Below are 144,179 nucleotides of genomic sequence, written 5' to 3' on the forward strand. Positions count from 1 at the left end.
CTGCACGTGCAAACACCACATCCGCGCGTGCAAACACCACATACATCCTTCATCATGTACAATTATCACTGATATATACGACACGTGTTAGGGTCCCGGCATCCTGAACACTAACCACTGATATATACGACACGTGTTAGGATCCCGGCACCCTGTACATTAACCACTGATATATACGACACGTGTTAGGAGCCCGGCACCATGAACACTAACCACTGATATATACGACACGTGTTAGGATCCCGGCATCCTGAACACTAACCACTGATATATACGACACGTGTTAGGATCCCGGCACCCTGTACATTAACCACTGATATATACGACACGTGTTAGGAGCCCGGCATCCTGACCACTAACCACTGATATATACGACACGTGTTAGGATCCCGGCATCCTGAACACTAACCACTGATATATACGACACGTGTTAGGATCCCGGCACCCTGTACACTAACCACTGATATATACGACACCTGTTAGGATTCCGGCACCCTGTACACTAACCACTGATATATACGACACGTGTTAGGATCCCGGCACCCTGTACACTAACCACTGATATATACGACACGTGTTAGGATCCCGGCACCCTGTACTACACTTACCACTGATATATACGACACGTGTTAGGATCCCGGCACCCTGTACACTAACCACTGATATATACGACACGTGTTAGGATCCCGGCACCCTGTACACTAACCACTGATATATACGACACTTGTTAGGATCCCGGCATCCTGAACACTAACCACTGATATATACGACACGTGTTAGGATCCCGGCACCCTGTACACTAACCACTGATATATACGACACGTGTTAGGATCCCGGCACCCTGTACACTAACCACTGATATATACGACACCTGTTAGGATCCCGGCATCCTGACCACTAACCACTGATATATACGACACGTGTTAGGATCCCAGCATCCTGTACACTAACCACTGATATATACGACACGTGTTAGGATCCCGGCACCCTGTACACTAACCACTGATATTTACGACACGTGTTAGGATTCCGGCATCCTGTACACTAACCACTGATATATACGACACCTGTTAGGATCCCGGCACCCTGTACACTAACCACTGATATATACGACACCTGTTAGGATCCCGGCACCCTGTACACTAACCACTGATATATACGACACGTGTTAGGATCCCGGCATCCTGTACACTAACCACTGATATTTACGACACGTGTTAGGATCCCGGCACCCTGTACACTAACCACTGATATATACGACACCTGTTAGGATTCCGGCACCCTGTACACTAACCACTGATATTTACGACACCTGTTAGGATTCCGGCACCCTGTACACTAACCACTGATATATACGACACCTGTTAGGATTCCGGCACCCTGTACACTAACCACTGATATATACGACACCTGTTAGGATCCCGGCACCCTGTACACTAACCACTGATATATACGACACGTGTTAGGAGCCCGGCACCCTGTACACTAACCACTGATATATACGACACGTGTTAGGAGCCCGGCACCCTGTACACTAACCACTGATATATACGACACGTGTTAGGATCCCGGCACCCTGTACACTAACCACTGATATATACGACACGTGTTAGGAGCCCGGCACCCTGTACACTAACCACTGATATATACGACACGTGTTAGGATTCCGGCATCCTGTACACTAACCACTGATATATACGACACCTGTTAGGATCCCGGCACCCTGTACACTAACCACTGATATATACGACACGTGTTAGGATCCCGGCACCCTGTACACTAACCACTGATATATACGAAACCTGTTAGGATTCCGGCATCCTGAACACTAACCACTGATATATACGACACCTGTTAGGATCCCGGCATCCTGTAAACTAACCACTGATATATACGACACCTGTTAGGATTCCGGCACCCTGTACACTAACCACTGATATATACGACACCTGTTAGGATCCCGGCATCCGGAACACTAACCACTGATATATACGACACCTGTTAGGAGCCCGGCACCCTGTACACTAACCACTGATATATACGACACTTGTTAGGATCCCTGCACCCTGTACACTAACCACTGATATATACGACACCTGTTAGGATCCCGGCATCCTGAACACTAACCACTGATATATACGACACGTGTTAGGAGCCCGGCACCCTGTACACTAACCACTGATATATACGACACGTGTTAGGATTCTGGCATCCTGAACACTAACCACTGATATATACGACACCTGTTAGGATCCCGGCATCCTGTACACTAACCACTGATATATACGACACCTGTTAGGATTCCGGCACCCTGTACACTAACCACTGATATATACGACACTTGTTAGGATCCCGGCACCCTGTACACTAACCACTGATATATACGACACCTGTTAGGATCCCGGCATCCTGAACACTAACCACTGATATATACGACACGTGTTGGGATTCCGGCACCCTGTACACTAACCACTGATATATACGACACCTGTTAGGATCCCGGCACCCTGTACACTAACCACTGATATATACGACACGTGTTAGGAGCCCGGCACCCTGAACACAAACCACTGATATTTACGACACGTGTTAGGAGCCCGGCACCCTGTACACTAACCACTGATATATACGACACGTGTTAGGAGCCCGGCACCCTGTACACTAACCACTGATATTTACGACACGTGTTAGGATCCCGGCACCCTGTACACTAACCACTGATATATACGACACCTGTTAGGATTCGGGCATCCTGAACACTAACCACTGATATTTACGACACCTGTTAGGATCCCGGCATCCTGAACACTAACCACTGATATATACGACACGTGTTAGGAGCCCGGCACCCTGAACACTAACCACTGATATATACGACACGTGTTAGGATCCCAGCATCCTGACCACTAACCACTGATATTTACGACACGTGTTAGGATCCCGGCACCCTGAACACTAACCACTGATATATACGACACGTGTTAGGATCCGGGCACCCTGTACACTAACCACTGATATATACGACACGTGTTAGGATCCCGGCACCCTGTACACTAACCACTGATATATACGACACCTGTTAGGATCCCGGCATCCTGAACACTAACCACTGATATATACGACACGTGTTAGGAGCCCGGCACCCTGTACACTAACCACTGATATATACGACACGTGTTAGGATCCCGGCACCCTGTACACTAACCACTGATATATACGACACGTGTTAGGAGCCCGGCACCCTGAACACTAACCACTGATATTTACGACACGTGTTAGGATCCCAGCATCCTGACCACTAACCACTGATATATACGACACGTGTTAGGAGCCCGGCACCCTGAACACTAACCACTGATATATACGACACGTGTTAGGATCCCGGCACCCTGTACACTAACCACTGATATTTACGACACGTGTTAGGATTCCGGCATCCTGTACACTAACCACTGATATATACGACACCTGTTAGGATCCCGGCACCCTGTACACTAACCACTAATATATACGACACGTGTTAGGAGCCCGGCACCCTGTACACTAACCACTGATATATACGACACCTGTTAGGATTCCGGCACCCTGAACACTAACCACTGATATATACGACACCTGTTAGGATCCCGGCATCCTGAACACTAACCACTGATACATACGACACCTGTTAGGATCCCGGCACCCTGTACACTAACCACTGATATATACGACACCTGTTAGGATCCCTGCATCCTGAACACTAACCACTGATATATACGACACGTGTTAGGAGCCCGGCATCCTGAACACTAACCACTGATACATACGACACCTGTTAGGAGCACGGCACCCTGTACACTAACCACTGATATATACGACACGTGTTAGGATTCCGGCACCCTGAACACTAACCACGACACGTGTTAGGAGCCCGGCACCCTGAACACTATCCACTGATATATACGACACCTGTTAGGATTCCGGCATCCTGTACACTAACCACTGATATATACGACACCTGTTAGGATCCCGGCATCCTGAACACTAACACTGATATATACGACACGTGTTGGGATTCCGGCACCCTGTACACTAACCGCTGATATATACGACACCTGTTAGGATCCCGGCACCCTGTACACTAACCACTGATATATAAGACACGTGTTAGGATCCCGGCATCCTGAACACTAACCACTGATATATACGACACGTGTTGGGATTCCGGCATCCTGTACACTAACCACCGATATATACGACACCTGTTAGGAGCCCGGCACCATGAACACTAACCACTGATATATACGACACCTGTTAGGATTCCGGCACCCTGTACACTAACCACTGATATATACGACACGTGTTGGGATTCCGGCACCCTGTACACTAACCACTGATATATACGACACCTGTTAGGATCCCGGTATCCTGAACACTAACCACTGATATATACGACACGTGTTGGGATTCCGGCATCCTGAACACTAACCACTGATATATACGACATCTGTTAGGAGCCCGGCACCCAGTACACTAACCACTGATATATACGACACCTGTTAGGATCCCGGCATCCTGAACACTAACCACTGATATATACGACACCTGTTAGGATTCCGGCATCCTGTACACTAACTACTGATATATACGACACCTGTTAGGATTCCGGCATCCTGTACACTAACTACTGATATATACGACACGTGCTAGGGGAGATCACTTCATAGGCGATTGGTTTCTATCAGCAGAGAAAGACTAGATCTTACCAAAAACCTTTCATGGTGCTTTAGGATAGTGTTGTCACAAATTCTAAATAGTTGTAAAACGAACTAGTAGATCAAATCTAAAATCCGGGCTATTGAAGGTAATTCCGAAAGTCACAAAACAGAACAATGTGAAAATATTTTACAAAAGAGTTAAGGTAATCACTATTTTAAATAGTGCATATATAGCATTTATACCATTATGGTACTATTCAGTTTGGACAAATGGTTGGTTTTATTAATCGATATCTAATGGATACACTTAATGTTATAAGAAAACGAATGAGACTTTACCAAGTTAAAGAAGTGAGGTAGTTTAAATATAGGTACAGTCTTGTTTTGCTTGTATTCTAGCAATGCTAATTCTCAAAAGTGCTACCAATTACCACCTCCTAGTTGGAATGAGGTCATCCTACTGTCGGCTTGTTTTTGTAATTCATTGAATACTAATACTGTAGAGATGATTGTCTTCCCTCGAGTGCTGTTTCGTTCTTTTCAGTAATCCATTTAAACAAGTACTTTGTAATCAAATGCTACGACATATTGCCATGTCCTCCGTTGTTTATGACACCGTACATGACTTTGGGAAACTAATTATGCCTGCCGATATCTAGTGTCTGGTGTATAAGTATGCTTGACAATGTCATCTCACCGTTAATGTTGATACCTAGCCCTAATATCACAAAAAAATCTTAAGTCAAATCTCAGTCTCAGACTCAACTCATTTTTTCACATAAAAACTTAGTTTTATTCAATTTTTGCATGTTTTTATTCTTTTTGAAATCATACGCTTTGAACTGTATGTGTTGATACAAATATTGCCAACAAAATAAAACAGTTCTAGAGCAAGAAATATACTTCAGTAATTGTTAAAAAATGGATTATACTCAAACAACATTTTGTCTGTTGAATATTATTCCATTGGAATCTTGACCGAATGTTTAAATCCACATATCCTTTGATGAAATGAGCTCTTATAAGGTGTTAAAACATATACGATTTTAAATTACGATTGATGTTATATGGTCAAATGCGTTGAGATTGAGATTTGACTTAAGTATTTTTGTGACATTAGGGCCTAGTACTCGCCAATAATGTTGGTATCAGTTAATTAGTATCGTTTACTGATGACCATGTTAAATAAACGAACGAAAAACCATCACATATCAGTTACAGTGTGTTTATACCACGTGATAACGTCATAAATGCTACGTCAGAAGGCAGCATTTAGCTCCGAATGATGACTTAAAACAAAGACACTTTTTCTTTTTCTTCACCATTTTAAATGAAACAATCGGACAAAGGGCAGTATATACACACACTGAATTAATAGCATTTTGTATTTTCGTCCTTTATATCTGATTTTTAACCGATATGTCAGGGTTAGTTATGGCCTGATCTGCAATCTATTAGATACCAAACAAAACTGTGTGTATATATATATATATATATATATTATTTTGAACCTATTCTTTCTCAACTCATTCAACCATTTTAATTGATACAAAAGCAAATGATGGGTCAGCAGGCCTCCATAATTCACATACATGTCCGTCGGATACCTCAATGCACGAAGTTACTCATGGTATTTCTGTTTTCGTTACACGTTATTTTAATTTTGTTTTATTCACGAAAACATGAAAACGAACATGATTCTAAGCGGCACCCTTAGCGCTGATCAGCAATGTACCCTATCTAAAGGTCGTGCAGCATACGGTAAGCACTCCCTATATCAGTGTGCTGTTGTGGTTATTAATATTTGTTTACGGAGTTGCGTGTTTGATCTTTTCTCATATTCGTAAACATTCAGATCTGGTGTTCAAGTATTGCGTAAGTTGATAAGCAAATTCGTGTATCCTTATTAGCGGGTGTCACGAGCGGAACCGGAGCGACCCCCTCTAAAATCGTCCAAGTTTAATTTTTATTTCAATATGGGAGGTAAAAAGGTAATGGTACACGCTCAAAATGCACCATTTCCGACTACCTATGACTAACATATTCTTCAGGGACTAACTTCAAATCCCTATGCAAACAGTTCAAGCCATATACGTTCGGAATTGAGGGAGGGGTGCGTCTTAAAAAGGTTACGCCCCTAAGTCATGCCCCCTCTCACGTCAATTGCTGGATCCGCCCGTGTGTTTTGAAAAAGCAAATACAGGTTTTGTCTCTAAACTGTATTAGTTATAAACAATGTCCAAACACCGGCTCAGAACTTTAAAGTGACCATCTTATTCAAAACTACTAGTAATACATAAAAATGTTTAACAAACATCATTTTGACCGATAAACCTTTAACAATTTACTAAATAATGCATTTATGGAAAATATTAATAACTGATAACAAGATTGTAACCGTGTATTTAATAGCAGAAAGCGCAAAAATATTAAATGATTGGTGAATGCTTAAAGATTTACTGCGGTTTACTATAGTCTCATTAGGTAGAAATACCGAGTTTTATGCTCATTTCTTTTAAATTAAACTTGGTATCCTTCATAATAACCATTGTTTTCGGCATTTATTAATCATTTTTGGAATATTAAAACAAAATTATTAATTGTGGTAAATCATAGTTGGGAGTAAGAGTGCATGTTTAAAATGATTTTTTTAATGTTTGTTATGTATACAAATATGATCCGATCGGGAAAAATATATTAAAAATTTCCTCAAAAAATACGTTTGAATTAAATTAGTACGCTCAATAGACACAATAAACTAGGTTTATAGTATGGGTTAACAGCTTAGTCTACAGGAGTGACTGTGAGACGAACTTTATGTATACAGTAAACTTAATCCCTAATCCAAACGATTAATGTCGAGCTTTTTAACAGAGGGTTCGATATTTACCGCCGGCTCGGAGTAAATAATACGTAAAAGACAATTTTATTTTGTTCGCGGAGAATACATATTAGCTATGACAACTTGATCTTCGTATTGAGACAATATAAAATATGTTGCACGGACGATCGGATAACAGTCTAGCTTAACAGTCTTTATCTGGAGAATTATTAAAATAAACAAAAGGAAATCAAAGCTGTTTCCCAATGTTTACAAAGCAATACCGGCCTATTGGATCTTAAAAGCCAAATATATCGAGGCTTAAAGAAACCATTCCATTGCGATCTGTATTAGTGTACGAAACAAGCGGCACAAATACAGGAAGACGTTGGAAGAGAAAATCGTAAAATTGGATCTGATTCATCCCGGGTTATTTTCTTGATCCATGATTTGTGATTATCCACGGTAGGCGGAAACAGAGCTCCAGTGCCAGTTTGTTACCGGAATATTTCGCAAGAAAAAACAACCCGGGCTGGAATTATTTAGTTGTAGCTTTATATTGGTGATATTTATATGTGTTCTCCGAGGAAATAAGAAGGAATATAGTCTATATTTACCACTGGTGTGTGCTGTTGGCTCAAAATAAGATTTATAAGTTTCTTATTCATAAATGTGAGGGATTTACTTTGGAAATTAAGTAAGAATTGTTCCTGAGTTGGTAAGGGGTAAATACAAGGTAGTTTGTATGCATGACATTTCTATAAATGATAAGTCTATGGTATCAATAAACGATCTTTTTATAAAATAACAAGAACATTGTTTTATATTGAATAGTTGTCATCAGCGAGAGCTTGCTGTTATTTAATGTCAAGTTCCTGTTATTACCTGCTCCGTGACGACAACATTCTCTTCGATATATAGCCCATACCTGCCAACATACACATAAAGCCGACTCATAGACACACACATATACACAAGTGTAACAGGTACGCTCGAGAAACAACAGTGTACTTCGTAACATTTTCGTATAATCAAGTATCATTGTTTGTTTACTTGTTGCAGATGGATAAATGGAAAAGTAGCGAACAGACGTCGGCCCGGTGGTGAAAGCAGGCTCCCGTGGATGAGGATAAACATCTCAGGATCGCAAGGAAATTCATTATAATCAACGGGGAACTCCGCAAACCATAACACATATGCGCGCTCCCGGCTGTGAAAAATACAACACAGGGCTTATCAGTTGATCGCTGTTCTGTCTTTGTTCTGTCCTGCATGTGAGTGATGCTACGCGAATATCGGAGTTAAGGAATAGTTCTGTTGAATTTATCAACTGAATGTTATGATATTTCTCGGCGTTGTGATGGGATGATACGTCCTTGTGATCAGATATATATGTCGTGTGCATGAAGTGTTAAATCTATACGTGTGAAAGAAGTGTTTGATATTCATGTAATACAGACAAAGGCTAATGTTGTTGCGAGTAGAAAGTCATATATTTAATCAAGCCAGAAGGAATACAAATGAAATTAAACATATATCAAGATGAACTTTGCACTGAGCTTTAACTGATATATAAACGTTTAGATATTGATATAAACTTGTTCTTTGCTCGCTCCGTTAAAGTGTTAAAAGTCAAGGACGGATGTGCTTGATTTCATTCTATTTATGTTTAATCAAAGAATTAGTGAATAAGCAAATACTAGAGTGGTTGAGATGTGATTATGACGTAATATAAGGAGCCTGACAAAGTCTATACTTTAGGTTTTGTAAGGTTTGAAGGGTTCGTTTTAAGAGTGTGCTGTGATATTATCGTTGTTAATCATTGTTGTTGACGTTTGTTTATCGCGGAAGACAGCGAAATATTACGTCCTGATGTTTATTACATTCTGTTGTGAAAAATGATATAAAGAATTTGCTCAATTATTTTACGAATTATAAATTTGTGATAAATGTGAAACAAGGACGGAACTATTATATAAATGTAAATAAGCTATTCAGGCAAATATTTTCTCCAGCACATGAATGTCTTGCAAGGTGCAAAGATATTCAACAGTTCTTGGAAAGATTATTAATTTCAACACCGGAATAACGTGAACGGTGATTAATTTCTCCCTATCGTGCAGTGATTGCTTGTTTATTGTCCCCTGGGATTTGAACCTGGATTATTAACAAAGTGTGTAACCATGACAACGGTTTTAGGAAGATTCGTTTTGTGGCTGTTGTTTGTGGCCCTGGGGTTTTACAACCCAACCACAGGGGCATTGTCCGCAGACCACTTCAGAGTCGGTAAGTGCACACCTAGTTTTTGATAAATATGCTTTTTTAATTAACGTAAAGTAATTATTTATGTAGTGTTATCCAGGGAAACATAATAATTTATTGTTTCGTGCAATTGAGATACAAACATGATAAAATACAAAGCGCTTCTATCTTTATACATTATGTTTGATATTAAGGATTGTCAGAGAGTGCAATTTCAAAACGTTACATCCTGAATTCATCATTTTAATCGTTGATATGACATTACGCAAAATATAGCTTCATATTTATAAACATAAATTCTCGTAAATGTCCCCGAATATATATATATATTATATATATATATATACTTATCATTAAAGAAAAGTCTAACCTTCCACGGGTTGTATATGTTTTGCTGGGAGAACTGGACAGTTTCCTGACCGACGGAACAAAATAATGGAAGTTAACTAATAATAAGACAATGTATGAGTCTTGACTTGCCATGTTGCCAACTGCTCACGGCCATACACTCGTTCATGGAATATCAAGACATATGGTTCATAATGCGATCCATAAACCAAATAGAAAGCATTATTATATGCATTTGAAGAAGTATCACTATTATTATCCTCACATATCTAACCTTTATCAACTTGCTTCTGGCGGAAAATATACTTACAATTAGACAGATATTAACAGCGATATATAATTATTTCCTCTTAGTGATACTTGAATATAGCCGGTGCTAGAGGGGGGGGGGGGGGGGGCACAGACTTGCACTGACCATTGATTCAACGAACAGACACAATAAAACAAAGTCTGTTAGTTTCATAATAGGAATAGATTGTATGCTTAAGAAGATCTATTTTCCAGGATGTGCACTGACCATTGATTCAACGAACAGACACAATAAAACAAAGTCTGTTTGTTTCATAATTGGAATAGATTAAGAAGATCTATTTTCCAGGATGTGTTGTTTAATACAAGGATTTACACACCCCTATAAAACCGTGCTGTTTACTAATTGGCCACATGTTGTTCATAGCAACCTTGAGCTACTAATGACCACCGACGGTGCCCGGCCAGATGGTGGCGCCATATGAGGTCACCTTTGGCGGGATTTGTGGTCTGACACCGATTCCCGCCATTGACCGGTAGAGGTCAGGGACCACTTAATACATTCCGGATATATTCTATGTAATTGTCATTTGGCCAATTTGCGCTCGCAATAACACTGATTTCTAGTGCTTCACGACCACCAACATCTTATATGGGAAGAAACTTGCAATTGTTTACTAAACATTAAACACCGTTAAAAAGTTTCGTTTCTTAAATGAACAAAAAATGGTTGAACTTGTGTCTTCGAAACGGTGACCAAATCTAGTTTAGGAGTACAAAGAATGGGTGAAAATGTTGAGAAATAAAAGAAGATCAAGTAGATTCAGCATGTTCAGCCTGACTTTGAAACCACAACCCATTCAGCTTAAAAACCTATACAGGTAGAATGTAGCCAATGGTCTGAGTTGGAATAACCGAGTTGGTGTAGTTTGCCCTAAACGTATTTGATTACTGTCGAACCCCGTTTACTCGAACTCCTTGGGACCGGCTTAAATACCTCAACCTCGGAAAATTCGAGCCAAGCACGAAAACTTACGTTCAGTGTAAAAAAGATCGGTCCTTAACATTCAATTCGAGCCAACGAAGAATTCGAGCCAAGCGAGTTCGAGCCAACGGGGTTCGACTGTATAAAATCAAAACAAGCACTGAAGTATGTTTCATTCTATGTATATTTTGCATAAGAATGCACACTCTCTGATCTTTATAATAGATTTGCATTTACTCTATATACTAAATATAATACAATATTAATTGATTAGTGTTTATATTAAAATTGTATCTGAGAATAACCAATGCAAGCTTATGTGGCCATATAGTTGCATTGGCACTGACATAGAAATCAAACCTTCCTTAACATCAAGCTTATCGTAATTAATCTAAATAAAAAAAGCCTAAAAACACTCCAAATATTGATGGACTATTAAGTATTATCCCATTTTTCATGTCAAGTAAAATAGCACCGTGATGATTGCGCCGATTATTTTCAATTATTTCAATTTAGAATTGAAATCAATATCCGTGATATTCTTTCAGACTTTAAACACGAGATTTTAATGCCAATTTAATCATTTGAAGTCTATGTGTTTAATAAATAAGATAATATTTGTGTTTGTACTTTTTGAAATGAAGCGTATTAATACAAACTACGTCGCGAGTGCATAGAAGTAAAAATTAGTAACGCAGTTAATGAGTTCCGCTGTAATTCTTATTTACGATGTTTAGAATAACATAATAACAGGGGGATTTATTATAACTATACGTAAACTAAAGATTTCTGTAATTATTAAAAGCATTGTCTATTTTGGCAAAGAAACAAAAACACTCGTCTGTGTTTATGTCACCGCATAACCGTAAAGCGTTTGTACATTTTGCAGATTAATTCACAAATCATTCTAATCAGGATTGACTTTTGTCTGACATTTTGGCAATTTATCGGTATCGATTTCGTGTTGAATAATGTTTACTTCAGTGTATAACAGCTATTGAGACACATAAGAAAACAATTAGACGACCACCTTGTTTTCCATTTCTAACGTTTAAGTGTTAAATTGGCATTCTTATTCAAAATCAATACATATACATGTATAACAAACATCAATTTTGAATGATATACCTTCATCTACTGACTACATAATGCATTTATGGAAATATTAATTACTGATAACAAGATTATACCCGTGTATTTAAAAGCAGAAAGCGCAAAAGCTATTAAATGATTGATGAATGCTAAAAGATTTACTGTGGTCTACTATAGTAAAAGTAGAAATACCGTATTTTATGCTTATTACTTTCAAATTAAACTCGGTATCCTTCATTAGAACCATTATTTTCAACATTGATAAATAATTTTTGGAAAATTAAAACACTATTATTAATTGTGGTAATATTTATCAGGGAGTGAGAGTGCACCTTTAAACACCTGTTGTCGTTGCATGTTATAAATGCAGACTTTTTTTACGATAATAAGCTCAGAAATTCCATGTAAAAGATCAAACATGCAATTGCTTTATAATACTCTCAGAATTATTTTATTGCTTTGTTTCTCATAACACTCCATGATTCTCACCCGAATCTGAAAAGTATGAGTATCGAAGGCAATTTTTAGAGATAAAGTGTAAGTCCAGTTTTCTTTCTCGGTAAACATTTAAAATGTTAGTCCCACATCAAGCGTTTGATATCGGGGACAGCCAAACACGAGCAACAGAAACAACTTGTATTTAAATTATTTTTTACTTGTTAAGAGTAACTATTTATCAACGGGTTAAGATCATGTCTAATATTCTAAACCACATGATTACCAGAAGAGCAGGATACCAGAGATACGAAGTCCCTAATTGAAGCTTCCTTACACGTTTCTGGTTTGATAATCTTCCTCACAGATAAAATCATCGTACAGATAAACATCTGTTACATGATTTACATCAACATTTTATCAACATTCAAAAAAGAGGAGCGTGGCTTCTACACCGCTATGGACGAAGGTCAAATCTACCACTCGTATAACATATATTTTAGACTACATACACGCAAACTAAACAATAGTAGATGTGCGTATAAGTCAAATTAAATATCTAAGATAAATTATTGTATAATGTTTTATCTTAAAATATTTATAATTCATAAGTGAATTTTTGGTTTCGATCTCAAATAGCTGTTGGTTTCGATCAATATATTACATGCGAAATTTGATTGTAGGTGTTTTAAAATACAAATTCATCCGTTACTTTATCAAATCTGTGTACGTTTCTTCAGCACGAGTCGTATAGTAGGAACATGAGCCAGACTAAAAGGCAGCACACGTGCTGCTTATCACATCAAAACACCACAAACATTTAAGGCATCTGGTCGACAAATAAATTGGGTTACGACTTTTTGAAAATAAAAAAAACAAACGTTTTTCTTTTGGCTATTTATATTTCACAAATTCAAGGCATTTCGATGAATGAAAACGTTCGGGCATTTTGTATCAGGTAAACGTATGAATTGTGTTATCAGAGTTGGCACCCAACATGCATACAACACTATTACTCTGTTAAATAACCGTTGACTGGAAACTAAGGTCAATGTTCTTTTTTCATGGCGTTCTCTAATGGGAAACTTTTATCACATCATGATACACTCGCAAACAAGGGTTTAAAGGGGTGCTTGGTGGCTTGGAGTGTAATGGAGACACGACGGGTGGGAGGTGTGTTGACACATGCTTGTAGAGCGAACTTCTCCAACAGTAAAGGGGGCATCGCACTTATACCTATTACACATAACCACCACCATGATGTGTGGTAGGTTTGGACGTTGGTGACCTACAGCTGTTTTTTCTCAGAATGATGTGCTCTAAGACTTGAATATGACTTTTACTCCTGATATTTATTTCACATTACCAGCATGCATGATTGATAGTAGTGCCTATCGCATTTTGCGTGACCTACGGCCATTTTGCTGCAAGCTTTTAAATATGGGATTTTTAAACTTTGGGTTATCTTTAAAGACCCAACATCCGATCAGACTATCGGATGTAAATGAGCTATAGAAGAGGGGTGGCTTATCAGTTAGGGTCAGTACCTGTGAAGTATTTATAGCCCAAGAATGTAAACAAACATAACCCATACCTGAGTGAGTAGCTACTTTGTTGGAATGCTTTCAGGTGTTGTAAGATAATTGATATATAGGGGCTCAATTAACAGATTAATTATATAAGAAAGTGTTTACAACTTTGGCCTAGAAATGTTCCAAAATGCGAAGTCTTTAGCCCTGATCAACTGACCCATGCCAATTGGAACAGTTCATATATTGAATGGGTGGTATTTCTTTTGAAGTAAAATTGCATTTTAATATCAAGTGTTTTTATTGCTTTAAAACGTAACACTCAAATCTACAATCTATGTTCTTGAACATTTTCAAAGAATGGTTTATATTGACACAATTTTTCATAATTACTCTAAAAAATAATTTGTGTATAAGCGACCTAGCCTATTTTATTTCAATAGGAAAGTTTATTTCTGGCGGGATGATTTTGGCTCCATTTTATTGCTCTCACAGTCATTCTTTTGGATATCATCACATTGAATATGGATGAAAATAAGCAGTTTGATCTGTCAATTTTATTAAACGAGGAGCATAAATTAACCATTGAAGCATTATTCAATTTGGGATTTTGTTAAAATTTACAAATAAATGGATGTGAATAAACAGTCAAAATAACAGGATGTGTTACATAATAATTTAGAATATAATCATCAACTGAGAATACATTGCCTTCGACATCAGAAGGAGCATTTTGGAAAATAATATTATAATATACAGGAAAATGAGAAACTGATGAAAATGATGTTTAAGATGGAACATGTACAGAGTGTTTATGTTCATTATGTGTGACAACACATGAACAGGCATGGCTCGGTGTAGAGTCAACACATGAACAAAATAGAACAGTTTGCAGAGTCAGATATAAAAAGTTCTGGTCAATGTTAGATCACAGTAATGCATGAAACATTCAAAAGTATTTAAAACAGAAAGCTAGACTAATGCAAGGGACAATGTTGATGTGACAGTATACTGAATGCAAAGAGAAATAATTCAGAATGCGAAGAGAAATAATGCCAAAATGTGTACTTGAATTGGTCTGATCAAAGTACCCAATTACAGCTGGCATTACCATAATGATAAAACTGTGTTATATTCACTGGAATTTTATTGTCCCTGTTGTGAGAAAAAATGCAGCTGAACTCAAGTTTATATGCTTGCCATTTACATTATTGAAAATCTGATTCTAGATAGACCTGTCTAACATGTGCTCATGTTTACAAACAGAAGATCCCATGATCAAGCCAGTTTGTTAGCTCCTCCTACAATATTTAAATTTTGAAATTGAAGATATGCATTTCTTATTATCAAGACCATTTTTTAACATAAAACTATGATACATGTATACATATTGATGGAACCACTTTCAAACTACATGCCTAAATTTTTATGGGTTGTAATAATTTCATTTAAGGTTTAAATTTTGAAAAATGCTTCCCTGATTTGAAATGCTTTCAAAAAACAGGGGAAAACACCCATCCGCCATTACCTCCCTTTTATACCCCAGTTGGGTCTTTAAGTTCGTTCTCCGACAACTGTCTATCCATGTATCTTGCTTTCATTGATCACGGTCAATTCTGATTTGAGTAATGCGCTTTTGAACATCAGTTTTGCACTTTTGCTTGTATTGACGACTTAAGGTTGATCTTGTAGTTGATGTTGTGGCTCATGAGAATTATTTTCCATGGTATAATCTTAAAACCTTAATTAATAGTGGTTCTTATTTCAATATTTGCCTATGGAAATGTGTCAGAGTGCCATGCGGGGTTAGTCATCTTTTTGGTGATAGCTCTAGTTCGCAGTATGTATCTACATTCCTCGAGAATTATATATGTTATACTTGGCTGGAAAGATCCAATCTATAGGATAGGAATAAGCACGTTTATTATCTGGTGAAGGGATGTATTACTTACTTATCAGTAATTAGACATATTCAAGTAAATGACCCGGTTTCTGTGCATTTAATCTTCTGTCAATAATTGTTCGGTACAAACGAAGCTCCATTTGTATGTATCATTTTCAAAACCCTGCCTGTCTGAAACGTTCATCATATTAATTTAAACAACATATCTCTGTTCTTCATCGATGTTATCAAAACATGCTCACATCAAATGCTTTGTACCAGTCTGTATTAAAATATATGCAAATGATAAGACTGGTTATACAAGATTATAGATAAGGTAACTTAAATACGGAATGGTGTTAACGGAAGGACGCATTTCACCATGTTTTATCAGACTTACTTCATTCTTTTGTCATTAGGCATTGCAGTGAAACGTTTTTCGACACATTTTGGCACGGAACGTTTCAACGTTTATTTATTGCTCCTGCTACATAAGTTAAGTGCAGTTGTCGCCGTTTGAAAGCAAAATTGGCAAAACCATTACAAAAAATCTTTTTAAGGGAATTTGATACGATCTGAGATCATCGGTTTAACAACCGCTTTTAGACTGAAACATAACGTGTGTTTCACTTGTGCAGTATGTGTGTTTCACTTGTGCAGTATGTGTGATTCACTTGTACAGTGTGTGTGCAGTAGATGTGTTTCACCTGTACAGTATGTGTGTTCCAGTGATACAGTATTTGTGTTTCACTTGTGCAATATATGTGATTCGCTTGTACAGTATGTGTGTTTCAATTGTGCAGTATGTGTGATTCACTTGTACAGTGTGTGTGCAGTATGTGTGTTTCAATTGTGCAGTATGTGTGATTCACTTGTACAGTGTGTGTGCAGTATATGTGTTTCACCTGTACAGTATGTGTGTTCCAGTGATAAAGTATTTGTGTTTCACTTGTGCAATATATGTGATTCGCTTGTACAGTATGTGTGTTTCAATTGTGCAGTATGTGTGATTCACTTGTACAGTGTGTGTGCAGTATGTGTGTTTCAATTGTGCAGTATGTGTGATTCACTTGTACAGTGTGTGTGCAGTATATGTGTTTCACCTGTACAGTATGTGTGTTCCAGTGATACAGTATTTGTGTTTCACTTGTGCAATATATGTGATTCGCTTGTACAGTATGTGTGTTTCAATTGTGCAGTATGAGTGATTCACTTGTACATTACATGTATGTGTGTTTTACTGTGCAGTATGTGTGATTCACTTATACAGTATGTGTTTTTCACTTGTACATTATGTGTGTTTCACTTGTACAGTATGTGTGTTTCACTTGTACAGTATGTGTGTTTCACTTGTGCCGTATGTGTGTTTCACTTGTACAGTATATGTGATTCACTTGTACAGTATATGTGATTCACTTGTACAGTATGTGTGTTTTACTGTGCAGTATGTGTGATTCACTTATACAGTATGTGTGTTTCACTTTTACAGTATGTGTGATTCACTTATACACTATTTTTGATCCACTTGTACAGTATGTGTGTTTCACTTGTACAGTATATGTGATTCACTTGTACAGTATATGTGATTCACTTGTACAGTATGTGTGTTTTACTTTGCAGTATGTGTGATTCACTTTTACAGTATGTGTTTTTCACTTGTACATTATGTGTGTTTCACTTGTACAGTATGTGTGATTCACTTATACACTTTTTGTGATCCACTTGTACAGTATGTGTATTTCACTTGTACAGTATATGTGATTCACTTGTACAGTTTATGTGATTCACTTGTACAGTATGTGTGTTTTACTGTGCAGTATGTGTGATTCCCCTGTACAGTATGTGTGTTTTACTGTGCTGTATGTGTGTTTCACTTGTACAGTATATGTGTTCACTTGTACAGTATATATGTTCAATTGTACAGTATGTGTGTTTTACTGTGCAGTATTTGTGATTCACTTGTACAGTGTGTGGGTTTCACGTGTACTGTATTTGTGTTTCATTTGTACAGTCTGTGTGTTTCACTTGTACAGTTTATGTGTTCACTTGTACAATATGTGTGATTCACTTGTAGAGTGTGTGTGTTTCACTTGTATAGTACGTGTGTTTCACATGTAAAGTATGTGTGTTACACTTATGCAGTATGTGTGTTTCTTTAGGTTGTGAGATACGTTATTAATAATCAATGTCAACATGTCAACAATGTACTAACACAAGACCCTGAACACTGGGACAAATATGCTTGTACACTAACCTACTGTCACGTCACACGTATAGGTTGCCAAGATATGAACACACGTACAATGTAGTTTAAAGCATACCTTTAGCAAGAAAAATATAATTCTGTGGATGAAATAAACAAAACGAAGCCAGATTTTCCAAACTCAATGACGCACTTCAACAACCATTAAGGCTTACTATACATTTATTGTGAGAACAACAGAAGACAGGATCGCATCTTTGACAGAGAATATTTGATTAACGCAAAGAAGAGATTGATATGTGTACATGTTTTACTTAAACAATCCTTTCCAAACAGCGGCACCAGCTTGTAATTCTTCGCAAATATTTTACAAAAGTCGTAGTATCTAGGAAGTCATTCCATTCCTGTTCAATTTTGGCCGGAGACTTGTTCATTGTCGTGGTAAAACACGCTCTGATTCTCACAAAATGATTTTATTCCATTCGTTCTCAAAAATGGGTCTCAATTATGTTCGTTAACATTCTGCCATTAAACCCCACACACCCTGTAACAAAGACCTAAGAGACGAGAGGCATCGTGCTTTCTGAACATTGTTTTGTTATGGACAGAAGTACGGAATATTTTCACTATAGGCTGGAAGCAGTTATCCACTTACTACACACAAGTAGTTTGCCTCAGGCGCCTGATTCATTGTTCATGCTGTATCAAAGGGTTGCATCATTTTCTGTAACAAATGCATGCCAAACTTCTACGGTATTGAAGTGGCCGTTTTTTCCTTGCACTTAAAAAAACATACACAAATCAGGCAGTTCTTTACGATTCCTGTTTCCTGATTTCTTTCCTACGGGATACAATGTAATTGGCTTTGACACTGGCAACTGATAACGGCAAATCTGAATGGAGTGGGTATGGTTGTGATTCAATTATTATGGCGTTTCCTATCCACTGTTTTTGTTGTCTGTAGGTCTCAATGCCTGTAGAGGTCTTTCGGACTATGCTGAATTTACTGTTTCATCGCTTATCTTAACTTTGCAATTGTATATTTCTGAATTAGTGAGTAATGTCAGAGTTTTAAACGGACACCTTTTCAGTGTCGTAATGTTCATTTGCCTTTCGAATGGGCGGGCATCAACTGAATGCCTGTTTGTTTTGAAAATAGAATACCGTTTAGAAAGGTGCTAGAGGGGCGTTGGCAGTGTTGCGTAATTTCTCTACTGTGGACATATTTCTTGCCAACAGTAGACCTCTCTTTCAGAATTGGATTGTTTGATCCCTCGATTGGTTTGAACTAATTGACACACATATAGGGCTTGATATAATCGGGTATCATTTTAATTAGATGGTCGGAAGACCTGATCCTGTGAAGAGCCAACATTCCCCATACCCGAGTTCTCGATATCCCATCAGTATGTTTTCAAAACCTCAAATGGATAAGACTTCGTATGAAACCAAGCCTCTAGACTCCAGTATACTCTTACATCAATCACTTTATTTGCATCAACAATGAGAAAAGTTGTGATAAACGTCAACATTTTGCCCCATTGTACATAAACATCTCCATCAGAGACTAGCACACTTATTACTGCCCTCGAACGCACATGCCTCTGTGTTTATTCTTGGAAATTGGTCTTAATTGCTCGCATTTACTCATCTTGCGGGGACCAGAGTGGCACAGTGTGATGAATATCAAATGGAAATACTTAAATGATATTCTCAACGGCTGGAGGTTGATGATATTCATGCTCTGTGGTCTCAAATCTCCAGTTTGTCATTAGCAGTGCTGTTTTGATTTCCATAAGAAAACCTATATCGTTCTTTAAACAAGTTTTCCGAGGTAGCACTGTTTAAGATATGCAATAGCTTCTGGCGAATTTTACATTTCGGTGTTCCATTCGCCACGTTAAGAGGCTTATACTTGTCTGTTCAAGTTTAACAGCATATAAACTACTTGTATCTACGCGTACACATCACACATATTTGCTATGTCTATGGAGATCAAATCAGTAGGATAAGCACGTGTATTATCAGGTGAAGGAATTTATTTGCTATCAGTAATTAAATATATATGCATAATTAGTCCATATTCGAGTGAATTTCATGTTGCTGTATATTTTTTTCTGAAATACCACTGACCTAGTTCATAGTAAACTTCTAAGATACTCACCTCCCCTAATGATTTAAACGGCGCACATCTGTTTGTAATCAATGTGATCAAGTGTCTACTAGTCGAAATACATCTACTATGATGCAATGATATATCTCATAATAAAGATGCTGTTTATAGATGATTATACAAACTGTGATCTCTTGTAAAGTAACTTATCACTTCTTGATGTAGTATGCAATACATACATAGTTCCAGAAATAGCTCTTTGAATTTTCAAACATCATCCCCACTGAAAATGTCGAAAGATAGTCAACGTTAGCGCAATAGAGTTGTATGAGTGAACTTTTAACACACATGTCAAACGTACATATACATGGCATATAGTTAGTCGGGAATCCCGTTTGGTTATTGCCTTTTGTGTTTATTTGAGAACATTTGCTGTAAGGTGAATGAAGTCTATGCATTTACAAGATAGGGTATTCTGTTACGTGTAATAATGTCTTCAAAGAAAAAGACTAAACCGCACCGATAATTACTGTCATCAACATTATACACAGACAACAGGATAACAAACTTGTTGGTACATTCACCTCCGGTGACGTCACTACTCGAGGTATTGTTGCCAAATATTAACACAAACATGTACAGCATAGGTATATGCAATTATCGGGTGAAAAATATAACATGTTTTGTGTAAAGGAATTGAACACATCGTTGTTAACATCTAATGCAAGAGTTTCAAATTTCACTGACGAAAAACATGCATTGCAAGCAGTCCAGGCGTAGAACACTGTTTACATTAAGAACAGTTTATAATATAATAATATACATGTGCGTATTTTTTTATACATCATATACACTATAAGGGAACATCTTACATGATATCAAGTGATACGTATTTCTTTCAAATTTAATCGGGATGGACATTTACAATATTTTTCTGCGGTTAGGTCGTCTGAATTTACTCTGTCTTCCTGTGAAATTCACAGAAATAAACGGAATAAAATCATGATTCTCATTGGTCATTATGATCTTAAACTAGCAATCACATTGGTTATTGCTTAGTCAATTAAAATAAAGGAGTAGCGGAAACGAGGCAAGTGCTGATTGTTTAAAAGTTGAAAAATAGTATTTCCCCTCAAACGACTTTACAGAAAAGTAAGATCATCCTTTAAGGGTTAAAGCAACCAGAAAAATGCTAAAATAGTTTACACATTGTACGACTTTTTGGTGTGATACGGTCCTACCTTGTTTTCCTTGTGCTGATCGATTAGATGACGATAGAGGGACGTTTCGAACCAATTGCTGGCCATAGAGATAAAGAAGAGCATTCTTACAAGTGAACTGAAAGTAGTAAGAAGAGTTATGTTATGCTTAATTATGTACTTTAAGTTTGTTGATTTTTTTATATCTATCAAAGTTGACATTTTATAAGAGCGTGTTGCAAGCCACAAGCAAACTTGCTTACTACCTTCAAGGTCAGTCATTACAGTCTAAAAAAAATGATATCAAGAACTCAGTATTGACGCCCTACAATAAATCGAATAAATATGTAGAAGTCGTTTCGTTATCTTTTCTGGGGGGCAGCACATTTATAATTATATTAAAAAATAACACCTCAAACATTGCAATACTCTGTAAAACTGTGTATGGTTATGATATTCCGTTTAAAAGGCTGCACTGATTCTGGAACCACCCCAACAACAATTAAACTAAAATTAAACTCTATTATGTGTCTAATTTTCAAACCATTCGGACAACAGTCATCCCGCTGGTTTACCATGGCCGAGTATCTTTAAAAGGAAACAAAAAACTTCTTATTAAGTATACACCGAAAGTAGAAAGTGACAAAGTTTCTCTTCAAATGAAGATGTATATAATAGCATTGCTCATGGCTATTGTTCCATCTGATCGAGTGGAGCAGTGTTACAAAACCTTTTATATTATATCCAATGTTCACTGGTCAAAGACTGCAGGTTATATCGTGCACCGTTTTCTGAAATGCAAATCATCCACGTTAAACAAAAGGTCTTATTATCTTTGCACTTAATACCTGGCCCAAATCATGCCAGACCCTTTGAAATTATATATTCTGATTTCAATCCTGCGTGATTAAATGCAATTGGCAATGACATGGACAACAGATAAAGCTGATTCCGAACAAAGTGGGGATGGTTGTGATTCAATTACTATTATTATGTCTGGCTCTGTTTTTTTTCTGTAGTCCTTTGTCTTCTTTATCACATGACTTCATATCCATATTGCTACATGGAAATCGTTAGTAACATTAAACAGACTGTCAACGTTGAGTCAGACATTTCGATTACCAGTGTCAATTCGTACGTGTATCTGTGAACGTTGAGTCACAGCGTTATATTAACAGTGTCACTATGTACGTGTATCTGTCAATGTTGAGTCTGACCGTTAGATTGACAGTGTCACTATGTGCGTGTATCTGTCAACGTTGGGTAAGACCGATAGATTGACAGTGTCACTATGGTACGTGTATCTGTCAACGTTGAGTAAGACCGTTAGATTGACAGTGTCACTATGGTACGTGTATCTGTCAACATTGAGTTAGAGCGTGAGATTGACAGTGTCACTATGGTACGTGTATCTGTCAACGTTGGGTTAGACAGTTAGATTGACAGTGTCACTATGGTACGTGTATCTGTCAACATTGAGTTAGAGCGTGAGATTGACAGTGTCACTATGGTACGTGTATCTGTCAACATTGAGTTAGAGCGTGAGATTGACAGTGTCACTATGGTACGTGTATCTGTCAACATTGAGTTAGAGCGTGAGATTGACAGTGTCACTATGGTACGTGTATCTGTCAACGCTGGGTGTGACCGTTAGATTGACAGTGTCACTATGGTACGTGTATCTGTCAACATTGAGTTAGAGCGTGAGATTGACAGTGTCACTATGGTACGTGTATCTGTCAACGTTGGGTAAGACCGTTAGATTGACAGTGTCACTATGGTACGTGTATCTGTCAACGTTGGGTAAGACCGTTAGATTGACAGTGTCACTATGGTACGTGTATCTGTCAACATTGAGTTAGAGCGTGAGATTGACAGTGTCACTATGGTACATGTATCTGTCAACATTGAGTTAGAGCGTGAGATTGACAGTGTCACTATGGTACGTGTATCTGTCAACGCTGGGTGTGACCGTTAGATTGACAGTGTCACTATGGTACGTGTATCTGTCAACATTGAGTTAGAGCGTGAGATTGACAGTGTCACTATGGTACGTGTATCTGTCAACATTGAGTTAGAGCGTGAGATTGACAGTGTCACTATGGTACGTGTATCTGTCAACGCTGGGTGTGACCGTTAGATTGACAGTGTCACTATGGTACGTGTATCTGTCAACATTGAGTTAGAGCGTGAGATTAGCAGTGTCACTATGGTACGTGTATCTGTCAACGCTGGGTGTGACCGTTAGATTGACAGTGTCACTATGGTACGTGTATCTGTCAACATTGAGTTAGAGCGTGAGATTAACAGTGTCACTATGGTACATGTATCTGTCAACAGTGGGTGTGACCGTTAGATTGACAGTGTCACCATGTACGTGTATCTGTCAACATTGAGTTAGAGCGTGAGATTGACAGTGTCACTATGGTACGTGTATCTGTCATCATTGAGTTAGAGCGTGAGATTGACAGTGTCACTATGGTACGTGTATCTGTCAACATTGAGTTAGAGCGTGAGATTGACAGTGTCACTATGGTACGTGTATCTGTCAACGCTGGGTGTGACCGTTAGATTGACAGTGTCACTATGGTACGGGTATCTGTCAACATTGAGTTAGAGCGTGAGATTGACAGTGTCACTATGGTACGTGTATCTGTCAACGTTGGGTAAGACCGTTAGATTGACAGTGTCACTATGGTACGTGTATCTGTCAACATTGAGTTAGAGCGTGAGATTAACAGTGTCACTATGGTACATGTATCTGTCAACATTGAGTTAGAGCGTGAGATTAACAGTGTCACTATGGTACGTGTATCTGTCAACGCTGGGTGTGACCGTTAGATTGACAGTGTCACTATGTACGTGTATCTGTCAACGTTGAATCCACGCGTAAGATTGACAGTGTCACTATGTGCGTGTATCTGTCAACGTTGGGTAAGACCGGTAGATTGACAGTGTCACTATGTACGTGTATCTGTCAACGCTGAATCCACGCGTAAGATTGACAGTGTTACTATGTGCGTGTATCTGTCAACGTTGAGTCAAAGCGTAAGATTGACAGTGTCACTATGTACGTGTAGGATTGACAGTGTCACTATGTACGTGTATCTGTCAACGTTGAGTCAAAGCGTAAGATTGACAGTGTCACTATGTACGTGTAGGATTGACAGTGTCACTATGTACGTGTATCTGTCAACGTTGAGTCAAAGCGTAAGATTGACAGTGTCACTATGTACGTGTAGGATTGACAGTGTCGCTATGTACGTGTATCTGTCAACGTTGAGTCAAAGCGTAAGATTGACAGTGTCACTTTGTACGTGTGTCTGTCAACGTTGAGTCAGAGCGTGAGATTGACAGTGTCACTATGTACGTGTATCTGTCAACGTTGAGTCAGAGCGTGAGATTGACAGTGTCACTATGGTACGTGTATCTGTCAACGTTGAGTCAGAGCGTGAGATTGACAGTGTCACTATGTACGTGTATCTGTCAACGTTGGGTAAGACCGTTAGATTGACAGTGTCACTATGTACGTGTATCTGTCAACGTTGAGTTAGAGTGTGAGATTGACAGTGTCACTATGTACGTGTATCTGTCAACGTTGAGTCAGAGCGTGAAATTGACAGTGTCACTATGTACGTGTATCTGTCAACGTTGAGTCAGAGCGTGAGATTGACAGTGTCACTATGTACGTGTATCTGTCAACGTTGAGTCAGAGCGTGAGATTGACAGTGTCACTATGTACGTGTATCTGTCAATGTTGAGTCAGAGCGTGAGATTGACAGTGTCACTATGTACGTGTATCTGTCAACGTTAAGTCAGAGCGTGAGATTGACAGTGTCACTATGTACGTGTATCTGTCGTCTTATAGAATCTGTCTGATAGACACTTTGGATTTGTTTGGATTTGTTTCTTGGCTCCTTGAGTTTCCAAGAATGAATATAGGGTTGATAGGAAGTACATTTGAATAAAAATACATTCGTCTTTTATGTAAAGGGTAACGTATTTCCAAGATGTTATTGTTGGAAAATATTAATGCATTATTAGAAGAATATGCTCTCTTATATCAATATCAGAAGAGGGGCTCCATCCCTTACTCAGTGCCCAGCCTGCTGACGCTAAGATTTAGAGTTGGAAATTCAAGTCTGATTTCGAATCATAACATGTGTTTTCAACAGTAATACTAGTTTAAGTTAAGAATTATTTTATATACGTGTATACCAAAATAACAAAAAATATTACCCTGAGATAACTTCCACGACGAATACCTTACTGAAACCTGAGAGTACGATTATTTGTTAATGATCCCAGGTCACAGGACTTAACAGTATCAAATAGAAATGAAATATTGAAGTACTAAGCTCCAATTACTGAAATCATTAATGACTTGCTAATGTATAGTTTATAAACAAATTGCAAATTATGCGTGCAATAAAGGTAATGTAAGTAACATGATAAGACATCAATCTTATAAGACAATAACACATAACAAAATACTAAATACATCACACGTAAGATTAGGTAAATTAATGCAACTAATTAACCCTCTATTGTTAAAATGTTTTAACTGCTATTCATTTATTGATCTTTTAAAATTTAGAAGGCACTGCATACATTTGAAACTAGACTTAGAATCCAATACACTAGTACGATCTTAACTGGTGCCGATGTGAGATGTTGTGATTATCGGCAACCATCATTTCTTCATTGTAACATAAACTTCTCCATCAGAGACCAGTACACACTGACCAGCACACTTTTTGTAGCATGAAATACATGAATGGAAAACTCGTTGCTTTAGGTTGATGTCCATGATCATTTATTCCCAACTACGCTCATTGCAATAAATGGATGGCTTGATCTGTTCAGATTGTTGAAAAGAAATGTCATTCTGTTACATTGATACATAACTTTTATTGCTATTTTATGAGCCTTTGACCAGCTTTTCAATATCATGAACGCAATGAAATAAACAGGAATCTTCCTATACTAGATAATCATGGTTTTACAATATCAATAGAGGCATGTATCTACATTTTATACTTTTAGAGCTGCACTCTCACAGATAAACCATTTCACAGCTTTTTTATTTTTTGTCTTTGAAAGAGCAAATTTTTGCATAAATATCTGCAAACAAAATTGCTGACAAAAATCAGGTCGTAGATTTTCATATTTGCGTTCAAAAACTAATGTTTTATGGCTTAATCCGTTACTAACGGTTTAAGAAAAATGCATAAAACATATTTTTTTAACTTTAATATAAAAATCTGCGATCTAATTGTTTGTCAGCAGTCTAATATAACTGGTTTCCATGGGTTATCGCAAAAATTGGCTCGTTCCAAGACAAACAATAAAAAAAAGTTGTGAAAACGTTCAATCTGTGAGAGTGCAGCTTTAAATCATATTATAAATGTAATGTAAGTTAAATACATACTTCAATTGTTACTAATGTACATTTTATGTATTTTTGATCAGTTGATCCTTATGGATTAGCACGTGTCAGTAACCTGGTGAAATAAGTTTTCCCCTATCGATCACTAACATCTGTACCTAATTTGTCCGTTTCGTAGTTCTTTTCAAATTGTGTTTATACTTGTTCCTGTGTAAATACTATGTATACAAGCATGCCAGAAACACGTTGCTTCGCATTTAATGGGTAGGTCTTGACATGAAATTATCGTACCTCTGAAGCTTGAATGGTCAATTAATTGCTCCAGCTTAATACATAACAGATGCTGTCTGTATCTTAATATCCAATTCTGAAAGTTATCTTTAAACCGGGCAAACCCTACCACTGTATCTCCTTGTTCAACGGCATTTCCGTACCTCTCACCGATGATATCTTGAATCAAGTTCTCATCATGCCTACTATATCAAACTGTTACTTCTTTTTGATGAATATGGAAAAAGTAATTAGTTGTGCTTTATTATATTAGAATAGTTTTATTGCACACGCTTGACTTTCAAATTTGAAAACTAAGTTGTCCCATCACCGTTCTAACGATTCTGCAACTCGCCATTTTAAGTTGCTTCAATAAACTCCCTTCTCCAAATTTAGTTGAACTCTAATAATTATAATAATAGAAAAAAAACTACAATGACAAGCCAAGAAGTCGAATAAGTATGTGAACTTGTTCTGAGACACCATATTCAACGTCTTACATACTATTATTACCAGGCACACAACGATACACAACAACATAATAATACATATAAATTGGGGTTACAGCCAGCGAAACGACATTTGTTCTGGGGTTGTTTTCATAGCTGACAAGATCTCAACCATTACACTTTGTCGCCACATAATCATTAATGCAGTTCAACATTGAAGTCATATCTTAAGGTAGATGTGGAGTTCAGTACTAGAAAATTGGTTTGAATCCCACGTGCGCTGCCGTCTGCAAATATTCTGATATAAACTTAAAACTATTATTACATATACAGATCAAATCATATGCTGGCGGAAAAAATGTGGACTCAATTACTTTAACAATGCTTTAACACAAACTCAGGACATCAGTAAGACAAACATGTTGTTACATTCACCTATCGTGACGTAACCGCGCGAGATTGCCAAGATCTTTACCAATGTACAATGTTCAGAAACGGGACACAATAGTATTATTATGTAGGGGTTATGTAACGAGGGACATCAAAGCAATGAACTGAATAATTCCTTGTAAATATATTCCTTGATTAAACGATAGTTTAAAGGCAAAATGTATATTGCTGTGTATGCGATGTATTACACTAGTTATTGCTATACTTAAACCCGATTGAGCATTGCCTTTCAATGCGTTTTCATTTTTTTCTTACGTAATAACAAAACATTTGTTTTATTAAAACGGGATTTGACATGGTATCTTGCATCACTGTTGTGTAAAGTACACGTGCATTCCAATAGTCATAGTCGGATACCCACTTCTGACCCATACCAATCAAGCAAGGCAATTCAACGACGAATGAAGAGAAAATGAATGGTTCGCCGATGGCCAAATCGATTTGCATGGCTTTTAAATCGCGGGCACAAATTATGGCTGATCTTATGTTTCTTGATTTCTTTACTGCGTAATTAAAAACAATTGGTTGTGGCACTTCTACAGATAAAGCAATGCATATCAATTAGTAAGGCTATATTCTCGTGTTCCTATTGTTTGTCGATGTTCCGAACCATGCCTTGTTATCTCCTTCAATAGATGACTTTGTTTAATCACGTTTGTAGAACGTAAATTAGTTTCAACAGAAGTGTCAAAGATCAGACTGAATCATAGCTTAAGAACTACGAATATTTAAGTGTCCGCATTGTTATGAAATAGTGAGAGGACCTGAATTAATATTAAAATGATTAAAAGTGGGCGGAGTGAGCATAGCGAACGAGCCATGTTACTTCAAGTCATCTAACTGTCTAAGAATACTACCTCATAGGCAACGTAAACTCTGACGCATGGAGTGTGAATCGGATGAGTGGCAGAAGCCGTACCAGCGAAAGTGGAAGTTCATAATTTGCACTTCTATGCCCCGAGTCAATGCTATAGATTAGAGTTTTAATTGTTTACATTCTTATTTTCAGTGTATTTACAACTTCTCAATTTCCCATTATGACTTTAAAACACTTACTGGCGTCGATGTGAGACGTTGTGACAAACGTCAACATTCAAGCAATGTATAAACATAGCTTTCACAGACCAGCACACTCAATTATGATCTTCAAACCCGCGTGCCTCTTTCTTTATTCAGGGATTTGGGTATTAATTGCTCGCGTTTACTCATCGGAGTCACTCAAATGGGGGAATTTATAAATGCAGTAATTATCGTTCGGAAGTGATCTACATGCTCATGTGTATCTCATCTGCACACATTGTCATTAATTGTCATTCTCTTTCTTGGCTCCCCACGGTTTCCACAGCTAGGTTGGATAGCCTATCAAGAGTTACACTAATAAATTGAATTTGTTTATCATTTAAACTCCCTCAAGGAACAGATAAACTGAAGGTAGGTATACAGACCTTGAAGAAACAGTGTATCTATACTATGTCGTTACTTGATTGAGGTTTTATGTTAGTGTCCCAATGTCAAATATCATTTTGTAAAAAAACTTTTGTTCATAGAAGCTTATCTTAGCAATACTTATAACATTCAATTAACTATTTCTCTTCACTTATAAGAACATGTATTCGAAAACCACACTATGGTTGTGGTGTTTTTTTAAAGACAACGCGACACCAACACGAAACAGAAACAGCACAGAGAAGGGAGCATGTGTTTCGGTTATACAACAAATAATGATTGACATGTCTGGTCTTCGAGCATGCATTAAGAAAGTTTGATAAGCATTTCTTATCACTAACATGGAAGATGCACATGGAATTTCTTTTAAATATTGTTTCTGAGTGTGGAATACAGTGGTGTGAACGAGTGTTTCATTGAAATAGAATGTGCTAGGATACCATGTAATCTGTGAAGCATTATTATTACATTTTTCCGTATTAAAGGCTATGGTAAAAATACCCCCCCCCCATTAAACACAATACAGCTGTTAGCTCTGTTGCTGCATTTCAATATAGAAAACAACACCTTGGAAAAGATAGTTCCAACCTCCGAGGAAATTAGGCTTGAATATCATTGGTGTCTTGTCTGAAACCAGAAAAAGTCTAAAACTCTGGGGAGCGATTCATGGCTATCTGTTTTCCTTTTTTATGACAGATGATAAAAATCGGAATAAAAAACGTATATAGATGTTTCTAATAAATTGAATGTAAAAATGCTTACTTTTCAGCAATCAACAAATATATATCAGGATTTTTGTCTGTAGAAGACTACATAGGGCCAATAATGGTAATTGTGTTTTAGCACTGGTACTTTATTGACCCACGGCGCCCTGTTAACCTTACAAAAACACATTAATACCATGAAATTTATTACTTCGAAACACAAGATCAAGTTATAAAATATATAATTGCATAACATAACATAGACAATCTCTTTAACCAACTTAAATTGAGCTCGTATTTAAAGTAATGACTGATTGTTTTGAATGGACTTTATAATTAACTCACCAATAGACTGAATGGACTCACGCATGTCAGAAGATAAGGATTAGACTTATATTGAATATCGGCACAGATAAATAATTACTAAAAGTGGTTTGGGAGCCCTTGAGCAGACACTTATTCTTGGACTTTTACTTAACTGTACGGTAAAATGTATTTCAGTATTATTGGCAAATCTGTTAGTTAAGGGAAACTATTGTGTAACGTTCTGACATTTGAAAAATTTGGAACCAGCTCAAAGAATATGCGACATCAATTAAAATAAATTATATTGATTTTGTATAATGATATCATATATTTAAATGCGCTTGATTGGGGTTAGACGTACCAGATGGGTGACGTGGCTGAGGTACCTTGTCCGGCAAAATTCCTAGATTTGTTTCTGGTCTTGGATGATATGACATACTTTGCGTCCATCACGGAATGGGTCTAACCCGATGACAAGAGTACACAATCTCACCCCCACCATCTATCCCTTTTTTAAAGCAAATTTCAAGGAAGTGTTGGCTCTGATAAGGCGTATAAATGGAGTTGAGATTTCTTTAGACGACAAAACGTATGTGATTCAGTCATGAGCAAGTAACAATTTGCTTCAGGAAATGTCGTATGGATTCTGTATGTTATGTCTGACTTTAGAAAGCATTTTCATGTTCAATTTACATTTCAACAATTTATATGTCATGCTTAATTGAATGTAAGTGGCAACCCAAGGAGATATCTGCAGAACATTGGCACACAGGATAGGACTCACGTTATATTAATGTAATATTAAATATAGAATTGAATGGCTTGATTCATTTCCTTTTGAGAACAATACTCCTTTAAAGTTACAGCTCCTATAAGAATTTCTTGGAAATAAAACACTTTTGTTTTCAATAAGGTTGGAATATCAAAGCAGCCTTAAGTGTGCCACTAAACAGGGCATTCCTTTAATATTCGACTACTGAGCATTTCCTTGCGGGTTTCATGGCATTTTCCGACTAGTCAATCGTATGAACTGCTCACATTCAAGTACGTAGTAATTTGTTAGCTTGATTTGTGAGAAAATGTGCTGAAGATTAGATAAACAAAATGTGTTACTGTAGACATTAGGATAGAAGAGTCACCCTGTCGTCCCACTCAGTTGGTCAGTTATATCTCGGCGAGTAGAGGCAATAGAGATAATAGACCATTCAATAAATGTCCTGTACATTTACATTCTATTGCATATTGTTTGATTTCCACGCGAAATAACACGGACCTATAATGTTTTACGACCTCAACACCATATGTATGTACTAAACACGAAACAACCGAAAACAGGTTAGAAAAAATTAGTCGAGAACATCCTAAGCAGTGTAATATGCTATGATATTTTGTTTCAAATGTAGAAATTTATATGTCTTTATAATTATAATATGTATTATAAATCAGTTATACCATTATCGACCTACAGTGTAACGTGACAAAAGCGATGTCATATTTGCAGCGGTAATAACCCAGCTTTTCTAGGTAAAATACACAAGATTGTCGTAAATGTCAAGCTGTTGCACGTATTGTGTCTGGTGAAGTATGTAATTAGTAAACAGAGTTGATCCTTTATAGCATTGTTATCCAGGGAATGGAGCCTTACAGGTATACAGACAACTCAATATATCAAAGGAACTAGCATTCAATAAAGTGGTGTTTTTCTACTTCATTGTTGTTTTCCCTCATTTTTTACAGTCTACAATGCTTTCGTTATTTCGTATTTTCCATAAAAAGTCAATGAAAAAACCCTGTCCAAGATGAGTCCTCTATGCGTGCATTACATTTAATTGTGCATAACACAAACTTCGTTGAAACAATTTAGTATACAGACGCAAACATGAATAAGACATATACTACTTGACATCGGTACTTTAAACGTATCTGAAATGAGAGTATTAAGCCAAGTATAAGCGCTAGGATAAAGGGTACAATATATTACAGTAATGTTTATTACGCTCAGTTATTAGATATGTTTATGGTAGCACATATAGGTGGCGAACACTGAATGATATTAACACGGAAATTAAGGCAAATATCCCGCAGCAAGTGGACAAGTATTTTGTTTATACCTTTAAGGTGAGCGTTAGGTTCCGTTTTTTCAGTATCTTTTCTGACATTTGATTGGTTTCAAGTTGAACTAAAATAACCTACATACATTTGAATGTCTTTTCTTATTTTAGAAACTCACCCCCTTAAATACTGGTCCATGAGGATAAGCGTGTGTAGATTATAGGGGCAATGACGATACTACTTCAGTGTATTACTGAACATAGCAATACTCATCTCGGTCGGTTCATAATTCTACATGCATGGTTTGACGGTTTTACTTTGAATTCGGGGTGCACTTTTCCTGTAGTGGGATCCGTTTTGATATCAACATTAATTAAATGTAGCTGGAAAACATGTGAGCACTATGCACCACCCTGGGGACAGCACGCTCGTCATATTATCAATCCAATACGTAGTATCGGACGTTTGATTGATATTACCTTTCACAGAAAATAACATTTTCAACATGAATACATTCTACTTAAAACTGTTTTGTTGCAATGAAACAGTACATCCCACATTTCGGATGAAGTCCAGAATCAATTCCAATATTTGATAAAATAAACCCACGTTATAATAAATAATTATTTTTTGCTTCAATAATCGAACTTTGAAACACTAACTGTTATCGGAAGTGTATTATGTATAAGCAGCCAAAATGATTTCACCATGAAAACTTTACCAACTCTTAAATATATTTAAAAGAAGTAACTTAAATCTGATGAGTAACTAGTTTTACTAACCGTTGACGAACATCCCAAAAATAGCTTACAAAACCTGTACGCGGAGCTTTTACCATCTTATTGTGCTCAGAGAGTTGGTAGGGTGGCCAAATTTGGCAGTTTTATAGGATCTAAGTGCACGCAAGGTAAATGCCATTGAACACATTCTTGAACGAATCTTTGAAAAAACTCGACGAAAGGGTAAACCATTAAAAGTTATTGTTTTACGAACAGTAGAAACATGTGCATATAATTGTCTTACTGTATAAACAGTTTACGACATACAATTAGTCTAATACTACGAAGATCAAACACCATCTCATACAAACATATTGCACATACTTGTCGTACTGTTTTATACATATTTGGTGTTTGCATTTTTGTGTGGGCTAATGACAATCGAGATTATCTTTAATTTTCTGTTCATTTATTTTTCGTAGATCGATTCTTACGACGAATGCACCCACAATTACTTAATGAGTAAGAGTCCAATTTTGACGATCTACACATACTGTTTTCTGTAGAACGCTAAAATTGACCTATAATATATACATAGACTGTTTACGATGAATAACAAGTGATGCTGGACTTCTAACATTAGAAAGATCTTGCACCATCTCATTTCCAACAGACATTTTTTTAACGATGCACAGAAAACACGTCATATCAAGTATTTTGACTAGGGTTAGAGCAAGCCGTCTTCCTATGTAATGAGACTGTCACTCAAGTGCAGGAGATATTTCAAGGGGATTTCGAATAAACCTAATAACCTGCTTTATTGTACCTTCTATGATTAAGTCAAAGAAAATGAAGGAGCGATATGCGTCGTAGAGAATACATATGTCGTTACAGGATTTTGTGTTGTTAAGTAGTACAATACTTGCTTTGAAAATAGTGTTTTAAAGTTTGCGTTTGCCTTGAACACAGTAGTTATTTTAGACCTATCTAAATTATAATCTTAAAAAAGTAATGTTTACGTAATGCGACAACCTATGTTATAATTATTCATTCGAACATGCTTGTTTTGTATAAAACATGCAGTTGGACTTCGTTCTACTGAACGTTACGCAAAAGGAAATATCAAAACAAATACTTGACACTTAGTGTGGCCATTAAAACTGAGACTGGAATTAGGTTTCAAGTATACACGCGTTTCAGCATTGTATATGGAACACTATTGTGTGTTGTTCATATTGTCGAACCAATGTGTTTCGGATATTTTTCTCAAGCATAGTTAGACATTAAATTAATCTATTTTAATATGCTCTTGAAAGTCTTTTTTGATTGAGAGAATTTCGCATCATAAATCAAGAGTCCTATTCGATTATTAGAAACGGAATAGCCAAATGTCTTAAAACCTTATGGATATATTAGCTCGGTTTTTAGCAAAAAGTTATTGCATTTTGTTTGTAAAGAAAAATGATGTAAATTTGCTCTGAATGAAAGCCCCCCCCCCCCCCACACACACATCCTTTCGCTGAAAATGCCGATTTTACATAATTTATAGGACACTTCCTAGCAGTTTTTTAGTCAAGGTTTTAAAATACATATCTACTGAAAATAGAAAACAGTTGATTTCTTTTATCAATGAAACGTGGTTCTACAGTATGTGAAACACACACTATTAGGTTTATTTGACCTGTAAATCACGATATTTCGTAAACCTCTGCCAGTTGTGTCAGAAACGATCGCCATCAATGAGAACATCAGAACAAACACCTGTAACTGTTACCGCCGCGTGTTCATGTACAAGACATTCTTGAATTGCAGGTGTTCAGTGGATTAAAATGCTAATGAAGCTAGTACAACTGACATATTTTATGCTCTAAACGGTATGTCTTGTGACGACAAAGGTCAGGTTCTCCTATCACATGCTTTCGTCCTATCGTAGTGGTGCCTCAGGACTAACCCTGTTGCAGCAGCCACATTTTGCTCTCGCTAGCTGACCACATACTAACATACACTACAAACCAACATAATAGAAAATGTATTTTCATTGGATCGTCTCGACCATTGTTCGAATATTTACTTTTATACAATATAGGTCAATGTTATCTCTCAGTGGTGCCAGAATGATCAGAAAGTCGCTTTGAAGAAAGTATAGGTTGAATTTTGTTGTAAACCATATTGTGTCATAAAGAAGGCCACAAGTCCATTTATATAAACAAGCTCATTAACACACTAAACGCAACATTTCTCATATAAGTCAGGTGATTGGTCTAAATGGCATATACTTTATGTTAAAAAAGAATGACATGTCTCTCTGTTGAAGCACAGCTTACTATTTCACCAGGGGAACATGCAAATGACTTTAGAGTCCATTTTTTTGGAATTCTTCCTGCTTTATAATGGAAGTAATCCGTTGTGTTGTCTTTAACTACAGCGTACGTTGCACGGAGCCGAATGGTCTGTGATATCATTTAGCATAATGTTGGCCTTTGAATAAAACCCTTATTTTGGTGAATCTCTGACTGGGAATAGGCTCGTTTAGGCTGGCGTATTGATACACCGAGGAATTTTATACAATATAATCGTATAGTCTGTTTTTCAAGTTCGGGTTAGATGTATCATTAATCAAGAAGCTGGAGAAGTCTGAATACTGACATTATTTACAATTTCAGGATTTAAGATATTTTTTTTTCACGTAATTAGAATGATATGATGCAAGCATGCGGAGAAAATGAAAGGCTCATTACTAGAAAAAACATCTTTGCATTGATTTGTTTTGCGGAACAAAATATCAGGTGGTCTGAAGAAACCAATATTCGTACCATAATAACCGCCAGTCCTCAATTCGGTTCGAATGTTGCGCTGAAAAAACTGGGCTAGTCACATTGTATTTAAAATAATTATAAGTACCTTTGCACGGAATTGCACCTTTTGGAAGGAAATGTGTTATGAATAGGTTTAATTTTAAAGTTTGTCAGTACGCCGTCGAAATGGAAATTACGCGTGGGAAAGCTGGCCTTTATATTTAATCGAAATGCCAATCATAATGTGCAAGCTTCACATATATGTTACATGAGTGGACAATAATCCAATACTGGATTTATTAAACGAGTTTTTAAAAAAATTGATTAAAAACGAGCCGTGACGGTTTTTTTTAATCAATTTTAGTAAGCGAGTTATGGAATGACGACGAATGTCATATTCTTTTTCGTTTAAGATAAAATGACAAAGGAAAATATATGTGTATATAATAGAACTCATTACAAGTGGAATAAATAAAACAAATAAGAATACATGGGTGATATGTGTTGTACTAGAACAGTTAACGGTAATATTTTTAGTGTTTTGATTTGTAAGGAGATGAGTGTTAAAACAATTAATTTTTAAAACAATATTGTGTTTAATTACTTCGAATTGGCAAAGCAGTTGTTATTTGTTATTCAAATCTACATGACAATGCAAATATTTAGTGACATGAAGACTGACAAGGCCGATGATGTTTGTCGACATCACATTCATTCTGCTTACTTATCTTACCAGAATAATGACAGATATTCTCCCTGTTGAATTCACCACGGCTAAAGTATCTGAGGGGTTTGAAGTAATTGAAAATTAATGTAGATGACTGTTCTTAAATTGAAGAAGACAGGTCTGTGCTATAATACACAAATTCAATCTGTTTTAAGATTTCCGAAGCTAAATGCACCGTGAATTAGAAACTCATTCCCCTGATTTAACAAGTGTTGTTGATCTTCGTCATATTGGGTATCTATTGCTTAGTTATTTCAACGCTGTTAATTCGACTCTGTCCGCATATACTATTGCCTCTGTTTTTTTGTGTGTTATGCTGTGTTCTTGGGTAAACCTCTGTGTTGATAAAAATAGCTTAATGTCAGATTGACCGTTTGAGATGTGTCATTTGTAACATTATCGAAGAGCACTAATTTTAGACCGAATTATTCTTATTATTCAGGCTTTGTCCATTTTTAGAGTAGAAGCCGTATAGGAGCAGACGCCAGCATTATCAAAAACATATCTTCATAAACAACGCATTCATACCTTTGTTTCGTTGAGACTTGCAACATCTTACGTTCTTTTAGTCGATATGAAAAATAAAGTACAAGAACACGTTTCATTGCAAAAACACAAAGAGTACATAACACAGTCTGTTAATCTACATACCGGCAAATCTCCTTAATAGATACTGGCATTAGATGTACGTGAAGTTAGCGGCCTAGCGGCCTAGCGGCGTGAAGTTAGCGGCCTAGCGGCCTAGCGGCCTAGCGGCCTAGCGGCGTGATGTTGGCAGCCTAGCGGCCTGGCGGCCTAATTATTTTTTTCTATTTCCAAGCAATTATTAATGCGTTTTTTTTAAACAATGATAAATCAAAGTTTTTTTATTCATATAGTTACATAGCGGCCTTAAATTGTTTCCTATTCAGAATATGTATTATTCTTTACTTTTTATTCTATAACAATTTTAAATTAACTGTTTTATGCACAAATTATCACTCTGAAGCGTTTTTCAATTCGTTTCCAAAAAAGTCGATCGAGCACTTCAGCGGCCTAGCCTTGTGAAGTTAGCGGCCTGGCGGCCTAGCGGCCTAGCGGCCTAGCGGCCTAAAATGGTTTCCTATTTCAAAGCATGTATACATGCATTTTCTTCTAAAACAATGACATATTAAATGTTCGAATGCACAAATGAACACTTTGAAGCTGTTAGCGATAATCAACATAAGCGTGTGATATTGTCCTTGCTGCCTCTTCACATACCGGTAAAATAACGCCTTCTCTCTCCGGATATCAATGTGAATGAAGATAATTATGTTATACTGTCATAAATATGACGAGTTTTATGAGAAGTATTCATAAACAAAATTAAAACTCAAATTTAAAGTGTTAAAATAAACCAATTAATCGTTCTGAAAAAAACCACACACCCTAATACGGCCGTTTTGTTGAACTTGTCCACGTAATTTACATTGCAATTAAAACCTCTATGACTACATTTTCATGTGGATGTAATATTTGCGTGAGAAGCTAGATGGATTAGGTACATTAACATTTTTTATAGAAAGTACACCACAACAAAGTATCTGGATATTAAAACTTTCTGCTAATGGATTAAAACTGTCAACCATGTGCAAGAAATATTACTAGAAGCCAGCAGCCTTTAATATTGTAACATCCACTTACACTTCAAAGCAAATGTGGGAGCGATACATGTCGTAGAGAAACATATGTCTTTACAGGTTTTTATTATATTTCGCATAACGATGCCTGTTGTTAGTCAAGTGAAACAGTTGGCAATTGTCATGACCTCGTCTTTTCAGATCCATGCACAAATTAGTACTCAAAGACAATGATAACAATGCAACATACATAAATTATGTTCTGAATCAATCTCAAAGTAATTGGAATACTATTTACCAGTTAACTACAATATAGGTTAGGTAATGGTCATATGCAACCGGACATAAGAACTTAAAATCGTTCAACAATATTTGAAAAAAAACTTGCTCTGTATTGTCCTTTCCGGTCATTGTGCCGCAAAGGTGAGACTACCATTTTGTTTTGAATGTTTGTGCACTGTATTGCAGCACTTACGAGTTTTCTTGACCTAAATACATCATTGTACTTGGTGGACCTTAGCTAGAATTGTTCGCGGCTCATGCGCACATTAGAACACCAGTAAATTTGACATCAGTACATAACAATGCTACAATATACGTGCAAGTTTATACGTGCTGATTTTCGTGACCAGACGGACAATCCAACTGCTCATTCTTATCCTACCAAAAATGACAATATTTATCCTCCCTGTTGAATTCACCAGGTTGCTTGGAAGTATTTCGAAATTCATACAGATTTTCTAAGACCAAAATTAGACAGGCCTGTATTGCAATACATAAAGTTAATTATTTTCATGATTCCTGAGACCAATTATTCCCTGTGTTGGATATATATTTCCCTGGTTTAACAATGATACAATGAACTGTACGGGGACAAGTCAGATACCGCTTCAGCTGATAAAATACATGTACACCATTTTTGACAAATAAACGTTTTGAACCGCGCAATTCTTATTCTACACTCTTAGAGAAACAACATGTTAAATTATGCAATTATCAAAAATATTTAAAGAAATTGCAGATAAACTCTACCATTGATAGTGTAGAAATTTCCATACTATCAATATCACATAGGTCAATTATAAGCTGGTACAAATACATGAGCTTCTGAATAACCCACACAATAAAAAATAATGACTAAATGGAAGTTGACGGTTGTTGTTTTGCAATTTTGTTATCTGTTTAATAGATATTTGGTTGCTAGAGCTCTTCAAAATGAGTATAATGTCCAGCAATACCATTGGTGGCGGCATGACTCTGATCTCTAAATATTATTCATGAGCGCTCAACTTATCATTTAAAAATATAAGATATTTCTTATATCTTCCTGTTTATCAGAAACTCGTTCCGATTGACTTGTGGTTATTTGTCTTCATTGTGTATTCTCTTTTAAGCGATAACTGCTGACTGTGGATGTCATTGATGCATTGTAGCTGTTTGGAGCCATTATTTCATAAATAATATTTGTTTTAAAGAAAACACGTCATAACAAGTTAACGAACTACTTGGACCACGTCTAAGATCATAGCAAGCCTTCTTTTAATGTGATGAAACTGACAATCAAATATATATGAGAGATATTTAGAGACCGCCATTCGGATAAAACCATCCATGACCATTCCAAAACAAAAGCGGGAGCGACGTACGTCTTTTTAATAATTTTCTATCCGAACCCATTGTCAATTTTACATACAAAAAACTCAACTAACAATATAAGTAGCTTGGAACGTTTGATTGATGTTATCTAGGGTAGGTTCTAATACATGAATATTGTTTGAACAATTTATATATGTTCCGTCGTATGGCTCTTGTTTGAATTATATTTTTATCATAGGCTGGCGTATTGATACACCCAGGAATATATTCATATATGACTACAATGTCAGTCAAACGTGCTAGGTTATTACGAGTATACATGAATGACAGATGAGTAGGTGCTATGCAAGTGTAGTAGTGTAAATATTGGCACAAAATGCGTGGATGTTTCTTTTACAATAGATCTCTCTTGCAGAATATGTTTCCAGGAACTGTTCAAAAATAACCTTTAATTATCAGAATAGAACACCCGAAACTGTTAATATCATTAGAAGTGCACTCAATAAAAAATAAATTAGAATTACGATGTACATCTGAATGGAATCTACCAGCGTATTATAAATGGATCTAATAGAATGGAATGTGTAAGTTAAAATGCAAGTCAGTTTCGATGAATGGAATGTGTACGTCAATCTAACTCTATATGAAGGAACGAAATGTTAAAATGTTCGTTTATATAAATAAATGTAATGTGTAAGTATTATGTAAGAATATATAACTAAATGTAATGTGTAAGATGTCTTATGAAATCGATTATGCAATACAAAAGATTGTGGTATTCGGTAATTGCATTTTGTATTCGTTACTTTTTATACGTTCTATTGCTGAAATCTGTGACCAGAAGACTTATTCAGACGGACAAGGTGGATGATGTCTGTCGACAACACATTCATCTGCTTACTTAACATACCAGGATAATGACAGTTGTTGTTCTCTCCGTTGAATTCACCACGGTTAAATGGGTGAAAAGATTTGACGCTTATTGAACTTAACGCAAATGTTCTAAAACCAAACAGGACAGGCATGCTGTTTAATACATTAATTTAATAAGTTTTTAGACTCATCCGAGGATAATCGTACCGTTGAAGGACAGATGTCACCCTTGGTTTAACAAGCCTTAACATTAGACCTATTTACAAACCGCTTGAAATTTGACATTTTTTATACATTTATTGAAGTTGTTATCTTGGACAGACCATAATTGCTTTAGCACGAGTGTATTGATTGACTTACTGTTAAATTAAATTGACAACACTATATAAGTTAGTAATACTATACATTATCAGGGTAAACTTTCAGCTTAAAGGCAATGCATGGTAACAGTCTTGTTTTTCATTTATGTCAATAAACAAAATTGTACTTTGTTAACGGTAACATTGCCTTAAATAGTTCCCGATAGATCCAGTAAATGTTTACATTATTGTGGTTTCTACAACATCTTAGAACTGTTGTTTTCTATTGTGTCAATATGCCCTCGTTTTCTCTAAGCGCTTAAATCGCTGTGTGGATTTATGTACATTTGGAGCGTTTCAGGTGTGTCATTCATATTGCAAACACTTGTCTTTTCAGCAAGTTCTATTATAAATATATAATTTACTTGGTGCCTGACAACATTACGAATGTTTATCTTTCAAATCGAAATAAAGACAAGCGCCAGCAAAAGTCAAAGAAGAATTATTTTATTTTTGTTTCGGAAGTAATTGATTTTCCTTAATATTTGTTTGCTAAATCAGAACGCACACATGAACTGTCCAAGTTTCTTCAGTCGTAGACCTGCCAGGCTCCTTAATGCATAACGGCACAAAGTAAATAGCTCTGTTGAATTTACGATCGTTATTATGTTCTTTATCTATTACATGTCTCACGAGCCGCATAATGGATTCCCAAGAAAAATGATTTCCCATTATATTTGGAAGCAACTTCAAGCTTGACTTCATCTGCGTCTTTTCGTCTTGCGCAATATATGGATATGAAAACAAATCCATTTACACACAGTTACTTCATGGATTAATATTGTTTTGTCAACCAGCGATGTTTCACAATGTTTTGGTTACCAAATCGGCCTTGCTAAAACAAGGACCAATCTGGGATTAAAGATCCCTTTCATGATTCTTTGCTCGGTCAAGAAGTTCGCTGTCATCAATATTTCTTTAGAAAATTCACTAGCCCTTTTTAGAGAGCTTCACAAACATGAAGAATGAACACAATATGATTTTCTAAAACTGTCCACTTCTGGCAGTATTAAATAACTGCCGTGCCGGTTGTTCCCACTGCCAACAGTACCGGCATATTTTTCACAACTGCCGACGGAGCACTTAAGACACATTTTCATTTTCAGAACAGGCAGAGCTGCCTAAGCCTGATCTATAAAAAGTATTAAAGTGTTTAACAACACCAGCAAATTACAATGTAATGAAGGACATATAACAGGTGCTTGTATCATAAGCAATTCCTTAAATGGCAACAGTATTGTTTCGATTAATTAGTTTGTGATCTTTGTACATTTATCTGCGAACAATAGCCACCGTCTTATTGTATTATATGTTTAAGATTTGACCTTTAAGAATACATGTTGGATGCATACATTTATGACTTTTATCAGATGAAGTCCAGCATCATTAATTTTACATGAACACTAAAGGGATATTAAGGTAAAAAAACTGCAGAATCATGTTCAGCAGCCGAACGTTTAAACATAAACCCCGTTTGATGATACAGGGTAAACGCCAAAGAAACATAACACTAAAACAAACAATCACAAAGCAGACACATGGAACAACAGCACAATATTCCACAAACAACACAGTCCATATATAGTATATAAAAACTGGATTTATCAAGCCCTAGCCAATATTTATTATTGATTTTTCCCCTTAAAATATGATGATGCTCAACTCACTATGTTCGTTTTGGTATAACTTGTGTAAAACTTACATTATTGAGTGTTAGTGATTTTGGACTTTTAATAATCAGACTTATCCATTGAACTAGACCATTGTTCTGAGTTTTACAATTCAGTAATATGCTTGGATAGTTAATCCATCTGATATAAACTTGAATTTAATTAATGTATAATGTTGTAGGTAGAGTAATTTTCTTGTCTGACCAGTGTGCAGCTCTGATAATACTGTAATAATACTGTCATTATTTATTGATATGGGCTTTTGTAATATCATTTTTTTAAAAGAGATGCATTATCCATGTATATGAAACAACAGTTCGTTTTGATACAGTTGGTTTGTTCGAGCCCGAGGAGAAGGCCCAGAAGTTGTCGTTCACAAACGCCATCGAGAAGCTAAATCTGAACGTTGTGGGATCCAGCCACATGGTCGTGTATTACGTTGAGGAGGTGCTACCCAACGACAGCTTCGAGGCTAATAAAGGAGGTAGGATTATGCTTACTTTTGCCTATTTATACCTTCTAGAGCATTTTTCTTTATCTCTGATGATTATATCGCCCATTTGTTGCCAAATGGGCTTGTCGGCGATTAAATTCCTTTTATATGCTGATTAACCCTTTAACTATCAAGGATGAAAGAAAAAAATCCGTGAACAATACACTAGAAGTGATGATGCACCAGTGTGTAAGTTACATGAGCATGAGCTTGTTCCTTATTAAGGATTGTTTTGTTGAGCAATATTTTTTTTAAATAGATAAGCATACACAGAAAAGACCCAACACAAAAAATCATGTTAATTTTAATAAAGCGCCAGTATTTGTTATTCTGGGACACTGCCATGAAATGTTTCTGAAGTACCGTTGACATCAACTCTGGTAATCATTGCGTTTAAACCACATATCAAAGTCGTTTACAAAAAAAACCCATCTTTGAATAATTATGCTCTGCTTTGTGTCTGCTGCTCATGTACTTGTGTTTATGCGGTATTGCATTTTTTTGTCCATGATCCATTATAATGACATAAATTGACTGAACGTGTAAATGATGACCAGGCAGAGCAAATCAGACTGTGCTTGAATTATTTGATGGTGCTTTTGGAACATTTGAAAAGAAGAAAACATTGTTGAAACGATTTGGCAACAATGTAAAATATGGTTGCTTAAGAAAGCAAAAGGCAAGGCATTGCAAAAAATGAAACAATATGAACACATAAACTAGTGCAAAAACCTAATTCCAATAGTTCGTTTTTGTAATCCTGCTATGAAATTTAATCCTTGTTTTTTAGTTGTGCATATTGTGCATCGTGAAATGAATTATTTCTTTATTTGCCTTGCAGTTTCCCATATTATTCATTCCCTATCAGTTATTGTTAACCAGATAATTGTTTTATTTCAGCATTTTCCCTTTATTTTTTCTCTTTATAAGTAATGTCTACCTTTCTACTTCTTCTGGTGGTACAGGTTCTGTATTGTTATTGCATAACGATTTTCTAGTCGCCATTTAAAAAATACATTTGCAGATTTTTTTTTAGTTTTTATACATAGGAGTAAATCTTCTGTTAGTTATTCTACTTTAATGTGCTCGTAAGTTTGTTCGTAACTTATTTTAGCGCCGCGTGCATGCACATTGAAACTCACATCTCACCTGTTTTTCCCATTTGAAATATCAAACTGCAAAAACAACTCCCAAAACTAAAGACTGAAATGCCAGCTGGTTCGTTTCATTTCAATGGAAAATCAGTTTTTACAAAGCAGCTGCATTGTAACATCTAACGTAGATATAAAACCGCGCGATAAATAGCTGTTATAAAAGTCTCGATATGTTTTGCTTTTAACCATTTAAGCACCGTTTTTTTCTCCTCTGTTCACAAACTAATGTCAAGAAGCCTCCTTCTTCCCACGGGTTTAATATAAGAGAAGTGGAAACACAAACGTTAATTTTTGAATATTGTCAATATGAATAGGCTTTTTAGAAAGATCTGAATGATTGGCATGTTTTATGGCGTTTTTACAATCTTTATGACGCTTTTATATTGTATCCAAGAACACTTGCCCCGAGGAAGTGCAAATTAAAACGAAATCTCCCTCCACGTTAAGGTTAATGTAATGTGCACCTTTTGCTTGGCATCAACTATCTCAGAATAAAACATGGCTTTTTTATGTTTGAAGATGCTGTATGTGTGAGACAAGTCCATCAAAGGAATCATTAAAAAGTTTTTCGGTTGAAAAACTTGCGTCACTAAAACAATTGTGATAAATGCGAACTATATTTCCTTCATTATAATTGTTCTTTTTCTAGAACAAGGCAGCATTGAGCGTACTTACAAACAGTTTCGTAAAGGATTCCTGCAAATGATTTGAATATACAGCCATAATTGCGTCTTTTGAAATATAGAAACTTGCGGTATATACCTGTGCTAATGGAACACAGATATATTGTCATTTGTATGTCAACCCTAACGGGAAACAGTTAAAAGCCGTAGCTGTTTCCGTAAGGAAACTGAAATAAAAAGTAGTTGTCTTTCTTACGAAATAAACACAGTTATAAATGCTATGTCCCGCCAATGCTTATTTCCTACAATATGTGTTTGTTTCCGAAAATAAGGTATTCAAACACACTCTTCCAATTTTCCAAATTCATCAAATTCATGGCATTTACAGTCAAATCTTTCGAGATCATATGTTTTCTTTTTCCTTGAACTGCCATAGATAAAATCGTATTTATCAATAATCTTAAATAACTGAGGAATATGTTGATCTGAGATAATATCGCCAGTAACTGTCTGTAATCTCATGTGCCCCGAAGTGTAGTAATATTTTGGCAGATTGTTAATTTACAACTAATGTTCAACAGAAGAGGTTTTGTTTTAGATTTTGAGGTTCGCTTATATTGTTTAGGAAATAAAGGATATACACGAGTGACACATTGCCGGTCAGATTAATGGAGATCAAGAATTAGAATTTGAAGAATTTAGATTCAAAGGCATGTTCGTGGTGTCGTTATGTTCAGTTTGGTTTGTGGTCACCAAGCCGGTCAAATGGATTTTCTCTGGGTTCTCTAGATTCCCCCACAACACAAGACCTCACTCTCGCGCAACATCGTGCTAACAATAGTGATTAATATTAGTTGCAAAAACTTGTTTCACGATCATTGTCAAACTATTTAAGTTTAACTTAAACCACATCGTATTAAACTCGTTTAAAAATTCACTATTATTCGCCTATACGAATAGGCCACAACTCAAGAATGAGAAATATATTGGTTAAGTAACTTTGAAAAATAACTTCATTTTCATGACCCGTACCCTAGATGGTGGTAATTGTTTTACTCAAGAACCATGCATAAAGTGTATCCAACATTGGATATGTTTTTAAGTAATATATACATGGATTATTTATAATATATTTTACAGGTATGATTATCTTTTATTACCAAATAAATGTAGGCGGTACTTACCATACTGATGAAAAGCGAAGTGCTTGAAATATCACCTTTGGTAAACGATATGTTTTATTTGTGCCCTGTATATTTAGATGAAGAGGAAACTCGTAAGACGCTCGATTACAAAGGTAACTCTTCACACTCTTTTCCTCATCCGTCGAATCCTCAGACTTTCGACTATCACTTCCGCCTTCATTATTACTTACTTCGGAAGACCGTTTGTGCACATACTATGGTAGACCGGTTGCGACACATTATTATGCAAAAGAAGCATGTGATGTAAATTAACGTTGACCTTAAAGAGTGCAGATATATCTGAAATTGTGATAGTCAAATGTATGATCTATTTCTGTAAAAAAATACAATGAAATATGCTTGGACAAGCCCAGGCGTCGAAAAATCGAAAATAAACCATGTTTTAAGGCAAACCAAACGGTCTTCCGTAAAATTATTACTTACCTATTTTTTATATTTTATTTACTTTCGAATTGGAAATTAATTAAAGCATATCCTGATAAACCTCTATGTATTCTGATGTTTGAATAAGAGATTCAAATGTTGCTTCACTTTATATGTTTATTTAACTTAAGTGATTATTAACAGTGTTTGAATTACGTATAACGTGGAACTGGCATTCTTTGATTTGTAATGTGTCATGGAGTTTGTCTAAGGGTATGATTAATCCTTACTTGTAAAAGAAAGTATGCGCTTCCTCTTGCTAAAGACGTTACATGCCTCGAAACCTTGATACCATAAACAATTATTGTATATTTAAGAAGCGAAAACATATTTTGACCCACAAACTTTCTTTGGCAACAGATGTAAGTAGTTGTATTAGTGTTTAGTTGGAATTAATTTATTTATTTTGCTTTCTGGTTTGTGTATTTTGCTAGTATTGTTGCATGTGAGCCTCATTTCTAACACATTACCCTGACCTTCACCTTAATTGTCGATGTGTATTAACAATGCATTATGTTGCGGTAGTGGCTATATATGTGTATGACATAACTAAATGACCCATGTGTGTGCTATCTCGGTTATGCTACAATGGAATGAAGTAATTTCCTGCAATAATTTTCATGATAGATCACTGCTTATGAGCATTGCAAATAACCTTGGTATAGGCCATCGTAAAGTAGCTAACAAGTTATATTTCTAACTGTAAACATACGTTCATGTCTCCAGTGTATTCGGACATTTATCGATTTTTTTGCATATTTTTATACTGGAAATTTGAAAAGATTGAGTTTGTGATGTTTAGCAGCAGTTTCTGAACGGATCAAGTAAGACACCTTTTAATGAACTGTCAAGTTTCTGGACCCAGTAGGACACGTATTGAGAACTGTTGAATTCTTGAATCCAGTAAAACACGTATAGAGAACTGTGGAGTTCCTGGACTCAGTAAAACACGTGTTGAGAACTGTCGAATTCCTGGATCCAGTAAGACACGTATTGAGAACTGTAGAGGTTCTGGACTCAGTAAGACACGTGTTGAGAACTGTCGAATTCCTGGATCCAGTAAGACACGTATTGAGAACTGTTGAATTTCTGGATCCAGTAAGACACGTATTGAGAACTGTTTAAATCCTGGATCCAGTAGGACACATGTTGTGTACTGTCGAGTTCTTGGATTCAGTAAGTCACTTGATGAGATCTGTTGAGATCTCGGTGTCATAAAATGAGACTGGGGAAATATCATAAGATCTGGATTAACAAATATCCCCCATACGTTCACCGACAACATGTGTTTCAGATAGTAAAGTAACTTAAGCATTTCTTTAGATATTTTGGAAAGTCTTATATAATTTGCCAATTTGTCCAGTATTCCAAATGAGTTCAGCGTATACATTTGATAATAATTTGTCGATATATTCCTGGAATTGTACCAAACATTTCGCTATTTCCTATTTTAAAATATACATGTATTTTTTATTATGTCAGTAGCAGTCCTTTATACACACATGGTTGCTTTATTAATTTTAACTGCTAGAGATATAATAAATGATACCCGCTATTCTTTAAATAGGAATACTTCATATAATATCTTGCCTTCGTGTATAGTGTACTGTTTGTACCTTTGTGCCATGAAATGTCAGATATAACGACTTGAGCCTAGGTAATTGACTTTACTGTTAATAAAAATATGACTTTCTTGTCCATTTATGACGTCTTTTGTTTCCGAAGCACACTGGTATTTTCGTGTTCCCTGGCCCAATCCCGGTATTTTACAGATGTTTCACATATTTCAGTTGATTCTTGCTAAGAAATATTGTCTTCCAATTCCCTTTATGCGACGGATGTTATCATATCCATAAAATATGACATGCACTATAATATAATGAGTAAATATAAAGATTTCGACATAAGAAAATCTATTTTCGTTTCCCTCGGTTCCGTCTGTAACAATAGACGTCAACAATTTATTAGATTTTTTCATAAACAGCCCATTGCTACAAATTAAACGTTAGGTTATCTCTATTGCTGTTCAATATTCACCCAGTATTCACCGATAAATTCCTATACTTTCATGACATTTATGTAAAACAGTTTCTTATACGGAACTAACGATTTGGAGACGAGAGATTAGGCAATTTACGTTTTTTAGCTATAGTGTATAATTCACGGAGATAGACATCCTTTAATCTAGTTTTATTCTTAAGTGGTCACAGGGGACCAGGATGGCACAGCGTTATTTTGCCGATTTGGGATGATTTTGGAATACCATTTTTGACAATAACAATGAAATAAAAAGAAAGAAAACGCCAAGTTTGAGTCTTAATTTTCATCCATTACAGTTGTACCTGGGAGAGTTATAGAAGGAAATTCATTGCAGAGAATAAACAAAAATCCCTTGTTAATACAAAATTACATTGTGTGCCTAGAATGCCGCTATGCTACAAAAGCCAATTTGGGAAAAGTCTGTCTAACACTTGTGTCACGTGATCTAAACCTAAATAGAAGCGACGATAAATCATAACATAAAGAATGGAAGCTGCCAAAATGAAGTAGATATTCACTGTACAAATTGGCAAACATTTCTACTGGCGTCCAGGATATTCTTGTAAAATTGCAAATCAATTTGAGTAATATAACGTACGGATCCCCTTGAGTTCACTTTGCTCTGTAGCGACATGTCCCGACGCGGGATCTATATAATGTTTCTTCTAAATGCATTCTGTCGGTCCAAAGCAAACATGTTTGATTGTTTGTTTCAAACAGATGCAGGGATAACTGAGTTTTTAGGGAAGAATGTCAATGTATAAATTAAATCTGTCACCTCGCAAGATCACGCAATATAATAATTATATGGTTTGAAATATAACACGTCTTAAAGACACTCATGTTTTAAATAGAGTCGAGGACATAGTTTTAGAAAATCGAATTATTTAGAGAATGTTTCTGTGGAATGTGCTTAAAAATTGGAAAACTGGCGTATTTTCTATATTTAAATCTGTAATAATAACACTCTCCATTGTTCTATCTTATTGGTGATTCAGTTTTATTTTGCTTCATTTTAAATCGCTTTTAATATTGGGTTGAATCAATTAATATATTTTACATGTTGTAGTTTGAAAAGAATGATATAAATTCAGATTTCTTATTAGAATTGTTGGTTTGTGACTTCATCGGTTATGATATGCATATTGTGAATATTCCAGTGTGCCGGCAGATGAAAGAGGGAATCGCCGCGGTGTTTGGTCCCATCTCTAAGATCCCGCGCGCGCATGTGCAATCAATTTGCCAGGCGTTTGACATCCCGCACTTGAGTGCGCAGTGGGACCCCCGAGAGACACGGGACTACTACTCTATCAACGTGTACCCTGACAACGACGTGCTGGGCAGGGCCTCAGCCGAGCTTGTTCGCTATTGGAACTGGAAACATTTCACCGTCATCTACGAGGATGACGACAGTAAGTATGATGCCTTAATTATTTAAGGGAGAACTCACAATAACCAAATATCTGCAACCATCTTGTTAAGGTACAGTAACCACTGACCTGAAGCCCATATTAACAGGATAAACATAGCAAGCCATACGTTTTACTTTAATAATACAAAAGTCAATAATGTTAATGTTATAGACCCAACAGGTAAAAACTTAGGAATATAACATTGATCTTGTTAATGTCAATAGGATAAAGATCACAAAGGCACAAATAAAACACCTGCACCCGATATCGAATAAATTGAATATCAAAGCGAGTAACAGAAACTAAACGCACAACAGGAAAATGTATTGTGTACTCTCAAAAGTACAAAGTTAGCATACTCGTCATAATACATTGGAAACAAGCTAAATGCAATAAAATCATACTTGACATAGTGCAATCTTAACATACTCACCACAGTACAATGATAATATACTCGTCATTTTGCATTAGTAAATACTCGCCATAGTACAAAGATAACATAAGGCAATTATGCAATGTTATCATTATCACCAAAGTACAATGTTAAGATACTCGTCATGGTACAATGCTATCATACCCACAATAGAACAATGATATCATACTTGCCATAGTATAATGATGTTATTCTTGCAAAAGTACAATATTTACATACTCGCCATAGAATTCGACATGTTAAAATGTTGTCATACTCGCCTTAGTTAAATATTGACATACTAGGTCAAATTTATATAGCCCCTTCAAAGATAACATAACACAGGAAAAGTCAATATAGACACGAGAAAACACATATTCGGCCACACGGGTCTCCAATTTTCTTGGAAAACACTGTTCTGTTCTGCTCATTATAACACATTCACATTAACTTCGGCATCAGAATGGAAGTCAGAAACTACCGAATAATTGCATAGGCATGCATATGTCATTTGCACTGTACTCTATATATAGAAGGACACAACGAATGTGAATCTTTTCTGACGGCCGAATTACAACGCACGTTTGAGGCCAAGTTATATATAATCACGCGATATATTTGATGGAGAGAAGCAAATACTACTCTCCTGTTGTTATGTTTTTATTACCTGTGCTACTTTTACACTACCAGGCGCTCTTTATAAAGATAGATGTAACTATTACTAGCTAATCCCTGTAATGATGTGATGCTAGGAATTGGCACATTTTGTAAATCAAGAGCTATACGGATGTTCAGAACGAATATCATTTATCAAAGATAAAGCCAGTAGGATATAATGTTTAATATTGCTATTAATCATTACCTTACGATATTAAAAACAATATCATGACCATTGTTGAGGAAGAGGCTGCTAAGATCGAGCCTTCACAGTTGATAAAAAGATAAAATAAAGTTATGTATTGAACTCAGAGAAGTAGTCTTATTGCTAAGAATATGGTAAATACTAAACATTGGTTAGTTTTATTTCCAATTACCAATAGGCGTTTGGACAATTGGTTCCTTCTTATTCGGAACTGAAACATGAAACACGTCTGAAATATACAGCTGAAACATATATTTGCAAGCCAACTTCGCTATTGTGTAAGATCCCAAGGGAGCAGAAGTTGTTATATTTCCCTAAACTTTTCTAAAGGATTGTTTTCAATGTATTGTTTCATTCATTCGGTGTACGTGGTTAATTGAATGCTTGTGTTCCTATAGATACTGTGACCAAAAAGAGGTCTTTAGACACTTTCCAGATGCGTTTTACTCTTAACTTTAACATATATTTAGAAGTGTGCATTAGTTGGAATTAGAAGACTAGTATATAATATCTAATTATTATCAACTTTTAGAATTACTTAATTGAATGAATACAATTTTATCAACAGCAAAGTTAATTCTAAGGGGACTATTCACTTTATGGAAGCAACGGTTCAACATCTCATTCAAACACCTGACTGGAAAAGTGATAAATTGATGTATATATGTCCCCATGAGTTTGAGTCTTTTGCGGCTTGAACATATGTTAACTGTTATAATGGTAAATACAAGAACAAATAAGATGACTTATTTGGTATCATGCTATGCCCTTGCTTCCAGATTTGCTGTGTCTCCATGCGATGAAATGAAAGATCTAGAGGCAAAGCCTTTGTCAGGGCAATTACAAACACATGCTTATGAGTATCTATACTAAACTGTTTAGGTTTGCTGCGGCTACAAGAGGTGCTAAAGGCGACGAAGGGCAGCGATCACAGGATAAGCATCCGGAAGTTAGACCCTTTCCAAGGCAGCTACATCAGCATGTTTAAGGACCTCAAGGAGAAGGGGGAGTATCATATCGTCGTCGACTGCAGCGCAGCCAAGGTCCAGCCCCTACTACACGAGGTGGGAATTGCAGGAGGGTTACAATACACTGGTTCTTATTTACAGTTAATACAGAAGACATAACCATTACATGAACACTCCGATGATCAATTTGATTAACGTATAATGAGTTATTAATTTTCTGCAGAATTTCAGGTTTCAATATATACAAAAATACCATGTATTTCTTTGTAATTTTAATCCTCATACATAAACGTATGTAAAACCTATTATGCAAACATATGTGTTAAAACTTGGCCATGGTAATATCACTGAATACCTTTTAACAAAGAATGGCAATGAATATAGTTTATTGGATGGTACTTAGTCCGAAACAGCTAGACTGGGGTTAATTGGATGTATTGGACCGATAAAGCTAGACCTTGGTTTATTTGATGGTTCTTGGTCCGATACAGATAGATGAGGTTTGCTGGACCTATCTTTGTTTAATACAATTAAAAAGGATTGTTTTGTTTCTGGGTCCGATACAGCTAGACAGGGGGTCTCTTAGGTGTTCTTGGTCCGATACAGTACCTGGGTGTGTTGGTCTGGTTTAATACGTATTATTATGACATTTCAACATAACATCATTCCAAGTCAAAGTAAAAATAAATAGTGGCATAAACATTCAACTGAAGATCAAGGCATTACATGTGTTAGATACATAGTTTAGAATTAAGCAGATTGACGATGGTGAGTCTCTCTGATAATGTTTCCGTAAAATATGTAGTCGTAAAGTGAATTCGATTTTCATAGTTGTTGTGTGAAATTTATTATGCTGCCAAGGTATGTTTTTATTGGGTTGTCTTCTGTAGATTAAAACTAGCTAAACATGCTATTTAATATGTGTTTGCTTAACATGATTTCGCGCGATTGTTCATATGTTTTCACTCTAAAATCCATTTTGCTGCACGCATTGTGCATTAAATTATTAATTTCTCTTTGCAGGCGTTAAAAGTGAACATGCTGTCGGAATATTACCACTTCCATTTTACAACATTGGTAAGCTTCATGGTTTATTAATTGTTTGTTAACATGCGTTTAATCTCCAAAATGTGATTAAAACCTTATTGAAACACTTAAAATCCAGTTAGCTTAAGATACAAAAATCATGATTTGATTTACTCGTGTTGTATGAATTGTACATCATTACCAAATTGTTGCAATTACTAATATATTTTTAAGAGCTAAACAGAACCAGAAGAGTAATAACGTAATCAGTATTTTCTAACTTATGTTCAAATGTCATTTTTTGTCTATTATATAAAATGCAAACCAAGGTCTACTCGTTTTGTTCATCATAAAGCAGACCTGTTATAAGATGTCGCGTTTGCTTTTTAATGTACAAACATGAACAATTATTTCTAAGAAAAATACAAACTGGGCACATATCAGATTAGTAAGTTTATTTTAATGTCGGTTGTAACAACATTTTTGAAAATACTATATAACTTATCATTCCGGCCCCCATAAAACATTTAAATATAGTCAATGACCTTCCGTTTCCCCAACATCTAGGTGGTGCACGAATCAATAACACTCTTGAAATTTTGTTTTATTTACTTGGATTTTAACGTAACATTGCACCAATACTTGTTAAAAAGCTACTAACTCTCCTCCAAAAAATCCCAACAAACAAATAACCTTATATAGTTGTCCAGCATTTTTCGAACACTCGACAGAGATCGTTTCTGCCCTTCAAGTGAGATAACTTCGTAGGAAGGTGAACAGTCCCCTGTCTCTCATATTTCAGGATCTGGGTGGTGTGGACCTGGAAGATTACAAATACAGCGGGGCCAACGTGACGGCCATGAGGCTGATAGATCCCACGCGAACACAGGTCGTTGACGTGATGACAGAGTGGAGGTTTAATGACGACAACGCTCTGACGTCGCCTCTCCTCGGAGGAAACTACCTTCAGGTACGACCAAAATGAGGAGCATACCCAAGTTATGTCCATTGACCAGTGAAGTGTTTGAGGCATTGGAGAAAGATAAATGCCCTATGTATATCATTGGATACCACTACTAAACAGATTCTCTATGTTTAGAATCCTAAGTTAAGATCTTATAGATAAGACAAATCTCATCGGACATTAAAGGTAAAGTTTATTTTAAAAGTTTGTTACTGAACTATCAAACTGCAAACACCCGTTTTCCAGTTTATACTACACTACATTGTGCGCCTGTAAGCCATTATTTTGTTCCGTCTACCGACTATGCGTAATAAGTGTTTTGACGAAAGAGTCCCCATAAGACATATTTTCGTATCGTTACAGCAAAAAACAACAACAATTCGACCACTCATAAAATGCATTGCTGACATAAACATTTATCATCAAATGGTATGTAACGTGAAATTACAACAAAGAACATTTGTTTCAATGAAACTGATTGAATGTGAATCGTCTGCAAATTTATATTATGATAACGATTTACGGATATATTTACCTGTACTGATTTCACTTGTGACAGAGGACTAAAATCACCTGTGGAAGTAGACTTTTCAACTGCGAAAGTAGACTTAAGTCATCTGTGAAAGTCTACTAAAATCACATGTGAAAGTAGACGACTTTTGAATAGAATTATGATATTAATAAATTCTGGTTCGTCAATATTAAAACAAAATCATTAAGATTGAAACCACTATTTTGAAACCTAAATATAATGATATAATGTACTTATTTCACTTATGACAGAAGACTGAAATCACCCATAGACTAATTACCTGTATATGTAGACTGAAATGACTTGTTAAAGTATACTGAAATCACCTGTGAAAGTGGCGGCTAGCGAAATTTTAATCGAAATGTTTGCAGGGAATTTCGCTGAACCAAATTTTACGTAAATCGGAATTGATTTTAAAATGGAATAACGAAGAAGATCATTTCTTTTATTTAATATATAAATGATTTCCAAATAAAAGCAATGTCATCGCCTAACCTATTTTTTTGAAGCTTCTGACAACTAGAACTGGTGGAAATAATTTATAGGTCAATGCATTTCAAGGTATATGTATGTTTTATAAATGATTCTAAACAATTATCTATATGTTAGGCTGGCAGCCACTATATCACATGAGGAATGCACCTGAACGGTGAAATAAAGCATGCACTTGCTTCATAATTGATGGGTCCTCAGATAAATATTCAATTCTAATCTTAAGTCTTTTTATATCCTTCTGCTATATATCAACATTTTCATTATTTTTATCAACAGTTGAGTATAATTTCGGTTCGAATATACGTTGTTTAAACCATAATAAAATATATTTTATAAATCTTTAGTTTTCCCATTTATAAATGGTAAAATTAAATGGTCTTGAACACTCTCTGTTTTATTTAATTCTATAACTCAGCATATCCTCAAAGTAGAAGAAACATATTTTAATAAGATTTCAAGCATAGTTTTACAGAGTTGCATGACATATGAAGACATTGGGCACTTATTAGACTTACTTTTACTAAACACACCTTTGAAGATGTTACAATATTGCTGTCCATGTTTTCTTCAGACGGAAGTTGCGTTAATGTACGATGCTGTTCATCTGTTCTTCAAATCACTTTCCGAGCTGACGGTTGCTGTGAAGGATATTAAAACACAGTCACTCAGCTGTAACAAGCGAGACGCCTGGGACATCGGGAACAGTCTCCTCAACTACATGAAATCGGTCAGTGTGGTACTGTAGGAAATGGGTATCTCAAATATGTAGCATATATACTTACACATTTGCAGACGTGAAATTATTATATGATGAAATTATATTACCATTCAATTAATTAAGTTTAAGAATTAAAAGAGGTACACATATTAAAAAACCCGTTTCATAATCAGACTCTATTGATGCGGTTTGGTTCGTTTGAATAACCTCATTCTTAAAGAAAATTGTATGAACTTCCACGTGTTATTGGACTATGTTCATTGCATACTTTGGTTGTTTTAATTTAGATGGACTTTGAGGGACTGTCCGGCCGGGTTCGTTTCAGTCCGGACGGCCGAAGAACGGACATTAAACTAGACATTGTGCAACTGTCTCAAAGTGGTCTCAAGGCTGTAAGTTGTTTTTTATTTCTTCATTGATGTGTTTTTTCTGTGTCAGTCGGTTGTTCGTGAAGAAGGTAATTTGTTTGATGTATGATTGTGACGAAGGGTACGTCTTAAATTTTTGTTCTTTTTGAAAATGTGTATGTGCTCCTTCTCTATCAAGGAGAATATGTATTGGATCTATGTTTTTGACGTTTTTGACAGATGTCAAAGTTGTTTGTAAAGGAACATAAAATTATGTTTTTTTATCGGTTTGTGAAGGAGGGTTTGTGTTTGATGTCTGTTTGTGAAGGTGGTTCAGGGTGTTTGTAAAGAAGGGTCAGGTTGCTTGTGAAGGTGGATCAGGGTGCTACCTCTGTTAACAAATGGAGTGTTCGGATTACTGTTAAATTAACCCAAACATAGTACTTACTGAACTTATCCAAAATGCAGAGGTAGGCCGACATGGACGAAGCCGAAATGAACGGAATGGTAACTTGGTTAAATTTAGCCGATGGAGTCTGACTACTGTCTCATTAATGTGAGTATAATATCAAATTTATCCATTTATCCTTTTGATATTTGGAACACTTCCGGTCTTAACCGTAGGCATATGACACTCATAGCCCTCATTGAACAGACTGTGACAATGTGTGAATATGATATAGCGCTTCTGTCATTTTACAAAATGATGTAAGAAGTTATTTACAATATGCTTTTATTATACTCGTCCTTTTTCATTGTTATGTTTTGTTCGTATTTAGGTCGGAGACTGGCATCCTACCACGGGCGTGAACATTTCTACCTCATACCAGGAAAAGTCAAAAGAAGACATCAACAAACTGAAGAATATGACATTAAGGGTTGTCACTGTATACGTAAGTTTAGCAACTAAACTTTAGTGAAAATTAACTTGTTCTTTTCATGCAATATTAACGTATTTTTAAAGGTTAAGGTTAAGGTGCGTAAGCCATTTTCTGCTCTAATTACTTAAGTCCAGAATAACTCATGCAATTGCACATGTTTGTTTTCCGTTTTCTCTCCTTCACATTTGTTAAAGAGGTTGGAAATCTCAAGGTTGATTGTTGATGAGTACTCAATCTACTTCCCGAAGTTTACTACATACAGTAGTTAGGTATTGACTTTATCACGGTTCAATTAGACAACAAGCCAGATTTGCCCATTGGATTATGGCCTTAAAAATTGTTGTAAATCGGCATGTGAACACAATAGAGCCTCCGTTTTTTACCCGATCTTCACCATTGAAATTTTCAACAATGCTCAAATTGAGCGTGTGAATACAATAGAGCTTCTATTTTATATCTGATGTTTACCAAACTGATAAAGTAGTTAGATACTGACTTTATCACGGCTACTTTCGAAAACCATATCTGATATATGGCAACTACCCATGCACATGTGTCTGTAACCTTTCAGGAGGAGCCTTACCTTATGATGAAGCAGAATCCTGACGGAACTGTCACACATGAGGGTTTTATGATTGATTTGTTGAACCTCATAAAGGGGCGGCTGCCTTTCAACTACACGGTGTACCAGGTTGCGGACAAGAACTACGGGCGAGACCAAGGCAACGGAGAGTGGGACGGTATGGTTGGTGACCTCATGAAGAGAGATTCAAAAGAGGTGGGTGTCTTACGTAATTGTCATCATAGGTGATTGACCTTATAGACATATAATGGCTAATATATTATTTTTGTTTACGTTATATATCATAACAACAACATGTCCTCAGTCGAGATGTTTTTTTTTCTAATTGTATTTGTCAAACATTTTAAAATATCACATTTGGGAAGCAAACGATAGGACAGCAGACAGTTTTCCTTGTGTCAAATGATAGTGCACATAATGATCTAGCAACGCGCCTGAATATGGCTATTTAAATTATTATCGATAATGGTTTAACGTTGAAGTAAAATGACGGCATGTTCTAAAGTATATTAGCCGTGCACGATTCGCAACAACACTTTTAGCAATAGTGTATACTGTATAAAAAGGGATTTTCCCCTTCAGAATTGCTGTGACGGGTCTCTCGTAGAGGTCTTATATAGCAATTTACCACTGTTTAAACCTTTAGAGTTTTTGTGATATATTGTTTGTAGAGGGCTGATTTAGCAGCGGCCGGTATGACTATCACTTATGAACGAGAGAAGGTCCTGGACTTTACTAAACCTTTCCTGAACCTGGGAATTACCATTGTCTACAAGAAGCCCACCAAGGCGCCACCAGAGTTGTTCTCCTTCCTCTCTCCTCTGTCTATAGATGTGTGGATCTATATGTTGGCCGCCTACCTCTGTGTGAGCTTCATGCTTTTTGTTATCGCAAGGTACGAAAGCAAATATTTGTTTTACACTTTTTTATATATATATTCTCCGGCGGCAGGATAGATCGTGTTGAGAAATCTTTTTTGCAACGACCAATTATATCGGACACACACAACTTCATTTGGATTCATACTTTTAAGCAACAGTTTAAATTATGATTTCAGTATAGACCGTGTAAGGCGTTAATGAACTGTATATTCGACAGTCAATCCTATTATTTGGTCCTTGATCCCTCACTTTCTATTAAGGTTTAGTCCGTACGAGTGGACGAATCCCCACCCATGTAACGAGGATTCAGACTACGTGGAAAACCAGTTTACCATTCTCAACAGTTTGTGGTTTACAATTGGCTCTCTTATGCAACAGGGTAAGCTGTTTCTCTCACTTGATTATCTATACATAAAACAAGAGTCCGTTTATAATATTTATTATATAATATTATCTGAAATGAACATGATTCGTTCAAAATATACGTATATATTCTAAATAACTAAATAATAAAGATTTCGGCGTTTTCGCATTCTATTTGGTGTGCATATGAATTACTTAGTAAGATACTTTAATAGAAACTTCAAACATCTTTAGATATTGATATATGAAAAAGGGAATACTTAAAATAATAATTCGTCACCTAAGTGCAAGAACTCAATATCTGGTTCTATTTTTATATGCAGTTATTGAGTTAGTGCACTAGGGTTACGTATTGTTAAACATTGTTTTTCGTTATATTCTTAAACCGGGTTTTCGAAGCAAAAGCCTCGTTTATTAGGTTGGGGTATGTCGGCGGTCGGGGGCGTCAACAAATATTATTGGGGCATTAAATTCGCGATGCACAGAGGGATTTAGAAATTACTTGACACATTTGTCGAAATGACATCTCAGTGTATCGCGTACAAAACCCAGATACATACATCTTAGTTCACGGTCACACTTAGATACCATTTGCCAAGATGCTTTGTATGTTGGATTGTCCAGACATAAGGAGATTTTCAAAAAATGGCACACAATTCACATTAATTTTATGATGTCTCTCTAAGAAGACTTTAGGTAAATTGTCAAAGTTGAACTTAAAGGCGTTTGGGAAAAAATGCAATTGTATTGTTGCACGTCCGGCAAATGATTTTTCCAAGCCTTAATTCTTTTTTTAAATAATTGCCCATTAATGTTCATCACGAGACAATGTGTCGCATGCAAAAGCCATTATCTGTAGGTCGAAGGTCAAAGCCACTTTTGTGTATTGTGGGTTATCCGAAATTTAAATTTGAGCCATGCATTTTGAGATCTTGAAATTATTTGGCTCAAATGTTTGCTACTAAATCACTCATTCACATAGTTTAAAAGTCAATGTCATGCATAAAGGTCATGGATATAATTGCCTTTTATTTTTAAATTTTGTTTAAAACTGTTTCTTGGTCTTGCATTTTGGGAATTCAAAATAACATTTCTTTGCCATGACAGACTGCTACATTCATGTCTGTACGTAAAAGGTTAACGGTCATTGGTCAAAATTCTTTGGAGTTTTGGAATCTGGTCAAACATCAGTCACAGGCTTAATTTTGCACTTACGTGTTCATGCTTTAACTTTGGGATCTTACAAACACCGAAGAATTTGCCTTCTTCTTTTGTTTTATTATTATTCACTTATTTTTCCAAAACCGTCTCTTTGCACTAATGTTGAAAACCTGTTTTCGTCGCACAACGCCATTTCTAGGTTGTCATTGTTTTTAATTTGAAATATGAATATATACATGATTTCTTTTCTCATCATTGTAATGGTAACATGTTTTGTCTAACAGTTTTGTTCTTAACTATTTGTGTATTAAATCATGCCACATGTAACAATATGATGTGTACCAGTATGAACTAAATATCAATATAACATTTTGTAAAAGGTGTGGCAGTAGTAATTGATAGATCATTATACATATTTCTGAGTAACACCTACATCCATCGATAATTGTGTGAACAGCTTAATATTGTCACAATAATAACATATTACCATTGCTTCGTTTATCTCACAGTGTGATTTACTAACTTTCCTCTCAGGCTGTGAAATAGCTCCCCGGGCCATCTCCACCCGAATGGTGGCGTGTATATGGTGGTTTTTTACCCTAATTATGATCTCCTCATATACCGCCAACTTGGCCGCGTTTCTCACGGTCGAGAGAATGGTGTCACCAATTGAAAGTGTAGAAGACTTGTCCAATCAGCAAAGTATAAAGTACGGGGTACCGCAATCGGGATCAACAAGAATGTTCTTTCAGGTAACGTAGAAAACTGCATGGTGGTGGACGGACATGCTATTTGTTGGGTCATGCATGAATTTGGTCATGGTGTTTCAGTTTTCAGTTGATATGTTTGAAGACTATATTAGTTGCAACGTGATGAAGTTCGAGTGTTGGTTTTATCATTAGCAAAACTAGCATTATGACATTGTAGTACTGTGCTGGTTGATGTGCAATTCCCCTTCCATCATTTCCATATAATGTCGTATGTGTGCTTTAATTCACTGGTACCTTATTTCACATGTCCTTCTCACCGCAAAAATACTTTAAACGCATGGGTTACCGTGTTCGTTTGTTGAAGTATGTTTCTGTCCCCGCTTTCGGCATGTAGGAACAGAACTAGCACCAAGGGGTGTGTCCAGCAGGATAATAGCCAGCGTCTGGTGGTTCTTTGTGCTCATCTTTATTTCCTCGTACACGGCAAACCTCGCCGCCTTCCTCACCGTTGAGAGACTAGTCCAGCCTGTACAGAGTGCGTTGGACCTTGCTAAACAGTCGGAGGAAGACATACCGGATCTAGATAGAATAAACTATGGTGTACTTAAGTCAGGGTCGACACGTCAATTCTTCGAGGTAATTTAATATATGTGAAACAACCAATCGACGTCCCAGCAAGTAAATATTTACCGAACATGGGTTTGGTCCTTATGATTCTAGTGTATTTTTGTCCTTATTACGATCGTGTTTTGGATGTTTTCCAGTTCAAAGGGTTATATTATGTCAGGGAAATGTAATGAATATATGCATTGTACAACCAGGGAGATCATTGCCAATTTACTAACTTAGGAAAAGATGTCCACTCTTGTACAGTTTGGTATTAATAAATTACTTACAAAAGCTGTTGAGCGTGATCTAAAAATTTGATTGCCTTACACACTGCTTTCATCAAAAAAGTAACAAAGAAATATACCTAACACAAGAACAAGTTATGGACAATGTGCAGACTTCAAGTGTCAAACGCAGGCAGTGATATAGCTCCAAGGTCGGCCTCAGGACGCATCCTAGCGAGCTCGTGGTATCTATTCACGCTTATCATGGTATCCACATATACTGCAAACCTGGCAGCATTTCTTACTATCGAGGAATTCGTGTCACCGTTCAATAATGTTGAGGAGTTGGCTGAACAAAATAAAGTAACCTATGGCATCGTGCCGTCAGGGTCAACACGTGGATTTTTCCAGGTAGAGACATTGTGGTGTGTGGCTAGTATAAGACCGTGTGTTAGCAATTAGTTATTGTCGGTATTTGTACATTGAATAATGTTTGGTAGATAAATAGGAGTCTGTTGGTCGGTCGGTTGGTCTCTCTTGACCAGACGATACCTCATGATAGAGTCTCCATATTTCAAAAGGGTTTGCTACACATATCTAACAGCATTAACTTAATGTCAAGTCCAACTCACGTTAAGCACTACTCATAGTTGATAGAGGTAATGCTTTTCTCAATTTGGAATTTGCCAAAATAACTTTGTTCGGACACAATCATATCACATGTTGTCGGTTTTGAGTAATATTTGTTACACGTGTTTAACGCAGTCAACCGAGGTTGACTTTGGCTGTATACAAACCACTATTTTAGGCGGACTTATGTTTCCTTTTCACTTTAAGAATTTTCAAAGATACTTACATAAACTATATAAGAAAATAGTTAACCATTTAAGTTTGCAGTCGGCGTGTGGAATTCGTCACTCCTATGACTGCTGTAACTGTTTTGGGCATGGGGTTTAAATGTAGTTTTTATGCACGTCGCATGGTTTGAGCTTTGTTTCATTGATATCATTGATATTATGTACGATACAATTGTGCATGAAACGCCGGCACAGTATTTTGAAGTCTTGATAATCTATTATTATCTTTGTTTCTCTAAAGTAATCATACATATATTATAACATTATTTTGTTATATTATGTCGATGTTTATCATGCAGACATCTTATGTCATTTTGTGAAATTCATAAGATTATTGATGTGCCGTCATTTCCTACTCGCTCTCAATAAATTTATATGTGTATTGTTTTGTTGTTTCAAAATGTTTTCATGAAGCTTACCTTTCTATTCTTAATTTTATTGAAACTCCCGTTCTATTGCTGTACTGTATGAAGTTTCATGTATAATATTAGTTTCTAATTCTTACTTATATAAAGTTCAAATTAATGGTAACAGTTATTGAATAAAAAGGTTTGTTTTCTCACGTGTGTTTTCTTGACGTCTTTTTAACACAATTCCGATGTATGCAGAACTCAGATGTGCCCACATACAAGCGAATGTGGGCTTTCATGGAGACGAATCCGGACGTTGGACTAGTCTCGAACAGCAAAGAGGGCATCAACAGGGTGAAGACCTCCGACTACGCCTTTATCACAGAGTCCTCTACTATAGACTACCAGGTGCAGAGGAACTGTGAATTGACACAAGTCGGGGGATTGCTTGATTCGAAAGGTTATGGATTAGCCTTTCCAAAAGGTAGGTTAGTTGTTGGAGACGGAACATAACTGATATTTACGTTAAAATATTTAATAATATAACGTTTCTACTTTTAAGTTGAATTTGATATGGTTATTTGTAAAAGCAGAGTCTTTTAGATATCAGTTGATACGTAAGCACAAAGAACAGTCATGTGGTTATCAATTATGTAATATAGGGTTCACACAACCTCAGTTATTGATGGGGGCTGCGAGTGACAAAACTGTTTGGCACTATGTTTTAAATACAACATTGCATACCTTACATATGGTATAAGTGAATAAAGTGGTAATTTATATGCACGGTAGTTATAGAAAGGTTACCCTAATTCTTAGGTACCGTTTCGATGTGGGAGTCAAATGTAAACGGATATAAAGAAAACTCTAACAATCCGCTACTATCAGCAATAAAGACACAAACATTTGCCTATGGATACCCTTAAGGATCTATTGCATTGCAATTATAATGCAACGCGAAACAATCAATACCGCTCATTCAAAACATTAGTCCAATGCCTACAGCGTAAAATTAACGTAAATAGTTTTTAATTTCATACCTCATATCATGACAGATTCCCCCTGGACGGATCTGATTTCCAGAGAGATTATCTATTTCCAAGAAACACAACAGATACAAAAACTCTATGACAAATGGTGGAAAGAGAAAAGCGGGGGAAAGTGTGACGTTGATGAAGGCAAGAAGGACGCCAGTTCCCTCGGCGTCAAGCACGTGGGTGGGGTATTTGTGGTTCTCGTGGGAGGGCTGGTAGCCGGGCTACTTCTAGCCTGCCTCGAGTTCATGTGGAAAGCGAAGAAAAACGCCAAAGTTGATAAGGTACATGCTTTGAATGAAATCAATGTCTGGTGTCCTATACCACAAGACCACTCTCAGTTAATCTATTTTGGTTTTGCATTTAATCTGGTAGTTTAAAAGATCGCTTTAGTTTAATATTAAAACTTATGTTATTTTAGCGGCTTCATTTTACAACAAAACAAATCTTCTATATTGCAAAGTTCAGGAAACAAGGAGGACCATTAATGCGAAAATATCAAAGGTCGTCAAGAATCTATACTAATCTTTATAGGTTTATAACAATAACTAAAATTGGTAAAATGGTGTGATAATTATGGAAATATGAACAAAATCGTATTAAATCATTAAAATACAAAAAAAATGAAAAATAAGTATGATAAAAAGTGTATTGTATTTGAACAACTTGATACGGTTGATGAGTCTAATCCTTCCAATGTATTTAATTAAAGTAGTAAGACCAACAAATATAAATACATTGAATTTTGCTTTATATTTTAGCGATGAATTCTGCTCACCTATAAACTATATAGCTTCAAAGGTTTATGTGTTTAGAAAACAATCTACATTCAATGATTGAATTTATTATTATTTAAAAATAATAATATTTCAGCAATCCTTTTGTTCGGAGATGTCGGAGGAGCTCCGCTTTGCAGTGCGGTGTTGTGGAAAGCCCGAAAAGACGACTCGCAGGGTGGGGAGTAAAGACATTGTTGACAATGGCATCCAGTTTGCTCCCTTGACTGGCATGACTCATAGAAACAATAGCAAAGAGCTGTATGCATAGCGTTTGCTCTGAAGTGTATTATGTGTTATTGCAACAATGTTGCTGTGCTATTTTTTTTTATTTCACTGACAATTTTCGGGTAAATTTAACACTTATTACAACTCAGTGCTTCTATCCACATCGCGTGTGAAAATTATATTAATTAGGGATTTTAGCAAAGACATCCAAAGAGTCGGCAAATTGGTTTAGTAGAAAAAGTACATTAGATTTGCTATTGAAATTGTAATAAAAAGTGAACTTTTTTGAAAGATTTAACGTTGTTTCATAAACTATTGTTTGTTGTTGTTTAGTTTTTGAAGTAAAAACATCTAAAGCATGGTCATAGCGTTGGTGTTGTTGGCAACGGCGGCGGACTTATTGTCATTTTAACGTAAATCCGTCTTTATTGTTAAAAAACCCCAAACAAGAACATGAACTTATAGCCATACGCTCATTTTGGCAATACATTTATACACAAATAATCAATTATTCTGCTTAATCTGTTTGTCCATTTATGTCCCTTGGTCAAATGCGATTGAGGACGAGCGTTAACAAGCGCTTACGAAGACCTTGTTGTTTATAAATGTATGTATGCTGTCAATGTTGCATCAATGTGTTTTTTATTAAGACGTATTTTTCTGAATGTATCCTCATTCAAGTTTCCGAGGTAGAATCCTGTGATCTTGGGACGTCTCGGGACCCCATATTATTATCGTATCATTTAAGAGGATTTTATGAGTGAAGAAAGAATATGAAGAAACAGTACCGAATTATGTAATAAAAAGTTGTTTTCATTGAATATTGCGAACAAGGCTACTTCGCGTTCGATTCAGTTGAAATAAAGAACACAGTTACAAACTGCTGGAGTTGCTTTAAATATAACGTTGTTCTTGTCATTAACTTTACATGTTATTACTAAGTAAGAACGTTCCTTTCAAATAATACCAAAATAATATGGGGTCACAAAGCATCTCAATTTGACGTTACGGATAATGGCACGATAAAACGGAGATCTTATTTGTAGCTCGGATACATTAATACGTATTTCGTAAATGTATTCTTATAAAGATGTACTTTCTCGAATGTATTCTTATCATGTACAATCTCAGTGCGTTCCGTGGACACTGAGGCCAGAAATAATTGCTCACTCTTATACGTATTTATCCCGACCAGTATTTTGTCTTCCAGTTGTTTCATGCTACTTCCACAAAATGTCCACTTTTAGGTTAAGTCTCACACCACTTCCATAAAATGTTCACCATTTACCTTGAGTTTCACGCCACTACCATAACCACTACCAAAAATGTCCACCATATAGCTTGAGCTTCACGACACTACCATAACCATTAACACAAAAAACACCATTTAGCTTGAGTTTCACACCACTACCACACAATTGCCACCATATAGCTTGAGTTTTACACCACTAACGAACATTTGCCACCATATAGCCTGAGTCTCACACAACTTTCATTAAAATGTCCACCACTAAGCGTGAGTTTCACGATATTTCCAATTAAATGTCCACCGTTTAGCTTCTGTTTGTCCACATTCAGCTTTTATTTTCCACCATTGTTGCGAAGAATTGCTTAAATATGTTTTTATAGTAGCCTTCCTGTTGATGATATTTTTTTTGTTAATTAGCATCGTTAAATGTGCAAAAGCCACATTTTTCTTCGACAATTTCTATGCATTATTGTGCTAATTATATTGAAGAACGAAAAAATGTTTTGCTTTGATCCTTGAGTTTAATGCTAAATCAGAATGATTGCACAACCAGATTTGTTATATTCAAGTATTCAGTGGAACTTGGTCTTTCAAGCTTGACACACGTTTGGGTTTGGATCTCAATTTAAATCACACATAATTGTATTCTTTTGTGCAAAGACACATTTTGTGACACTGTTGTATCGTACTCTGTGACTTATTTCAAACGCGATTTAGTTGATGACGTTGTTTTTTTACTTTATATATACATCTATGTATACCATGCCTTATTTAATTGTCTTATGTAGCTGAAAATGTTTAGTATTTTATATTTTGCAATGCTACTAAGTATATATATATTTCATTTTACATGTACATCTGAGAATAACGTAAATACTTCATTGTATCTATTACATAGGTTGTATGCTAATTCATTCGGCATAGTTTGAATCATGTAAATATCAAATGTTAAGTATGTACATATATGTATATAATGGATTATTTTCTGATTTACTGAGTTTATTTCCTGCCATTGTCATTGAAATAAACGTCCAAGTTGCAGACCTGAATTCGTTAAATTCATGTTCGAACCCTTGATATATGCCACTTCATCAATTGCTTACGAAGTGATCTCCAGTGACGAGATGATACCATCTCTGCCACGAGGTTTTGTGAGATGTCATGCATGTTTTCGGACATATGCATGTATGCAACCGGGAATTGTATGCATACGCGTCGGGTAGTATTAATATTGATATAATGTGTCTTATAGTGATAGGAGAGAATGTTACTCTGCTCAGAGGTATGCTGGTTCTTTAACGTGCAGCAGTGTATAACCTTGTCCGACCGAGTAAACGTGCACAAGTGTATATCACTGTCAAAACGGCTTAACATACACCAGTGTATAGCACTGTCACAGCGGGTTAACGTGCACCAGTGTATGCTATTGTCAGACCGAGTAAACGCGCACTAGTGTATTTCATTCTTATAGCGGGTTAACGTGAACCAATGTATATCACTGTCAAAACGGGTTAACGTGCACCAGTGAATAGAACTGTCACAGCGGGTTAACATGTACCAGTGTATATCACGGTCGCAGCGGGTTAACGTGCAACAGTGTAAAGCACTGTCACAGTGGGGTAACATGTACCAATGTATATCACTGTCACAGCGGGTTAACGTGCATCAGTGTATAGCACTGTCACAGTGGGGTAACATGTAGCAGTGAATATCACTGTTACAGTAGGTATATGTGGACCAGTGTATATCACCTTCATATCGGGTTAACGTCCACTTTTTAACTAAACATCGGAAAAAGGTCTTATAATAAGAGTACAATTGGTCGAACGTAGCCCTTATGGATTCGATAAAGAACGAAATACCGCATAGGAGTACAAAGGATGCGTTGAAAATATATGCAATAACAAAGAAGAAGTAGATCAAACATATTCAGCATTTATTTTCAAATCACAAACAATCCGCTTCAAAACCTACAAAGAAGAAAAGAAACGAATCTGATATAATTTATAAGACGTATAATAGAACAGCTCTACCCTATAACATATTTAACCTGCCATGCTATGGCCCTTTGTGTGAGTTGTAGAGATTCATGTATCTTTATATATTACTTATTATGAATCAGTAATACCATTATTTACATACAGTGCAACATGACAAAAGCGATGTCACATTCGCCAAGTTAATGACTGAGAGATGTTTGATTCCAACAGGATCTGAAATAAACAACATACAGTACTTTCTTATTTTAGAAATTCACCAATCAAACACTTGTCCATAAGGGTAATTATGATAATACATCGCTGTATTTACGAGCTTTGCAAACACTATCATCATAATAAGGCTTGCGAACGAAATAGCTTTGAAAGGACGAGACAAGTGTTCAATATTCCACCGGCTTAGTTTGACGGTTCTCTGCGTTTCCTTGTAGTGGGATCGTTTTTGAAGTCAATATTTATCAAACGTAGCTGGAAAACATTTGAGCAATATGAATCGCCTTGGGGACAGAACGACCATCATATTATCAATCAATCCAATACAGTAACATCGGATGGTTTAATTGATATTTCCTGTCACAAGAAAAGACCTTTTAACATCAATGCATTTTGCTTAAAATTGTTTTTTGTTGCAATCAAACATTTTATTTCACATTTCGAACGTACAAATGATTCGAATCCCATTCCTAACATGATAACCGCATGTCGCACGTAATAATTATGTTTTGCTTTAACATTCGTACATTGTTACATCAGAAACGTTTATTAGACGTTTAGTTTGAATGAGCAACCAACATAATTTCACCATCGGGATATTATCCACGCTTTCATGTATTTTAAGAAAAAACTATACGTTGATGCGTGACTTAGATTAAATGAACGTCGACCAACAACCCCAACTTCGGGACTAACATAACTTAAGAAACTTGTGAGCGAACCGTTCATGATTTTGTTGAGCTCAGACAGTAGTCAGGGGGTGTCTAAATTTGGTAGTTTGATAGGACCACGCATGCCGTTGAACACATTCTTCAAAAATGTTCGGTTCGAAGTGTCAGTAAACGGCAGTAAAATTAAGCTAGAAGTTCGTTAAGCAATAGTTTATTTTAAGATTCCATGGGTTATGTAATTGTTCAGGTAAAAACCTCTACGAAAGGATACAAACTGGAAAGTGTAAACCACTTAAAAAGTTCTTGTTATACAAACAGTTGATAACACGTGCATATAATTGTCTCTCTATTATACATATACACTTAGTGATGATGAACTTCCAACATTACTAAGAAATTACATCATCTCAAATACACATATTGAACATACCTGTCTCAATTTCTTTCCACATATGTACATATCGAAATATATTTCAGTTCAAATTGATTTCATGGATCGATTCTGACGAATGCACAAACAAACACCTCCTACAAAATTGGCCCATTTTGACGATCTCTATATTTTGTGTAGATCGCTATAATTGAACTCTTAATGTACATGGAGTGTTTGCGACGAATATATAGTGATGATAGACTTCTATCAATACCTTACACCATCACATTTCCAACCGACGTCTTCTTTAACGATGTACTCTTTGGTACACATGCAGAAGTGTCATAAATATAGAAACTATGTTTTATCAAGTTAACCAAAATTTTCACTAGGGTTAGATCATAGCAATCCTTCGCATGAGTTCGTATGAGGCAAACAACCTGCTATATTGTACCTTCTATTACTACGTCGAAGGAAATGAGAGAGCGATATGCGTTATAGGAAAAACATAGATCATTGCAGATTGTGTTGTTAAGTATTACAATACTTGCTTTGAAGATAGTTTTTTTTTATAGTTTGGGTCTGTTATAACAATTTAAGTTAATGTTAATTTTAGACTCTTCTAAAATATATTCGTTAATAAATACTAAGTAATGTATACGAAATAGGACAACCTAAGTCGTATTATTCATTCGAACATGTATATCTTGTGCATTTAGTTCTGCAGAACGTTACTCAAAAGGAAATTCCAAAACAAATACTTGACTCTCAGTGTGGCCATCAAAATGAAACTGGAATTACGGAATGGTTCGCTGATAGCAAAAATCAATGTTCACGGCTCTTAAATTGTGGGCACAAATTATTACTGATCTTATTTTTTTTAATTTTTTTTCTTGGTTATAAAACACATTTGATTGTGGCACTTCTAAAGATAAAGCAATGCATGGCAATTATTAAGGCTATATTATTGGGTTCCGAGCCATGCTTCCCTCCTTTAATATATTACTTTATTTATCCACGTTTGTAGAATGTATTAGTTACAACAGAAGTGTCAATGTTCGATGAATCATAATCTAATTGCCAGCATTGTTATGAAAAGTTAGATGACCTTATGTACCATTATAATGATTACCAACGGGCCGAGTGAGTGTATCGAATGAGTCATTGTTATTCGTTTTAATATTACTTTAAGTCATCTAACTGTTTAAACTACTACCTCATTGGCTTACACATTATCAACGTAATTCTGACACATGGAGTGTGTATCGCTTGAGTAGAAGTAAGCGGACACTCAAACACCCGCGAAAGTGGAAATTCTTTATATGCACTTCTATGCTCCAAGTCAATGCTTTAGATGAGAGTTTTGTTTGATTACACCCCTACCTTCTTCTATGCTCCAAGTCAATGCTTTAGATTGGAATTTTGTTTGTTTACACCCCTACTTTCTTCTATGCTCTAAGTCAATGTTCTAGAATGGAGCTTTAATTGTTTACACCCCTTTTTTCCACTGTTCTAATAATTTCTCGATTCTAGTTTCATGATGACCTTAAAACACTTACTATCGTCGATGTTAGACATTGTGACAAACGTCTACACTCTAAATATGTATAAACATGGCTTTCACAGACCAGCACATTCATTATGTTCTTCGAACCCGAATGTCTCTGTGTTTATATGTGGATATGGGCATTAATTGCTCGCGTTTACTCATCGGTGTCACTCTAATGGAGCATTGATAAATGCAGTAATTATTGTTTGGAAGTGATCTACCTGCTCATGTACTTGTATATCTCATCTGCACACATTGTCATTAATGTCATTTTGTTCATAGAAGCATATCTTTACAATACTTTTATCATTCAGTTAACTATTTTCCTTCTCTTATAGAAACATGTATTCGAAAACCACAGTATGATTGTGGTGTTCTTTTAAAGAAAACGCGACACCATCACGAAACAGAAACAGCACAGACGCATGTGTTTTGGTTATACAATAAATAATGATTGGCATTTCTGACCTTCGAGCATGCATTTAGAAGGTTTGATAAGCCTTCCTTATCACTAACACCCCCATTTACCATGATTCAGCTGTCAGCTATGGTGCTGGATTTCAATATAGAAAGCAACACCTTGGAAAAGCTAGTTCCAACCTCCGAGGAAATTGGCTTGAATATCATTGGTGTCTTGTCTAAATCCAGAAAAAGCCTAAAACCCTTGGGAGCGATATTGGCTATCTATTCTCCTTTTTTTATAATTGATGATATTAATCGGAATAAAAAGCGTATATGTATGTTACTAATAAATTGAATATAAAAATGCTTACATTTCAGCAATCAACAAATATATATCAGGAATTGTGTCTGTAGAAGACTACAAAGGGCCAATAATTGTAATTGTGCTTTAGCACTGGTACTCTATTGCCCCACGGTGCCCTGTTAACCTTACAGGAACACATTAATACCATGGAATTTATGGTATCGAAATACAAGATCAAGTTATAAAATATATGATCGCATAACATAAAATCGATATTCTGTTAAATCAGCTTAGATTGAGCTTGGATTTAAAGTCATGTCTGATTGTTTTAATTGGACTTTATTATTAACTCACCAATATACTTTATAGTCTCACCTCACGAATGGCTGAAGATAAGATAAAACTTATATGGAATACTAGTCCAGATAAATATTTACTAAAAGTGTTTTTCAGTCCTATTGGCGAATCTACTAGGTAAGGGAAAATAGTGTGATACGTTCTGATACATAACTGAGAACCAGCTGAATATGCGACATCAATTAAAATAATTTATATCGATTTTGGATAATGATATTATATATTTTTATGCGTTCAATTGGGGTTAGACGTCCGCTACAGATGGGAGACGTGGCTGTGTTACCTTTTTCCGGCTAGATTCATAGATTTGTTTCTGGTCTTTGATGATATGGCATTCTTTGCCTCCATCACGGAATGGGTCTAACCCGATAAGGAGGGTACACACTCTCACCCCACCATCCCTCCCTTTTAAGCAAACTTCAAGGAAGTGTTGGCTCTGATAAGGCGTATAAATTGAAGTTGAGATTACTTGACACGACAAACCGTACGTGATTCTGTCATGAGCAAGTAACAATTTGATTCAGGAAATGTCGCATGGATTTTGTATGTTACGTCTGACTTTAAAAAGCATTTTCATGTTTAGTTTCCATTTCAACCAGTTATATGTCATGCTTAATTGAATGTAAGTGGCAACCCAAGGAGAAATCTACAGAATATCGACAAACAGGATAAGACTCACGTTATATAAATATAATAATATAGAATTGAAAGGCTTGATTCATTTCTGTTTGAGAACAATACTCTCTTAAAGTTACAGCTCCTATAAGAATTTCTTGGAAATAAAACACTTTTATTTTCAATAAGGTTGGAATATCAACACATGTTAGATCTATGCAACTTTGTTCCTAAATTAATAAAAATATTTAATAACAAACTATGAATGACATTGTTATAAGTACATTGCGTTGGATGGGTTGTATGTTGTTGTTGTGGTGTATGGCCTTAGGTGTGCCACTAAGCAGCCTTAAGTATTCCACTAAACAGCACATTCCTTAAAAGTTCGACTACTGGTATTTTGTTGTATGTACATAGTATTTTGTTAGCTTGATTTGTGAGAAGATGATTAGATAAACAAAATGTGTTACTTTAGACATAAGGATAGATGAGTCATCCTGTCGTCCCACTCAGTTGGTCAGTTATATTACTGCGAGGTTATAGACCATGCAATAAATGTCCTGTACATTTACATTTTATTGTATATTGTTCGATTTCCACGCGAAAAAACACGGACTTTTAAGTTTACGACCTCAACTCCATATGTAGAATGAAAATTCCTCTTGTGTACTAAACACAAAACAACTAATAACAGATTTGAAAAAGTTCGTTTTTTTATAAGAAAAATAAAAAATGGTTGAACGTATCTATTATGAAATCGATAAAATACGCGATATTGCGTATGAATACGAGGGATGCGTTGAAAATGTAGACAATCAAATTTAGAGTAGATCTAGCTCTTTTATTCGCAAACGATTCAGCTTTAAAATTTAAAAAAATGGAATGAGGTCAATGGTCTGAAATATTATAAGCATGCTTTGTGTGTTAATAAAGATAGAAAAACACACACAGCACTTAAAGTAGTCACTTCAGATTTGATGTTATTGGTCCAATTTGTATAATAGATTAATGGCGCAAATACCTTGCTATTGTTTACATTTTTAAGCGGAATAATGCCACTGCAGGCCAAAACAATACTGTTTCTGTTAAAGCTTAAGAAATAACATAGATTGAATTGAACTTAATTAAGAAATGCGCATCATCGGTTTGTTAAAATACTCTTTGGTTTAAAACTTGCATTAATATGATAAATAATTTTCCAATTCCTCAATATCATTTGCAGATTCATTGATTTTCTTGCACAGTTTTTTTTATTCGCTAGTATAGATGATAGTGCACTTAAGAAGACGCGCTGACATGCTTTAAAGGTGAAGAAATGTACTATTGCCCTTTCAAGAGGAGTGTTGTACCTCACTGTTCAACAACTGACGAGAACATCTTATTCAGTATAATATGCCATGATTTTTTTTGTTTGAATTGCAAATCTAAATTTCTTTATATATTATGTATTATAAATCAGTTATACCATTATCGACCTACAGTGCAACTTGACAAAAGCGATGTCACATTTGCAGCGGTAATAACCCAGTTTTGCTTGGTAAAATGCACAAGACTGTCGTAAATGTCAAGCTATTGCACGTATTGTGTCTGGTGAAGTATGTATCTAGTAAACAGAGTTGATTCTTTATTGCATTGTTATCCAGGGAATGAAGCCTTACAGGTATACAGACAACTCAATATATCAAAGTAATTAGCATTCAATAAAGTAGTGTTTTTCTACTTCATTATTATTTTTCCCTCATTTTTACAGTCTACAGTATACAATGCTTTCGTTATTTCGTATTTTCCAAAAGAGTCAATGAAAAAAAACCTGTCCAAGATGAGTACCCTATGCGTACAACACATTTAAGTGTGCATAACACAAACGTCTTTGAAGCTATTTAGTATACACACGCAAACATGAATAAAACATATACTACTTGACATCGGTACTTTAAATGTATATGAAATGAGAGTATTAAGCCAAGTATTAGCGCTGGGATAGAGGGTACAATTTCTTTCATGCTTTACGATGGAATATGGGGTTTTAACAGTGAAATAACAACAGTGAAAATATCAATTTGATATTTTCACTGCAAAAAAGGAGTGAAAATATCAACTTTCAGAACTACTTTTAAATTCCTTTGTTGTTACATGTACTTGCCTTGATCAAAACAGAACACTGGACTTCAGTAAATTATGTCAAAACATGTTAAAAAAATAAAGATTTTTTTTTATAAATTTAAATAAATATATAATTGGAAATTAACAACCGTTTATTACCGATTATCCCGTTTATCAAACATTTTACTGATCTTTGAAGCTGAATGTTCGAACATTTGCTTTCATACCAAACAAATTACAGTCAAAAACAACTGTTCGAACATAAATAAAATTTTATATAATCGTTCAAATGTATTTTGAACTGTTAACCGTTGTAGTACGTAAATGAGCTTCCGGGAGAATTCACACAACAATTTACAGATAGATCCGATATTTTTTTACCCCACCCTCACCTCAAAATGTGTCAACAAACTAGCGTGGCATTTACTCTTTATCTGGAAAACAAACATTTTAAAGCGAGACAGACTGGTCTCTGACAGTAAGATGACAGAATATTAACTTACTATAAAAACACGCGTACATGCAGTCTTAAACTAAGAAGAATGGTTAAAATCCAATGAGTATCCACATTTGTTTTGCTAACACATTTGACCTTCCAAATTTTCATTCTTTAAATAGCGGCGTAGTAATTTGGTTATGTATTCATGCCCATCTTAAAATAAAAAGTGATTTCATTATTTTTTGGAACATATGTGCACTAATAATACTTCATTGTTTACTGTTCATAAAACTTTGCAATAAAAAACGAGCGAATATCAAGCTATTAGAATGAAAAGCAGAAAACTATTTCTCAGCAAACCGAAAGTAGAAAAGTTGACACTCGTGAAAATATGTTTTTCTATGACACTCGTGAAATAAAATACGATCTTACACTGAAATAAACAAATATCCTCCACATATTACTGTAATGTTTATTACGCTCAGGTATTATAAACGTTTATGGTAGCACATATAGGTGGCGAACACTGAATGATTTCAACACCGAAATTAAGACAAATGTCCCACAGCAAGTGGACAAGTGTTTTGTTTATACGTTCAAGGTGAGCGTTAGGTTCCGTTTTTCAGTTTCTTTACTGGCATTTGATTGGTTTCAAGTTGAACTAAAATAGCCTACATACGTTTGAATGTCTTTTCTTATTTTCGAAATTCATCCCCTTATGCACTGGTCCATGAAGATAAGCGTTTGTAGATAATAGGGGCAATGGCGATACTACTTCACTGTATTAACGAACATAGCAATACTCATCTCGGTCGGTTCATAATTCCACATGCATAGTTTGACGGTTTTACATTGAATTCGAAGTGCACGTTTGATGTAGTGGGATCTGTTTTGATATCAATATTAATTATGTAGCTAGAAAACATGTGGGCACTATGCTCCCCACTGGGGACAGCAAGCCTTTCATATTATCAATCCAATACGTAATATCGGATGTTTGATTGATATTACCTTTCACAGAAAATAACTGTTTAACATGAATACATTCTACTTAAACTGTTTTTGTTGCAATGAAACAGTACATCCCACATTTCGGATGAATTCCAGATTCAATTCCAATATTTGATAAAATAAACGAACGTAATACAAAATAATTATTAAAGCTTCAATAATCTAACTTTGAAACACTAACTGTCATCGGAAGTGTATTATGTATGAGGAACCAAAATGATTTCACCTCCAACAATTTAATATATATAAAAGAAGTAATTTTAAGCTGATGAGTAACTAGTTTTACTAACCGTTGACCAACAACCCCAAAATAACTTACGAAACATGTAAGCGGAGCTTTCGCCATCTTATTGTACTCAGGCAGTTGGTAGGGTGGCCAAATTTGGCAGTTTTATAGGATCTAAGTGCACTCAAGTAAATGCCATTGAACACATTCTTGAATAAATTCTTGAAAGAAACTCGAGGAATGGGTAAACCATTAAAAGTTATTGTCTTACATACAGTAGAAACATGTGCATATAAATAGTCTTACTGTATAAACAGTTTACGACATACACTTAGTCTAACACTACGAAGATAATACAACATCTCATACATACATATTGCACATACTTGTCCCACTGTTGTATACATATTTGGTGTTTGCATTTTTGTGTGGGCTAATGACAATCGAGATTTTCTTTAATTTTCTGTTCATTAAATTTTCATAGATCGATTCTTACGAATGCACCCACAAATACTTAATGAGTAAGAGTCCAAAGCGATCTACATAAATTGTTTTCTCTATGTCCCTAATATTGACCTTTAACATATACATAGACTGTTTACGATGGATAAAAAGTGAGGTTGGACTTCTAACATTACAAAGATCTTGCACCATCTCATTTCCCACAGACATTTTCTTTAACGATGCACTCTCTGGTGCATAAGCAAAAGTCTCGTTAACATAGAAAACACGTCATATCAAGTATCTGGACTAGGGATAGAGCAAGCCGTCTTCTTATGTAATGAGACTGTCACTCAAGTGCAGGAGATATTTCAAGGGGATTTCGAATAAAGCCAATAAACTGCTTTATTGTACCTTCTATGATTACTTCAGAGAAAATGAAGAGCGATATGCGTCGTAGAGAATACATATGTCGTTATAGGATTTTGTGTTGTTAAGTAGTACAATACTTGCTTTGAAGATAGTGTTTAAAAGTTTGCGTTTGCCTTAACCACACTAGTTTTTAGACCTAGCTAAATTATAATCTTTAATTAAAAAAAAAGTAATGTATACGTAATGGGACAACCTATGTTATTATTATTCATTCGAACATGCTTGTTTTGTATAAAACATGCAGCTGGACTTCGTTATACAAAACGTTACGGTAAAGGAATTATAAAAACAAATACTTAGTGTGGCCATTAAAACTGAGACTGGAATAAGGTTTAAAGTATACACGCGTTTCAGCATTGTATATGGAACACAATTGTGTGTTTTTCATATTGTCGAACAAATGTAATTGGGGATATTTTTCTCAAACTTAGTTAGACATTAAATTACTCTGTTTTAATATGCCCTTGAAAGTCTTTTTTGATTGAAAGAATTTCGCATCATTAATCATGAGTCATACTCGATTATTAGAAACGGGTTCTCCTATCACATGCTTTTGTCCTATCGTAGTGGTGCCTAAGGATTAACCCTGTTGCAGCAGCAACATTTTGCTCTCGCTAGCTGACCACATACTAACATACACTACATATACACTACATAGAACCATAATAGAAAAATGTATTTTCATTGGACCATTGCTTCGAATAATTACTATTATACAATGTAGGTCAAGGTTATTTCTCAGTGGCGCCAGAATGATCAGAAAGTCGCTCTGTAGAAAGAATAGGGTGAATTTTGTTGTAATCCATTTTGTGTCATAAAGAAGGCCACAAGTCCATTTATATAAACAAGCTCATTAACACACTAACTGGTACTCAGTTATGTTGTCTTTAACTACAGTGTACGTTAAACGGAGCCGAATGGTCTGTGTTATCATTTCCCATAATGTTGGCCTTTGAATAAAACCTTTATTTTGGTGATTCTCTGACTTGAAATGGGCTTGTTTAGGCTGGCGTATTGATACACCGAGGAATATTATACAATATTATTGTATTGTCTGTTTTTCAAGTTCGGGTTAGATGTATCATTAATCAAGAAGCTGGAGAAGTCTGAATATTGACATTATTCACCATTTTCAGGATTCAAGATATTTTTTTCACGTATTTAAAATGATATGATGCAAGCATGCGGAGAAAATGAAAGGCTCATTACTTGAAAAAAAAATCTTTGCTTTGATTTGTTTTGCGGGACAAAATATCAGGTGGTCTGAAGAATATGCGTACCATAATAATCGTCAGTCCTCAATTCGGTTCGAATGTTGCGCTGAAAAAAATGGGCTTGTCACATTGTATTTAAAAATACTTATATGTACCTTTGCACGGAAGTGCACCTTTGGGAAGGAAATGTGTTATGAATAGGTTTAATTTTAAAGTTTGTCAGTATGCCGTCGATATGGAAATTACGCACGGGAAAGCTGTCCTTTATATTTAATCGAAATGCCAATCATATGTGCAACCTGCACATATATGTAACATGAGTGGGCATTTATCCAATAATAGATTAATTAAACGAGTTTTCAAAAAATGATTAAAAACGAGCCGTGTCGGTTTTTTTAATCATTTTTTGTAAGCGAGTTATGGAATGACGACGAATGTCATATTCTTTTTCGTTAAAGATAAAATGACAAAGGAAAATACGTTGTGTATATAATAGAACTCATTACAATTAGAATAAATAAAACAAATAAGAATACATGGGTGATATGTGTTGTACTAGAAAAGTTAACGGTAATATTTTAAGTGTTTTGAATTGAAAGGAGATGAGTGTTAAACAATTAATTTTTAAAACAATATTGTGTTAAGTTATTTCGAACTGGCGAAGCAGTTGTTATTTGTTATTCAAAACTACATGACAATGCAAATATTCAGTGACATGAAGACAGGCAAGGCCGATGATGTTTGTCGACAGCACATTTATTCTGCTTACTTATCTTACCAGAATAATGACCTAAGATATTCTCCTTGTTGAATTCACCACGGCTAAAGTATCTGAGGAGTTTGAAGTAATTGGAAATTAATGTAAATGACTGTTCTTAAACCGAAGAAGACAGGTCTGTGCTAAAATACACAAATTCAATCTGTTTTAAGATTTCCGAAGCTAAATGCACCGTGAATTAAAAACTCATTCTCCTGATTTAACATGTCTTGTTGATTTTCGTTATATTGGATGTCTGTTGCTTAGTTATTTCAACGCTGTAAGTTTGACTTTTTCCAGATATACGATTGCCTTTGTATTTTGTGTGTTATTCTGTGTTCTTGGGTAAACCTCTGTGTTGATAAAAATAGCTTAGTGGCAGATTGACCGTTTGAGGTGTGTCATTTGTAAATTTATCGAAAAACACTTATTTTAGACCGAATTATTTTTATTATTCAGACTTTGTTCTTTTTTACACTAGAAGCCGTATAGGAACAGACGCCACCATTATCAAAGACATAACTTCAATAACAACGCATTAATATCTTTGTTTCGTTGAGGCTTGCAACATCTTAAGTTCTTTTTGTCGATAGGAAAAAAAATATACAAGAACATGTTTCATTGCAAAAACACAAAGAGTACATTACACAGTCTGTTAATCTACATACCGGAAAACTCCTTAATAGATACTGGCATTAGGTTTATAGCCTTGCAAAATTTCCGATTGTTATTATGTCTCATATCTATTAAATGTCCCTGGAGGCGAATAATTGATTCGCAAGAAAAATGATTCCCCATTTTGGTTGATGTAACTAAATGTAAACTACTGGGACGTATTTAGTTGCCAAACATTTGACGATTACCGTTTCGCCCTTGACAGCAACTGCATCTTTTTTTTCTTAATTGATCTTACCTAGAGTTACAAAAACGATATCTACAGATAATAAGTCTATATAAAAACGCATAGTAGGTTAAAGGGTAATTGTCTAATTGCTTGAATTAACTTATGTTTTCTCCTTTTTGTAGTTTAAGAATTTGACTTTTTCTTTGTTTAAGATTTTTAGAAAAAACAACAACATGTATATGAGGAAACAATCTGTCCACGTACAACTTCTATGACTAAATTTTCATGCGGATGAATTATCTGCGTGAGAAGCTAAATGGATTAGTTGCATTAACATTTTATTTATAGAAAGTACACTAAAACAAAGTATCTGGATCTTAAAACCTTCTGCTAATAGAATGAAACTGTCAATCATGTGCAAGAAATATTACGAGAAGCCAGCAGCCTTTAATATTGAAACATTCACTTACACTTCAAAGAAAATGTGGGAGCGATACATTTCGTAGAAAAACATATGTCTTTGCAGGTTTTTAATTATGTTTCGGATAACGATGCTTGTTGTTAGTCGAGTGAAACAGTTAGCAATTGTCATGACCTCGTCTATTCAGATCCATGCACAAATTAGTACTCAAAGAACAAGTTTCATGATAACAATGCAACATACATAAATTATGTTCTGAATCAACCTCAAAGTAATTGGAATACTATTTACCAGTTAACTATAATATAGGTTAGGTAATGGTCATATGTAACCGGACATAAAGCTTAAAATCGTTCAATAAAATTTGAAATAAACTTGCCCTGTATTGTCCTTTCCGGTCATTGTGCTGCAAAGGTGAGACTACCATTTTGTTTTGAATGTTTGTGCACTGTATTGCAGCACTTGTTTTTTTGACCTAAATACATCATTGTACTTGGTGGACCTTAGCTAGAATTGTTCCCGGGTCATGCGCACAAAAGAACACCAGTAAATTTGACATCAGTGCATAACAATGCTACAATATACGTGCAAGTTTATACGTGCTGATTTTCATGACCAGACGGATAATCCAACTGCTCATTCTTATCTTACCAAAAATGACACTATTTATCCTCCCTGTAGAATTCACCAAGTTGCTTGGAAGTATTTTGAAATTCATACATATTTTTTTTAAAACCAAAGTTAGACAGGCCTGTATTGCAATAAATAAAGTTAATTATTTTGATGATACACTTTTAAACAATCAAGATACAACATGTTGAATTATGCAATTATCAAAAATATTTAAAGAAATTGCAGATAAACTCTGCCATTGATAGTGTAGAAATTTCCATTACTATCAATATCACATAGGTCAATTATAAGCTAATACAAATACATGAGCTTCTGAATAACGCACAAATTAAAAAAAAAAAATGACTCAATGGAAGTTTGACGGTTGTTGTTTTGCAATTTTGTTAACTGTTTAATAGATATTTGGTTGCTAGAGCTCTTCAAAATGAGTATATGCAAATATGTCAAGCGATACCATTGGCGGCGGCATGACTCTGAACTATAAATATTATTCATGAGCGCTCAACCTATCATTTAAAAATATGAGATATTTCTTATATCTTCCTGTTTATCAGAAATTCGTTCCAAATGACTTGCGGTTATTTGTCTTCATTGTGTATTCACTTTTAAGCGATAACTGCTGACTGTGGATGTCATTAATGCATTGTAGCTGTTTGGATCCATTATTTCATAAATAATATTTGTTTTACAGAAAACACATCATAACAAGTTAACGAACTACTTGGACCACGTCTAAGATCATAGCAAGCTTTCTTCTAATGTAATGAAACTGACAATCAAATATATATGAGAAATATTTAGAGCAGCCATTCGAGAAAAACCGAATGCACCATCCATGACCTTTCCAAGACAAAAGCGGGAGCGACGTACGTTGTATTGATAACAAATGTCATTATAGGTGTGTGTGGTGTTTAGCTCAACAATGCCAGTCGAGTAAATACTTTATGTTTGATCCTATACATGTATACTTTTCTATTCGAACCCATGGTCAATTTTAGGTCAGGTTCTAATACATGAATATAGTTTGAGCGATGTATGTTACGTCGTGTGGCCCTTGTTTGAACAGTATTTTATCATAGGCTGCCGTATTGATACACCCAGGAATATATTCATATATGACTACAATGTCAATCAAACGTGCTACGTTATTACGAGAATACGCGAATGACAGATGAGTCTGTGTTATGCAAGTGCAGTAGTGTAAAAATTGGCACAAAATGCGCGGATGTTTCTTTTACCATAGATCTCTCTTGCAGAATATGTTTCCAGAATATGTTTAAAAATAACTTTTAATCATCAGAATAGAAGACCAAAAACTGTTAGTATCATTAGACATGCACTCACTAAAAAAATGAAATAGAATTACGATGTACATCTGAATGGAATCTACCATAATATTATAAGTGGATGTAATAGAATGGAATGTGTAAGTTAGTGTAAGTCGGTTTCGGTGAATGGAATGTGTAAGTCAATCTAAGTCGATATGAACGAACGAAATGTTAAAGTTAAAATGTTCATTGACATTGTTGGTATTCGGTAATTGCATTTTGTATTCGTTACTTTTTATATGTTATATTGTTGAAATCTGTGACCAGAAGACTTATTCAGACGGAGAAGGCGGATGATATATGTCGACAACTCATTCATCTGCTTACTTAACATACCAGGATAATGACAGTTGTTATTCTCCCCATTAAATTCACCACGGCTAAATGGTTGGAAATATTTTACGCTTATTGAAATTAACGTAAATGTTCTAAAACCAAAGAGGACAGGCATGCTGTTTAATCCGAGGATAATCGTACTGTTTAAGGAAAGATGTCACCCTTGGTTTAACAAGCCTTAACAATAGACCTATTTACAAACCGCTTGAAGCTTGACATTTTTATACATTTATTGAAGTTGTAAAGTTGTAAAGTTGATCTTGAACAGACCATAATTGCTTTAGCACGAGTGTATTGATTGACTTCCCGTTAAATTAAATGACAACACTATATAGGTTAGTAACAATATACATTATCAGGGTAAACTTTCAGCTTAAAAGCAATGCATGGTAACAGTCTTGTTTTTCATTTATGACAAAACATACAATTGTGCTTTCTTAACGGTAACATTGCCTTAAATAGTTTCCGATAGATCCATTAAATATTTACATGTTTGTGGTTCCTACAACATCTTAGAACTGTTATTCTCTATTGTGTCAATATGCCCTCGTTTTCTCTAAGCGCTTAAATCTCTGTGTGGATTTATATACATTTGGAGCGTTTCAGGCGTGTCATTGCATATTACAAACACTTTTCTTTTCAGTAAGTTTTATTATACATATATAATTTGCTTGGCGCCTGACAACATTACGAATGTATATCTTTTAAGCAAAGTCAAAAAAGAATTATTTTATTTTTGTTTCAGAAGTATTTGATTTTCCTTTTAATATTTCTTTGCTAAATCAGAACACATGAACTGTCCAACTTTCTTCAGTCGTAGACCTGCGAGACTCCTTAATGCATAACGGCACAAAGTAAAAAGCTCTGTTGAATTTCCGATCGTTATTATGTTCTTTATCTATTACATGTCTCACGAACCGCATAATGGATTCCAAAGAAAAAGATTTCCCATTATATTTGGAAGCAACTACAAGCTTGACTTCGTCTGCGTCTTTCCGTCTTGCGCAATATATGGATATGAAAACAAATCCTTTTACACACAGTTACTTTATGGATTAATATTGTTTTGTCAACCGGCGACATTTCGCAGTGTTTTTGTTACCAAATAGACCCTTGCTAAAACAAGGACCAATCTGGGATTAAAGATCCCTTTCATGATTCTTTGTTCGATCAAAAAGTTCGCTGTCATCAATATTTCTTTAAAAAATTCACTAACCCTTTTTTAGAGAGCTTCACAAACATGAACACAAACAATTTCTAACAGAGATACATTATCCATGTATGTGTAACAACAATTCGTTTTGATACAGTTGGTTTGTTCGAGCCTGAGGAGAAGGCCCAGAAGTTGTCGTTCACAAACACCATCGGGAAGCTTAATATAAACATGGTGGGATCCAGCCACATGGTCGTGTATTACGTTGAGGAGGAACTACCCAACGACAGCTTCGAGGCCAATAAGGGAGGTAGGATTATGCTTACTATTGCCTATTTATACCTTCTAGGGCATTTTTTCTTTATCTCTGATGATTATATCGCCCATTTGTTGTCAAATGGGCTTGTCGGTGATTAAATTACTTTTTATATGCTGATTGACCCTTTGACTATCAAGGATGGAAAAAAAATCCCGCGAATAATACACTAGAAGTGATGATGCACCAGTGTGTAAGTTAAATGAGCATGCGCTTGGTCCTTATTAAGGATTGTTTTGTTGAGCAATATTTTTTTATATAGATAAGTATACACAGAAAAGACCCAACACAAATATTCATGTTAAATTTAAGAAAGCGCCAGTATTTGTTATTCTGGTACACTGCCATGAAATGTTTCTGAATAACCGTTGACATCAACTCTGGTAATCATTACGTTTAAACCACATATCAAAGTCGTTTACAAAAAAAACCCATCTTTGAATAATTTTGCTCTGCTTTGTGTCCGCTGCTCATGTACTTGTGTTTACGCGGTATTACACTTTTTTGTCCATGATCCATTATTATGACATAAATTGAATGAATGTGTAAATGATGACAAAGCAGAGCAAATCAGACTGTGCTTGAGATTTTTGATGATGCTTTTGGAACATTCGAGAAGAAGAAAACATTGTTGAAACGATTTGGCAACAATGTAAAATATGGTTGCTCAAGAAAGCAAAAGACAAGGCATTGCCAAAAAATGAAACAATATGAACACACAAACTAGTGCAAAAACCTAATTCCAATAGTCCGTTTTTGTAATCCTGCTATGAGATTTAATCCTTGTTTTTTAGTTGTGCATATTTTGCATCGTGATATGAATTATTTCTCTATTTGCATTGCAGTTTCCCATATAATTCGTTCCCTATCAGTTATTGCTATCCGGATAATTGTATTATTTCAGCATTTTCCCTTTATTTTTTCTCTTTATAAGTAGTGTCTACCTTTCTATTTCTTCTGCATGGTGATACAGATTCTGTATTGTTATTGCATAACGATTTTATAGTCGCCATTTAAGAAATACATTTGCAGAATTTTAATAATTGTTATACATAGGAGTTATTCTTCTGTTAGTTACTCTATTTTAATGTGCACGTAAGTTTGTTCGAAACTTATTTTAGCGCCGCGTGCATGCACATTGAAACTCACATCTCACCTGTTTTTCCCATTTGAAATATCAAACTGCAAAAACAACTCCCAAAACTAAAGACTGAAATGACAGCTGGTTGGTTTCATTTCAATGGAAAATCAGTTTTTACAAAGCAGCTGCATTTTAACAACTAACGTAGATACAAAACCGCGCGATAAATAGCTGTTATAAAAGTCTCGATATGTTTTGCTTTTAACCATTTAAGCACCGTTTTTTTCCTCTGTTCACTAACTTATGTCAAAAAGCCTCTTTCTTCCCACGGTTTTAATATAAGAGTAGTGGAAACACAAACCTTAATTTTTAAATATTGTCAATATGAATAGGCTTTTTAGAAAGATCTGAATGATTGGCATGTTTTATGGCGTTTTTACAGTCTTTACGACGCTTTTATATTGTATCCAAGAACATTGCCCCGAGGAAGTGCAAATTAATAGGAAATCTCAAGCCACGTTAAGGTTGAAAAGCGTCACTAAAACAATTGTGATAAATGCAAACTATATTTCCTTCATTATAATTGTTCTTGTTTTAGAACAAGGCAGCATTGAGCGTACTTACAAACAGTTTCGTAAAGGATTCCTTCAACTGATTTGAATATACAGCTATAATTGCGTTTTTTTGAAATATAGAAACTTGCGGTATATGCCTGTGCTAATGGAACACAAATATATTGTCATTTGTATGTCAACCCTAACGGGAAACAGTTAAAAGACCTAGCTGTTTACGTAAGGAAACTGAAATAAAAAAGTAGTTGTCTTTCTTACGAAATAAACACAGTTATAAATGCTACGTCTCGCCAATGCTTATTTTTCTACAATATGTGTTTGTTTCCGAAAATAAGGTATTCAAACACCCTATTCCAAATTTCCAAATTCATCAAATTCTTGTAATATTTTGGCAGATTGTTAATTTACAAATAATGTTAAACATAAGAGTTTTTTTAGTTATTGAGGTTCGCTTATATTGTTAAGGAAAAAAGGATATACACGAGTGACACATTGTTGGTCAGATTAATGGAGATCAAGAATTAGAATTTGAAGAATTTAGATTCAAAGGCATGTTCATAGTGTCTTAATGTTAAGTTTGGCTTGTGGTCACCAAGCCGGACAAATGGATTTTCTCTGGGTTCTCTGGATTCCCCCACAACACAAGACCTATTTAGTTTGAGTTTAACTTAAACCATATCGTAATAAACTCGTTTTAAAAATCACTATTATTCTCCTAAACGAATAGGCCACAACTCAAGAATGAGAAATATATTGGTTAAGTAACTTTAAAAATTAACTTCATTTTCATTACCCTTACCCTAGTTGGTGCTTATTGTTTTACTCAAGAACCATGAATAAAGTGTATTCAACATTGGATATGTTCTATTTTCTAAGTAATATATACAAGGATTATTTATAATATTTTTTACAGGTATAATTATCTTTTATTACCAAATACATGTAGGCGGTACTTACCATACTGATGAAAAGCGAAGTGCTTGAAATATCACCTTTGGTAAACGATATTTTTTTATATGTGCCCTGTATATTTAGATGAAGAGGAAACTCGTAAGACGCTCGATTACAAAGGTAACTCCTCACACTCTTTTCCTCATCCGTCCATTCCTCAGACTTTCGACTATCACTTCCGCCTTCATTATTACTTACTTCGGAAGACCGTTTGTGCACATACTTTGGTAGACCGGTTGCGACACATTATTATGCAAAAGAAGCATGTGATGCAAATTAACGTTGACCTTAAAGGGTCCAGATATATCTGAAATTGTGATAGTCGAATGTATGACCTATTTCTGTAAAAAATACAATGAAATATGCTAGGACAAGCAAAGACGTCGAAAAATCAATAATAAACCATGATTTAAGGCAAACCAAACGGTCTTCCGTAAAATTATTTTTCTTGCCTAATTTTTATATTATAGTTACTTTCGAATTGGTAATAAAATCAAGAATATCCGGATAAACCTCTATGTATTCTGATATTTGAATAAGAGAAACAATGTTGCTTCACTTTATATGTTTATTTAACTTAAGTGATTATTAACAGTGTTTGAATTACGTATAAAGTGGAACTGGCATGCTTTGATTTGTAATGTGTCATGGAGTTTGTCTAAGGGTATGATTAATCCTAAATTGTAAAAGAAAGTATGCGCTTACTCTTGCTAAAGACGATACATGCCTCGAAACCTTGATAATTATTATATATTTTAAAGAAGCGAAAACATATTTTGACACACAGCCCAAACTTTCTTTTGTAACACATGTAAATAGTAGTAGTAGTGTTTAGTTTGAATTAATTTATTTATTTTGCTTTCTGGTTTGTGTATTTTGCTAGTATCGTTGCATGTGAGCATCATTTCTAACACTTTACCCTGACCTTTACCTTAATTGTCGATGTGTATTAACAATGCACTACGTTGCGGTAGTGGCTATATATGTGTATGACATGACCCATGTGTGGGCTATCTCGGTTATGCTACAATAGAATGAAGTAATTTCCTGCAATATTTTTCAGGATAGATAACTGCTTCTGAACATTGCAAATAACCTTGGTATAGGCCATCGTAAAGTAGCTAACAAGTTATGTTTCTAACTGTAAACAAACGTTCATGTCGCCAGTGTATTCGGACATTTATCGATTTTTTTTGCATATTTTTATTCTTGAAATTTGAAAAGATTGAGTTTGTGATGTTTAGCAGCAGTTTCTGATCGGAATACTACGTCAGCGGTACAAGCTGCTATTTTATCATCAGGAACGATGTTATATCGTTAACAGGCTGTTTATTGCATATTGGGATCGATTATACAGACATGCGTTGTTTTCTCTAGGTAACCTTCTTTTGAAAGTGAAAATACAGGACGCTAAACATGCATTTTTTTCTGATTAGACACGTGTTGAGAACTCTTGAGTTTCTGTACCAATTAAAACACGTGTTAGAAACTGTTGAGCTCCATGACCCAGTAAAGACATTTGTTGAAAATTGTTGAGTTTCTTGATCCAGTAAGACACTTGTTAAAAACTGGTGAGTTCCTGGACCCAGAAAGACACGAGTTGAGAACTGTTGAATAACTGGATTCAGTATGACACGTGTTGAGAACTTTGAAGTTCCTGTAACCAGTAAGACACTGGTTGAGAACTGCTGAGTTCCTAGATCTAGTAAGACACGTGTTAAAATTGTTGTATCCCTGGATTCAGTAAAACAGGTGCTGAGGACTGTCAAGTTTCTGGACCCAGTAGGACACGTGTTGAGAAGTGTTGAATTCCTTAATCCAGTAAGACAAGTATAGAGAACTGTGGAGTACATTGACTCAGTAAAACACGTGTTGAGAACTGTCGAATTCCTGGATTCAGTAAGACACGTATTGAGAACTGTGGAGTTTCTGGACTCAGTAAAACACGTGTTGAGAACTGTCGAAATCCATGGACCCAGTAAGACACGTGTTGAGAACTGTCGAAATCCTGGATCCAGTAAGACACGTATTGAGAACTGTTGAATTTCTGGATCCAGTAAGACACGTATTGAGAACTATTTAAATCCTGGATCCAGTAAGACACATGTTGTAAACTGTCGAGTTCTTGGATTCAGTAAGTCACTTGATGAGATCTGTTGAGATCTCGGGGTCATAGAATGAAACTGGGGAAATATCATAAGATCTGGATTAACAAATATCCCCGATATGTTCACCGACAACATGTGTTTCAGATAGAAAGGTAACTTAAGCATTTCTTTAGATTATGTTATTATATTTTGGAAAGTTTTATATAATTTACCAAGTAACTGGTCATGACATGTTATTGTCCAGTATTCCAAACGAGTTCAACGTATACATTGGATAATAATATATTGATTTATTCCTGGAATTGAACCAAACAATTCGCTATTTCATAAAATATGCATGTATTTTTATTATGTCAGTAGCAGTCCTTTATACACACATGGTGGCTTTATTCATTTTAACTGCTAGAGATATAATAAATGATACCCGCTATTCTTTAAATAGTAATACTTCATATAATATGTTGTCTTCGTGTATAGTGTACGGTTTGTACCTTTGTGCCATGAAATGTCAGATATAACGACTTGAGCCTAGATAATTGACTTTACTGTTAATAAAATTATGACGTCCTTGTTCATTTATGACGTCTTTTGTTTCCGACTGACACTGGTTATTTTCGCTGGCCCAAGCCCGGTATTTTACAGATGTTTCACATAATTCAGTTGATTCTTGCTAAGAAATATTGTCTTCCAATTCCTTATATACGACGGATGTTATCATTTCCATAAAATACGACATGCACTGTAATAAAATGAGTAAATATAAAGATTTTGACATGAGAAAATCTATTTTAGTTTCCCTCGGTTCCGTCTGTAACAATAAACTTCAACAATTTATTAGATTTATTTCATAAACAGCCCATTGCTACAAATTGAACGTTTGCTAATCTATATTGCTGTTCAATATTCACCCAGTATTCACCGATAAATTCCTAAACTTTCATGACATTTATGAAAAACAGTTTCTTATACGGAACTATCGATTTGGAGACGAGGGATTAGGCAATTTACGTTTTTTAGCTACAGTGTATAATTCACGGAGATATACATCCTTTAATCTTGTTTTATTCTTAAGTTGTCACAGGGGACCAGGATGGCGCAGCGTTATTTTGCCGATTTGGGATTATTATGGAATACCATTTTTGACAATAACAATGAAATAAAAAGATAGAAAACGCCAAGTCTGAGTCTTAATTTTCATCCATTACTGTTGTACCCGGGAGAGTTAAAGAAGGAAATTCATTGCAGAAAATAAACAAAAATCCCTTGTTAATACAAAATTACATTGCGTGTCTAGAATGCCGCTATGCTGCAAAAGCCAATTTGGGAAAAGTCTGTCTAACACTTGTGTCACGTGATCTAAACCTATAGAAGCGACGATAAATCATAACACAAAGAATGGAAGCTGCCAAAGGAAGTAGATATTCACTGTACAAATTGATAAACATTTCTTCTGGCGTCCAGGATATTCTTGTAAAATTGCAAATCAATTTGAGTAATATAACATACGGATCCCCTTGAGTTCACTTTACTCTGTAGCGACATGTCCCGATGCGTGATCTATATAATGTTTCTTCTAAATGTATTCTGTCGGTCCAAAGCAAACATGTTTGATTGTTTGTTTCAAACAGATGCAGGGATAACTGAGTTTTAGGGAATAATGTCGGAGAATAAATTAAATCTGTCACCTCGCGCAATTCAAGATCACGCTATAAAATAATTATATGGTTTGAAATATAAGACGTCTGAAGGACACTCATGTTTTAAATAAAGTCGAGGACATAGTTTTAGAAAATCGTATTATTTAGAGAATATTTCTATTGAATGTGCTTAAAAATTGGAAAACTGGCGTATTTTCTATTTTAAATCTCTAATAATAACACTCTCCATTGTTCTATCTTATTGGTGATTCAGTTTTATTTTGCTTCATTTTAAATCGCCTTTAATATTGGGTTGAATCAATTAACATATTTTAGATGTTGTAGTTTTAAAAGAATGATATAAATTCAGATTTCTTATTAGAATTTTTGGTTTGTGACTTCATCGGTTATGATATATATATATTGTGAATATTCCAGTGTGCCGGCAGATGAAAGAGGGAATCGCCGCGGTGTTTGGTCCCATCTCTAAGATCCCGCGCGCGCATGTGCAATCAATTTGTCAGGCGTTTGACATCCCGTACTTGAGTGCGCAGTGGGACCCCGAGAGACACGGGACTACTTCTCTATCAACGTGTACCCTGACAACGACGTGCAGGGAAGGGCCTCAGCCGAGCTTGTTCGCTATTGGAACTGGAAACATTTCACCGTCATCTACGAGGATGACGACAGTACGTATGATGCGTTAATTATTTAATGGAGAACTCACAATAACCAAATATCTGCAACCATCTTGTTAAAGTACAGTAACCACTGACCTGAAGCCCATATTAACAGAATAAACATAGCAAGGCATAATAATGTTAATGTTATAGACCCAACAGGTAAAAACTAAGGAATATAACATTGATCTCGTAATGTCACTAGGATAAAGATCACAAAGGCACAAATAAAACACCTTCACCTGATATCGAATAAATTAAAATATCAAAGCGAGTAACAGAAACTAAACGTACAACAGAAAAATGTATTGTGTACTCTCAAAAGTACAAAGTTAGCATACTCGTCATAATACATTGAAACAAGCTAAGCGCAGCACAAGCATACTTGACATAGTGCAATCTCGCCATGGTACAATGCTTACATACCCGCCATTTTGCATTAGTAAATACTCACCATAGTACAAAGATAACATAAGGCAATTATGCAATATTATCATTATCACCAAAGTAAAATGTTAAGATACTCGCCATGGTACAATGCTATCATACCCACAATAGAACAATGATATCATACTTGCCATAGTATAATGATATTATTCTCGCCAAAGTAAAATGTTAAGATACTCGCCATGGTACAATGCTATCAAACCCACAATAAAACAATGATATCATACTTGCCATAGTTTAATGATGTTATTCTCGCCAGTACAATGTTTACATACTCGGCATAGAATTTGACATGATAAAATGTTATCATACTCGCCTTAGTTAAATGTTGACATACTAGGTCAAATTTATATAGCCCCTTCAAAGATAACATAACACAGGAAAAGTCAATATAGACACAAGGAAACACATATTCGGCCACACGGGTCTCCAATTTTCTTGGAAAACACTGTTCTGTTCTGCTCATTATAACACATTCACATCAACTTCGGCATCAGAATGGAAGTCAGAAACTACCAATTGCATAGGCATGCATATGTCATTTACACTGTATTCTATCAATAGAAGGACACAACGAATGTCAAACTTTCCTGACGGCCGAATTACAACGCAAGTTTGAGGCCAAATTCTATAATCACGCGATATATTTGACAGAGAAGCAAATACCACTCTCCTTTTATTATGTTTTTATTACCTGTGCTACTTTTACACCACCAGGCGCTCTTTATAAAGATAGATGCAACTATTACTAGCTAATCCCTGTAATGATGTGATGCTAGGAATTGGCACATTTTGTAAATTAAGAGCTATACGGATGTTGAGAACGAATATCATTTATCAAAGAAAAGGCCAGTAGGATATAATGTTTAATAATGCTATTAATCATTACCTTACGATATTAAAAACAATATCATGACCATTGTTGAGGAAGAGGCTGCTAAGATCGACCCTTCACAGTTGATAAAAAGATAAGATAAGGTTATGTATTGAACTCAGAGAAGTAGTCTTATTGCTAAGAATATGGTAAATACTAAACATTGGTTAGTTTTATTTCCAATTACCAATAGGCGTTTGGACGATTGGTTCCTTCTTATTCGGAACTGAAACATGAAACACCCTGAAATATACAGCTGAAAAATATGTTTGAAAGCCAACTTCGCTATTGTGTTAGATCCCAGGTGAGCAGAAGTTGTTATATTTCCCTAAACCTTTCTAAAGGATTGTTTTAATGTATTGTTTCAGTCATTCGGTGGACGACTTTGGTTAATTTAATGCTTGTGTTCCTATAGATACTGTGACCAAACAGAGGTTTTTAAACACTTTCCAGATGCGTTTTACTCTTAACTTTAACATAAATTTAGAAGTGTGCATTAGTTGGAAGACCAGTATATAATATTTAATTAATATCAGCTTTTAGAATTACTTTATTGAATTAATACAATTTTATCAATAGCAAAGTTAATTCTAAGGGGTATATTCACTTTATTGAAGCAATGGTTCAACATCTCATTCAAACACCTGACTGGAAAAGTGATAAATGGATGTATATCTGTCCCCATGATTTTGAGTCTGCTGCGGCTTGAACATGTTTAAACTGTTATAATGGTAAATACAAGAACAAATAAGATGACTAATTTGGTATCATGCTATGCCCTTGCTTCCAGATCTGCTGCGTCTCCATGCGATGAAATGAAAGATCTAGCGGCAAAGCCTTTGTCAGGGCAATTACAACCACATGCTTATGAGTATCTATACTAAACTGTTTAGGTTTGCTGCGGCTACAAGAGGTGCTAAAGGCGACGAAGGGCAGCGATCACAGGATAAGAATCCGGAAGTTAGACCCTTTCCAAGGCAGCTACATCAGCATGTTTAAGGACCTCAAGGAGAAGGGGGAGTATTATATCGTCGATGACTGCAGCGCAGCCAAGGTCTAGCCCCTTCTACACGAGGTGGGAATTGCAGGAGGGTTACAATACACTGGTTCTTATTTACAGTTAATACAAAAGATATAACCATTACATGAACACTCCGATGATCAATTTGATTAACGTATAATGAGTTATTAATTTTCTGCAGAATTTCAGGTTGCACTATATACAAAAAATACCATGTATTTCTTTGTAATTTTAATCCTCATACATAAACGTATGCAAAACCTATGATGCAAACATATATGTTAGAACTTGACCATGGTAATATCACTGAAGACCTTTTAATAAGAATGGCAATGAATATAGTTTATTGGATGGTACTTAGTCCGAAACAGCTAGAATGGGGTTAATTGGATGTTTCTTGGACCGATAAAGCTAGACCTTGGTTTATTTGATGGTTCTTGGTTCGATACAGATATATGAGGTTTGCTGGACCTATCTTTGTCTGTTACAACTAGAAAGGGGCTTATTGGGTTGTCTTCTGTAGATTTAAACTAGCTAAACATGCTATTAATTATGTGTTTGCTTAACATGATTTCGCGCGATTGTTCATATGTTCTCACTCTAAAATCCATTTTGCTGCACGCATTGTGCATTAAATTATTAATTTCTCTTTGCAGGCGTTAAAAGTAAACATGCTGTCGGAATATTACCACTTCCATTTTACAACATTGGTAAGCTTCATGGTTTATTAATTGTTTGTTAACATGCGTTTTATCTCCAAAATGTGATTAAAACCTTATTGAAACACTTAAAATCCAGTTAGCTTAAGATACAAAAATCATGATTTGATTTACTCGTATTGTATGAATTGTACATCATTACCAAATTGTTGCAATTACTAATATATTTTTAAGTGCTCTACAGAACCAGAAGAGTAGAAACGTGATCAGTATTTTCTAACTTATGTTCAAATGTCATTTTTTTGTCTATTATATAAAATGCAAACCAATGTCTAATCGTTTTGTTCAACATAAAGCAGACCTGATATAAGATGTCGCGTTGTTTTTTAATGTACACATATGAACAACTATTCTTAAAGAAAAATTCAAACTGGGCACATATCAGATTAGTGGGTTGATTTCAGTGTCGGTTGTATCAACTTTTTTGAAAATACTTTTCAACTTATCATTCCTGTGCCCTTAAAACATTTTAGTATAGTCAATGACCTTCCGTTTCTCCAACATCTAGTTGGTGCACAAATCAATAACACTCTAATGTCTTAAATTGAAATTTGGTTTTATTAACCTGGATTTTAACGTAACATTGCACGAATACTTGTTAAAAAGCTATTAACTCTCCTCCAAAAAAATCCCAACAAACAAATAACCTTATGTAGTTGTCCAGCTTTTTCGAACACTCGACAGAGATCGTTTCTGCCCTTCAAGTGAGATAATTTCCTAGGAAGGTGAACAGTCCCCTGTCTCTCATATTTCAGGATCTGGGTGGTGTGGACCTTGAAGATTATAAATACAGCGGGGCCAACTTGACGGCCATGAGGCTCATAGATCCCACGTGAACACAGGTCGTAGACGTGATGGCAGAGTGGAGGTTTAATGAGGACAACGCTCTGACGTCGCCTCTCCTCGGAGGAAACTACCATCAGGTACGACCAAAGTGAGGAGCATACCCCAGTTATGTCCATTGACCAGTGAAGTGTTTGAAGCATTTGAGAAGGATAAATGCCCTATGTGTATCATTGGATACCACTTTTAAACAGATTTTCTTTAATTAGAATCCAAAGTTAAGATATTATAGATAAGACAAATCTCATCGGACATTAAAGGTATACTTTAACTTAAAAGTTTGTTACTGAACTATCAAACTGCAATCACCCGTTTTCCAGTTTATACAACACTACATTGTGCGTCTGAAAGCCATTATTTTGTTTCGTCTACCGACTATGCGTAATAAGTGTTTTGACGAAAGAGTCCCCATAAGAGATATTTTCGTACCGTTACAGCAAAAAAACAACTCGACAACTCACAAAATGCATTGCTGACATAAACATTTATCATCAAATGGTATGTAACGTGAAATTACAACAAAGAACATTTGTTTCAATGAAACTAATTGAATGTGAATCGTCTGCAAATTTATATTATGATAACGATTTACGGATATATCTGCCTGTACTGATTTCACTTGTGACAGAGGACTGAAATCACTTGTGGAAGTAGACTTTTCAACTGCGAAAGTAGACTAAAATCACATGTGAAAGTAGACGACTTTTGAATAGAATAATGATATTAATAAATTCTGGTTCGTCAATATTAAAAAAAATATCATTAAGATTGAAACCACTATCTTGAAACCTAAATATAATAATATAATGTTCTGATTTCACTTGTGACAGAAGACTGAAATCACCCATGGAGGTAGACTTATAACCTGTATATGTAGACTGAAATCACTCGTTAAAGTATACTGAAATCACCTGTAAAAGTGGCGGCTAGCGACATTTTAATCGAAATGTTTGCAGGGAATTTCGCTGAACCAAATTTTACTTAAATCGGAATTGATTTTAAAATGGAATAACGAAGTAGATTATTTCTTTTATTTCATATAAAACCAATGTCATCGCCTAACCTGTTTTCTGACAACTTAAACTGGTGGAAATAATTTATAGGTCAATGCATTTCAAGGTATATGTATATTTTATAAATGATTCTAAACAGTTATCTATATGTAAGGCTGGCAAACACTTTATCACATGAAGACTGTACCTGAACGGTGAAATAAAGCATGCACTTGCTTCATGATTGATGAGTTCTCAGATAAATATTCAATTCTAATCCTAAGTCTTTTTATATCCTTCTGCTATATATCAACATTTTCATTAGTTTTATCAACAGTTGAGTATAATTTCGGTTTGATTATACGTTGTTTAAACCATAATAAAATATATTTTATGAATCTTTAGTTTTATCGATTAAAAATGGTAAAATTAAATGGTCTTGAACACTCTCCGTTCTGTTTAATTTTATAACCCAGCATATCCTCAAAGTAGAAGAAACATATTTTAATAAGATTTCAAGCATAGTTTTAAAGAGTTGCATGACATATGAAGACATTGGGCCCTTATTAGACTTACTTTTACTAAACACACGTTTGAAGATGTTACAATATTGCTGTCCATGTTTTCTTCAGATGGAAGTTGCGTTTATGTACGATGCTGTTCATCTGTTCTTCAAATCACTCTCCGAGCTGACGGTTGCTGTGAAGGATATTAAAACACAGTCACTCAGCTGTAACAAGCGAGACGCCTGGGACATAGGGAACAATCTCCTCAACTACATGAAATCGGTCAGTGTGGGACTGTAGGAAATGGGTATCTCAAATATGTAGCATATATACCTAAATATTTGCAGACGTGAAGTTATTATATGATGAAATTATATTACCATTCAATTAATTAAGTTTAAGAATTAAAAGAGGTACATATATTAAAAAAAACCCGTGTCATTTTCAGACTCTATTGATGAGGTTTGGTCCGTTTGAATAACCTCATTCTTAAAGAAAATTGTATGAACTTCCACGTGTTATTGGTGTATGTGCTCCTTCTCTATCAAGGAGAATATGTATTGGATCTATGTTTTTGACGGATGTCAAAGTTGTTTGTAAAGGAACATAAAATTATGTGTTTTTATCGATTTGTCAAGGAGGGTTTGTGTTTGATATATGTTTGTGAAGGTGGTTCAGGGTGTTTGTAAAGAAGGGTCAGGTTGCTTGTGAAGGTGGATCAGGTTGCTACCTCTTTTAACAAATGGAGTGTTCGGATAACTGTTAAATTAACCTAAACATAGTACTTACTGGACTTATCCAAAATGCAGAGGTAGGCCGACATGGACGAAGCCTAAATGAACGGAATGGTAACTTGGTTGAATTTAGCCGATGGAGTCTTTCTACTGTCTCATTAATGTGGGTATAATGTCAGGTTATCCATTTATCCTTTTGATATTTGGAACTCTTAACCGTAGGCATATGACACTCATAGCCCTCATTGAACAGACTGTGACAATGTGTGAATATGATATAGCGCATCTGTCATTTTACAAAATGATGTAAGAAGTTCTTTACAATATGCTTTTATTATAAAAGCAGTAACACCTACATCCATCGATAAATGTGTGAACAGATAAATATTGTCATAATAACATATTACCATTGCTTCGTTAATCTCACAGTGTGATTTACTAACTTTCCTCTCAGGGTGTGAAATAGCTCCCCGGGCCATCTCCACCCGAATGGTGGCGTGTATATGGTGGTTTTTCACCCTAATTATGATCTCCTCATATACCGCCGACTTGGCCGCGTTTCTCACGGTCGAGAGAATGGTGTCACCAATTGAAAGTGTAGAAGACTTGTCCAATCAGCAAAGTATTAAGTACGGGGTACCGCAATCGGGATCAACAAGATTTTCTTTCAGGTAATGTAAAAAAGTGCATGGTGGTGGACGGACATGCTATTTGTTGGGTCATGCATGAATTTGGTCATGGTGTTTTAGTTTTCAGTTGATATGTTTGAAGACTATATTAGTTGCAACGTGATGAAGTTCGAGTGTTGGTTTTATCATTAGAAAACTAGCATTATGACATTGTAGTACTGTGCTGGTTGATGTGCAATTCCCCTCCCATCATTTCCATATAATGTCGTATGTGTGCTTTAATTCACTGGTACCTTATTCCACATGTCCTTCTCACCGCAAAAAATACTTTAAACGCATGGGTTACCGTGTTCGTTTGTTGAAGTATGTTTCTGTTCCCGCTTTCGGCATGTAGGAACAGAACTAGCACCAAGGGGTGTGTCCAGCAGGATAATAGCCAGCGTCTGGTGGTTCTTTGTGCTCATCTTTATTTCCTCGTACACGGCAAACCTCGCCGCCTTCCTCACCGTTCAGAGACTAGTCCAGCCTGTACAGAGTGCATTGGACCTTGCTAAACAGTCGGAGGAAGACATACCGGATCTAGATAGAATAAACTATGGTGCACTTAAGTCAGGGTCGACACGACAATTCTTCGAGGTAATTTAATATATGTGAAACAACCAATCCACGTTCCAGCAAGTAAATATTTACCGCATATGGGTTTGTTCCTTATGATTCTAGTGTATTTTTGTCCTTACTACGGTCGTGTTTTGGATGCTTTCCAGTTCAAAGGATTATATTATGTCAGGGAAATGTAATAAATATATGCATTGTACAACCAGGGAGATCATTGCCAATTTACTAACTTAGGAAAAGATGTCCACTCTTGTACAGTTTGGTATTAATAAATTACTTACAAAAGCTGTTACGCATGATCTAAAAAAATGATTGCCTTACACACTGCTTTTATCAAAAAAGTAACAAAGAAATATACCTAACACACGAACAAGTTATGGACAATGTGCAGACTTCAAGTGTCAAACGCAGGCAGTGATATAGCTCCAAGGTCGGCCTCAGGAAGCATCCTAGCGAGCTCGTGGTATCTATTCACGCTTATCATGGTCTCCACATATACTGCAAACCTGGAAGCATTCCATACTATCGAGAAATTCGTGTCACCGTTCAATAATGTTGATGAGTTGGCTGAACAAAATAAAGTAACCTATGGCATCGTGCCGTCAGGGTCAACACGTGGATTTTTCCAGGTAGAGACAATATGGGGTGTGGCTAGTATAAAATCGTGTGTTAGCAATTAGTTATTGTCGGTATTTGTACCTTGAATTATTTTTGGTGGATAAATAGGAGTCTGTTGGTCGGTCGGTTGGACTCTCTTGACCAGAAGATAGCTCATGATGGAGTCTACATATTTCAATAGGGTTTGCTACACATATCTAACAGCATTAACTTAAGGTCAAGTCCGACTCACATTAAACACTTCTCGTATTTGATAGACGTAATGCTTTTCTCAATTTGGAATTTGCCAAAATAACTTCGGACACAATCATATCACATGTTGTCGGTTTTGAGTAATATTTGTTACACGTGTTTAACACAATCAACAGACGTTGACTTTGGCTGTATACAAACCACTATTTTAGGCGGACTTATGTTTCCTTTTCACTTCAAGAATTTTCAAAGATACTTACATTAACTATATAAGAAAATAGTTAACCATTTAAGTTTGCAGTCGGCGTGTGAAATTCGTCACTCCTATGACTGCTGTAACTGCTTTGGACATGGGGTTTTAATGTAGTTTTTATGCACGTCGCATGGTTTGAGCTTTGTTTCATTGATATTATTGATATTATGTACGATACTATTGTGCATGAAACGCTGGCACAGTATTTTGAAGTCTTGATAATCTTTTATTATCTTTGTTTCTCTAAAGTTATCGTACATATATTATAACATAATTTCGTTATATTATGTCGATACTTCTGTATATCATGCAGACATCTTATTTCATTTTTGGAAATTCATAAGATTATTGATGTGCCAGCGTTTCCTGCTCGCTCTCAATATATTTATATGTGTATTGTTTTGTTGTTTCAAAATGTTTTCATGAAGCTTACCTTTCTAATCTTAATTCTATTGAAACTCCCGTTTTATTGCTGTACTGTATGAAGTTTCATGTATAATATTAGTTTCTAACTCTTACTTCTATAAAGTTCAAATTAATAAAAACAGTTATTTAATAAAAAGGTTTGTTATCTCACGTGTGTTTTCTTGACGGCTCTTTAATATAATTCCGATGTATGCAGAACTCGTATGTGCCCACATACAAGCGAATGTGGGCTTTCATGGAGGCGAATCCGGACGTTGGACTAGTCCAGAACAGCCAAGAGGGCATCAACAGGGTGAAGACCTCCGACTACGCCTTTATCACAGAGTCCTCTACTATAGACTACCAGGTGCAGAGGAACTGTGAATTGACACAAGTCGGGGGATTGCTTGATTCGAAAGGTTATGGATTAGCCTTTCCAAAAGGTGGGTTAATTGTTGGAGACGGAACATAACTGATATTTACGTTAAAATATTTAATAATATAACGTTTCTACTTTTTAGTTGAATTTGATATGGTTATTTGTAAAAGCAGAGTCTTTTAGATATCAGTTGATACGCAAGCACAAAGTACAGTCATGTGGTTATCAATTATGTAATATAGGGTTCACACAACCTCAGTTATTGATGGGGGCTGCGAGTGACAAAACTGTTTGGCACTATGTTTTTTAAATACAACATTGCATAACTAACATATGGTATAAGTGAATAAAGTGGTAATTTATATGCACGGTAGTTATAGAAAGGTTACCCTAATTATTAGGTACCGTTTCGATGTGGGAGTCAATTGTAAACGGATATAAAGAAAACTCTAGCAATCCGCTACTATCAGCAATAAAGACACAAACATTTGCCTATGGATACCCTTAAGGATCTATTGCATTGCAATTATAATGCAACGCGAAACAATCAATACCGCTCATTCAAAACATTAGTCCAATGCCTACAGCGTAAAATTAACGTAAATAGTTTCTAATTTCATACCTCATATCATGACAGATTCCCCCTGGACGGATCTGATTTCCAGAGAGATTATCTATTTCCAAGAAACACAACAGATACAAAAACTCTATGACAAATGGTGGAAAGAGAAAAGCGGGGGAAAGTGTGACGTTGATGAAGGCAAGAAGGACGCCAGTTCCCTCGGCGTCTAGCACGTGGGTGGGGTATTTGTGGTTCTCGTGGGAGGGCTGGTAGCCGGGCTACTTCTAGCCTGCCTCGAGTTCATGTGGAAAGCGAAGAAAAACGCCAGAGTTGATAAGGTACATGCTTTGAATGAAATCAATGTCTGGTGTCCTATACCACAAGAATACTCTCAGTTAATCTATTTTGGTTTTGCATTTAATCTGGTAGTTTAAAAGATCGCTTTAGTTTAATATTTAAACTTATGTTATTTTAGCGGCTTCATTTTACAACAAAATAAATCTTCAATATTGCAAAGTTCAGGAAACAAGGAGGACCATTATTGCGAAAGTATCAAAGGTCGTCAAGAATCTATACTAGTCTTTATAGGTTTATAACAATAATTAAAATTGGTAAAATGGTGTGATAATTATGGAAATATGAACAAAATCGTATTAAATCATTAAAATACAAAAAACAACAAAAATAAGTATGATAAAAAGTGTATTGTATTTGAAGGACTTGATACGGTTAATGAGTCTAATCCTTCCAATGTATTTAATCAAAGTAGTAAGACCAACAAATATAAATACATTGAATTTTGCTTTATATTTCAGCGATGAATTCTGCTCACCTAAAAACTATATAGCTTCAAAGGTTTATGTGTTTAGAAAACAATCTACATTCAATGATTGTATTTATTTTTATTTAAAAATAATAATATTTCAGCAATCCTTTTGTTCGGAGATGTCGGAGGAGCTCCGCTTTGCAGTGCGGTGTTGTGGAAAGCCCGAAAAGACGACTCGCAGGGTGGCCAGTAAAGACATTGTTAACAATGGCATCCAGTTTGCTCCCTTGACTGGCATGACTCATAGAAACAATAGCAAAGAGCTGTATGCATAGCGTTTGCTCTCAAGTGTATTATGTGGTATTGCAACAATGTTTCTGTGCTATTTTTTATTTCACTGACAATTTTCGGGTAAATTTAACACTTATTACAACTCAGTGATTCTATCCACATTGCGTGTCGTTATTTTGTCGCAATGGTGTATAGGTGAAAATTATATTAATTAGGAATTTTAGCAAAGACATCCAAAGAGTCGGCAAATTGGTTTAGTAGAAGAAGTACCTTAGCTTTTCTATTGAAATTGTAATAAAAAGTGAACTTTTTTGAAAGATTTAACGTTGTTACATAAACTATTGTTTGTTGTTGTTTTGTTTTTGAAGTAAAACATCCAAAGCATGGTCATAGCGTTGGTGTTGTTGGCAACGTCGGCGGACTTATTGTCATGTTAACGTAAATCCGTCTTTATTGTTGAACAAAAACAAACAAGAACATACATTTATACACAAATAATCAATTATTCTGCTTAATCTGTTTGTCCATTTATGTCCCTTGGTCAACTGCAATTGAGGACGAGCATAAGCAAGCGCTTTTGAAGACCTTGTTGTTTATAAATGCATGTATGCTGTCAATGTTGCATCAATGTGTTTTTTATTAAGACATATTTTTCTGAATGTATCCTCATTCAAGTTTCCGAGGTAGAATTCTGTGATCCTGGGACGTCTCGGGACCTTATATTATTATGATATCATTTAAAAGGATTTTATGAGTAAAGACAGAATATGAAGAAATACTACCAAATTATGTAATAAAAAGTTGGTTTCATTGAATATTGCGAACAAGGCTATTTCGCGTTCGATTCAGTTGAAATAAAGAACAGAATTACAAACTGCTGGAGTTGCTTGAAATATAACGTTGTTCTTGTCATTAATTTAACATGTTATTACTAAGTAAGAACGTTCCTTTCAAATAATACCAAAATAATATGGGATCACAAAGCATCTCAATTTGACGTTACGGATGATGGCACGATAAAACGGAGATCTTATTTGTAGCTCGGATACATTAATACGTATTTCGTAAATGTATTCTTATAAAGATGTATTTTCTCGAATGTATTCTTATCATGTACAATCTCAGTTCGTTCCGTGGACACTGAGGCAGAAATAATTGCTCACTCTTATACGTATTTATCCCGACCAGTATTTTGTCTTCCAGTTGTTTCATGCCACTACCACAAAATGTCCACTTTTAGGTTAAGTCTCACACTTCTTCCATAAAATGTTCAACATTTACCTTGAGTTTCACGCCACTACCATAACCACTACCAAATATGTCCACCATATAGCTTGAGCATTACGACACTACCATAACCACTACCACAAAAAACACCATTTAGCTTGAGTTCCACACCACTACCACACAATTGCCACCATAAAGTTTGAGTTTCACACCACTAACGAACATTTGCCACCATATAGCTTGAGTCTCACACAACTTTCATTAAAATGTCCACCACTAAGCATGAGTTTCACGATATTTCCAATTAAATGTCCACCGTGTAGCTTCTGTTTGTCCACATTCAGCTTTTATTTTCCACCATTGTTGCGAAGAATTGCTTAAATATGTTTTTATGGTAGCATTTTTGTTGTTGATATTGCTTTAGTTAATTAGCATCTTTAAATGTGCAAAAGCCACATTTTTCTTCGACAATATCTATGCATTATTGTGCTAATTATATTAAAAAACAAAAAAAATATTTTGCTTTGATCCGTGAGTTTAATGCTAAATCAGAATGATTGCACAACCAGATTTGTTATATTCAAGTATTCAGTGAAACTTGGTCTTACAAGCTTGACACACGTTTGGTTTGGATCTCAATTTTAATCACACAGAATTGTTTTCTTTTGTGCAAAGACACATTTTGTGACATTATTGTACCGTACTCTGTGACTTATTTCAAACGCGATTTATTTCATGTCGTTGATTATAGCATATACTTTAGATAAACATTTTTGTATACCATGCCTTATTTAATTGTCTTAAGTAGCTGAAAATGTTTAGTCTTTTATATTTTGCAATGCTACTAAGTATATATATATTTCATTTTACATGTACATCTGAGAATAACGTAAATACTTCATTGTATCTATTACATAGGTTGTATGCTTATTCATTCGGCATAGTTTGAATCATGTAAATATCAAATGATAAGTATGTACATATATGTATATAATGGATTATTTTCTGATTAACTGAGTTTATTTTCTGCCATTGTCATTGAAATAACCGTCCAACTTGCAGACCTGAATTCGTTAAATTCATTCATGTTCTAACCCTTGATTTATACCACTTCATCAATTGCTTACAAAGTGATCTCCAGTGACGAGAAGATACCATCTCTGCCACGAGGTTTTCTGAGATGCCAAGCATGTTTTCGGACAAATGCATGTATGCAACCGGGAATTGTATGCATACGCGTCGGGTAGTATTAATATTGATATAATGTGTCTTAAAGTGATAGGAGAGAATGTTACTCTGCTAAGAGGTATGCTGGTTCTTTAACGTGCAGCAGTGAATAGCACTGTCACAGCGGGTTAACGTGCACCAATGTATATTCTTGTCAAAACGGGTTAACGTGCACCAGTGTATGATATTGTCAGACCGAGTAAACGCGCACTAGTGTATTTCATTCTTATAGCGGGTAAACGTGAACCAATGTATATCACTGTCAAAGCGGGTAACGTGTACCAGTGTATAGCGCTGTCACCGCGGGTTAACATGTACCAATGTATATCACTGTCGCATCGGGTTAACGTGCACCAGTGTATAGCACTGTCACTGTGGCGTAACATGTAGCAGTGTATATCACTGTCACATTAGGTATATGTGCACCAGTGTATATCACTGTCACATCGGGTTAACGTCCACTTTTTAACTACACATCGGAAAAAGGTCTCATAGTATGAGTACAATTGGTCGAACGTAGCCCTTATGGATTCGATAAAGAACGAAATACCGCATTGGAGTACAAAGGATGCGTTGAAAATATATACAATAACAAAGATGAAGTAGATCAAACATATTCAGCATTTATTTTCAAATCACAAACGAATCAGCTTCAAAACTTACAAAGAAGAAAAGAAACGAATCCGATATAATTTATATGACGTAGAATAGAACAGCTTTACCCTTTAACATGTTTAACCTGCCATGCTATGGTCCTTTTTGTGAGTTGTAGAGAATCATGTATCTTAATATATTACGTATTATGAATCAGTAATACCATTATTGACATACAGTGTAACATGACAAAAGCGATGTCACATTCGCCAAGGTAATGACTGAGAGATGTTTGATTCCAACAGGATCTGAAATAAACAGCATACAGTACTTTCTTATTTTAGAAATACACCAATCAAACACTTGTCCATAAGGGTAATTATGATAATTCACCGCTGTATTAACGAGCTTTGCAAACACTATCATCATAATAAGGCTTGCGAACGAAATAGCTTTGATAGGACGAGACAAGTGCTCAATAATCCACCGGCATAGTTTGACGGTTCTCTGCGATTCCTTGTAGTGGGATCGGTTTTGAAGTCAATATTAAACAAACAAAGCTGGATAACATTTAAGCAATATGAATCACCATGGGGCCAGCACGACCATCATATTATCAATCAATCCAATACAGTAACATCGGATGGTTTAATTGATATTTCCTGTCACAAGAAAATACATTTTAACATTAATGCATTGTACATAAAATTGTTTTTGTTGAGATAATACAGTTCATTTCACATTTCGAATGAATACAAGTTTCAATTTCCATTCCTAATATGATAACCGCATACAAAACGTAATAATTATGTTTTGCTTTAACCAACATAAACTGTTATCGGAAGTTTATAACGTATGAACAACGAACATGACTTTACCATCAACCCCGACAATGGGACTTTCATAACTTACGAAACATGTAAGCGAACCGTTCATGATCTTGTTGAGCTCAGACCGTAGTTGAGGGGTGTCCAACTTTGGTAGTTTTAAAGGACCACGCATGCCGTTGAACACATTCTTGAAAAATGTTCTTTCGGTTCGAAGTGTCAGTATATGGCAGTAAAATTAAGCTAGAAGCTCGTTTAGCAATAGTTTATTTTTAAATTTCATGGGTTATGTAATTGTTTAGGTAAAAACCTCTACGAAAGGACACAAACTGGAAAGTGTACACCACTTAAAGTTCTTGTCATACGAACAGTTGAAAACACGGGTACATAATGGTCTCACTGTTATACACATACACTTTTATTGATAATGAACTTCTAACATTACTAAGAAAATACACCATCTAATACATACATATTGCACATACTTGTCTCAAATTTTTTCCCATAAATATATATCGAACTATATTTCACTTCAAATTCAATGATTTTATGGATTGACGAATGCACAAACATAAAAAAACCTACAGAATTGGCCGTTTTTGACGATTCCGATAAAAAAAATCTGTAGATCGCTAAAATTGACTTTTTTTAAAATAAAATCGTTAATTAAAAATAGGACAACCTATGTCGTATTATTCATTCGATCAAGTATGTTTTGTGGATTTAGTTCGTCTGAACGTTACTCAAAAGGAAATCTCAAAACAAATACTTGACTCTCAGTGTGGCTTTCAAAACAGAGACAGGAATTACGGAATGGATCGCCGATTGCAAACGGCCGATTTTCAAGGCTCTTAAATAGCAGGCACAAATTATTACTGATCTTTTGTTTCTTGATTTTTTTTCTGCGTTATTAAATACAATTGATTGTGGCATTTCTACTGAAAAAGCAATGCATAACAATTATAAAGGCTTTATTACTGTGTTCTTATTTTTTGTCGATGTGTTCCGGGCCATGCTTCTCTCCTTCAATAGATTACTTTGTTTAGTCACCTTTGTAGAATGTATTAGTTACAACAGAAGAGTCAATGTTCAGAATGAATCATAACGTAAGAATTGAATAAATTTAATTGTCAGCATTGCTATGCATGGAGTGAGTATCGTTTGCGTGGAAGTAAGCGGACCTTTAAACACCCGCGAAAGTTGATTTTGTTAATATGCACTTTTATGCTCCAAGTCAATGCTCCAGATGAGAGTTTTGTTTGTTTACACCCCTACCTTCTTCTATGCTCCAAGGCAATTCTCTAGATTGAAGTTTTTTTATTAAGGATTGTTGGGATAAGAGTGAGGTTTGTGCACATAAACCGGTTTAAATCCCCAGTAAATTTACATTTTACTGACCGTTCCAAGGCGGTACCAAACAATTCTTGATAAACATACCTATTTTTTATATAAAGTATGTATATACAGTGCTGTTTGTGGAGTTTTGTGCTGTTCTTCTAGGTTTCTTGTTTGTGATTTTGTGTTTTATGTCTTTGGCGTTTGCCCAGTGCCACTAAACCGGGTTTATGTTTAAAATTTTTGCTACTGAGCTTGTTTCTGTAGCTTTTTGCATAAATATTGTTTGTTAACACACCTTCTTTCTTCAAGCTCTAAATCAATGCTCTAGATATGAGCTTTGTTTGTTTACACCCATATTTTCAGTGTACTATCAACTTTTCAATTTCAGTTCCATTATGACCTTAAAACATGCGTCGATGTGAGACGTTGTGGCACACGTCAACACTGTAGCAATGTATAAACATGGCTTTTACAGACCTGCACAATTATTGTGGTCCTCAATCCGCATGCCTCTGTGTTTATTAAGGAATATGAGTATTAATTGCTCGTGTTCACTCATCGGGGTCAATGGGGAAATTTATAAATGCAGTAATTATCGTTCGGAAGTGATCTACATGCTCATGTATATCTTATCTGCACACATTGTCATTAATTGTCATTCTCTTTCTTGGCTCCCCATGGTTTCCACAGCTAGGTTTAATAGCATTGAATCTGCTTATCATTGAAACCCCTCAAAGAGTGGAACAAACAGAAGGAAAGTATGCAGTCTTCGTGAAAAACAGTGTAACTAAAGTCGTTACTTGATTGAGGCTTTATGTAAGTGTCTCATTGTCAGATTTCATTTTGTAAAAAAAACACTTTTGTTCATAGAAGCTTATGTTTACAATACTTACAATATCATTCAATTAAATTTTTAAGAGGAACATGCAATCGAAAACCACAGTATGATTGTGATGTTCTTTTAAAGAGACAACGCGTCATCAACACGAAACAGAAACAGCATAGAGAAGGAAGCATGTCTTTCGATTATACAGTAAATAATGATTGGCATGTATGATCTTCGAGCGTATATTCAGAAAGTTTGATGGGCATTCCTTATCACTATCATGAAATATACACTAGGCATTTCTTTTAAATATTGTTTCTGAGTGTGGAATACAGTGGTGTGAACGAGTGTTTCATTGAAATAAAATGTGCCAGGATTTGTAAGTCATTATTATTACATTTTCCCGTATTACAAGCTATGGTGAAAACCCCCCCATTTACCACGATACAGCTGTCAGCTCTGTTGCAGTATTTCAATTTAGAAAACAACACCTTGAAATAGATAGTTCCAACCACCGAGGAAATTAGGCTTGAATATCATTAATGTCTTGTCTGAAACCAGAACAAGCCTAAAACTCTTGGGTCGATCTTAACTATCTATTCTCATTTTTATGACAGATGATAAAAATCGGAATAAAAAGCGTATAGATATGTTACTATTAAATTGAATGTAAAAATACTTACTTTTCAGCAATCAACAAATATATATCAGGATTTTTGTCTGTAGAAGACTACAAAGGGCCAATAATGGTAATTGTGTTTTAGCACTGGTACTTTATTGCCACACGGCGCCCTGTTAACCTTACAAGATCACATTAATACCATGGAATTTATGGTTTCGAAACACAAAATCAAGTTATAAAATATATGATCGCATACAAAAACATAGACATTCTCTTTAACCAACTTAAATTGAGTTTGGATTTAAAGTAATGTCTGATTGTTTTGATTGGACTTTATAATTAACTCACCAATAGACTGAATATGAATATGAAATACTGGTCCAGTATAATAATTACTAAAAGTGGTTTGAGAGCCCATGAGCGGACACTGATTCTAGTATTTGTGCTTTACTGTTCGATAAAATTTATTGAATTACTATTGGCAATTTTTTTTGGTAAGGGAAAATATTGTGAGACGTTCTGACACCATAAATGAGAACCAGCTCAAAGAATATTGCACATCAATTAAAATAAATTATATTGATTTTATATAATGATATCCTATATTTTAATGCGTTTAATTGGGATTAGACGTACCAGATGGGTGACGTGGCTGTGTTACCTTGTTCCGGCTAGATTCCTACATTTGTCTCTGGGCTTTGATGATATGGCATACCTTGCGTCCATCACCGAATGGGTCTAACCCGATGACGAGGGTTCGCAATCTCACCCCCACCATCTCCGCCTTTTGATTAAAGCAAACTTCAAGGAAGTGTTCGCCCTGATAAGGCGTATAAATTTAAGTTGAGATTGACAAATTGTACGTGATTCAGTCATGAGCAAGTAGCAATTTGATTCAGGAAATGTCGCATGGATTCTGTATGTTACGTCTGACTTAAAAAAGCATTTTCATGTTCAGTTTCCATTTCAACCATTTACATGTCATGATTAATTGAATGTAAGTGGCAACTAAAGGAGATATCTGCAGAACATTGGCACACAGGATAGGGCTCGCGTTATATAAATCTAATAATAAAGAATTGAATGGCTTGATTCATTTCCCTTTTACAGCTCCTATAAGAATTTCTTGGAAATAAAACACTTTTATTTTCAATAAAGTTGGACTATCAACACATGCTATATCTATATGCAGCTTTGTTCATAAATTAATGAAAGTATTTAATAACAAAGAATTGATGGTATTGTTATAAACAACAGTGTGTTGGTGGATGGGTTGTATGTTGTTGTTGCTGCCTCCAGTATATCTTATTTAGTGTATATTTATGCGGAAAGATACAGAAACAAGCTCAGTGGAAGTAGTAGTTAGACCTTAAGTGTGCCACTATGCAGCCTTATGTGTGCCACTAAACTGGGCATTCTTTGAATATTCGACTACTTGGCTTTTTCCTTGCGGTTTCCCTGCCATTTTCCGACAAGTCAGTCATATGAACAGCTAACATTCAAGTACGTAGTAATTTGTTAGCTTGATTTGTGAGATAATATGCTGAATATTAGATAAGCAAAATCAAAGAAGTGTTATTTAAGACATAAGGATCGTTGAGTTACCCTGTGCTCCCACTCATTTGGTCAGTTCTATCTCTGCAAGTAGAGGCATTAGAGGTAATAGATCATTCAAAGAATGTCCTGTATATTTACATTCTATTGTATATTGTTCGATTTCCACGCAAAATAACACGGACCTTTATTGTTTTATGACCTCAACACCATGATGTCGAATGAAAATTCCTTTTTTTTTTACTAAACACACCTTTAATATAAGAAAAAATAAATTGGTTGAACGTAACCACTATGAAATCGATAACACACGCAATATTGCGTAGGAATACAAAGGATGCGTTGAAAATGTAAATAATCAAAAGTAGATCTAGCATGTTTTTCGCAAACATTCAGCTTCAAAATTAAAAAAATCGAATATAGCCAATGGTCTGAAATGTTATAAGCATGCTTTGTGTGTAAATAAACATAGAAAAAAACACGCAACACTTCAAGTAGTCCCTTCCGAATTGGTGTAATTGGTCCTATTTGTATGATAGATTAATGGCGCAAATATCTGGCTATTGTTTACATTTTTAAGCGGAATAATGCCACCGTAGGCCAAAACAATACTATTTCTGTTAAAGCTCAAGAAATGACATAAATTGAATTGAAATTAATTAAGACATGTGCATCATCAGTTTATTGAAAATACTCTTTGGTTTAAAACTTACATTAATATGATAAATCATTTTCCAATTCCTCAATACCATTTGCAGATTCATTGATTTTTTGCACAGTTTTTATTCGCTGGTATAGATGATAGTGCACTTAAGGAGACTCGTTGACATGCTTAAAAAGTGAAGTAATGTACTATTGTCCTGTCAAGAGGGAGTTTGTACCTATATCACTGTTAAACAACTGTCGAGGACATCTTAAGCAGTTTAATATGCCATGATATTTTGTTTGAATTGTAGAAATCTATATTTCTTTATATAATATGTATTATCAATCAGTAATACCATTATCGACCTACAGTGTAACATGACAAAAGCGATGTCACATTTGCAGCGGTAATAACCCAGCTTTTCTAGGTAAAATACACAAGATTGTCGTTAATGTCAAGCTGTTGCACGTATTGTGTCTGGTGAAGTATGTAATTAGTTAATTAGTATGAAGTTATCTGATTCTTTATAGCATTGTTATCCAGGGAATGGAGCCTTACAGGTATACAGCCAAGTTCTAGAGCAGGGATAAAGGGTACAATATATTACTGTAATGTTTATTACGCTCAGGTATCAGATATGTTTATGGTAGCACATATAGGTGGCGAACACTGAATGATTTTAACACGGAAATTAAGACAATTGTCCCACAGCAAGTGGACAAGTGTTTTGTTTATACGTTGAAGGTGATCGTTAGGTTCAGTTTTTTCAGTGTTTTTCTTAACATTTGATTGGTTTTAAGTTGAACTAAAATTACCTACATACATTAAAATTTTGAACGTCTTTTATTATTTTAGAAATTCACCCCCTTAAACACTGGTCCATGAAGATAAGCGTTTGTAGATAATAAGGGCTATGTAGTACTATGTCGTAAGATAGTGTTTTAAAATTTCCGTTTGCCTTAACCACAGTAGATTTTTAGGCCTATCTAAATTATAATCTTTAATAAAAAAATAAGTAATGTATACGTAATGAGACAACCTATGTTATTATTGTTTATTCGTTTTGTATAAAACATGCAGCTGGACTTCGTTCTACAGAATTTTACGCAAAAGGAAATATCAAAACAAATAATTGACGCTTAGTGTGGCCATTAAAACTGAGACTGGAATTAGGTTTAAAGTATACACGCGTTTGAGGATTGTATATGGAACACTATTGTGTGTTTTTCATATTGTCGATATTTTTCTCAGACATAGTTAGACATTAAATTAATTTATTTTTATATGCTCTTGAAAGTCTTTTTGAATGAGAGAATAACGCATCATAAATCAAGAGTCCTATTCGATTATTAAAAATGAACAATCAATGTCACCGAAACGGAATAATATGTCTTAAAACTTTCTGGACACACACTCACACACACACGCACAACGTAAATTACTTTAGAGTCCATTTCTTGTTATTCTTCATCTGTTTTATAATGATAATATTCAGTTGTATTGTCTAAAACTACAGCGTACGTCGCAGGGAGCCGAATGGTCTGTGTTATCATTTTCCATAATGTTGGCCTTTGAATAAATCCCTTACTTTGTCTGGGAATAGGCTCGTTTAGTCTGGCGTATTGATACACCGAGGAATATTATACAATATAATTGTATAGTATGTTTTTCAAGTAGTAATCATAATGATATGATGCAAGTATGCGAAAAAAATGAAAGGCTCATTACTAGAAAAAGATCCTTGTATTGAATATTTTTGGAGAAGAAAATATCAGGTGGTCTGAAGAAACCAATATTCGTACAATAATAACCGTCAGTCCTCAATTCGGTTCGAATATTACGTTGAAAGAATTGGATAGTCCCATTGTATTTCAATATAATCATATGTACCATTGCACGGAATTGCACCTTTGGAAATGTGTTATGAATAGGTTTAATTATACAGTTCGTCAGTACGCCGCCGAAATGGAAATCACGCGCGGGAAAGCTGTCCTTTATATTTAATCGGAATGCCAATCATATTTGCATATGACGCATGAGTATGCGGTGAGAGACAGTGGTATTTTGAATACAACATCAATGTTCGTTCCAATAAAATGACTTTTATATGCATAACATATATGTTACATGAGTTGGCATCCATCAAATACAAAGTTCATTAAACGATTTTTCAAAAATTGATTAAACACTAGCAGTGAAGATTTTTTGTCAATTTTAGTAAACGAGTTATGGAATGACCATGAATATGATATTCAACTATGATCAAGTGACAAAGGAAAATACGATGTGTATGAATAATTATAATAGTACACATTACAAGTAGAGTAAATAAATCAAATAGGAATACTTGGGTGATATGTGTTGTACAAGAAAGGTTGACGGTAATTTATTTTAATTAGTGTTTTGATTTGCAAGGCAATGAGTGTTGACAATTAAACTTCAGTACAATATTGTGTTTAGTTACATAAGTACTTCGAACTGGCAAAGCAGTTGTTATTTGTTATTCAAAACTACATGATAATGCAAATATTCAATGACATGAAGACAGGCAAGGCCGATGATGTCTGTCGACAGCACATTTATTCGGCGTACTTATCTTACAGAATAATGGCCTTAGTTATTCTCCCTGTTGAATTCACCACGGCATAAGTGTCGGAAAGGTTTGAAGTAATTTTGAAGGAAATTAATGTAGATGACTGTTTTTAAACCAAAGAAGACGGGTCTGTACTATAATTCATCAATTCATTCTGTTTGAAGATTCCGAACCTAAATGCACCGTGAATTTGAAACTCATTCCCCTGATTTAACAAGTCTTGTTGATCTTCGTCATATTGGAACCACCTGAGGATGATGTCTGTTTGCTTAGTTAAATTGACGCTGTATGTTCGACTCTGTCAGGATTTACTATAATTATCTCTGTATTTTGTGTGTTATTCTGTGTTTCTGGGTAAGCCTCTGTGTTGATTTATATAGTTTAATAGCATATTAACCGTTTGAGCTGTGTCATTTAGAAAATTATCGAAATGCACTAAAATTAAGACCGATTTATTTTTAGTATTCAGACTTTGTCCTTTTCTACACTAGAATCCGTAAAGGAATAGACGCAATCAAAATCAAACACATGGACTAATAACAACGCATTTATATCTTTGTTTCTTTGAGACGTGCAACATCTTACGTTCTTTTTGTGGACAGGAAAATAAAAAACAAGTATATGTTTTATAGCAGAAACACCAAGATTATAAAACACTGCCTATTAATCTACATACCGGCAAAACTCCTTAATACATACTGGCATTAGGGTAATAGCCTTGCAGAATTCCCCATTGTTATTATGTCTCTTATCTATTAAATGTCCCTGGATGCGAATAATTGATTGTCAAGAAAACTGATTCCTTATTTTAGTTGATAATAACTAAATGTAAACTACCGGGACATGTTCAGTTGCCAAACATTTTACCATTACCGTTTCGCTCTTGACAGCAGCTGCATCTTTGTTTCTTAATTGATCTTATATCGAGTTACATGCCACTTATATAATATGTAAAATCACTGAGAAGTGGGATAGAAGAGAATATTTACATAGTTTAGGGGTAATTGTCTAATTGCTAGACTTCACTTATTTTTTGTTATATCTCCTTTTTGCAGTGTACTGATTTAACTCTTTATGTGTTTAAGCTTTTTAGAAATACATGTAGCTTAGGAAACGATCTGTCCACGTGCAGATATGATTTTAATCATCGAAAACCACTCTCCTAGACACACAACAAGTTTATGTGACGGCAGGTAACAGTTTTATTTAGTGTAAACGCTCACGTGGAATCTCCATAAAGCACTTGTAAGTCGTTAATGGTGTTTAATAAACGTGTGTTGCTGCCTCTTCACATACCAGTTAGATAACACATCTCTCTCCTGATATCAACGTGAATGAATTTGCCATATAATTATGTTATAATATCATAATTATGACGTGTTTTATGAGAAGTATTCTTAGACAAAAGTAAAACTCAAATTTAAAGTGTTGACAAGTAAACCCAAACAAAAATCACCCTTATACGTACTTTAGTTAAATTTTTCCCTGTAGTTAACATTGCATTTACAACTTCTATGACTACATTTTGATGCGGATGTAATTTCTGCTTGAGAGGCTAGATGGATTAGTGGCATTAACATTATTTATAGAAAACACACCACAACAAAGTATTTGGATCTTAAAACTATCTGCAAACTAAATGGAATAAAACTGTCAATTAAGAAATATTTCGAGAAGCCAGCAGCCTTCTATATTGTACCATCCACTAACACTTCAAAGCAATTGTGGGAGCGATACATGTCGTAGAGAAATATATGCCACTATAGGTTTTTGTTATGTTTCACTTAACGATGCTTGTTGTTAGTCGAGTGAAACAGTTAGCAATTGTCATAGGTAATGCATGACCTTGTCTATTCAGACTCATGCATATACTAGAACCCAAAGAACTAATTCCATGATTGCATGGCAACATACATATGTTTTGAATTAATCTCAAAGCAATTGGAATACTATATACCAGTTAACTATCATATTGGTTTTGAAATGTTTATATTTATCCGAACATATAACTAAAAATCGTTCCACGAAATTTGAAAAAAACCCTGCTCTGTAGTGTCCTTTCCGGCCATTGTGCTGCAAAGTCGAGACTAACATTTTGGTTTGATTATTTGGGCACTGTATTGCAGCTCTAACGAGTTTGCTTGACCTATATACATCAATGTACTTCGTGGACCTTAGCGGGTAATGCGCACATAAGAACACTAGTAAATTTGACATCAGTACAAAACATTGCTACAACATACGTACAAGCTATTGCTGATGCTCGTGACCAGACGGACATTCCAACTGCTCATTCTTATCTGATCCTCCCTGTTGAGTTCACCAGATTGCTTGGAAGTAATTTGAAATAAATTCAGATGTTCTAAAACCTGTTCTAAAAGTAAGACAGACCTGTATTTTAATACATAAAGGTAATTATTTTCATGATTCCTGGGACCAGCAATTATTCCCTGTATTAGATATATATTTTCCTGGTCTAACAATGATACAATGAAACATACGGGAACAAATCTTGGTGAAAGTTTCAGATACCGCTTGAGGTTAGAAATACATGTACACCGTTGTTTTACAAATACACGTTTTGAACAACGCAAGTCCGCTCCTTCGCTTTTAAACAATCAAGATATAATATGTTGAAGTATGTTATTATCAACATTGTTTAAAGACATTGCAGATTGATAGTGTAGAAGTTTCCATTACTGTCAATGTCACAAAGCTAAATACATTTATAGTTGCACCCTTAGCTATCGTATGCAAGTGATTCATAAAATGTTAATAAACTAATACATAGATTTATCGCGGCGCCTATCCGTTGATATTCTTCCTAGCACGCTCCCACTGCTGCTTGCCGAGACTATATCAAGAACGCGTTGGAATTATACGCGGTATCCGCGATCTCATAAAGACGTCCGTCAGAATTGTATGAATATTCCTGAAACTCTACAGAGACAACAAAAATCAGATGACAGTTATCTTGCAATTTTCTGGTCTTGGAGTTTTCAGATAACAATTAAATTGCAAATATTTTATGTTCTTTCCTTAATTTGCAAAGTATAGAACTAAATATAATTAACATAGTTACAATTTATTTGTTAAATTAAACGGTAACAACAGTAACTTAAAGAAACGTAAGCGTATTAATCATGAACTCACATGCATTATTCTGGATTGCTGCTGTTGTATAGTTATTGATTAATTAACCAAGATTATTTTCGAAGAGGTTGGTTATAATTTTATCGACTTTAAAATCCTAACGGGTTCACATATAGATACGCGCAGCTTCCGCAGCCGGATAGGTCAGTGTTTACTGTATGAACAACAACGTATATGCTTTAAGCGTATAAGCGTTGTTGTTAGTTTGTGCACAGCAAATATTGTGACGTAAATGCCAGAAATAACAAAATATTATACATTCAAATGTTAATTCAAACCTAATAAAATTACTACACGCAGTGTTTGATAATGAAACAAGCGACGGCAAAAGCATACACTGATTATTAGTTAGTGTTGGTGAATATAATTTGTCTTCTTAACGATAAAGCCGAAAGTTCGGGCGCAGCAGGCCGCCGACGAATCGTTTAAAATACCCTAACTAGATTGCTGCCGTTTTTAGTGTTCGTTGGAGAATGCCATGCGATTGCCTTAATATGAGCTAATACAAATGCGTGAGCTTCAGAATAACGCACATAATAAAAGAAAATGACTAAATTGAAATTTCAAGGTTATATTTTTGCAATTTAGTAATCTGTTTAATAGATATTTGGTTGCTAGAGCTCTTCAAAAAAAATTATATGTTAATATTTCCAGCGATACCATTGGCGGCGGCATGACTAAATATTATTCATGAGCGCCCAACTTATCATTTAACAATATAAGATATTTCATATATTTTCCTGTTTATCAGAAACTCGTTCCAAATGACTTGTGATTATTTGTCTTCATTGTGTATTCTCCTTTAAGAGATAAATGCTGTTAGTGATGCATTTGTAGCTGTTTGGATACAATATTTCATAAATAATAATTATTTGTTTTATAGAAAACACGTCATAACAAGTTAACGAACTATTCTGATCATGGCTAATATCATAGCAAGCCTTCTTCTATTGTAATGAAACTGTCAATCAAATATATATGAGAAATATTTAGAGAATCCATTCGGATAAAGCCAAATGCTTTATTGTAGCATCCATGACCATTCAAAAGCAATAGCAGGAGCGACGTACGTCTTCTTGATAAAAAATGTCGTTATAGGTGTGTGTGGTTTTCAGCTCAATAATGCCAGTCGAGTACATAGTTCTATTCGAACTCATAGTCACTTTTACAAACAAAAAACTCAACTAACAATATAAGTAACTTTGAACCTTTGATTGATGTTATCTAGGTCAGGTTCTAGTACATGAATATTGTTTTGAGCGATTTATGTAAGCTCCGTAGTGTGGCTCTTGTTTAAATAGTATTTTTATCATAGGTTGGCGTATGTACATCTAAATGGAATGTACCAGCGTATTATAAGTGGTGGATCTAATTAAATGGAATGTGTAAGTTACAATGTAATTCTCTTTGGCTGAATGGAATGTGTAAGTCAATCTTAGTCGATATGAACGAATGAAATGTGTTAGTTCAAATGTTCGTTGATGTCAATATAGGTAATGTGTAAGTTACTTTGTAAGAATATATAATTGAATGTAATAGTAAGATATCTTATGAAATCGATTATGCAATACAAAAGATTGTGGTATTCGGTAATTGCATTGTGTTTTCGTTACTTTTATAACATGCACACGTTCTATTGGTGATGTTTGTGACCAGAAAACTTATTCAGACGGACAAGGCGGATGATGTCTGTCGACAATACACTCATTTCCTTACTTAACATACCAGGAAAATGACAGTTGTTGTTTTCTTGGACAGACCACAATTGCTTTAGCACGAGTGTATTGATTGACTTACTCTTAAATTAAATGGAAAACACTAGATAGGTTAGTAACAATATACATTATCAGGTTCACCTTTCAGCTTAAAAGCAATGCATGGTAATAGTCTTGTTTTTCATTTCCGTCAATAAATTACATTATTGTTTTCAAACGGTAGAATTGCCTTAAATAGTTACCGATAGATCCAGTAAATGTTTACATGCTTGTGGTTCCTACAACATCTTGGAACTGTTATTTTCTATTGGTTGAATATGCCCTCGTTTTCTCTAAGCGCTTTAATCTCTGTGTGGATTCATATACATTTAGGACGTTTCAGGTGTATCATTCATATTGCAAACACTATTCTTTTCAGCAAGTTCTATTATGCATATATAATTCGCTTAGCGCCAGACAACAATACGAATATTTATCTTCAAATCGAAAAAAAGACAAGCGCCAGCAAAAGTAAAATAATAATTATTTTATTTTTGTTTCAGAAGTGATTGATTTTCCTTTCAATATTACTTTGCTAAATCAGAACGCACGCATGTAGTGTCCAAGTTTCTTCAGTCGTACACCTGCCAGACTCCTTAATGCATAACGGCACAAAGTAAATAGCCTTGTTGAATTTCCGATCGTTATTATGTTCTTTATCTATTACATGTCTCACGAGCCGCATAATGGATTTCCAAGAAAAATGATTTCCCATTATATTTGGAAGCAACTTCATGCTTGACTTCATCTGCGTCTTTCCGTCTTGCGCCATGTATGGAATTTAATACAAATTCATTTACACACAGTTCCTTCATTGAATAATATTGTTTTCGCAGTGTTTTATAACCATATCGGCCCTTGCTACAATAAGGACCAATCTGGGAGCAAAGCTCCCTTTCAGGATTCCTTGTTCGGTCAAGCAGTTCACTGCCACATATATTTCTTTAGAAAATTCAAAAGCCCTTTAGTTAAAGAGCTTCATAAACATGAAGAAATGAACACAATATGATTTCTAAAACTGCTATTTATGGATAAACACACATCAAAACATATTCACTGAGAAACAAATCTTCGACTTAATATCAATATAAGACCCTACCATGACAAAGTTTCACAAGATGCATTCATAGCAAACATCCTCCTTATCAAACAACAGTGCCCACTACCGGCAATATTTCACAAATGTCGACCGAGCTCTTAAGACTCTGCAACTTTTCATTTTCAGAACAGGCAGTGTAACCAGCTTCCTAAGTCTAAACTATAAAAAGTATGTAAGTATTAAAACACTCCAATAAATTAGATGTTATAGAGGACATATAACAGGTGCTTTTAACCTAAGCTATTCCTAAAATGGCAACACTATAGATACGATTGATTACTTGATGATGTCTGTACATTTATCTGCGAACAATAGCCACCGTCTTATTGTATTTTATGTCTAAGATTTGACCTTTAAGAATAAATGTTAGATGCATGCATCCATGACATTTATCAGATGAAGTCCAGCATCATTAATTTTATAATGAAAACTAAAGGGACAAATTGTTATATGAAAAATTACAAAATCAAGCTCAGCAGCCGAACATTTAAACATAAACCCCGTTTGAAGGTACAGGGTAAACTCCAAAGACACATAACACTTCAACAAACAACCACAAACCACAAACATGGAACAACAGCAATATACACCTCAAACAACACAGTCCATTTATAGTATATAAAAGCTAAGTGGATTTATCATGCCCTAGCCTATATTTATCATTGATTTTCCCCTTATAATATGATGATGCTCAGCTCACTATTTTCGTTTTGGTATAACTTGGGTAATACTTACATTATTGAGTGAGTTTGGACTTTGTATTCTATAATCAGACTTATCCATTGAACTAGACCATTGTTCTGAGTTTTACAATTTCATAATACGCTTTGATAGTTAAGATATCTTATATAAACTTCAACTTATTTCATGTATAATGAAGGGAAATTCTGCTGTAAATGTTGGAGGTAGAGTTATATTCTTGTCTTAACAGTGTGCAGCTCTAATGGTACTGACAGTTTGTTTGAAATATTTATTGATAGGGGCTTTGTGGTATCTTTTTCTAACAGAGATGCATTACCCATGTATATGTAACAACAGTTGTCGTTCACAAACGCCACCGAGAAGCTGAATCTGAACGTGGTGTGATCCAGCCATATGGTCGTGTATTACGTTGAAGAGGTGCTTCCCAACGACAGCTTCGAGGCCAATAAGGTAGGTAGGATTACGCTTACTTTTGCCTATTTAGACATTCTATAGAATTTTATCTGTGATTATTATATCGCCCATTTGTTGTCAAATGGGCTTATCGGCGATCAAATTACTTTTTATATGCTGTTTGACCCGTTTGGCTATCAATTATGAAAGAAACAATCCGGTGAAGTCACAAAGAGCATGAGCTTGGTCCTTATTAAGGAATATTTAATTTGGCAATATTTGGTGTTGTTCTTTAAAGATAAGTATACACAGAAAAGACCCAACACAAAGCTTCATGTTAATTTTAAGAAAGAGCCAGAATTTGTTATTCTGGTACACTGCCATGTGATGTTTCTGATGTCCTGTTGACATCAACTCCGGTAATCATTGCGTTTAAACCACAAATCAAAGGCGGATACAAAACAAACGTTGAATTACTATGCTCTGCTTTGTGTTTGCTGCTCATGTACGTGTTGTGTTTACGCGGTATTGCACTTCTTGTCCATTATCCATTATTATGGCATTAATTGACTGAATTGGAAAATAATGATCAAACAGAGCAAATCAGACTGTGCTTGAGATTTTTGATGGTGCCTTTGGAACATTTAAGAAGAAGAAAACAATATGAACACAAAAACTAGTGCAAAAACCTAATTCCAATAGTCTGTCTTTGTAATTCTGTCATGTCATCCAGATAATTGTTTTATTTCAGCATTTTCCCTTTATATTTTCTCTTTATATGTAATGTATTTCTTCTGGTGATACGGGTTCTGTATTGTTATTGAATAACGATTTTATAGTCGCCATTTAAAAAAACAACATTTGCAGATTTTTATTAATTGTTTTACATAGGAGTAACTCTTCTGTTAGTTATTCTACTTTAATGTGCATGTAAGTTTGTTGCTGTTTTATTTTAGCTCCTCGTTCATGCACATTGAAACTCACATCTCACCTGTTTTTCCCATTGGTAAAATCAAACTGCAAAAATATTTCCCAAAACTAAAGACTGAAATGCCAGCTGGTTCGTTTCATCTCGATGGAAAATTAGATTTTACAAAGCAGCTGCATTTACAAAACCGCGCGATAAATAGCTGTTATAAAAGTCTCGATATGTTTTGCTTTTATCCATATAAGCACCGTTTCACTCCTCTGTTCACTAACTAAGGTCAATAAGACTCTTTCTTCCCACGGTTTTAACATAAGAGTAGTTGAAACACAAACCTTAATTTTTAAATAATGTCAATATGAATAGGCTTTTTAGAAAGATCTGAATGATTGGCATGTTTTAGTCGTTTTTCAGTCTTTACGACGCTTTTATATTGCATCCAAGAACACTTGCCCTGAGGAAGTGCAAATCAAAAATAAATCTTTAATTAAGGTTAATGGTATGTGCACATTTTGCTTAGAATCAATCTCAGAATAAAACATGGCTTTTTGTAATGTTTGAACATGTTTTATGTGTGAGACAGGACGATCAAAATAATCATTAAAAAGATTTTTGGTTGAAAAACTAGCGTCACTAAAGCAATTGTGATAAATGCCTATTTTTTATATTATGTTTACTTTCAAATTTGTAATTTACTAGAGAATATCCTATGTATTCTAATGGTTGAATAAAAAAACGACGTTGCTTCACTTTATGTTTATTGAACGAAAGTGATTATTAACAGAGTATAAAGTAAGTATAAAATTGATGAAACTGGCATGATTTGATTTTTTAAGTGTCCTGATGTTTGTCTAAGGGTATGATTAATACTGACTTGTGAAAGAAAGTATGCGCTTACTCTTGCTAAAGATGATACATGGCTCGAAACCTTCATACCATTATTTATTTAAGAAGCGAAACCATATGCTGACTCACAGCCCAAACTTTCTGTTGCAACGCATGTAGATGATGGAAGTCGTGTTTAGTTGAAATTCATTTGTTTATTTTGCTTTCAAGTTTGTGTGTTTTGCTAGTATTGTTGCATGTTAGCCTCATTTCTAACACTTTACCCGAACCTTTCCCTTAATTGTCGATGTGTATTAACAATACATTACGTTGCGGTAGTGGCTATGTATGTGTTAACATAACTAAATGACCCGATCATGTGTGTGCTATCTCAGTTATGCAATGGAATGAAAATATTTTCTGCAATATCTTCTGGATAGATAACTGCTTCTGAGCATTGCAAATAACTACGTTATAGGCCATCGTAAAGTAGCTTACAAGTTATGGTTCTAACTGCATACATACGTTCATGTCGCCAGTAAATTCGGATATTTCTCGATGTTTTTTTTCATACCTTTATTCTAAAAAAATGAAGATTGAGTTTGTAATGTTAAACAGCCGTTTCTGAACAGAATACTACTTCTTCGGTATAAGCTGATATTATAACAACGGGAGCGATTCTACAACGTTAACAGGCCGTTTTTTTGCATATTTTGATCAATTTTACAGGCATGCAGTGCTTTATCTAGGTAACCGTCGTTTTGAAAGTGAAAAGACAGGACGCCAAACATGCATTATATTTCCTGACTATACACGTGTTGTTTCTGTACGTATTTAAACACGTGCTGGAAACTGTTGAGCTCCAGGACCCAGTAAAGACCCCTGTTGAAAACTCTTGAACCAGTAAGACACGTGTTTAGAACTGTAAGGTTCCTGGACCCAGAAAGACACGTGTTTAGAACTATTAGGTTCCTGGAGCCAGAAAGAGACGTGTTAAGAACTGTTGAGTTCCTGGACCCAGTAAGACACGTGTGTGTTGAGAACTGTTGATTTCTTGGACCCAGTAAGACACGTGTTGAGAACTGTTGAGTTCCTGGATCCAGTGAGACACGTGTGTGTTGAGAACTGTTGATTTCCTGGACTCAGTAAGACACGTGTTGAGAACTGTCGACTTCCTGTATCCAGTTAGACACGTGTTGTGAAATGTCATGTTCTTGGTTTCAGTATGACACGTGTTGAGAACTGTTGAGATTTCGGGGTCATAGAATGACACTGGGGTCATAGAATGAGATCACAGATAAGCAAACTTCCTCAATATATTCACCGACACCATATATATCAGATAGAAAAGTAACTGAAGCATTTCTTTAGCTTGTGCTATACTATTTTTGGAAAGTCTTATATAATTTACCAAGTAACTACTCATGACATGTAATTGTCCAGTATTCCAAACGAGTTCAACATGTTCATTGGATTATAAAATATTAATATATCCCTGGAATAAAACAAAACTTTTCTCTATTTTCTAAGATATGCATGTCTTTTTATTATGTCAGTAGCAGTCTTATATACACGCATAGTGGCTTTACTCATTTTAACTGCTACAGTTATAACAAATGTTTCCCGCTATTCTTTAAATATGAAGACTTCAAATATTATGTTGTCTTCGTGTATATTGTTCTGTTTGTACCTTTGTGCCATAAAATGGGAGCTAGCTATAACAACCTGTTTACAGCCTAGATACTTTAATTGACCTGACTGTTAATCAAAATATGACGTCCTTGTTCATTTATGACGTCTTTTGTTTCCGAAAAACACTGGTAATTTTGTGTTCCTTGGCCTAAGCCCGGTAATTAACAATTGATGTATCAAATATTCCAATTGAATCTTGGTACGAAATATTGTCTTCCAATTCTTTATATACGACCGATATTATTATATCCATGAAATATGACATACACTATAATAATAATAAAAATGACATAAGAAAATCTATTTTCATTTCCCTCGGTTCCGTCTTTAACAATAAACGTCATCAATTTATTAGATTTATTTCTTCAACAGCCCATTGGTACAAATTAAACGCTTGCTTATCTCTATTGCTGTTCAATATTCATCCAGTGTTCACCGATAAATTCCTATACTTTCATGACATTTATGTATAACAGTTTCTGTTCGGAACTACTGATTTGGAGACGAGGGATTGGGCAATTTACGTTTTTTAGCTACAGTGTTTAATTTACGGAGATAGGCATCCTTAAATCAAGACATATTATTAAGTGGTTACAGGGGAACAGGATGGCACAGCGTTGCCGATTTGGGATTATTTAGGAATACTATATATTGTCAATAACAATGCAATAAAAAGAAAAGAAAACGCCAAGTCTGAGTCTTAATTTTCAATATTTTTTTTAAATAAAGAAGGAAATTCATTGCAGAGAATAAACAAAATTTACAAAATTACATTGCGTGCCTAGAATGCCGCTATGCTCCAAAAGCCAATTTGGGAAAACGCTGTCTAACACTTGTGTCACGTGATCTAATCATATAGAAGCGAAGATAAATCATAACATAAAGAATAGAAGCATCCAAAGGAAGTAGTTAATCACTGTACAAATTGGCAACATTTCTAGTGGCGTCCAGTATATTTTTGTAATTTGCCAATCAATTTAAGTAATATAACGTACAGATCCCCTTGAGTTCACTTTACTCTGTAGCGACATGTCCCGACGTGGGATCTATATAATATTTCTTTTAAATGCAATCTGTCGGTCCAAAGCAAACATGTTTGATTGTTTGTTTCAAACAGATGCAGAGATAACTGAGATTTTAGTGAAGAATGTCAGAGAATAAATTGAATCTGTCACCTCACACAATAAAATAATTATTTGGTTTGAAATATAAGACGTCTTAAGGACAATCATGTTTTTAATAGAGTCGAGGACATTGTTTTAGAAAATCAAATTATTTAGGGAATGATTTTGGGGAATCTGCTTGAAACCGGAAAACTGGCGTATTTTCTATATTTAATCTGTAAAAATAACACTCTCCATTGTTCTATCTTATTGGTGATTCAGTTTTATTGTTGGTTTGTGACTCGGTTATGCTATACGATATCGTACATATTGTGAATATTTCAGTGTGCCGGCAGATGAAAGAGGGAATCGTTGCGGTGTTTGGCCCAATCTCTTAGATCCCCGCGCGCATGTGCAATCAATTTGCCAGGCGTTTGACGTTCTGCACATGAGTACGCAGTGGGATCCACGAGAGAATGGACTAATACTCTATCAACGTGTACCCTATCAACGATTTACTCTCATAATACAAATGTCAAAAATGTTGATGTGATAGACTCTACAGGGACAAGCTTAGGATCATATCCCTGGCCCAAATTTCTCGAAACTTCTTAAGTCCCTTATAACAGGATTAGGCTAAGCTCACTATTTTTGTTTTCCAATATTTTGCGTAATATTTACTTCTTTAAGAGTTTTTATACTTAAAATAGGAGTTAAGTTTATGATAATCACAATTAACCATTTTTCATTTATAAAATTTCAATTTCAATATGTATTTTGACTTATTGAAATAAGCTACTTAAGCCTGTTAAGCTTAAGAAGTTTCGAGAAATTGGGGCCAGATCTTCTTAATGTCACTGGGATAAAGGTCAATAAGACACAAATAAGATACCTGATACTGAATAAACGACAATATCAAAGCGAGTAACAGAAACTAAATGGACAACGGGAAAATGTCTTGTGTATTCGCCGCAAAGAACAAAGTTAGCATATACGCCATAATACATTGAAAACAAACTCGGCTAAGTGAATTGTAAACATACTTGACAAATTACAATCTTAACATACTCACCATAGTTCAACGATAATATAATTGCCATAGGACATACATACCCGCCATTTTCCATTGGAAACACACTCGATAAAGGACAATGATAACATACAGGCAATTATGCAATGTTATCATAATCACCAAAGCACAATGTTAAGGTACTCGCAATTGTACAATGATATCATACTCGCAATAGAACAATGATATAATACTCGACATATTGCATTGATATCATACTCGCATAGTACAATGTTTACATACTCGCAATAGTATTCGACATGTTACAATGTTATCATACTCGCCTTAGTTAAATATTGACATACTAGGTCAAGTTTAATAAGCCCCTTCAAAGATCTCATAAACACAGGAATAGGTCAATATAGACACGAGAAAACCCCCCACATATTTGGCCACATGGGTCTCTGACATTCTTGGAAAACACTGTTCGGTTCTGTTCATTCTAGCACATTCAACTTCGACATCAGCATGAGTCAGAAACTACTGAATAATGGTTTAGGCATGAACAGGTCATTGACACTGTATTTTATTAATAAAAAACACAACTAATGTCAAACTTCCCTGATGGGCGAGTTACTACGCAAGTATGAGAGTTCTATAATCACGAGATATATTTGACAGAGAGTAGCAAATACTACTCTTCTGTAATTATGTCTATATTACCTGTGCTACCTTTTCACCACCAGTAGCGATAGAACGCATGTAGATGGTGGAAGTCGTGGTTAGTTGAAATTCAATGTAACTATAACTAGCTAATCCCTGTAATGATTTGCTGCTAGGAGTTGACACATTTTGTAAATTAAGAGCTATAAGAACGTTGAGAACGAATATCCATTATTAAAGACAAGGCCATTAGGATATATTTTTTTATAATGCTATTAATCATGAACTTACGATATTGAAAACAATATCATGACCCGTATTGAAGAAGAGGCTGCTAAGATCGACACTTCAAAATTAAGAAAAGGTATGATAATTTTATGTTTTCAACTCAGTGAAATAGTCTAATTGCTAAGAATGTGATCAAATACTTAACTTGTGTTATTTCCAATTAACAATATACGTTTTGGTATCTTCTTATTCAGAACTGAAACGTGAAAAACCCCTAAAATATACAACTGAAAAAAATGTTTGCAAGCCAACTACGCTATTGTGTTGGATTCCAAGTGATCAAACTCGAGCAGAAGTTGCTAATATTTGCCTTAACAACCTTATGGAATGTTTTCAATATATTGTTTCAGGCATTCGGTGGACGACTTTGGTTAATTCAATGTTTGTTTAACTACATGTACTATGACCAAAAATAAGGGTTTTATTCACTGTCCAGATGCGTTTTTACTCATAAGTTTAACACAGATTTAGAAGTTGTCACTACCTCAACGAATGCATAAAGCGGTTTTGCGGACTTTTGTTTGAATTAAAAGACTAGTATAACTTATTTAATCAGCTTTTGGAACTTACTTCAAATGAATTGATCGAATACATTTTTATAAACAGCAAAGTTAATTTTAGAGGGTATTTTTCTTTTTGAAAGCAACGGTTCAACATCTCATTCAAACACCTGGCTGGAAAAATGATAAATAGATGTATATCTGTCTCCATGACATTAAGTCTGTTGCGGCTTGAACATTTTTGACAGTAGTATTGGTAAGTACAAGAACTAATAAGATGACTCATTTGGTGTTATGCTATGCCCTTGCTTCCATATTTGCTGAGTCACGTTGCTGTGTTAACGTGCACCAATGTATATCAACCCCATAGCCGGTTTAAGTGCACCAGTGTATATCATTGTCAAAGCGAGTAAACGTGTACCAGTGTATACCGCTCTCATAGCGGGGTAACGTGAACCAGTGTATTTTACCTTTCTCAGAGGGTTAACGTGCATCAGTGTATATCCCTCTCACAGTGGGTAAACGTCCACTTCTGAACCGAATATCGCAAAAATGTATTCAAATAAGAATTCAGTTGATTCAACTTAGCTTCTATGAACTCAATAAAGTAACAAAATACAGCGTCGGAGTACATAGGATGCGTTTATAATACATATGATAAAACATGCGTCAAGTCGGTCCAACAACATTTTTAAATCACTTGCCATTCAGCTTCATAACCTACAGAGATGGAAAAAACCCAGATTTGATATAAGCTTGCTTTTATTCACTTCCATGTGTTATTTTAAACAAACCAACATATGTAACACTTATTTGCCCTACAGTAAAAATGCTCTACCCTGGATGGTACAAAATAACTGGCTATTATTTAAATATCAAGCGGCAGGCCGAAATAATACTATTTCTGTTAAGCGTAGAAAATAACATCCATTTTTGATGCCATTAATTCTCAAATGTGGCATATCATCGAGATAGTTATAATACATTTTTGTATAAAACTTGAATTTATATGAGAAACAATTTTCGAATTTATCTATACAATTTGTAGCGTCATTGACAGCTTTTTCTTTCGCTAGGATAGATTAGAGTACACTTAAAATGGACCTGATGATAATTTCATTTTCTCACTACATTATGTTATGCTTAAACAGTGTAGTAATGTTATTTTATCTCAAGTAGGTTGGACCGCTATCATTGACGAGAATATCAGTTTAACATTCCAGGCTATGCTCCTTTATGTGAATTGTAGATTTTCATAAATATTTTGTAATATGAATCGGTTATACCGTTATTGACATACAGTGCAACATGACACAAGCAATGTCACATTCGCCGAGGTAATAAATGAGAATTGTTTGGTCCAACAGGATCTGAAATAAACAACATACAGTATTTGCTTATTTTAGAAACTCACCCAATTAAACATTTGTCCAATAGGGGCAATTATGATACTTCTTTACTGTATTACGGAGCTTTGTAACACTATCTGCACAAGCAGGCTTGCAAACAAAATAGCTTAAAGGACGAGACAAGTGTTCAATAATCCACCGGCATAGTTTGACGGTTCTCTGCGTTTTCTTCTAGTGGGATCGGTTTTGAAGTCAATATTAATCAAATAAAGCTGGAAAACATTCAAGCAATATGCATCACCTTGGGGACAGCACGCCCGTCATATTATCAATCAATCCAATACAGTAACATCGGATGGTTTAATTGATATTTCCTGTCACGAGAAATGACATTTAAAATCAATGCATTGTACTTCAAACATATTTTGTTGCAATAATACTGTTCATTTCATATTTCGATTGAATACAAGATTCAATTCCCATTCCTGATATGATAACCGCATGCGACATGTCAGAATTATGTTTTGCTCTAACCAACATAAACTGTTATCGGAATTTGATTTTGTATGAACAACAAACATAATTTAACCATCACGACATTATCCATTTTTTCATGTATTGAAAAGAAGAAACTTTACGTTGGTGAGTAACTTAGCTTAACTGATTCGTCGTCCAACAACTCCAACATTGGGACTTTTATAACTTACGAAACTTGTGAGCGAACCGTTTATGATCTTTTTGACCTCAGACAGTATTTAGGGGGTGTCCAAATTTGGTAGTTTTATAGGACCACGCATGCCGTTGAACACATTCTAGAATAATGTTCATTCGATTCGAAGTGTAAGTAAATAGCAGTAATATTAAGCTGGAAGCTCGTTTAGTAATAGTTTATTTTAAAATTTTATGGGTTATGTATTTGTTCAGGTTTAAACCTCTACGAAAGGACGCAAATTGGAAAGTGTAAACCACTGAAAAAGTTATTGTCATACGAACAGTTGAAAACACGTGCACATAATTGTCTCACTGTTATACATATACACTTAGTGATGATGAACTTCCAACATTACTAAGAAAATACACCATCTCATACATAGATAATGCACATACTTGTCTCAATTCTTTTCAAACACACACATACATAAATATACATATCGGACTATATTTCAGTTCAAATTGATTTCATGGATCAATTCTGACGAATGCACAAACAAACACCTACTTCAAAATTGGCCCATTTTGACGATCTCCATATTTAGTGTAGATCGCTAAAATTGAACTCTTACATGTACATGGACTGTTTGCGAAGAATATATAGTGATGATGGACTTCTATCAATACCAAGATCGAACACTATCTCTTCTCTCACAGACGTCTTTTTTAACGAAGCACTTTTTGGTACACATGCAGAAGTCAAGCAAAATATATGTTTTATCAAGTTACAAAATATTTGCAATAGGGTTAGATCATAGCAAGCCTTCCTATGTCAATAAAGTACAAGAGATATCTAGAAATTAGTTCGTATAAGGCCAACAATCTGCTATATTGTTGCTTCTATGATTACGTCGAAGGAACTGAGGGAGCGATATGCGTCGTAGAAAATACATAGATCATTGCAGATTGTGTTGTTAAGTATTTAATTTACAATACTTACTTTGAAGATAGTTTTTTTTATAGTTTGCGTCTGTTATAACAATTTAAGTTAATGTTAATTTTAGACTCTTCTAGAATATATTTGTTAATAAATAACTTGAAACTTGAAACTTGAAACTTGAAACTTGTTTATTTGATTAAACGCCTATTTTTACATAAAATACTCAATGGCGTTGTACAATACAATGATAAAATATTTTAAATAATTTAAAGATATAATACTATCTAGACATCAAACATACTTAATTTGAAATAAACAAAAATAAATAAATAATTAAGCTAAATACATCGTTAAAGCAAATAAAACACATGACATGAAGTAAGATAAATTAAAATATCTAAAAATAAAATGAATATAAAACATAAAATAAACAATCATCGCATGCTAATTTATCACAGTTAGTTTTCCACTGTTCATTGTTCAGTCACTGTTTTTTAAAACAACATGTCAAATTTTCGAAAGTAATGTCTCTTCAAGTTCTTCTTAAACACTTCTAACGATTTCGATGTTCGTATATCAGATGGCAAATCGTTCCACAGGACTGGGCCAATGGTACTAAAACTGCGATCAGAGAATGTTTTATGTTTGTTTGTTGGTACGACGTAACACCCCACACTGGATAGCGAAGAACGAAGATTGCGTGGTGGTTGCTTTACTGTCAACAGATCTACTAGGTATGCCGGTGCCTTTCCGACCGAGCAATTGTACATGATGGTTAAAATTTTAAAGTTTATCCTAGCTTTCACTGGTAACCAGTGTAATTCAAACAATTGTTTGGAGCTTTCATATTTGCCTCGAGAAAGCACAAGTTTTGCACACATGTTTTGAATTCTTTGCATTTTCTGAATATCACAGGCAGCAATGCCATACAAGATGGAATTACAGTAGTCAATGTGTGACATTACCAGTGAAAGAACAAGAATCTCCGTTGCCTCTTTGGTCAAATATTTTCGAATGTTTTTAATTCTCATGTAGTTTAGCATGGCTGTTCGGCATTTTCGTTTTACATGCTCCTTAAAGTTTAAAGTTTCATCGAGAAAGGCACCTACGTAACGTATACAGTGTACAGCTTCGATACTGTCACCAACAATATTGATGTTTTTTGTTTGACATTTTGCAAGTTGCTGCTTACTCCCGAACATGATGAACTCAGTTTTTGCTGTATTCATTTTTAGTTTATTTTCATTCATCCAATCATTGATTATTACAGCACACTGTTCAATGTCTTGAATAGCACTTTGTTCTGCAGAAGGTATGTTTGGCCGAAAACCTTTATTGGCAGTATGGTCGTCGGCGAAACCGTACACTGTGATGGTCGGGGGTATCACATCAAACAGGGTACCTGCATAAGTGAGATACAACCATGGGCCTAGACAGCTTCCTTGGGGCACACTACATTTTAGTTCTCGAGGTGTTGAATACGTCGAATTGACATTAACACTACAATTACGAGGGTGTAAGTACGAGTCAACCCATGCAATAGCCGTAGAGGAGAGGCCATATTGCTTGTTCAACACATCTACAAGAATACTATGGTCGACTGTGTCGAAAGCTGCGCTTAGATCTATGGCTATTAATGCTGTTACCTCTTGTAGCTCCAACCCACCCAGAATGTCATCAACTAGACGCAAGAGAGCAGACTCACATGAGTGATAACGTCTATAGGCACTTTGGTTTTTGGGGAGTAGAGTATTTTCATCTACATGTTTATTTAATTTCAGAAGCACTGCCTTTTCAATCACTTTAGAAAGGAATGAAAGATTGCTGACCGGTCGGTAATTTGAGAATGTAAGTTCAAGGCCAATCTTTTTAATCAAAGGTCGAACAATGGCTTTTTTCCATTTACTAGGGAAGACACCTTGCATAAGGGATACATTGACCAATTTGGTAATGAATGGCAAAAGTTCACCTAAAAACTGTTTCAGAAGCTTAGTTGGTAGAATATCTAGTTCACATGATTTAGATTGCATGTTTCCTATGATTTGTTTAACTTCATTCTCTTTCAGTTCATCAAAATTGTCAAAAAATGGTATATCCTTCACTTGGGGTTCAAACTGATCAAATGTTTGTAGTGACTCTCGGATTTTGCTTATTTTGTCCATGAAAAAAATCGGCGAATTTCTCCGCTGTGGTGTTGTCGTTTTCTCCATTCGGCATTGGGTTATCAGCACTTGTTCCAGTGATGTCAGCAACAAATTTATATAACTTTTTTTGAGTTTCCTTTGAGATCAAGTACTGTCTGACTAAGTGTCCTTCTTTTCTCCTCTTTCAGTTCGAAATGATACTTGTTTCTTGCTTGTTTAAACAACTGATAGTGCTCAGGGGTCTTATACTTCATCCATAATCGTTCACATTTACGAGATTTTCGTTTGAATTGCAGGATATCCTCGTTAAACCACGGCTTTGGAGCACGACGTACACGAGTTATCTCTTTCACAGGTGCATGTGTATCTAAAATTTTCTGAACTTGATCTTCGAACTCTTCAACTATGCCATCTACATTGTTTTCCGTGAGAGATATTTCGTTCAGATCATTCGCAAACTTTGATTTGTCAATTGCTTTAAAATTTCGGAATGATACCGATTCACTTTTAATGTTTTCCTTTTTCACATAAGTAATGACTTTGATGACACAGTGATCAGAAATATAAGGGCCTTGTTCACATGACAGTACATTGATGCCATTCGTGACCTCAGATATGACAAGATCAAGTACATTTCCTTCAATTTGGGTAGGGAATGTGACATGTTGTTCTAGCCCAAGTGAATACAAAGAGTTATTGAAGTCTGTAGATGCACTGGTACCGTCATCCAGGTGTAGATTAAAATCTCCAAGAATCATCAGGTTCGAATATGAGTACTATGATATACTAAGTAATGTATACGAAATAGGACAACCTAAATCGTATTATTCATTTGAACATGTATGTCTTGTGCATTTAGTTCTTCAGAACGTTACGCAAAAAGAAATTCCAAAACAAATACTTGACTCTCAGTGTGGCCATCAAAATGAAACTGGAATTACGGAATTGTTCGCTGATAGCAAGAATCAATGTTCACGGCTCTTAAATTGTGGGCACAAATTATTACTGATCTTATGTTTTTTTATTTCTTTTCTTGGTTATAAAATACAATTGATTGTGGCACTTCTACAGATAAAGCAATGCATGGCAATTATTAAGGCTATATTATTGGGTTCCGAACCATGCTTCCCTACTTCAATATATTACTTTATTTACCCACGTTTGTAGATTGTATTGGTTACAACAGAAGTGTCAATGTTCGATGAATCATAATGTAAGAATTTAACTAATCTAATTGCCAGCATTGTTATGAAAAGTTAGATGACCTTAATTACCATTATAATGATTACCAACGGGCCGAGTGAGTGTATCGAATGAGTCATTGTTATTCGTTTTAATATTACTTTAAGTCATCTAACTGTTTAAAACTACTACCTCATTGGCTTACACATTATCAACGTAATTCTGACACATTGAGTGTGTATCGCTTGAGTGGAAGTAAGCGGACCCTCAATCATCCGCGAAAGTGGAAATTCTTTATATGCACTTCTATGCTTCAAGTCAATGCTTTAGATGAGAGTTTTGTTTGTTTACACCCCTACCTTCTTCTATGCTCCAAGTCAATGCTCTAGATTGGAGCTTTACTTGTTTACAACCCTTTTTTCACTGTTCTAATAATTTCTCGATTCTAGTTCCATGATGACCTTAAAACACTTATAATCTTCGATGTTAGACATTGTGACAAACGTCTACACTCTAAATATGTATAAACATGGCTTTCACAGACCAGCAAACTCATTATGGTCTTCAAACTCGAATGTCTTTGTTTATATGTGGATATGGGCATTAATTGCTCGCGTTTACTCATCGGGGTCACTCTAATGGAGAATTGATAAATGCAGTAATTATTGTTCGGAAGTGATCTGCCTGCTCATGTACTTGTATATCTCATCTGCACACATTGTCATTTATTGTCATTTTGTTCATAGAAGCATATCTTTACAATACTTTTATCATTCAGTTAACTATTTCCATTCTCTTATAGAAACATGTATTCAAAAACCACAGTATGACAGCGACACCATCACGAAACAGAAACAGCACAGACGAATGTGTTTTGGTTATACAAGAAATAATGATTGGCTTTTCTGACATTCGAGCATGCATTCAGAAGATTTGATAAGACTTCCTTATCACTAACATAAAAGATGCATAAGGCATTTTTGTTTTAAATATTGTTTCTGTGTTTCTGTATTGTTACAGTAGTGTGAACGAGTGTTTCATTGAACTAGAATGTGCTAGGAAACCATGAAAAGATGTAAAAGCATTATTATTACCTTTTCCCTTATGATAAGCTATTGTAAAAACACCCATATTTACCATGGTACAGCTGTCAGCTATGGTGCTATATTTTAATATAGAAGGCAAAACCTTGGAAAAGCTAGTTCCAACCTCCGAGGAAATTTGCTTCAAAGGTGTCTTGTCTGAATCCAGAAAAAGCCTAAAACTCTTGGGAGCGAACTTGGCTATCTATTTTCCTTTTTTTATAATAGATGATATTAATCGGAATAAAAAGCGTATATGTATGTTACTAATAAATTGAATGTAAAAATGCTTACATTTCAGCAATCAACAAATATATATCAGGAATCGTGTCTGTAGAAGACTACAAAGGACCAATAATGGCAATTGTGCTTTAGCACTGGTACTTTATTGCCACACAGCGCCCTGTTAACCTTACAGGAACACAATAATACCATGTAATTTATGGTATCAAAATACAAGATCAAGTTATAAAATAAATGATCGCATAACATAAAATCGATATTCTGTTAAATCAACTTAGATTGAGCTTGGATTTAAAGTCATGTCTGATTGTTTTAATTGGACTTTATTATTAACTCACCAAAATACTTTATAGTCTCACCTCACGAATGGCTGAAGATAAGGATAAAACTTATATAGAATACTAGTCCAGATAAATATTTACTAAAAGTGTTTTTCAGAACTATAGGCGAATCTATTTGGTAAGGGAAAATAGTGTGATGCGTTCTGATACAAAACTGAGAACCAGCTGAAAGAATATGCGACATCAATTAAAATAAATTATATCGATTTTGGATATTGATATTATATATTTTTATGCGTTAAATTGGGGTTAGACGTACGTTACAGATGGGTGACGTGGCTGTGTTACCTTGTTCCGGATAGATTCATAGATTTGTTTCTGGTCTTTGATGATATGGCAGTATTTGCCTCCATCACGGAATGTGTCTAACCCGATAAGGAGGGTACACACTCTCACCCCACCATCCCTCCCTTTTAAGCAAACTTTAAGGAAGTGTTGGCTCTGATAAGGCGTATAAATTGAAGTTGAGATTACTTGACACGACAAAACGTACGTGATTCTGTCATGAGCAAGTAACAATTTGATTCAGGAAATGTCGCATGGATTCTGTATGTTACGTCTGACTTTAAAGAGCATTTTCATGTTTAGTTTCCATTTCAACCAGTTATATGTCATGCTTAATTGAATGTAAGTGGCAACCCAAGGAGATATCTACAGAATATCGACAAACAGGATAAGACTCACGTCATATAAATCTAATAATATAGAATTGAAAGGCTTGATTAATTTCCGTTTGAGAACAATACTCCCTTAAAGTTACAGCTCCTATAAGAATTTCTTGGAAATAAAACACTTTTATTTTCAATAAGGTTGGAATATCAACACATGTTAGATCTATATGCAACTTTGTTCCTAAATTAATGAAACTATTTAATAAAAAACTATGGATGACATTGTTATAAGTAACATTGTGTTGATGGATGGGTTGTATGTTGTTGTTGTGGTGTATGTTTGGCCTTAGGTGAGCCACTAAGCAGCCTTAAGTGTGCCACTAAACAGCGCATTCCTTGAAAGTGCGACTACTAGGCTTTTCCTTGCGGTTTCCATGGTATTTTCCGACAAGTCAATCGTCTAAACAGGTCATATTAAAGTACGTAGTATTGTGTTAGCTTGATTTGTGAGAAAATGTGCTGAAGATTAGATAAACAAAATGTGTTTCTTTAGACATTAGGATAGATGAGTCACCCTGTCGTCCCACTCAGTTGGTCAGTTATATCACGGCGAGGTTATAGACCAGGCAATAAATGTCCTGTACATTTACATTTTATTGTATATTGTTCGATTTCCACGCGAAAAAACACGGACTTTTTAGTTTACGACCTCAACACCATATGTAGAATGTGTACTAAACACGAAACAACCGATAACAGATTTGAAAGGGTACGTTTTTTTATAATAAAAATAAAAATGGTTGAACGTAACCATTATGAAATCGATAAAATACGCGATATTGCTTATGAATACGAGGGATGCGTTGAAAATGTAGACAATCAAATTTAGAGTAGATCTAGCATTTTTATTCGCATACCATTCAGCTTTAAAATTTGAAAAATGAAAAGAAGTCAATGGTCTGAAATATTGTAAGCATGCTTTGTGTGTTAATAAAGATAGAAAAACACACACAACACTTGAAGTAGTCACTTCAGATTTGATGTAATTAGTCCTATTTGTATAATAGATTAATGGCGCAAATACCTTGCTATTATTTACATTTTTAAGCGGAATAATGCCACTGCAGGCCAAAACAATACTGTTTCTGTTAAAGCTTGAGAAATAACATAGATTGAATTGAACTTAATTAAGAAATGCGCATCATCGGTTCATTGAAAATACTCTTTGGTTTAAAACTTACATTAATATGATAAATAATTTTCCAATTCCTCAATATCATTTGCAGATTCATTTATTTTCTTGCACAGTTTTTTATTCGCTAGTATAGATGATAGTGCACTTAAGAAGACGCGCTGACATGCTTTAAAGGTGAAGAAATGTACTATTGCCCTTTCAAGAGGAGTGTTGTACCTCACTGTTCAACAACTGACGAGAACATCTTATTCAGTATAATATGCCATGATTTTTTTGTGGGAATTGCAAATCTATATTTCTTTATATATTATGTATTATAAATCAGTTATACCATTATCGACCTACAGTGTAACTTGACAAAAGCGATGTCACATTTGCAGCGGTAATAACCCAGTTTTGCTGGATAAAATACACAAGACTGTCGTAAATGTCAAGCTGTTGCACGTATTGTGTCTGGTGAAGTATGTATCTATTAAACAGCATTGTATATGGAACACAATTGTGTGTTTTTCATATTGTCGAACAAATGTGTTTAGGGATATTTTTCGCAAACATAGTTAGACATTAAATTACTCTGTCTTAATATGCCCTTGAAAGTCTTTTTTGATTGAGAGAATTTCGCATCATTAATCAAGAGTCATACTCGATTATTAGAAACGGAATAACCAAAAAACCAAATGTCTTAAAACTTTTTTGATAATTATATTAGCTCGTTTTTTAGCAAAAAGTTTTTGCATTTTGTTTTTAAAGAAAAAATGGTCTAAATTTGCTCTAAATGAATGCCACACACACATCTTTTCCCTGAAAATTTCGATTTTGCCTAATTGATAGGACACTCCCTAGCAGTTTTAAAGTCAAGGTTTTAAAATACATATATATTGAATAGAAAACAGTTGATTTCTTTTACGGTGTTCAGTGGATTAAAATGCTAATGAAGCTAGTACAACTGACATATTTTATGCTCTAAACGGTATGTCTTGTGACGACAAAGGTCAGGTTCTCCTATCACATGCTTTCGTTCTATCGTAGTGGTGCCTAAGGATTAACCCTGTTGCAGCAGCAACATTTTGCTCTCGCTAGCTGACCACATACTAACATACACTACATACAACCATAATAGAAAAATGTATTTTCATTGGATCGTCTCGACCATTGCTTCGAATAATTACTATTATACAATGTAGGTCAAGGTTATCTCTCAGAATGGCGCCAGAATGATAAAAAAGTCGCTATGTAGAAAGTATAGGGCGAATTTTGTTGTAAACCATATTGTGGCATAAAGAAGGCCACTAGTCCATTTATATAAACAAGCTCATTAACACACTAACTAGTATTCAGTTGTGTTGTCTTTAACTACAGCGTACGTTGCACGGAGCCGAATGGTCTGTGTTATCATTTAGCATAATGTTGGCCTTTGAATAAAACCCTTATTTTGGTGAATCTCTGACTGGCAATAGGCTCGTTTAGGCTGGCGTATTGATACACTGAGGAATATTATACAATGTAATTGTATAGTCTGTTTTTTTTTTCAAGTTCGGGTTAGATCTATCATTAATCAAGAAGCTGGAAAAGTGTGAATATTGTCATTATTCACAATTTTCAGGATTCAAGATATTTTTCACGTAATTAGAATGATATGATGCAAGCATGCGGAGAAAACGAAAGGCTCATTACTAGAAAAAAATATTTACTTTGATTTGTTTTGCGGAACAAAATATCAGGTGGTCTGAAGAAACCAATATCCGTACCATAATAATCGTCAGTCCACAATTCGGTTCGAATGTTGCGCTGAATAAAATGGGCTTGTCACATTGTATTTAAAAATGATTATATGTACCTTTGCACGGAGTTGCCCCTTTGGGAAGGAAATGTGTTATGAATATGTTTAATTTTAAAGTTTGTCAATACGCCGTCGAAATGGAAATTACGCTCGGTAAAGCTTCTTTTATATCTAATCGAAATGCCAATCATATGTGCAAGCTTTATATATATCGTAAAGTGAGTGGGCATTTATCAAATACTAGATTTATTAAACGAGTTTTCTAAAAATGATTAAAAACCAATTTTAGTAAGCGAGTTATGAAATGACAACGAATGTCATATTCTTTTTCGTTTAAGATTAAATGACAAAGGAAAATACGTTGTGTATATAATATAACTCATTACAAGTAGAATAAATAAAACAAATAAGAATACATGGGTGATATGTGTTGTACTAGAAAAGTTAACGGTAATATTTTAAGTGTTTTGAATTGTAAGGAAATGAGTGTTAAACAATTAATTTTTAAAAGAATATTGTGTTTAGTTACTTCGAACTGGCAAAGCAGTTGTTATTTGTTATTCAAAACTACATGACAAATATTCAGTGACATGAAGACAGGCAAGGCCGATGATGTTTGTCGACAGCACATTCATTCTGCTTACTTATCTTACCAGAATAATGACCTTAGATATTCTCCCTGTTGAATTCACCACGGCTAAACTTGGTATCTGAGCGGTTTGAAGTAATTGGAAATTAATGTAGATGACTGTTCTTAAACCGAAGAAGACAGGTCTGTGCTATAATACACAAATTCAATCTGTTTTTAACATTTCCGAAGCTAAATGCACCGTGAATTAAAAACTCATTCTCCTGATTTAACAAGTCTTGTTGATCTTCGTCATATTGGATGTCTGTTGTTTAGTTTTTTTCAACGCTTTAAGTTCGACTCTGACCAGATATAAGTATTTTGTGTAGTATTTTGTGTTCTTGGGTAAACCTATGTGTTGATAAAATTAGCTTAATGGCAGATTGACAGTTTGATGTGTGTCGTTTGTAATTTTATCGAAAAACACTAATTTTAGACCGAATTAATTTTATTATTCAGACTTTGTTCTTTTTAACACTAGAAGCCGTATAGGAACAGACGCCACCATTATCAAACACATAACTTCATTAACAACGCATTTATATCTTTGTTTCGTTGAGGCTTGCAACATCTTACGTTCTTTTTGTCGATAGGAAAAAATAAATATACAAGAACAATTAACTTTTTCTGTGTTTAAGATTTTTAGAAAAAACAACAACATGTATCTGAGGAAACAATCTGTCTTCGTACATAATTTATTTTAATCATCGAAAACCACTCTCTCAGACACAGAACTAGTTTATGTGACGGCAGGTCACATTTTGCTTAGTGTAACCGCTCACGTGAAATCTCCATAAAGGTCTTGCAAGTCGTTTATGGTCTTAATAAGCGTGTGTTATTGTCCTTGCTGCCTCTTCACATACCGCTAAAATAACGCTTCTTCCTCCTGATATCAATGTGAATGAAATGAATGAAGATTATGTTATACTGTCATAAATATGAAGAGTTTTATGAAAAGTATTCTTAGACAAAATTAAAACTCAAATTTAAAGTGCAGACAAATAAACCAATTAATCGTTCTGAAAAACAAAAAAAAAACCCTAATACGGTCGTTCGGTGAACTTGTCCATGTAGTTTACATTGCAATGAAAACTTCTATGACTACATATTCATGCGGCGTGAGAAGCTAGATGGATTAGTTGCATTAACTTTTTTTATAGATAGTACACTACAACAAAGTGTCTGGATCTTAAAAACCTTCTGCTAATAGAATGGAACTGTCAATTATGTGCAAGAAATATTACGAGAAGCCAGCAGCCTTTAATATTTTAATATTCACTTACACTTCAAAGCAAATGTGGGAGCGATATATGTCGTAGAAAAACATCGTCTATCCAGATCCATGCAAAAAATAGTACTCAAAGAACTAGTTTCATGATAACATAGCAACATACATAAATTATGTTCTGAATCAATCTCAAAGTAATTGGAATACTATTTACCAGTTAACTATAATATGGGTTAGGTAATGGTCATATGTAACCGGACATAAAGCTTAAAATCGTTCCACAAATGTATACTTTTTTATTCGCAACCATGGTCAATTTTACAAACAAAAATCTCAACTAACAATATAAGTAGCTTGGAACGTTTGATTGATGTTATTTAGGTCAGGTTCTAATACATGAATATTTTGAGCGATTTATGTATGTTACGTCGTGTGGTTCTTGTTTGAACAGTATTTATTATCATAGGCTGGCGCAGGAATATATTCATATTAATATAATCAAACTTGCTAGGTTATTACGAGAATACGCGAATGACAGATGAGTCTGTGCTATGCAAATGCAGTAGTGTAAATATTGGCATAAAATGCGTGGATGTTTCTTTTACCTTAGATCTCTCTTGCAGAATATGTTTCCAAAATATGTTTAAAAATAACCTTTAATTATCAGAATAGAACACCCGAAATTGGTAATATCATTAGACATGCACTATAAATACAAAAAATAAATAGAATTACGATGTACATCTGAATGGAATCTACCAGCGTATTATAAATGGATCTAATAGAATGGAATGTGTAAGTTACAATGTAAGTCGGTTTTGGTGAATGGAATGTGTAAGTTACAATGTAAGTCGGTTTCGGTGAATGGAATGTGTAAGTCAATCTAAATGGATATGAACGAACGAAATGTTTAAGTTGAAATATTCGTTGATATAAATAAATTAAATATGTAAGTACTATCTAAGAATATATAACTAAATGTAATGTGTAAGATGTCTTATGAAATCGATTATGCAATACAAAAGATTGTGGCATTCGGTAATTGCATTTTGTATTCCTTACTTTTTCTACGTTCTATTGTTGAAATCTGTGACCAGAAGACTTATTCAGACGGACAAGGCGGATGATGTATGTCGAAAACTCATTCATCTGCTTACTTAACATACCAGGATAATGACAGTTGTTGTTCTCTCCGTTGAATTCGACACGGCTAAATGGTTGAATAGAGTTGACGCTTATTGAACTTAACGCAATTGTTCTAAAACCAAAGAGGACAGGCATGCTGTTTAATCCGAAGATAGTCGTACTGTTTAAGGAAAGATGTCACCCTTGGTTTAACAATCCTTAACAATAGACCTATTTACAAACCGCTTGAAACTTGACATTTTTATACATTTATTGAAGTTGTAAAGTTGTAAAGTTGTAAAGTTGATCTTGGACACACAATAATTGCTTTAGCACGAGTGTATTGATTGACTTACTGTTAAATGAGATTGACAACACTACATAGGTTAGTAACAATATACATTATCAGGGAAAACTTTCAGCTTAAAAGCAATGCATGGTAACAGTCTTGTTTTTCATAAATGTCAATAAATAAAATTGTGCTTTCTTAACGATAACATTGCCTTAAATAGTTACCGATAGATCCAATAAATGTTTACATGCTTGTGGTTCCTACAACATCTTAGAACTGTTATTTTCTATTGGGTCAATATGCCCTCGTTTTCTGTAAGCGCTTAAATCTCTGTGTGGATTTATATACATTTGGAGCGTTTCAGGTGTGTCAATCATATTGCACAAACTTGTCTTTTCAGCAAGTTCTGTTATACTTATATAATTTGCTTGGCGCCTGACAACATTACGAATGTATATATTTCAAATCGAAATAAAGACAAGCGCCAGCAAAGTCAAAGAAGAATTAGTTTATGTTTGTTTCAGAAGTATTTGATTTTCCTTTCAATATTTCAATTAAATTAGAACGCACACATGAACTGTCCAAGTTTCTTCAATCGTAGACCTGCCAGACTCCTTAATGCATAACGGCACAAAGTAAATAGCTCTGTTGAATTTCCGATCGTTATTATGTTCTTTAACTATTACATTTCTCACGAGCCGCATAATGGATTCCAAAAGAAAAATGATTTCCGATTATATTTGGAAGCAACTTCAAGCTTGACTTCGTCTGCGTCTTTCCGTCTTGCGCAATATATTGATATGATCACAAATCCATTTACACACAGTTACTTCATGGATTAAAATTGTTTTGTCAACCAGCGAAATTTCGCAGTGTTTTTTTACCAAATCGACCCTTGCTAAAACAAGGACCAAATTGGGATTAAAGATCCCTTTCATGATTCTTTGTTCGGTCAAGAAGTTCGCTGTCATCAATATTTCTTTAGAAAATTCACTAGCCCTTTTTAGAGAGCTTCAC

The 144,179-nt window shown here is 35.1% G+C and overlaps 1 protein-coding gene and 1 pseudogene across 5 annotated transcripts; both read left to right on the forward strand.

Moving 5' to 3' along the window:
* Nucleotides 1–7,821: 7,821 nt before the first annotated feature.
* Nucleotides 7,822–67,850, forward strand: LOC128238386 (glutamate receptor ionotropic, kainate 2-like). 5 transcript variants are annotated; one of them, XM_052954263.1, is made up of 18 exons: nt 7,822–8,215; nt 8,581–9,804; nt 43,553–43,705; nt 46,753–46,788; nt 50,320–50,571; nt 52,728–52,909; nt 53,837–53,890; nt 54,642–54,809; nt 56,402–56,557; nt 56,836–56,940; nt 57,675–57,788; nt 58,348–58,554; nt 59,031–59,254; nt 59,501–59,619; nt 62,501–62,718; nt 63,773–63,998; nt 64,570–64,832; nt 65,422–67,850. In XM_052954263.1, exons 2-18 carry the CDS (start codon nt 9,702–9,704, stop codon nt 65,593–65,595), a joined length of 2,754 nt encoding a protein of 917 aa, XP_052810223.1. In that variant the 5' UTR covers nt 7,822–8,215; nt 8,581–9,701; the 3' UTR covers nt 65,596–67,850. The 5 variants fall into 5 exon arrangements, with proteins under 5 accessions (XP_052810223.1, XP_052810222.1, XP_052810219.1 ...); XM_052954262.1 differs by lacking the exon at nt 62,501–62,718 and adding an exon at nt 61,299–61,516 and having other exon boundaries at nt 7,844–8,236; XM_052954259.1 differs by lacking the exon at nt 62,501–62,718 and adding an exon at nt 61,299–61,516 and having other exon boundaries at nt 7,844–8,215.
* Nucleotides 67,851–80,013: 12,163 nt separating this feature from the next.
* On the forward strand, nt 80,014–102,866 carry LOC128237596 (glutamate receptor ionotropic, kainate 2-like; annotated as a pseudogene).
* The last annotated feature ends 41,313 nt before the right edge of the window (nt 102,867–144,179 follow it).

This window comes from Mya arenaria, chromosome 6 (genome assembly GCF_026914265.1).
Source record: "Mya arenaria isolate MELC-2E11 chromosome 6, ASM2691426v1".
Taxonomy (NCBI): Eukaryota; Metazoa; Mollusca; class Bivalvia; order Myida; family Myidae; genus Mya; species Mya arenaria.

Excerpts from the sequence above, each read along its gene's own strand:
- LOC128238386 (XM_052954263.1), top strand. The coding sequence starts at position 9,702 with ATGACAACGGTTTTAGGAAGATTCGTTTTGTGGCTGTTGTTTGTGGCC. Across the intron at positions 56,558-56,835 it reads TCCTCAACTACATGAAATCG|ATGGACTTTGAGGGACTGTC; the intron begins GTCAGTGTGGTA and ends GTTTTAATTTAG. Across the intron at positions 56,941-57,674 it reads CTCAAAGTGGTCTCAAGGCT|GTCGGAGACTGGCATCCTAC; the intron begins GTAAGTTGTTTT and ends GTTCGTATTTAG.